The sequence below is a fragment of the Chelonia mydas genome, chromosome 26 (assembly GCF_015237465.2).
Source record: "Chelonia mydas isolate rCheMyd1 chromosome 26, rCheMyd1.pri.v2, whole genome shotgun sequence".
NCBI classification, from domain to species: Eukaryota; Metazoa; Chordata; order Testudines; family Cheloniidae; genus Chelonia; species Chelonia mydas.
This window is the reverse complement of record NC_057859.1, coordinates 16,018,092-16,158,473: the sequence shown is the minus strand read 5'-3', so window position 1 is coordinate 16,158,473 and position 140,382 is coordinate 16,018,092. Positions and strand designations below refer to the sequence as shown.

The following is a 140,382-nucleotide window of genomic DNA, read 5'->3' as shown; positions in this document are numbered from 1 at the left end:
TGCATTGATTTGTGAGCAGCTTGGAGAATTGGTAAAAGGCCTGGGAGGCAGGCAGGTTTACACCATGCCCCTGGCCTCCTCGCAGGGCTCTGGCTCTAATAGCCTGAGGTGCTGGATACCCAGTGAGCCAGCTCTGTACCGAGTTTCACACCTCTGGCCTTGAGCAAAGTGGAGCTCAGGCCCTGGCTGCCAGGCTGTTAGCAGCTGAGACTGTGGGACTGTGCCCCCTGTGGGGGAACAGAGACAGGAGCTGGGTGGGTAGGGGAGTAGGTACCAGGTAGCGTGCAGCCCAGAGCAGCTGAAGAGAAGGGCTGGACTGGGCGTGTGAGAAAAGTCCACACACTGTGTGTATGTGTGTGAGAGAGGGGTGTGATTGTGTGCAAGGGGTGGTGAGGCTGGGCGTGTGTCATGCATGATTGTGTGTGTATGTACTAGCTGTCTGAGGGGGCGGGTGTGTTTCAACAGGTCTTGCTGCAGGGCCAGGCTCACTGTCATGCAGAGGTGCTGCCAGCCCATCGGGGGCTCTAAGCAGGAATATTTTTGTCCCCCTTGCCAGGGTTCCCTCCCCACTCTGAACTCTGGGGTACAGATGTGGGGACCCACATGAAAGACCCCCTAAGTTTATATTCTACCAGTTTAGGTTAAAAACTTCCCCAAGGCACAAATTCCTTTCCTTGTCCTTGTCCAAAGAATAGTAAATATGGCAGGCGACCAGCTTGGCTTAACGGTGAAATCCTAGCGGATCTTAAACATAAAAAAGAAGCTTACAAGAAGTGGAAGGTTGGACATATGACCAGGGAAGAGTATAAAAATATTGCTCGGGCATGTAGGAATGAAATCAGGAGGGCCAAATCGCACCTGGAGCTGCAGCTAGCAAGAGATGTCAAGAGTAACAAGAAGGGTTTCTTCAGGTATGTTGGCAACAAGAAGAAAGCCAAGGAAAGTGTGGGCCCCTTACTGAATGAGGGAGGCAACCTAGTGACAGAGGATGTGGAAAAAGCTAATGTGCTCAATGCTTTTTTTGCCTCTGTCTTCACTAACAAGGTCAGCTCCCAGACTGCTGCGCTGGGCATCACAACATGGGGAGTAGATGGCCAGCCCTCTGTGGAGAAAGAGGTGGTTAGGGACTATTTAGAAAAGCTGGACGTGCACAAGTCCATGGGGCCGGACGAGTTGCATCCGAGAGTGCTGAAGGAATTGGCGGATGTGATTGCAGAGCCATTGGCCATTATCTTTGAAAACTCGTGGCGAACGGGAGAAGTCCCAGATGACTGGAAAAAGGCTAATGTAGTGCCAATCTTTAAAAAAGGGAAGAAGGAGGATCCTGGGAACTACAGGCCAGTCAGCCTCACCTCAGTCCCCGGAAAAATCATGGAGCAGGTCCTCAAGGAATCAATCCTGAAGAACTTACACGAGAGGAAAGTGATCAGGAACAGTCAGCATGGATTCACCAAGGGTAGGTCATGCCTGACTAATCTAATCGCCTTCTATGATGAGATTACTGGTTCTGTGGATGAAGGGAAAGCAGTGGATGTATTGTTTCTTGACTTTAGCAAAGCTTTTGACACGGTCTCCCACAGTATTCTTGTCAGCAAGTTAAGGAAGTATGGGCTGGATGAATGCACTATAAGGTGGGTAGAAAGTTGGCTAGATTGTCGGGCTCAACGGGTAGTGATCAATGGCTCCATGTCTAGTTGGCAGCCGGTGTCAAGTGGAGTGCCCCAGGGGTCGGTCCTGGGGCCGGTTTTGTTCAATATCTTCATAAATGATCTGGAGGATGGTGTGGATTGCACTCTCAGCAAATTTGCGGATGATACTAAACTGGGAGGAGTGGTAGATATGCTGGAGGGCAGGGATAGGATACAGAGGGACCTAGACAAATTGGAGGATTGGGCCAAAAGAAATCTGATGAGGTTCAATAAGGATAAGTGCAGGGTCCTGCACTTAGGACGGAAGAACCCAATGCACAGCTACAGACTAGGGACCGAATGGCTAGGCAGCAGTTCTGCGGAAAAGGACCTAGGGGTTACAGTGGACGAGAAGCTGGATATGAGTCAGCAGTGTGCCCTTGTTGCCAAGAAGGCCAATGGCATTTTGGGATGTATAAGTAGGGGCATAGCGAGCAGATCGAGGGACGTGATCGTTCCCCTCTATTCGACATTGGTGAGGCCTCATCTGGAGTACTGTGTCCAGTTTTGGGCCCCACACTACAAGAAGGATGTGGATAAATTGGAGAGAGTCCAGCGAAGGGCAACAAAAATGATTAGGCTTACCCCCAGCGCACCCTGCTGTCTGTTGCTAAGGGAATGTTGTCTGCATGCAGGATGGAGGTGCCTGGTGAATCTCCCCCCACCCTGCGACCAGGAGCAATGGGGCAGGGTGTGGGGGCAGCACTCTGTCCTCCAGCCCGGTTTTGCACTGCTCCCCCGGAGACCTGAGATCATTAGCTCCCTGTGACAGATGCTAACAGGACATGGCCCAGGTCACAGTGAGTCAGTGCCAGAGCCAGGAGTGGAAACAGGGAAAGAATTAGTAGGGGAAGCAAAAGTGGATGGGAACCTGGGAGGCAGTGACCATGAGATGGTTGAGTTCAGGATCCTGACACAGGGAAGAAAGGAGAGCAGCAGAATACGGACCCTGGACTTCAGAAAAGCAGACTTTGACTCCCTCGGGGAACTGATGGGCAGGATCCCCTGGGAGAATCACATGAGGGGGAAAGGAGTCCAGGAGAGCTGGCTGTATTTTAAAGAATCCTTATTGAGGTTGCAGGAACAAACCATCCTGATGTGTAGAAAGAATAGTAAATATGGCAGGTGAACAGCTTGGCTTAACAGTGAAATCCTTGCTGATCTTAAACACAAAAAAGAAGCTTACAAGAAGTGGAAGCTTGGACAAATGACCAGGGAGGAGTATAAAACTATTGCTCAGGCATGCAGGAGTGAAATCAGGAAGGCCAAATCACACTAGTTGCAGCTAGCAAGGGATGTTAAGAGTAACAAGAAGGGTTTCTTCAGGTATGTTAGCAACAAGAAGAAAGTCAAGGAAAGTGTGGGCCCCTTACTGAATGGGGGAGGCAACCTAGTGATAGAGGATGTGGAAAAAGCTAATGTATTCAATGTTTTTTTGCCTGTGTCTTCACAAACAAGGTCAGCTTACAGACTGCTGCACTGGGCAGCACAGCATGGGGAGAAGGTGACCAGCCCCCTGTGGAGAAAGAAGTGGTTCGGGTCTATTTAGAAAAGCTGGACGTGCACAAGTCCAGGGGGCCGGATGCGTTGCATCCGAGAGTGCTAAAGGAGTTGGCAGATGTGATTGCAGAGCCATTGGCCATTATCTTTGAAAACTCATGGTGATCGGGGGAAGTCCCGGATGACTGGAAAAAGGCTAATGTAGTGCCCATCTTTAAAAAAGGGAAGAAGGAGGATCTGGGGAACTACGGGCCAGTCAGCCTCACCTCAGTCCCTGGAAAAATCATGGAGCAGGTCTTCAGGGAATCAATTCTGAAGCACTTAGAGGAGAGGAAAGTGATCAGGAACAGTCAGCATGGATTCACCAAGGAGAAGTCATGCCTGACTAACCTAATTGCCTTCTATGACGAGATAACTGGCTCTGTGGATGAGGGGAAAGCGGTGGACGTGTTATTCCTTGACTTTAGCAAAGCTTTTGATATGGACTCCCACAGTATTCTTGCCAACAAATTAAAGAAGTATGGGCTGGATGAATGGATTATAAGGTGGATAGAAAGCTGGCTAGATCGTCGGGCTCAACGGGTAGTGATCAATGGCTCCGGGTCTAGTTGGCAGCCGGTATCAAGCAGAGTGCCCCAAGGATCGGTCCTGGGGCCGGTTTTGTTCAATATCTTCATTAATGATCTGGAGGATGGCGTAGATTGCACCCTCAGCAAGTTTGCAGAGGACACTAAACTGGGAGGAGAGGTAGATACGCTGGAGGGTAGGGATAGGATACAGAGGGCCCTAGACAAATTGGAGGATTAGGCCAAAAGAAATCTGGTGAGGTTCAACAAGGATAAATGCAGAGTCCTGCACTTAGGATGGAAGAATCCCATGCACCACTACAGACTAGGGACCGAATGGCTAGGCAGCAGTTGTGCAGAAAAGGACCTAGGGGTTACAGTGGACGAGAAGCTGGATATGAGTCAACAGCGTGCCCTTGTTGCCAAGAAGGCCAATGGCATTTTGGGATGTATAAATAGGGGCATTGCCAGCAGATCGAGGGACGTGATCGTTCCCCTCTATTTGACATTGGTGAGGCCTCATCTGGAGTACTGTGTCCAGTTTTGGGCCCCACACTACAAGAAGGATGTGGAAAAATTGGAAAGAGTCTAGGGGAGGGCAACAAAAATGATGAGGGGTCTGGAACACATGACTTATGAGGAGAGGCTGAGGGAACTGGGATTGTTTAGTCTGCAGAAGAGAAGAATGAGGGGGGATTTGATAGCTGCTTTCAACTATCTGAAAGGGGATTCCAAAGAGGATGGCTCTAGACTGTTCTCAGTGGTAGCAGATGACAGAACAAGGAGTAATGGTCTCAAGTTGCAGTGGGGGAGGTTTAGGTTGGATATTAGGAAAAACTTTTTCACTGGGAGGGTGGTGAAGCACTGGAATGGGTTACCTAGGGAGGTGATGGAATCTCCTTCTTTAGCGGTTTTTAAGGTCAGGCTTGACAAAGCCCTGGCTGGGATGATTTAGTTGGGGATTGGTCCTGCTTTGAGAAGGGGTTGGACTAGATGACCTCCTGAGATCCCTTCCAACCCTGATATTCTATGATTCTATGAAACCAGGGTCCTGGCTTCTAGGCCCGTACATCATCTACTAACCCCAGATTAGCCCTGCCCCTTCTGCCCACAGCTCTCCCCCACAGCATCACCAGGGGCCCCATTTTCACAGCTGGGTGACCCAGCTTTGGGATGGAAGAAGGAGATGGTGTTGGAGGGTAGGGAAGCCCCGGGTTCATGTCTTATTTCTGCTTGTTTCACAGCCCCGTCAGATCTGCTTGCCTTGATCCTCCAGAAGGATGCTGGAATAGGGCTGGCTACCTCCCAAGTACCCCCTCGTGGCATGCCTTGGCGCTGCCGTGGCTCTGTCTCAGTTTCCCCTCTCCATAGGGCACCTGAACCACTCCCCACCACAGTTGAAAACAAAGTTCCCTTTCCAGGGGTCAGTTTCAGTTCTGCCAATGAAGTGGTAAAAACAGTGGCTGGCTGGCTTTCTGCTCTCTCTCTCTCTTTCCAGCCACACCCTCCAGGATTTCTTGTCACTCCGCACGCTCTGGCTCAGAGATTCCAGATAGCCAAAAAAACCCTGTGCTGTTCTGGTGTTACTCAGCCATCTTCTCCAGGCCTTTGCTAAAATGTCCCTTTCCCTTTACTCAGGCCTCTCCTGTAGGGGAAAAACTACAAGTTCCATTTTGTTTAGACACTTCGCCATTTTGTTTGTAAGGAGTTGTTGTTTGTCCACCATGTTGGTGACCTTCTTCTTGAGAAAATTGGCACCTTTTTCTCTCTACAGCAGGAAAGAGCAAGGGTCACATGGCCTGTTTTCTGCCTAGTATCAGGAGAGCATAAAAGACTGCTGCACCCAAGAGGAGAGGCTGTCCCTCCCAGTGGCAATGCAGTACATGTCCTAGCCAAGACTTCGAGGGGTCTACAGAAGACCACAGAAGAAGATCCAAACTCCATAGTTCCAGCTATCAGTTCCTGATTGATTCCAATCTTACCTGTATCCTGAACTCCTGTGTCCTCACCTTGCTGTCCTGATGTATTCCATCCGTGATGTCCTCTGTCGTGGGTCCATTCCTCTGAACCTGATGTAGTATGCTGTGTACCTCTGTACCTTACTCCGTAAATTCCCCTTTGTCCTTATGGGTTTGGGACCTTGACTTTAAGTCAGTTTGTCATGCCAACCTGTACCTGTATGCCCTTTGTATATTGTTTTGCTGGGGGTCCTATGAGTTACTGTTTCCTGTTTGAGTCGCTGTTTATTAAACCAGTTTTCGTTATAGTTAATCCTGTCCTTAGTTTTCTCGCCGTTGATAGATGCGGTTTGGGGGAACGGGTCTGCTGGGCAGGGACTCTGAGGTGTGGAACCTAGAGCACATCCAGTTAACCACAGGCAAGATCTGAGTTCCTGGTTAACACTCCCTTATTTATCCCCAAAGCCTAACTGAGTCACATGAGCCGTTAACCTTTTTCCCACCTGGGTGGGTGAGTTAACAATGTTGCAGGTGGGGCAGAGAGACCCATTTCCTGTGCTGGGTGCTCTGGCACAATCCCCCCAATGACAGAGAGCCCCAGGGCTGGGCAGCTGCGGGGCAGAAGCTTGGTCCTGCCGGCTCCAGGGGCTCCTGCTGCAGGACAGGCTCCACCTGCCCCCACCAGCAGCCAAGCTTCCCCCTCCCCCAAGTGTGCCACGTTCCCGCCCCTCCCCCTCCCAGCGTTTCCCCTGCCACTGAACAGCTGTTTGCCAGTGCTCTGGGAGGGAGGGAGGGAGGGAGGGGGCGGGGCCGCAGTGTGCTCGGGGGAGGAGACAAAGAAGAGGCGGGGCTGGGCCTTGGGGAAGGGGGAGGGGAATTGGGGCAGGGCGGAGCAAAGTCAGGGCCCCCACACGCCCCCTACACATACCCCCGCAGCCCCCTGCCATGAGCCACTCAGGGCAGGGGCCTGGGAGCAACCCCCATGAACCCAGCCCACACACCCAGCCCCCTGCCCTGGCTCCTGGACCCCCCACCCGCCACATCCCCATCCCCACCCTGAGCACCGAGCAAGAGCTCCTGCACCCCTCTCACCAAACAGGAGCTGCCCCAGGTAAGCACTTCACACACTCCAACCTTCTGCCCCAACCCCGAGCCCCCTCCCGCACCCTGACTTCCTCCCAGACCCTGCCCCCCTGGCCCCGAGCCCCCTCCCGCACCCTGACTTCCTCCCTGACCCTGGCCCCGAGCCCCCTCCCGCACTCTTAGTCCTGGCCAGACCCCGCACCCCATTGCTTTTTTACATATTTGTTTTTCATAAAGGGCTCTTCTCCAAAGCGCTTCACACGAGTCAGCTAAGGGCACAAACACTATTTGGAAAGATCTGGAAGTGGTCTGTCAAGACCCTCAGCGATTTTCAAGTGGCCTGTGGAAAAATAAGTTAGACTACAAAACCAGTCAAGGTCCCTCACTTTATTTTCATTTACTTGCTATTACTTATAGGAGGAGGAGGAAGGAAAAAAGGATGAAAAACGGGGCCGGGGAGGAGATAAGAGCGAATGTTCTTTTTCTTGGCTGGGTCCCAAGGAGGGGCCCCAACAATGAAGCTGAGCACAGGGCCCCACTAACTCTAAATCCGCCACTGGGGCTAATCCCTCCCCCACAGCTCCCCACGCCGCAGCCAGAGGCTGACCCCCCCACTCCCTGAGCCCCGCATGCCGCTGCCAAGACTGGGGCTGACCCCTCCCTCGCCCCAGTTCCCCGCACCACTGCCAGGAGCTGGGGCTGACACCCTCCCCACACTGCTGGCAGGGGCTGGGGCTGGACCCTAACCCCCACAAGCTCCATTCTACCTGGGGCTGACTCCCACAAGCCCTGCTGCCTGACACCTCGCGTCGCCACCCCCCACACACACATGTTCCTCCATGCCCCGCTTGGGGGGCGCACCAGACTGTTTTGGTAAACTGGGCATTTGTTCATTTGCTCTTGCCAGTTGACCAGTTGGCAAGAGCAAACCGGATAAATGCCTGTTTTTGTCAAAAAAGTCAGGACAGCTGGGACAGAGCTTAAAAAGGGAACTGTCCTGGCCAAATGGGGATGCAAGTGAGTCCTGGGGGAGTCCGGCCAGGGCGGGGGGCAGACCCTGACCTGGCTAATCGCGCCACTCCCAAGAGGCCGGACCAGCCCCAGCTGCGCTGCCAGCAGAGTGTGGCCGGGGGGCAGGATGTGAGGGAGTGGGTCTCTGGAGGTGTGCGGGGGGGGGGGGTCCTTTGGGCAGTGGTGGGGGAGGTCTGTGTGTTGGGATGCTGGGCAGTGGAGGGGTCTGAGTGGGGGGCTGTGTAGTTGTGGTGGTGGGCTGGGGGAAGCGCATTGGGCAGTAGTGGTGCGGCTGTGTGTGGGGGGTGCTGGGCAGGGGTGGGGGTGCGCAGGTCACTGTGCATTTGTGGTGGAGGGTCTGTGGGGGGGGCTGCTGGGCATAGCAGTTCCGGGGGATTCTGGGCATAGGGAGTCGGGGGCTGTGTGGCACGGCATGGGCCCACCCCCGAGAGGAAGGGGCACGCTGGCAACACAGGGCTGGGAGGGCCAGTGTGCATCTGACAACTGCCCGCTTGTATACAGTGCCCTTGCACTGGGCTGTGTGGAGCAGGGCAGGCCCCACTACCAGGGGTGGCTTTACCAATTTTGCCACCCCAAGCAGTTGCCACCGAATTGCCGCCGCCCCCAGAAGAGTGGCGGAGCTGCCGCACAAAAGCCACTGCAGCGGGAAGAGAGGCAAAGCTGCCGCCGAATTGCCGCCGCAGGACACGGACTGCTGCCCCATGCTCATTGACGCCCCAAGCACCTGCTTGGAAAGCTATGCCCCATTGGCTCTGGCTGTCACCTTGCTCTGGGGATCGACCTCCACAGGCCATGCTCCTTTGCCCCCATGGGGGCCCACAAATAAGTTTGGCGCTGGGCCCAAAAAGGTTAATCCAGCCCTGGGCAGCGGCACAGATGGGGCGAGAAACAAGGGACCATGGCAGTGGTATAATGCCAACAGACCCTGGTTGTCAGCGGATGGGATTGAACCAGGGACCTCTGGAGTTTAGTGCATGAGCCTCTACTGCATGAGCTAAAAGCCAACTGACTATTTATGTAAGTGTGTAGAGCAGGCTCATTTAACTCTCTCTAAGTGGTCTTGGTGCCACTAGATGGGACAGAACACCACACCCAGAAGGTGTGAAAGAACAGATTAAGGACTATTTAGAAAAGCTGGACCTGCAGAAGTCCCTGGGTCCAGATCTAATGCATCCAAGGGTGCTGAGGGAGTTGGCTAATGTGATTGCAGAGCCACTGGCCATTATCTTTGAAAATTCGTGGTGATTGGGGGAGGGCCTGGACGATTGGAAAAAGGCAAATATAGTTCCCATATTTTAAAAAGGGAAAAAAGAGAAGCCAGGGAATTACAGACCAGTCAGCCTCACTTCAGTCCCTGGCAAAATCATGGAGCAGGTGCTCAAGGAATCCATTTTGAACCATTTGGAGGAGAGGAAGGTGATCAGGAACAGTCAGCACGGATTCACCAAGGGCAAGTCATGCCTGACCAACCTGATTGCCTTCTATGATGAGATAACGGGCTCTTGTGGATATGGGGAAAGCAGTGGATGTGATAGATGTAAGCAGTGTCAGGATGACATCTGGTGGTGAGGTGTGGCAAGTTGTGGAAAAGAACTTCAGGGGCCGATCTCATTTGCATAGGCACACCCACCCCGCCTAGAATGAGGCCATAGCTGCCCAAATGGTCACTTTGGCTGCTGTGGGATCCCCAGTGTCTCTGTTATTGGGGCAGGAAGAATAAATTGTTATTACCCTGATTATGGGAACTGTGCTTGGAACTGTACTTGGCCTTTTGTTATGATGGAGGGACTCACCATCAACTAAGTAGCACTCGCTAGACAAGGGTCATGGGTTCCAAAACTCTGTGAATTGAGAGAGGCTGTGGACAAGTATTAATACTTGGGGGGGCATTGGCCCCTGGGTAAGGGCCTTATGTGCTAATTGCACTTTCTCCTCTCTCCACTGTGGTATATCAGAGCTAATTTTGATTCTATTAGGAGTCTAGTTACATGCTGCTGAGCTCACTTTGGGCTAATGGTGCACCAGCACTGAGGCTCCTCTACTACAAGGTGAATTCACCAAAGAGCTGAACTGACTAAGAGCTGAAATCACTGAGTGTTGTGTTAAATAGTTGGGGAGCCTGAAGATATATTGTGGAGCAGTTTGTGGGACGGCTGGAGTGCCTTGTGGACAGGCTGGTGGAGCAGTTCATTGGATGGCGGGAGCTGCTTGTGGGACGTGGAGCGGGGCAGTTTGTGGACCGGCTGGTGGAGCAGTGGAGCAGAGCCGAGCGAAGCAGTTCGTGGGGCGGCTGGCGGAGCGAAGGCCTATGGAGCTGTGGGGCAGTCAGCTTCAGATCATGTAAGGTGCACCTTACCTCTCTCCCCCACCCCATCTCCACCCAGGTTGGGAGGTAAAGCTCTGCAGATAAACTTTCGAACTCTGGGGCTGCCCTGACCAGGGACAGACTTTTGGGTCATTGGACTTTTGGGACTTTGGGTGAATTGGGGTTGCTGGACTCAAGAACCAAAGGGAAAGGACATGCCCCAATTTGCTTGGGGTGGTTTTTTTTTTGCTCATGGGTTGTGTTACGAATCCTGTTGGTGGTGTTTCCGCAACATAATGCCACATTGTTTCTCTCTGTTATTAAAAGGCTTTTTGCTACACTCAGACTATGTGCTTGCGAGAGGGGAAGTATCGCCTCTTAGAGGCGCCCAGCGGGGGTGGTATATATTTGTCCCAGGTCACTGGGTGGGGGCTTGAGCCGGTTTGCATTGTGTTATTGGAATGGATCCCCTAGATATTGAACCCGGCCCTTGTTGCTGCCAATTCTGACGGGCAGAAAGGTTACATATACCTTGATTTTAGCAAAGCTTTTGATATGGTTTCCCACAGTATTCTTGCCAGCAAGTTAAAAAAGTATGGATTGGATGAATGGACTAGAAGGTGGATAGAAAGCTGGCTAGGTTGTCGGGCTCAATGGGTAGTGATCAACGGCTCAATGTCTAGTTGGCAGCCAGTATCAAGTGCAGTCCCCCCAGGGTCGGTTCTGGGGCTGGTTTTATTCAGGATGATGGGATTAATTGCACCCTCAGCAAGTTCGCAGATGACACTAAACTCGGGGGAGAGGTAGATATGCTGGAGAGTAGGAATAGGATACAGAGGGACCTAGACAAATTGGAGGATCGGGCCAAAAGAAATCTGATGAGGTTCAACAAGGACAAGTGCAGAGTCCTGCACTTAGGAAGGAAGAATCCCATGCACCGCTACAGGCTGGCGACCGACTGGCTAAGCAGCAGTTCTGCAGAAAAGGACCTGGGGATTACAGTGGATGAGAAGCTGGATATGAGTCAGCAGTGTGCCCTTGTTGCCAAGAAGGTCAATAGCATATTGGGCTGTATTAGTAGGAGCATTGCCAGCAGATTGAAGAAAGTGATTATTCCCCTCTATTTGGCACTGGTGAGGTCACACCTGGAGTATTGGGTCCAGTTTTGGTCCCCCCACTACAGAAGAGATGTGGACAAATTGGAGAGAGTCCAGCGGAAGGCAACGAAAATTATTAGGGGGCTGGAGCACATGATTTACGAGGAGAGGCTGAGGGATCTGTTGCATCCGATGAAGTGAGCTGTAGCTCACGAAAGCTTATGCTCAAATAAATTGGTTAGTCTCTAAGGTGCCACAAGTACTCCTTTTCTTTTTGCGAATACAGACTAACACGGCTGTTACTTTGAAACCTGAGGGATCTGGGATTATTCAGTCTGCAGAAAAGAAGAATGAAGGGGGATTTGATAGCTGCTTTCAACTACCTGAAGGGGGGTTCCAAAGAGGTTGGAACTTGGCTGTTCTCAGTGGTGGCAGATGACAGAACAAGAAGCAATGGTCTCAAGTTGCAGTGGGGGAGGTCTAGATTGGATATGAGGAAATACTATTTCACTAGGAGCGTGGTGAAGCACTGGAATGGGTTACGTAGGGAGGTGGTAGAATCACCATCCTTAGAGGTTAGAATCATAGAATATCAGGGTTGGAAGGGACCTTAGGAGGTCATCTAGTCCAACCCCCTGCTCAAAGCAGGACCAATCCCCCAATTTTTGCCCCAGATCCCTAAATGGCCTCTTTAAGGATTGATCTCACAACCCTGGATTCAGCAGGCCAATATTCAAACCCCTGAGCTATCCCTCCCCCCCCCGGGTTTTTAAGGCCTGGCTTGACAAAGTCTTGGCTGGGATGGTTTAGTTGGTGTTGGTCCTGCTTTGAGCAGGGGATTGGACTAGATGACCTCCTGAGGCCTCTTCCAACCCTAATATTCTATGCTTCTATGATTATACAGGGGCACAGGTTTTAAGGAGGGGTTCAGAGGCACCCGGGGCACAAACAGTGGGAGGCTGGTCTGGGTGGGGGGCTGGGTGTGGAAGGAGGGGATGGAGCAGGAGGATGGGAGTACGGTGACATCCAGCCATGCCTGGGGCTACGTGGTCCCTGGGATCAGAGTCAGCGTGGCCATGTGTGATAAATGAAGGTGGCGGAGGGACACCCAGCCAGCCAGTTAGCTGTAAAATTCCTCTTGGTCACTGTTCTCTGCTTGCTTTACCTGTAAAGGGTAAAAAGGCCCCCAGGTAAAGAAAAGGAAGTGAGAACCTGACCAAAAGAGCCAATGGGAAGGTAAAAAGAACAGGAGTACTTGTGGCACCTTAGAGACTAATGGGAAGGTAGAACTTTTTAAAATTGGGAAAGAAACTTTCCCTTTTTCTGTTGTTCTCTCTGGGCTGCAGGGACACGGAGCAGCAATGCAATGCTGTGTAAGGTATGAAAAATTATCTTCCATACCTAGAAGGAATCATTGGGACAGGGAATGTTTAGTTGACTATCAGGTTTATTTCTTTATTTTGGCTTGTAGATCTCCTCTGTGCTAACCGCAGGTGCTTTTGTTTGCTTGTAACCTTTAAGCTGAACCCCCAAGAATCATAGAATATCAGGGTTGGATGGGACCTCAGGAGGTCATCTAGTCCAACCCCCTGCTCACAGCATGAAAGCTATTTCAAAAAAGCAATTTTTGAATTGTTCCTTTAAAATCTAGCAAAAGCCCAAGTTCCAGATGTATTTTCTTCCTTTTTGTTTTTAATAAAATTTACTTTTTTTAAGAACAGGATTGGATTTTTGGTGTCCTAAGAGGTTTGTGCCTATGAGGGTACCACACAGGGAGAAATTCCCACGTGCTCCTTCCTGGCTTCAAGGGGGTTTTTGCATTTGGGTGGTGGCAGTGTTTACCAAGCCAAGGTCAGAGAAAAGCTGTAACCTTGGGAGTTAATACAAGCCTGGAGTGGCAAGTATTAATTTTTAAAATCCCTGCGGTCTCTTTGACTGTGTGAAGCCACTTCAGTGCAGCATGGTCAGTCTGCAGGTAGATGTATGGGTGTAGCTTCTCCAGAGCATACACAATGGGGTAACATTCTTTTTCTGAGACTGATCAGTGGCTTTCCCTCTCAGAAAGTTTTTTTGCTGAGAAACACGACAGGATGGAATTTCTGATCTGGTCCTTCCTGTATTAAAACTGCTCCCATACCATGCTCGGACACAACTGTGTTTTCGACGAACGGTAGGTTGAAGTCCGGGGCCCTCAGTACAGGGTCAGACGTAAGGGCTGCCTTAAGCTGGTTAAAGGCTTTTTGACACTTCTCAGTCCACTGAAAGGCATTTGGCTGTTGTTTCCTGGTCATGTCTGTCAATGGGGTGGCAATTTGGCTGTAGTGTGGTACAAATCGTCGGTAATACCTGGCCAAGCCCAAGAAGGATTGGACCTGCTTCTTTGATTTAGGGACAGACCAATTTTGGATAGCATTTACCTTAGCCTGTAGGGGGTTGATAGTCCCTTGACCCACCTGGTGTCCAAGGTACGTTACCCCGTTTAGGCCTATTTGACACTTTTTGGCCTTAACTGTTAATCCTGCTTCCCTTACGTGCTGGAATACAGCTTGGAGGTATTCCAGGTGTTCAGCCCATGAATCTGAGAATATAGCCACATCGTCGAAGTAGGCGACTGGAAATTCCCCAAATCCTTCTAGAAGGTTATCTACCAGTCTCTGGAAGGTGGGGGGTGCATTTTGCAGTGTGAAAGGGAGCACATTAAATTCGTACAGCCCTACATGGGTGATGAAGGCTGACCTTTCTTTGGTGGGGTCATCTAGCAGCACTTGCCAGTACCCCTTAGTTAAGTTTAGACTTAACTGGCACGAAGTTAAATGGTGGAGATTAATTGGGCACGTCCCAGTTTCTCCAATAGCTCACCTGTGCGTGGCATTGGATAGTTTTCTGGGAAAGTTATGGCATTTAGCTTATGGTAGTGCACACAAAAGCGGATTTCCCCATCTGGGTGTGGGCTCTGGCTGGGGCAGGGGGTTGGGGTGTAGGAGGGGGTGAGGCACTTACCTTGGGCGGCTCCCGAAAGCGACCTGCACACCCCTCTGGCAGTGGTTCCTAGGCTGGGGTTGCAGGGGGGGGTCTTTGCACCCCGCTTCCTGTGGGCACAGCCCCAGTTGCTCCCATTGGCTGTAGTGCCAATGGCAGATTTGGCACTTGGGGTGGGGGCCACGTGCGGAGACACCCTCCTACAAGGGAGCCACAGGGACATGCCAGCTGCGCTGTGTGGAGTGAAGGCGGCAGGAAGCTGCTTTAGCCACAGTGTGCTGCTGGTGGGGGGGCCCCTGGGCCCTTTTAAATCTCGCAGGGGCAGCAGGCGGGGCTGGGGAGCACTCTGGGGGAAGTGTGCAGGGGCAGCAGGCAGGGCCAGGGGAGAGACCCGGCCCCAAACATTTGTGGAGCCAGGTCCCGGGCCCTGAATATTCCTGGAGCCCAGGGACCACAGGTCCATACAACTCCCTGACCCCCGGTAAAGAGGAGGCATGAAGGAAACAGACAGAAACAGACAGCCATGGGGGGAGGCGGCAGTCTGTGTTTGTTTCTCCTGGTGCCACTGGGTGGTGGATGCCCTGTGAGGGGCACTCAGAGAAGGTTGCTATGAGATCTAGCATGACCCTCTACCCCGTTGCCAGAGGATACAACCAGGAGACATGCAAACCTCCAGCTGGAGCAACAGGGTGGCAGCAAGCCCAGAGCTGGGGTATTTGCCTACCAGCGGGGAGGAGATAAGGATGTATGGATGGCTAGATGGGTGGACAGCGGCGATAGATCCCAACTCCACAAGCCCAGGTCCTTGTACCTGAGCTTAAGGAGGAGGTCCAGGAGTTGTTAGCAGTACAGGGTCAGTGACACACAACTTGGTGGGTCTGCATCCATCTTCTAGAGGGTAGTGGGGTCGCAGACACTAGCCAGATCATTGCAATAGACACTGAAGCAAGGTTTGTTCTGACAGTGACTTTCCTGCAGCATTGCTGCAGCAGGTAGGGTGACCAGATGTCCCAATTTTATAGGGACAGTCCTAATATTAGGGGCTTTTTCTTTTATAGGCGTCTATTACCCCCCACCCCTTGTCCCAATTTTTTTACACTTGCTATCTGGTCACCCTAGCAACAGGACTGGGGTGTTCTAGCCTGGGGCAAATGGGACATTGTGTGTGTGGCAGCCGGGGTGGGGAGGGGCTCTGGTGAGCAGCTCACCGAGCATGGTCTCACTTGCTGACCATGCCTGAGACAGCAGCCCCATGGGCAGGGACCTGCCCTCCACCCAGGAGGTAAAGGCTAGGGGGTCCATCCTTCCCCAACCCCCCTGACCCAGGTGGGGAAGCAGCACAGGGGGCTGCAGCTGGATGCCAGTGTTTCCATGGAGAGCAGGGGTGCTGCAGAACCACCAGGCTGCAAGGTACCAACCCCTGCACTCTCCTGGCAGCAGGGCCCCGGCCTCGGCATATCCCAGTGCATCCATTCCAGGCTGCAGCCCTACAAGCCTGTCTGTGGCTGGCTCTGCCCTCTGTGTCCTATGCACCAAGCTGTGCCGTGCCCACGTGGCACCATGCGCCCTACCATCTTCTCTGCCCTGGGCCTGGCGCCTCTCCCTGGGCCCCTCCTTGGGCAAATACTGGGTGCACCCTGAGGGATGCTTTTCAAGTGTGCGGCAGCCCCCTGTAGTGGCTGGTCCATGGAAAAGAGCCTATGAATGTGCCGGCTAATGGGGTTGTTCCTTCAGCTCAGAGGCAGCAGCCTGTGCTTTGGTGCTGAAGGGCCAGGATTCAAACCCGCCCAGCGGCCTATGGAGAAGGTTTCTAGATCCCTCCAGCATGGTAGCTGCTCCAGGCCCAGGCAGTAGGGTTCAGCCTCCCTCTCCAGGAACAATGACTCACTTCACGGTCAGGCGGTACCAGGCCCCCTGTTCATACCACACCCGGGGGCTCCCTGCTTGTCCCAGAGCCGCTCTCACACCCTGCTTGGAGCCCAGAGGGGACCTGCCAGGGAAGGGCACTTAGTCCCCTGTTACAGGTTGGGGCTGCCTTGGGGCTTTGTAACCCCTCCCTGGCCACACAGGGCCCCCACACCAATGGGCCTCAGGGCCAGCCCTATGTCTCCCTCCCATTGGGAGGGAGACCCCCAAGCTGCCCTCCCCCAGCACACCGGATCCTCCTCCACAGCCACCAAGCTTTGCCAGGCCCCAGGGGTGCCAAGCACTAAACTTTCCCTCTCCACTGGGCGAGGGCCCCAGCCTGTGTCATGTGAGGACCCGCCCAGGCTGGATCACCCGGGCAGGTGGTATTGAGCCCCCTCTCCTCCCTGAGCTACATATCCCCCAGGCTGTGCCAGGCCCCAGCCCCCCGCCACTGGGCTATATACTCGCCCAGGCTGTGCCAGGCCCCAGCCCCCTGCCACTGGGCTACAGAACTCCCCAGGCTGTGCCAGCCCCAGCCCCCCGCCATTGGGCTATATACCTGCCCAGGCTGTGCCAGGCCCCAGCCCCCTGCCACTGGGCTACAGAACTCCCCAGGCTGTGCCAGGCCCTGTGGCCCCCATTCCACAGGCTGTGCCAGGCCCCGAGGGCCCCGTTCCCCAGGCTGTGCCAGGCTTTGAGGCCCAGGCTGGATCATCTAGGCTGTATGTGGCACTGAGCCCCTCTCTCACTGGGCTAGGTCCCCCCAGGCTGTGCCCGGCCCCGAGGACCCCCCGCCCACATTGCACTCACTCAGGCGGGGTTTCATGGGTTTATTGCCCTGGCTGCTCTCCCTCCCCCTCACTTCTGGACCTTGCCCTGAGCCGCCACAGCCTCCATGGCCTTGCGCACGGTTTCCTCGTCGCCCAGGAACTGCATGGGCTTGGTGGGCTTCAGGCTCTCGTCCAGTTCATACACAATGGGGATCCCAGTTGGCAGGTTCAGCTCCATGATGGCGGCGTCGGACATCCCTGTGGGGAGAGCAGGCGGGGGTCAGACAGCCCGTGGCTCCTGCTGCCTCCCTTGGTGCCCACTGCGACTGCCCCAGCGCAGAGACACCAGGCACTTTCCCACTGCAGAGCGACAAGTTTACAGCGCCTCCTGCTGGCAGAGGCAGAAACATAGCCAGTGGGGTGGCAGTGCCAGCTGTGGGGGCAGCCCCCTCGCCACTCCAGCCCCAGCCTGTCCCAGCAGGGGGCGCTGTGGGGGCGGGGCAGGGCGCTGGTTGTGGGGGAAGTTTCCAGCTACTCCAGCCCTGGCCTCTCCCAGCAGGGGGCGTAGTGGGGCGCCCCCTGAGGAGCTGCCCCACATCTCTCAGACTGGGTCATGTGACTCCGTCTGCCTGCATCTGAAAAAGCTCCTTGGAATCCCTCAGTGACCTTTTGGGCCGGGGCTCAGAGACCAGGGAAACCGAATCCCAGCGGGGGTTGGGGAAGTGGCTGGTCAGTGTGGAAACCAGAGCCTTGAAATGTGATGACCGCCTCAAAATAGCAAGCACCTTCTGCGGCAGCCGGTCACGGAGCTGCCAGCTCCTACTCCCCACCACCCTGCACCTGACTCACTTGGGCCTTGGATGCACGGCGCACCAATCCTGGGCTGCACCTGTGCTGAGGCTGGGAGTCGCTCACTGTGGGTGCTGCACCAGGGTCCTCACCTGCCCGCTGATTAGACCTCCCAGCCCTGGGCCGTCAGCCCCATGTTACAGTGGGGGAAACTGAGGCACAGAGAGGGGTGGAGGAGTTGCCCCCCAGACTCCTGATGCCCATATTAGACTCCCTCCTGCCCATATCTAGCTACAGGTCCCAGGGTGGATAAGACCTGCTGCCCCTACGGCCCACCCCAGCTGGCTGCTGAGTGGCTTAGAGCCTTTAACCAAATCAGGTTTGGGGGAGGGAGCTTGGGGACACCTCCCTGCTAGGTCCCTTCTAAGCACACTGCAGCTCCTTCCCTGGCACTCCCTGCCCCCCTTCCTCAGCAGCCCCCCTGGCAGAGCAGTCTCCTGCCCGCTGGCTGGGAAACCAGCCCCCACAGCTCACTGGCAGCCCTGCTAATCACCCTGAGGACCCTCTCTTCTGGCTGCGCAGCCCCAGCCCAGAGCAAGGCGACAGGCAGCGAATTTCCAGGAGGCAGATGGGGACCCGTTTCGCCCCCGTGTCCCCAGTAGCAGACGCCAAGGCTAGAGGGAACGAGCCCCAGAGACCTTACAAAGGGCGCATAGCTGAGAGAGCACAGGGCCTGGCACCCGGCCCAGCTAAAGGTCACCCGTCAGCAATAGCTCTGCACCGGGGCCCAGCCTGTCTGCTCCAGGGCCCTGAGCTCACAACCGCCCCATGGGCCTGCTGGGCCTCTCTCCGGGGTGGAGCCTCTAAGGCCGGGAGGGCATAGCCCTGGGCATTGGGCAGTCACTAGGGATCTCTGCAGCAGGGGCTCTAGGGGCAGCCACTGGGCAGAGCACAGGGTGTGCCGTCATGGGCTGTGCCCCAGCTCGAAAAGCCCAATGTGGAGCCCCCCAAGCTGGGGAGCTAGCTGGGGGGCAGGGGGCTGTACCCTCCAGGTGCTTGACGATGCCACGCAGGCTGTTCCCGTGGGCGGCGATCAACACCCTCTTGCCGGCTTTGATTTGGGGGACGATCTCCTCATTCCAGAAGGGCAGGGCGCGGGCGATGGTGTCTTTGAGGCTCTCGCACGTGGGCAGTTCCCCGGGCTTCAGGCCTGCGTAGCGCCTCTCCTGGGGGGCAGGGAAACAACCTGGTAGCGCTAGGGACACAAGCCCCACTTGCCCCCAACACTCCCTCTCCAGCCCAGGGGCAGATGCCGGGGGACAATTGGGCTGGACCCTGGGTAACAACGAACATTTTAACGTGGGAGGGGAGTGGGGCAGAGGTTCTGGGGCTCAGGGATCAGGGAACAGGGGGGGTTGGATAGGGCATGGGAGTCCCGGGGGGCCTGTCGGGGGCGGGGGTGTGGATAGGTTGGGGTAGTCAGGGTACAGGGAGCAAGGGGGGTTGGATAGGGGGTGGGATCCCGGGGGGGCGGTTTGGGGTGGAGGGTCCCAGGAGGGGGCAGTCAGGGGACGGGAAGTGGGAGAGTGCAAATAGGTGGTGGAGGCCAGGCTGTTTGGGGGCCACAGCCTTCACTACTCCTCCAAACAGTTTCGCACCCTGATGTGGCCCTCGGGCCAAAAAGTTTGCCCACCCCTGCTCTACCATGTCCTGGGAGGGAGAGGCCTGGGGTCCAATGCTGGGCGAGCATGTGCCCTCCTGTCCCTACCCCTCCATCGCTCCCCAGATCCTTGTTTGCTTAGCAAAAAGCCCTGTTCCCCCCCCCCCCCCCCGGCCGAGCACCAGCTCAGCAACCCCCAGCACCTGCTGCCCCTGCCTGTGATGTCAGCCTGCCGGGAAGTGGATGCTTCCGTCTGCCTCTCCTGGTGCCACCCTGCCCCAGTGCAGCTGGCTGGGCACGTCCTAGCCCTCCCTGGGGTACCAAGCTGGGCATCCTCCCCATCTTTCCCCCAGGATGCTGAGCAAGACATCAGGCTGGCACTCGCTGTCCCCTTATCTGGCACTCGCCCACCTCACACACCCCCAGCTGGCACTCCCTCTGCCTCCCCTGTCCCACCCAGCCCCCAGGGAACCCGGCTAGCACCCCCACCCCTCCTTCGCTGAGTGCCCAGCTAGCACCCCCCCTAGTGCCCCTCCCCTCCAACCCAGGCGCCTGGTTGCCCCTCCCCGGGGTGCCTGGCTGGCACTCACCTTGCTGATGACCTGGTAGTAGAGGTGCTGCTCGTCCATGGGAGGCGGGGGAATGTCGTAGGAGCGCCGCCAGATCTTCACCTGCTCCTCGCCGTGCTGAGCGGCGGTCTCGGCCTTGTTGAGGCCCGTCAGGCCCCCGTAGTGGCGCTCGTTGAGGTGCCAGGTGCGCACCACAGGCAGCCACATCTGGTCGATGCCGTCCAGGATGGCCCAGAGGGTGCGGATGGCCCTCTTGAGCACCGAGGTGTAGCAGACATCGAACTCGTAGCCCGCCTCCCGGAGGGCCTGGGCCCCGCGCCGCGCCTCCTCCGCCCCCTTCTCGCTCAGGTCAGCGTCGAACCAGCCACAGAAGCGGTTCTCCTGGTTCCAGGTGCTTTCGCCGTGGCGCACGATCACTAGCCGGTGGGTCGGCATCTTCGGGGCAGGGAGGGCAGTGTGCCTGGAGAGCCCAGCTCTGTGGCAGCTGCAACAGCACCTCCTTATGGCCCTGTGTGCCCCTTTTATACCCCCCCAGCCCAATCGGCACCCACTCCGGGGCAAACGGACAGCTGCAGGCAGCCAGTTATGGCACTGCTGGGAGGGCAGTCCCCCCCGGGCTCCAGTAACAGCCAGGCCAAGGGCTCCCTCCCCCTCCCAGGACAGAAATAGCCCGGAATTGGGCAGTCTTATGACCTTGGATGTTGGAGCTGCCCAGAAGAGGGGGCTGGGCCCAGGGCCTGGCTCCAGAGTAACACTCCGGGCTGGGGGCAGAGAATGGTTCAAGCCAGAGCTGCTGCTTCAGCTCGGGAGTGTCACTGGCCCCTGGGCCTCTTTGGAGAGGTGGCAGTGGGGGCTGCAACGGGCGGGGGAGCCAGTCTGCCTCGCCCACGGAGGTGCCCTCCCGCACCTTGGCGCCCAGGCGGAGGAGCCACTCCCCAAGGCTGGCATGGCTTGCACAGCACCGCAAGGGTCACAGCACCAGGGTGGGATCCCTTGAGTAAGGGGGGGCATATGGAGGAAGGGGCTGGGCCCACCCCTGACATGCACCTGGGGGCTTGGGATCTCCCGACACTCAGCTAGTTTCTCCTGCCGGTAAGAGCACTGCCGGGGTTTGTCTGTGCCAGGAGGTCTTGGGTGTCACTCCCCAGTGGGCAGATGACATGGGCTGGCTTCTGCCTTCCCCAGCCCATCTCTGTATTTGTCTATACCCTGTGCCCATGACGCCCACTCCCTGCCCACTGCAGTGTCACTCCTGTGGGCGACTGGAGGGTGAGTGCAGTGTCGGGGGGGGAGGCATGGAGGACAGGAAAGTATGGCCCAATGGTTAGCGCACTAGCCTTGCATGTAGGAGACCTGGTTTGAGTCCCCATCTGCCACAGACTCTGTGTGACCCTGAGCAAGTCACTTAGCCTCTCCGGGCCTCAATTCCCACCTGCTCAGTGGGGACCTCAGCCTGGCTTGCCCCATGTGGGTGTGAGAGGACAAATCTGACTATGAGCTGCTCCTGCTTATTGGCCCGGATGAGCCCCCAGCTGAGCGCAGAGCCAACTCTTGGCTGATCTGAAGTGTAAGGAATTCAGAGCTCACCTGTGCCCTACTATGTAGCATCCAGGCAGGGGCACCTGTCACCCTGATGCCAGAGCAAAAGGGGCTGGCCTGAACCTAGGCAAGGGCTTGTTTCTCCAACGCCCTGCAAGGGCAAAACAGAGGGGCCAAGCAATATGTCCCTTCCAGCTAGCTGCTGGCCTGGAATCCAGCTCGCGGGCAGAATTCTAGCTTTCCTGCAGTGTGAGGCCAGACATGACAACTCCATGGGTGACACCCCTGATGAGTCACTGAGGCCCTCAGCCCGTTGGGGGTCCTGGGCTGGCTGAAGGACACTAAGCGAGATGGAGTTAGCCAGATGATGCCTGCGGTGGTAGCTGAGTGGGTGTATGCTGGACGGTACGTGGAGGGCATGGGGTGGATGGAGGTTCCTGGTGCTGGGGCTGCATGGTGGGTTTCTGGGGGAGCTCAGCAGGTGGGCACTGAACAGTTAAGTATGGCTATAAGTGTCACCAGCAGCACTGTGTCCACACGAGGAGTCGTACTGGTATAACTCGTACAAAAATCACACACACACCCCCGCCCCAGTCATGCAAACACTGTGTCGCACAGGCCTGAGTCCTGGGAGCATGAGGACTGATGGACGGGGTAGCGCCACGGGTCCATCCGCTCAGGATCGAGCCTCTGACAGTGGCCAATGCCAGGGGCTCGGCAGAAGATGCAAGAGCCCCCTCTAGTGGTCCAGTGTGATATCTCCAGACCAGGTTTATTCCTGGCCCCAGGCAGGTTTGTGTCCAGTAGCCAGAAGGTTTATATTCTTCATATAACCAAACAAATGATCCTGGTGTAGCTAATGTAGCTGGCTGTTGCCACATGACATGAGCTCACGTCTATCCCCTTATCGGGGACTTGCCTTTTCATACGCGACTGTCATTCTCACGAGGAGATCATTTCATTTCAGCACACAGCAAATTTTGCTTCTACTTTGACTAGAACCTCGGTCACTGCCTGGAATTCACTGTCCAGGTACATTCCCATGAACCAAGTAACACACAGGGACTTTAGGTTTCACTGCAGCCTATAGGTAGCCTAGAACCAGCTGCTGTAAGTTAGAGCTGGCAGGGGTCTTTTCACCCCCCAACCTGAAGAATCTTGATGGCAAAGCTGGCATTAAAGACCCTTTTCTTCTGGATCTGGCCCAGTGACTCTGAACCTTGGCATAAAGCGCCAAGTGGGGGAGACGCCCTAAGGCAGGGGTGGCCAACCGGAGCCTGAGAAGGAGCCAGAATTTACCAATGTACATTGCTAAAGAGCCACAGTAATATGTCAGCAGCCCCCCATCAGCTCCCCCGCCACCTGTTCCCAGTGCCTCCCACTCACCAGCAGCTCCACTAATCAGCACCTCCTCCTGCCTCCCCGCACCGCCTGATCAGCTGTTTCGTGGCATGCAGGAGGCTCTGGGGGGGAGATGAGGGAGGAGCAAGGACACGGCCAACTCAGGGAGGGGGCAGGAAGGGGTGGAGTAGGGGCAGGGCCTGTGGCAGAGCCAGAGGTTGAGCAGTGAGCACTCCCCAGCACATTGGAAAGTTGGTGCCTGTAGCTCCAGCCCTGGAGTCGGTGCCTGTACAAGGAGCTGCATTTTAACTTCTGAAGAGCCGCATGTGGCTCTGGAGCCCCAGGTTGGCCACCCCTGCCCTAAGGTTTCTGTATTGCTATTCGAGAAAGACACAAAGAACTTTCTAATGAACATCCCAAGTGAGTTGTTATGAGCACTGTACTAGGTGCCCAACAAGCAGTTTAGTCATGAAAAAGGTTACTTTGGTCCAACCCCCCCCCCCAACCTTATTAAATGGACGTCATGAAAGTAGGAACTGACAAAATTAAAAATCAATCAATAACAAATGTAAAATGCGGTGGTTGACAGCAATGAATATAAATGAGACATTTTGAAATGCAGAAAGAAAAGGAGTACTTGTGGCACCTTAGAGACTAACCAATTTATTTGAGCATAAGCTTTCGTGAGCTACAGCTCACTTCATCGGATGCATACTGTGGAAAGTGTAGAAGATCTTTTTATATACACACAAAGCATGAAAAAATACCTCCTCCCACCCCACTCTCCTGCTGGTAATAGCTTATCTAAAGTGATCACTCTCCTTACAATGTGTATGATAATCAAGTTGGGCCATTTCCAGCACAAATCCAGGTTTTCTCACCACCACCCCCCCACACACAAACCCACTCTCCTGCTGGTAATAGCTTATCTAAAGTGATCACTCTCCTTACAATGTGTATGATAATCAAGTTGGGCCATTTCCAGCACAAATCCAGGTTTTCTCACCCCCCCCACACAAACCCACTCTCCTGCTGGTAATAGCTTATCTAAAGTGATCACTCTCCTTACAATGTGTATGATAATCAAGGTGGGCCATTTCCAGCACAAATCCAGGGTTTAACAAGAACGTCGGGGGGGGGGGGGGGGGTGTAGGAAAATCAATCTCTCTGGTCACGCAATTACAGACATGAAAGTTGTGATATTACAACAAAAAAACTCCAAATCCAGACTCCAGCGAGAAACTGTTGAATTGGAATTCATTTGCAAATTTGATACAATTAACTTAGGCTTGAATAGAGACTGGGAGTGGCTAAGTCATTATGCAAGGTAACCTATTTCCCCTTGTTTTTTTCCTCCCCCCCTCCCCCGACATTCTTGTTAAACCCTGGATTTGTGCTGGAAATGGCCCACCATGATTATCATACACATTGTAAGGAGAGTGGTCACTTTAGATAAGCTATTACCAGCAGGAGAGTGGGTTTGTGTGTGTGTGGGGGGGGGGAGGTGAGAAAACCTGGATTTGTGCTGGAAATGGCCCAACTTGATTATCATACACATTGTAAGGAGAGTGATCACTTTAGATAAGCTATTACCAGCAGGAGAGTGGGGTGGGAGGAGGTATTTTTTCATGCTTTGTGTGTATATAAAAAGATCTTCTACACTTTCCACAGTATGCATCCGATGAAGTGAGCTGTAGCTCACGAAAGCTTATGCTCAAATAAATTGGTTAGTCTCTAAGGTGCCACAAGTACTCCTTTTCTTTTTGCGAATACAGACTAACACGGCTGTTACTCTGAAACCTATGAAATGCAGGTAATTGATAAGGGAAGCTAAAGGTATCAGTGGAAAAAGCCCTGCAGTCAGCTGGGTTAAGAACAAGAAGGAATTTGTAAAGCTATAACAGGCATGATACAAATCCCAGCAGTGGTATAAATCTGTTACTAGGTGGAGATGATAAACAATTATCTCTCGGCTCTTTCCCCAAGCCCCTCCCTGGGCTCACTTATCTGCAAACTCTTCCCCCCTTTCCCACAGCTCTGCAGAGTGCTTTTCTGCTCTTGTACCAAGTGACCCCTCCCAGGACTTTCTCCCTGGAGGTGGGCCTCCATCTTCAGCTCCCCATCAGCCTTTCCCACAGGCTCTCCATGTCTCTGTCCTCCAGAATCCCCATCGCCAGGCTGCCTCCCAGGGGTCTTGCCTTTGTGTCAAGGTTCATCACAGGAGTTCACTCCACCCACGCTTCACTTGCCTAGCCCTTTGCCAGAACTCCCATCTCAGGGGAGTATCCCAAGGCCACTTACGTTCTGCCAGGCTGTGACGTACCCTTAATTCAGCCATCCAGCTCCTCCCCACCTGGAATCAGGTGCACTAATTGCTCTCTGGCTCCAATTAATTCTTTTGCTGCCAGTGTGGGACACACACCTCCTCACACCCACCTGGAGATTCTCAACCCTGGCTAGAGCTGACCTTGCCTGGCAGTGGTGGAGCTGACTTTGTGGGGCCAGACTAGGCGGTAGCTGACCTAGTGGAATTGAGTCTGCAAAACTGAACAGGATAGTAGCAGATCAGCGCAGGCCCTGGGGGACTGGTTGGAGGAGAGCCATAGACTCTGGGAGGATGAGAAAGCAATGTGGATTGGTGAGAGAGGGGTGGGTGACTGGGGACTGTTGTGATTGAAAGCTCTGGACCTCAACAAAGCTGGGTGATTAATAGCTGGGACTGTTGAGTTGACCATGCCCCCAGTACACGATGTCAGGGTATGTCTACACTAGAAACACTGCAGCTGCGCCCTGTAGTGTAGACACTCCCTATGGCGATGGGAGGGGGGTCTCCCGGCAACATATTTAATGCACCTTCCTGAGAGGAGGAAGCTAGGCTGACAGAATCATTCTTCCATCCACCTAGTGGTGTCTGCACCAGAGCTTAGGTTGGTCTAATTACATCACAGAGGGTGTGACATTTTTCCCAGCCCTGAGGGATGTACTTAGGCCAACCTAACTTTCTAGTGCAAATGTATGACTGTGTTTTCCCAGAGAAAAGATATTTGTGGGTCCGTGTTCTCAAGGACTCCTGAAGGCTTGCGAGTGGAGATGGACCAGTGAGTTTAATTCCTAAAGCCTGGCAGAGAATAAGGTTGGGGTTTGTTTTTTGGGGGGGAAGGGGAGTTGTTGGTGCTATTGAAACCAGCCCAGACTGCTGCCACAGACATTTGGTGGTGGGCAGGATTGGGCTGATATTTCCACCAATGATCTGGAGGAAAGTAAGTCACATTTGCAGAGGACACACAGACCGGTAAGGAGGTAAGCAGCAACAAGGCCAGGTCTGTTCTACAGAGCGAGCGATTATGTGGATACATTGGGCTCATTCAAGCAACAGATATTCGAATACAGCTCAGCGCAAGGTCAGACATCTAGGAACAGAGAATGTAGGTCACATTTGCCCAATAGGAACTCTACCCTGAGAAGCAGCAACTCTGAAAAGGACTGAGGGGTCCAGGTGGATAATCAGCTGAACATGAGCTGCCAGGGCAAAGCTGTCGCTAAGAGGGCGAATGCGATTCTTGGCTGCATAAGCAGGGGAACACTGAGTAGGGAGATTACATTACTTCTGTGTACAGCACTTGCGGGACCAGCCCCAGATCCTGTCTCCAGACAGCGTCCACATTTCAAAACGGATTTTGGAAAATGGGAGAGAGGCTCCGTAGGTCTGGAGAAGAGGTTTGCAATGCCAAACTGAAGGAGCTCCGATTAGTCAGCTAACTTGAACAGAAGGTTAAGAGGCAAGTGTCTAAGTATCTACATGAGGAGAAGATTTCTGATACTAGAGGGCCCTTCTAGCTGACAAAGGCAGAGTACGACCCAATGGCTGGGAGAAGCTACACAATGGCCCAGCAACTTGTGTGTTGTGATGGCAGCTTGTTACAGTTATCAGAATCATCTCATTGGTCCCTGAGGCAGGGCCATACCGGTGACGTAGGGCCCAATGGGCTCCCCCGCATTGCTGCATCACAGACAGAGCCGCTACAGTCCTGTGCTACCCCTGGCATAGCTGTGGCCCAGGGGCACCGGAACAGGGCTGGACCAAAGGGCCATGGCCCGTCCACTTTTTAGCACAGGCCTGTCTCCCTGTCCCTCATCTTTCCATTGTGGCCCTGCCCCCTGGCCAGGCTGGAAACAGTGTCTGGCCTAAGGATCCTGGGCAGCTGTGAGGAGATCACAGAATCATAGAATATCAGGGTTGGAAGGGACCTCAGGAGGTCATCTAGTCTAACCCCCTGCTCAAAGCAGGACCAAGCCCCAATTTTTGCCCCAGATCCCTAAATGGCCCCCTCAAGGATTGAAATCACAACCCTGGGTTTAGCAACGCTGGGATGACCAATGATCAAACCACTGAGCTATCCCTCCCCCCTCCACCTGCCCTGGGTTTGCAGCCCGAGGGCCAGGGCCAGGGGCTGCTCTTGGGGGGCCCCCCCGGGCAGGTGGAGGGGCCTGGGCTCCCTGGCCCGGCTCCAGGTTCTGACTTGGCCTTCGGGGCCTCTGGGGAAAGAGGAGAGGCAGGGGCAGGGCCACAAAGGGGATGGGGCCTCATGGTCCCCCCACTTTTAGGCAGAATCTGTCACACCATGCACTGTCCAGCATGCTATCCCATGCTGTGCCCAGTGTTGCAGTGGGACAGGGCAGGGGCTGTCTCTGCTCTATGTTTGTCCAGCATCTAGCACAATGGGTTCCTGGGGCTGCTAGGCACTACCACAATGCAAATTATAATAATAGTGTCCTCGGTACAGAGTTCAAGTTAAATCCAGCCCAAGCTAAGGTCCTGGCCCAGGTCCAAGACAAGCGTCGTGCCTTAGGAGTGTTGGCCACAGGCCTGTCAGAGATAGCCCAGCGGGAGTCATTTTGCCCCAGGCAGCATGTACCCTCTTCGCTCTCCTTCATGCCACAGTGGCTGACAGGACTTGGCTCAAACTTACCATGGGAACTGACCTGAGAAGCAGAAGCCAAGTCTGGAAAATTTCAGCCCAAAGGGTGAGCATTTTGAAAAGTTACCTGCATGTGGGAGCAGGGGATTGGAATGGAAACTCCAGCCAGGCACACCCACTGACAACACAGAGATAAGCAGATGCCTCCTGAACAAAGGGAGACAAAGGCCACAGGCCAAACAATCTAGTCCTGGCTTGGGCCCTCTGCCCCAGGGCACAGGAGCTTTAATGTCAGGGCGCAGCTACACTTGCAGATGTAGAGCGCTGGGAATTAAACCAGGCTTCGGAGCCTGCAGCAGGGAAAACACTGCTCTGTGTTTACACTGTCAGCTGCAAGCACAGTTGCGTGGCCACATTAGCAGCTCTTGCAATGCCACAGAGAGCAATGAATTGTGGTAGTTATCCCAGTGTGCAAGTGGCTGCAGTGTGCTTTTCAAATGGGGAGGTGGAGTGTGACAGGGAGTGTGTTGTGTGTATGTGGGGGGAGAGACAGTGTGTTTTGTGGGGCAGAGAGTGTGTCAGCATGCTGTCTTGTAAGTTCAGACAGCAGCAGATCCCCCCCACCTCTCTCTCTGTCTCTCTCTCTCTCACACACACACCTCCCTCAGCAGCAGGAGCATTCGACAGTGATGGTTGCTTTGTCCCGGAGCAGAGAAGCAGCCGGCTGCGGGGATATCTGCATGCCTGCAGCCAGTTCAAAACAATGACCAGAGCGGCCACTTGACTTCAGGGGATTATGGGATGTTTCTGGAGGCCAATCACAGTGCAGTGTGGTCTTTAGATGTTTCTTGTAATTATTAGAATTGGGAGCACTGGCTGTTGGGAGTCTGAAAGGACAGGAAACAGGAAGGATGGAGGAAGAGTTGAAGAGGCTGAGGGAGAGCTACTGAGGGTGCAGCAACAGCTTGGAAAAGAGGTTTCCACTTTAAAAAATAAAGTCCTGTTGAAGTTTATTAGTACCTTGCCTAGCTACTACAACATTTTAGCAATGAGGATGGGATCTTCTGCCTCTGAACCCACCTGCACCCTTTCTACAAAGCCCAGGTGAGCCTCCAATTGCTTTTATTGCCTGGATCCATATGTTTGAGACTTATCTGCTTGTAATCAGTGCTACAGAGATTTCTGAAGTAAGAAAGTGTGCTCTGCTAATCCACTGCCTTGGAGCAGAAGGGCAGCGCATATTTTACACTTCTCCCCTTGCAGACGATAAATATGAGACTGCACTCACTGCATTAAAGAACTTTTTTGTACCAAAAGTGAATGTAGTAGCTAATCACTACAGATTTCGCCAGCGTGAGCAGAAACCAGGGGAGACTATAAGGCAGTATATTGCTTCCCTGAGGAGTCTGATTGTAACTTGTGATTTTGGGAATATGGCAGATGAGATTATTAGAGACCAGCTCATTGAGAAAACAACCATGCTTTGTGTAAAAGAACTCTTACTTCTAGAACCACAACTTACACTAGAAAAAGCAATGACCATTGCTACTCAGATTGAGTCAGCTACAGCTGAAGCCAAAATAATGAGCATGGATACAGGAGGCACTGTCCAGGCTCCTTTGCAGAAAAGTTCAATATCGCTGGAGACAAACAATTACAAGAGGAAAACTAATGAAAAACCACCAAATCAGCAAATTCAAAATACAGTAAAAGCATGTTTTCGCTGTGGATCCCCACGAGACCTTGCAAGCTACACAGGATGTCCAGCAAAAGTAGCTCAGTGCAATCATTGCAAAAAGATTGGACATTTTGCTAAAGTATATCGCAGTAGCCAGTTCAATCAACAGGTGCATGCAGTTACAATACCAGATGTTACTGTGCTGAGCGTGGACAAAATCACTACTCCACATATTCCAGAACAAATAAAGTGCACGGTAAACATTTCCGCCATACCCTCAGGCAAATCACACTCTATTCAGCTAATGTTGGACACTGGCTCAGCAGTATCTATACTACCTGATTCCATCTATTTGCATTACTTTAAAGATGTGCCTCTTACTGATCCCAAACTTCACTTGGTGTGCTATTTGAAAAACCATGTTCCAGTACATGGTTGCCTGCCAGCAATAGTTACTTTTGGTGATTGCTGTGTAACTGCAGAGTTCTACATTGTCCACAAAGGCACTCCTATCCCTGGCAGAGATTTATTAGCTGCTTTAAATCTCAGGGTAGTTAATGGATGAATTGATCTTCCTCAGCAAAGCACTCTTGCGGTACACACACCAGTTTCAGCTGGGACCCAACACCAGGTTGAGGAGAAACTCTGCTGTGCTTATGGGTTTCTGCATAAAGTTAAAATGCGGAATAATGTGATGCTTGTATGACAGAAGTTACGGCGCTTACAATTTTCAGTCAGGGAATCTGTTTCAGAGGAATTTAGAAAACTTGTTCAAAAGGACATTATTGAAGAGATTGACTCCTTGGAATGGGTTTCACCTATAGTAGTGATGCAGAAGAAGGGTGGAGGCATTCGCCTTTGTGTGGACTTAAGGGAGCCAAATAAAGCTATTGTGATTGACAGCCATCCTCTTCTTCACATAGAAGAAGTATTTGCAGAACTCCGTGGAGCACAGATGTTTTCTACTCTTGATTTGCAGACTGCATACCACCAGGTTATGTTGCATGAAGATAGCAGAGACCTCACAGCATTTATTACACAAGGGACTATTCTGTTTTAAACATGTTCCATACGGTCTTGCATCAGCCCCAAGTGCCTTCCAAAAAATGATGTCATTGATTTTGAAGAATCAACATGGAGTTCAGTGCTATTTGGATGATATTATCGTGTTTGGAAATACTTCGGAGGAGCATGACAATAACCTGCAGTCCGTACTAAACTGCCTCAGCAAAGCAGGCCTCAAGCTCAATAGGTCCAAATGCAAATTTAGACAAACTGAACTCTCCTTTCTGGGGCATTCAATTTCACAGGCTGGACTAAAACCTGATCCAGATCATATCCTGGCAATTTCAAATGCTCCTCCTCCAACAGATTTGCAAACCTTACGTTCCTTCTTGGGTCTTACCTCCTGGTATGCAAAATTCATTCCCAATTATGCTTCTGTCATTGAACTGTTATGAGAATTACTCTGGGGAAGTTCAACCTTAGTGTGGACAAGAAGATGCACAAGCGAGTTTCGAAACGGTGAAAGACTTGATTGTACATAGGCCAGTACTTGCACTATTCAGTCCTGCATTGCCCACAATTGTAACTACTGATGCTTCTGATTACGGACTTGGGGCTGTCCTCACACAACTTCATGAGGACAACACAGAGAGGACTGTTGCATTTGCTTCAAGGACACTAAGTAGTGCTGAGAGAAAATATTCTACAGTTGAAAAAGAAGCACTTGCTTGTGTCTGGGCTACTGAAAAATGGAGAACTTACCTGTGGGGCCGCACGTTTAAGTTGCGCACAGAGCACAGCCCTTTGACAATGTTGCTCACCACGAAAGGACTGGGAAGAGCAGGATATCGTATTGCTAGATGGTCTGCAAGATTACTCTCTTTCAATTATGAACTGGAATATAAGCCTGGAAACCAAAATGTGGTTGCTGATTGCCTTTCTCGCCTGCCTTTGCCTTCACCAGATGGTCCACCAAAGGATGAGGATGTAGTAGTTGCACTTATTACAAGCACTCTCACTGCAGTTACAAGAGAACAATTTCAAGCTGGTTGTTCAGCATGTCCAATTCAACAAAAACTATGGGAATTTCTGACAAAGAGATGGCCCAGTAACCCTAAAAACCTTGACCCAGTTTTGCTGCCTTATTTTAGAGTTCGGGATGAACTTTCTTTGTTTGATGGCTGTGTGCTATGAGGTACACACCGGCTACTTGTGCCAGAAGAATTACAGTCAAAACTCGTACACCTGGCACACGATACTCATCAAGGAATTGTCAGAACCAAACAACGATTATGGGATCTGTATTGGTGGCCAGGGATGGACTCTCAAACTGAAGCACTCATAAAATCCTGTGTCACTTATCAAATGCATGATAAGACAGCAGTGACATGTACCCCTCCATTACAGCCTGTTCCTCTTCCTGAATCTGCATGGGAAAAGTGGCGATTGACATTGTAGGACCCTTTGATACTGCTCCAATTGACTGTCGTTACGCCATCACCTTAATAGACTATTTCAGTAAATGGCCTGAGGTAGCGTTTACATCGCAAATCTCTTCTGCTACAGTAATTAAGTTCCTCTCTTCAGTTTTTAGCAGGGAAGGTAACCCCAAAGAATTGGTTTCAGATAATGGTAGTTGTCAAGGTTCCTTCCCCACTCTGAACTCTAGGGTACAGATGTGGGGACCTGCATGATAAACCCCCTAAGCTTATTTTTACCAGCTTAGGTTAAAACTTCCCCAAGGTAGAAACTATTTTACCTTTTGCCCTTGGACTTTATTGCTGCCACTACCAAGCGTCTAACAAATATATAACAGGGAAAGAGCCCGCTTGGAAAGATCTTTCCCCCAAAAATCCTCCCCAAACCTTACACGCCCTTTCCTGGGGAAGGCTTGATAAAAATCCTCACCGATTTGCATAGGTGAACACAGACCCAAACCCTTGGATCTTAAGAGCAATGAAGAAGCAATCCGGTTCTTAAAAGAAGAATTTTAATTGAAGAAAAATTAAAAAGAATCACCTCTGTAAAATCAGGATGGTAAATACCTTACAGGGTAATCAGATTCAAAACATAGAGAATCCTCTAGGCAAAATCTTAAGTTACAAAAAGACACAAAAACAGGAATATCCATTCCATTCAGCACAGCTTATTTTATCAGCCATTTAAAAAAAACAGAATCTAACGCATATCTAGCTAGATTACTTACTAAGTTCTAAGACTCCATTCCTTTTCTCTTCCTGGCAAAAACAACACACAGACAGAGAGAACCTTTGTTTCTCCCCCCCTCCAGCTTTGAAAGTATCTTGTCTCCTCATTGGTCATTTTGGTCAGGTGCCAGCGAGGTTATCCTAGCTTCTTCACCCTTTACAGGTGAAAGGGTTTTTCCTCTGGCCAGGAGGGATTTTAAAGGTGTTTACCCTTCCCTTTATATTTATGACAGTAGTCAATTTACTTCTCTGGAGTTTGAAACTTTTCTAGCACAGAGGAACATTTTACACAGAAGCTCATCCCTATACTACCCTCAAGCCAATGGGGAAATCGAATGGTTTGAAAGAGAGTTTGCAAACGGCTAAACTGGAAGGGTGATTGTGGATAACCTTCACTACTGATTTCTTGCAAGCATACTGGGCTACATGACATGCCACAACGCAAAGATCACCTGCAGAGTTACTGCCTGGGAAACAGATGAATACTAAACTGAACATTGATGGATTGTTAAAGGCATGATCTGAGGCCCCAACCAAGGACGATGTGAGTAAAACAGTTGAACAGAACCAAGCAAAGTATAAGGCTTTCACAGACAAGCAGCGGGGTGCTAAGGAACCAAAGTTTGAGTGTGGTTCCTTTGTTAGAATACGAGAACCTGGAATTTTACGCAAAGGGGACCATAAATTCGCAGCTCCTCTTAAAATCATAGAGAAAAAGGGACCTTACACCTATCGACTTTCTGATGGGCAGGTATGGAATGCTTCTTATCTTGCACCTGCACCAAGAATAGATTATGCCAACACCCAGTCTGCATTGGATGACTTCACTGTAGTATCAACACAACAAGACATTGCACTGGAACCGGGGCTTGAGAGATGGCCTGTCAGACCCAGACAACCACCTGTCTGGACTAGAGACTATGTTATGTAGTATCTATAGTGTGTGACAGGGTCAGGCCAGATGGCTACAGGAGAGTGATTTTTTTTTCATAGAAGGCAGATATATTAGTCCCAGGTTAAGTAGGCCCCTTTCCCCTGGGTAAGGTAACAGGGAAGGTTCCAGAATAATCAGGAACTTTCTGGAAACAATTAAGGCAGACAGGCTGATTAGAACACCTACAGCCAATCAAGAAGCTGCCAGAATCAATTAAGACAGGCAGGCTAATCAGGGCACCTGGGTTTAAAAAGGAGCTCACTTCAGTTTGTGGTGTGCGTGTGAGGAGCTGGGAGCAAGAGGCGCAAGAAGCTGAGAGTAAGAAGGCGTACAACAGGAGGACTGAGAAGTACAAGCATTATCAGACATCAGGAGGAAGGTCCTGTGGTGAGAATAAAGAAGGTGTTGGGAGGAGGCCATGGGGAAGTAGCCCAGGGAGTTGTAGCTGTCACGCAGCTGTTACAGGAGCCACTGTAGACAGCTGCAATCCACAGGGTCCTGGGCTGGAACCCGGAGTAGAGGGCGGGCCCAGGTTCCCGCCTTCCCTCCATCCCCCCAACTCCCTACTTGATACCAGAGGAGTTGACCTGGACTGTGGGTTTCACCAGAGGGGAAGGTCTCTGGCCTGTTCCCTGATCTACTAGGTGGATCAGCTGAGACTGCGGGGATTGTTCTTCTTCCTTTTCCCCATGCTGGCCAGTGATGAGGCTAACTGAGTGAACAGCAGATTTGAGCCATGAAAGTGGTCAAACTGAGGGCGGCCATGAACCTCTGAGGTGAGCAAATCCGCCAATAAGCGCAGGACCCACCAAGGCAGAGGAGGAACTTTGTCACAAGTGTTTTTAGTGTAATATTTCTGTCAACAGTATAGTGCCTTGTTTCCTATTTGTTCCTGTGGTAGGAACAACATTGTTTATTGTAATTGGGAGAGTTTCTTAAGAGAGGAGGGAATGTGGTGTTTAGATGTTGCTTGTAATTATTAGAATTGGGAGCTCTGGCTGTTGGGAGTCTGAAAGGACAGAAAACAGGAAGGAGGGGGGAGGAGTTGAAGAGGCTGAGGGAGAGCTACTGAGGGTGCAGCAGCAGGTTGGAAAAGAGGTTTGCACTTTAAAAAATAAAGTCCTGTTGATGTTTGTTAGTTAGCCTGGCTACTACAACACGCTGTAATGCAACACGTCATCCACACTGACACCCAGACATTTCAGCCAGGGCGCAGCAAGCTTTATGCTTCTCATGGAGGTGGATTACCAGGAGTGCTCCAGCTGCATAGTCCAGGAGCTCTACTTCAGGAGTTAGGGCACCCGGGGCTGATTTAATGCACTCTAACTTGCAAGTATAGCCAAGCCCTTAGTTGCATGGCCCCTTCCCAGTACTGTCTCTCATCTCTCCTAAAGTCAGTGATCCTGGTGCATAGATTCAAAGACTGGAAGGGACCATTGTGATCATCTTGTCTGATCTGTTGTATAGCACAGGCCAGGGGACTTCCTTGGATTCAGTCCTGTTTAGAAAAACATCCGGTCTTCATTTTCGAATTGCCACTGATGGAGAATCTACCATGACCATTGGTAAGGCTGATGCTTAATTACGCTCCCTGTTAAAAATGTGCACCCAATTCCAGTTTGAATTTGTCTCGCTTCACCTTCCAGCCACTGGATCTTGTTAGACCGCTGTCTGCGAGGCTGAAGAGCCCACTGTCAAATTGCTCTTCCCCCTGTAGGTACTTACAGACAGGGATTGAGTCACCCCCACAAGCTTATCTTTGTTAAGCTAAATAAATGGAGCTCTGCGAGTCTCTCACTGTCAGGCAGGTTTTTCAGTCCTTTAATCATTCACGAAAGCTTATGTTCAAATAAATTTATTAGTCTCTAAGGTGCCACAAGTACTCCTTTTCTCTTAATCATTCTCATGGCTCTTCTCTGATCCCTCTCCCATTTACCGGTTAACCCAACCAACGAGGTAGGCACGCTTCCTGCGATTCTCTGGAGAGGCATTAGCCCATCCATCTGCTGCCTGATGGGACACATAGGGTTCAATAGAAACAGTCATTTGTGTGCTGTTCCTCTGGCTGGTAATGGAAATGGGCAACTCTCAGCTAATGGTGTTTCCGGTGTTGGCTAAAGCAGCACAAAATTGCCACATGGCATCTTGACTGCCCTAGTCCTGGATTCTGCCATCCCAGTGGCGCCAGTTCTCATGAGCTTCAGGGTATTCGGTGACTTTCTTGTAAAGCCCCAAGCTCCTGGAGTCCTGTGATTGCACAGTCATTTAAATAAAGTATGTTTCCTTCTGGTGGCAGGGAAAGGACTGAGAATGCAACTGCAGACTCAAACCAGCATAGAAAATAAACCCAGAATTTAATGTTCTTTTTTAAAATCTCCTTATTTTTAACCTGATCCCCTGATTTTGGGGACTTGACTCAGGATTTTGCAAGGCTTGGGGCTGACCACGCAGCAGCCGGCTTCTCCTGCCTCTGGGGAACACCCCGCCCTCCATTCATTGCAATAGTTCAAAGAAGAATCAGTCATTTCAGGGCTGAAAGCCCAGGGGTAGCCCATTGGTTAGGGCGCCAGCTAGGACTTGGCACTCCTGGGTTCGAATCTCTGCCACATCCTGTGTGTGTGACCTTGGCTACATTACTTAGACCTTGAGCCTCAGGAGCACCGATTGTCACTGCAAATGGCCTTTAAGAACTGCAATGCCTGAGCCTCTCTGTGCCTCAGATAATAGCACCGCCCTGCCTCCCGGGGTCTCTGAAGACTCGCCCATTTAATATCACGGCAGTGATCGGGGCCAGATGTTGAACCAAATGCTGTGGCTCTGTCCCAGCTGGAATAACTCCGATGGATTGTGAGTCTCAGATAACCGGAGCAGCCTCCATGCAGGCAGAAGGAGAGATTGGAAACAAGCAGGCTGGATGTCTCTGTCAAAGGTCTCCCCTAGCTCAGCCGGGGTTCTGGGCTGGATGCAGGAACCCCCGGGGCTAGGTACTCTGGTCAAATCAGACTAGATCGGCCCTTCTGGCTCTCCCATTTAGGACCCTAACCCCATTCGGCCACTTGAGGGAGCCACTGCAGCAAAAAGAAACATCCCCGCTGCCTGTGTGGCAGAATGCCAACCCCGGGGTGGGGGGGGAGCCGTACTTTTCCACTGCTGCGGCTGCATCTCCTGCCCCACCCTGGCCCTGTACCACCACTTCCCACAAGGAGCTTTTCACTGCTGTGACCTGGGAGCAGGGGTGCTGAAAGCTATTAAACCAAACTGTAAACCCTGGATAAGACGGAAACCACTTCAAGCCAGGAGGTGCGGCAGCCCCCCTAGTTCCAGCACCTATGGCTGGGAGCGGCATGGGAGCAGGTCCGGGCGTGGTGCCCCACTGCAGAGATGGAGAAACAGAGAGATGCATCTGTGCACTGGCTGAAAGAGCCGAAAGTCCCCACCAGGCAGGAGGCAACGCAGACTCTTAGCTCCCTGCCAGCCTCCTCCGCAGCCAGAGAAACCCCAAGTGAGTGAGTGAGCGGGCAGCGATTTTTCAGCAAGGTTGCGCCATCCCGCTGGGAGGGCTGTTCTCAGGCTCAGCGGTGATGTCATTCCTTCGAGTGCAGCTGGGTGTCTGCATTGCACCTCTGCTTGGAAAACATGTCTGTGGGCTATTCCTTGTGCTAGAGCACTGCAGCACCGGGCAGTGCATGGGGCGGCATGCCAGGCACCTGGGCACTGCAGCACTGGGCAGTGCATGCGGCATCACGAGACACTGCGGTACTGCAGCACTGGGCATCAAGACAGCGCACCACCGGGTATGGGAAAGCATGCCAATCACTGGGGGAATGCAGCTCCATGCAGTGCATGGGGCAGCATGCAAGATACCAGGGCACTGGAACACTGGGGCAGCATGCTGGGCTGAAAATGGTATATTTGCACTGCAGCATGGTGGCGTAGAGCCCGTAGGGTTGCCAGGCATCTGGTTTTTGACCGGATGTTAAGGGACCCTGGCGGCTCCGGGCACTGCTGACTGGACCGTTAAAAGTCCGTGGCACGGTGGTGGCCTAGGGTTAAGGCAGGCTCCCTGCCTGCCCTAGCTCCGCACGGCTCCTGGAAGCAGCTGCAGGTCCCTGCAGCCCCTAGGTGCATGGGCGGCCAGGGAGGCTCTGCGCGCTGCCCCCGCCCCGAGGGCTGGCTCCGCAGCTCCCATTGGCTGCGAACCATGACCAATGGGAGCTGCAAGGGCAGCGCGAAGCCTCCCTGGCCACCCATGTGCCTAGGGGCCACAGGGACCCGGCAGCCGCTTCGGGGAGAAGGGGCAGCGCAGAGCAGTGCATGCAAATCTCTTTGTGTCCCCCGTTGCTTTGGAGCCCTCTCAGGGCTCCTGGTCTTTTCTTCCCAGTCCTACACCTTCCCCCTTCCCCTTGAGGACGCTAACGCTGGGAACTATGGGGAAGGCCAGACCGAGAGGTTCCTGTGCGCAGCAATCACAGGGTCCAGCGGCGGATTTAGAGTTAGTGGGGCCCCTCCTTGGGACCCAGCCAAGAAAAAGAACATTCCCTCTTATCTCCCCCTGGCCCCTGTTTTTCATCCTTTTTTCCTTCCTCCTCCTATAAGTAATAGCAAGTAAATGAAAATAAAGTGAGGGACCTTGACTGGTTTTGTAGTATAATTTAGTTTTTCACAGACACAAAATCGCTGGGGGTCTCAGCGAACCACTTAATGATCTTTCCAAATAGTGTTTGTGCTGTTAGCTAACTAGTGTGAAGCGCTTTGGATAAGAGCGCCTTATTAAAAAAAAATGTAAAATAGCGTTGGGGTGCGGGGTCTGGCCAGGACTTATAATGCGGGAGGGGGCTCAGGGCCGGGGGTGCAGGGTCTGAGAGGAAGTTAGGATGCAGAAGCAGGCTGGGGGTTGGGGTGCAGGGTCTGGCCAGGAGTTAGGATGCAGGAGGGGCCTCAGGGTTGAGGCAGGAGGTTGGGGTGTGGAGTGCTTACCTGGGGCAGCTCCCATTTGGTGCAAGGTGGGAATGTGGGGGGGAGGGCAGGAGCTCCCGTTTGGTGCTCAGTGTGGGTGGGGTGGGATGTGGGGGGCGCAGGAGTCAGGGAGAGCAGGGGGTTAGGGGTGTGAGCTGGGGTAGTGGGGGTGCTCCCAGGCCCCTGCCCTGAGCGGTTCACGGCAGGGGGCTGGGGGGGGCATATGTGTAGGGGGAGTGCAGGGGCCCCGCCTTTGCTCCACCCTGCCCCGATTCCACCCCCTTACCCAAGGCTCCACCCCTGCCTCTTCTCTGCCTCCGCCTCTTCCCCCTCCTTCCTGGAGCGACCTGAGCAATGGCAAACAGCTGTTCAGCAGCGGGGGAAGCGCTGGGAGGGAAGAAAGGGCGGGAATGCAGGACGCTCGGGGGAGAAGGTGCGGGAGAGGAGAGCTTTGCTGCAGGTGGGTGTGGAGCCTGCAGCAGGAGCCCCAGGAGCCAGCAGGACCAAGCTTTTGCCCCCACAGTGGGGGGGCCCTAGGGTCCCCTGCTCTTGCGGGGCCCTGTGCTAGGGCACCCTGTGTTTCACTGCAAATCCACCTTGTCCTAGTTTGCAGAGCCCAGAGGAAACATCGTAGCCCCATTAATTCCCCCACTCTCCTCCTGCATTATCCCCCAGCAGCATCAGCGCCCGCCTAGCCCTGCAGCACCTGAGCAGCGGCCAAGGAGGAGGGGAGCACAAGGCTGGATTGGAGGTACCAGCAATCCCCGGATAATCTGGTGCATGGGAAAAACCTTCAATTCAGCACTTGGGCGAAAGTGCAGAGCCGGAGTCTGCAGTGGGAGGGGAGGGGGAATAGCCCCCAGGGGGCAGACGAGAGGCTTCTGCTCCTGAGACCCCACCAAAGTTGTTAGGCTTTCACATTAGCCTCACAGCCGCAGGGTGCCAGGATCCTTGCCAAGGAGCTAAACCCAGCCCCAGCTGACCCCACTAAACACACCACTGCCCACAAGATGGAGAGCAATACGGTGTGATTGTGCCAGCAGAAGAGAAGGGACAGCAAGCCAGTGGTCAGATGCAAGGAGCAGAGATTAAAACTCCAAGAGGCAGGGCCCACTGCTGTGGATTTGCTGCAGAATCCTTAGTTTATGAGCTTTTGGGGGCAGGGACTGTGTCTTTGGTCTGTGTTTGTACAGCACCTGGCAAAATGGGGCCCTGATCCAGGCACTATCACAATATGAACAGTAATAATCTACCTCCCTGTTAAAGAACTATGCAATAGACTCTAAGCTTTCATTAACTAGATCTACCTGGAGTCACCTGCCTAAGTCTGCCCCCAGCCTGCACCAACAGCTCTGAGAGGTGTGAACTTTCCTCATTGAGCCCAGTTGGGTGTAAACTCTGAAACCTACTGAGGCCCATTTTTCAAGACTGCTTTCACTGCCAATGGTTTTGGCAGAGCCATCCAATGAACGGGTATCTCCATACCATGGGGTACCATGGTCGATAACGGGTCAGGGAGAATGAGCTAGATGGGTATTGGGGAACTAGGAGTTCAAGCCCTACTCCCAGCGTTCAGTGAGGACAATTAATGGGTGGAACAACTCACCCAAGGATATGGTGGTGTCAAGGCTGAATCGCCACTCTGTCACTCCAAGTGCAGGAAGTGGGGGCGCACAAGGATTTTAAAAAATTAATATTTGCCACTCCAGGCTTGTATTAAACTCTCAAGGTTACAGCTTCTCTCTGACCTTGGCTGGGTAAACGCTGCCACCACCCAAATGCAAAAAAACGCCTTTGAACCCAGGAAGGAGCACTTGGGAATTCCTCCCTGTGGGGTACCCTCAAGCCTTTTCACCCCCCTCTGGGAAAGAGCTGAGAAAGAAAACAAAGGAGATTAGCTGTGGCTATCAGCTAATCAAGCAACATGCACAAACTTCTTAGGACACCAAAACTCCAATCCTGTCCTTAAAAAAAAGTAAATTTTATTAAAACAAAAAGAAAGAAAATACGTCTGGAATTAAGGCATTTTCTAGATTTGAAAAGAGCAATTCCAAAAATTAAGCACCCAAACTAGCTTTCTTGGGGGTTCAGCTTAAAGGTTACAAGCAAACAAAAGCATCAGGGGTTAGCACAGAGGAGATCTACAAGCCAAAATAAGAAATAAACCTGATAGTGTCTAACTAAACATTCCCTAACCAAGTTATTCCTTCTAGGTACGGAAAATACTTTTTCATACCTGGTTCAAACCTCACACAGCATTTCTGCTTACAGCATTGCTGCTCCGTCCCTGCAGCCCAGGGGGAGCAACCACAAACAAAAGGAAAGTTTCTTTTCCCATTTAAAAAAGTTCTAGCCTTCCCATTGGCTCTTTTGGTCAGGTGCCCACTGCCTTTTCTTTATCTGGGGGACTTTTTAACCCTTTACAGGTAAAGCAAGTAAGGAACAGCCACCAAGAGGGATTTTACAGCTAACTGGCTGGCTGGGTGTCCATCAAAGGGAGGTACCTCCCACCTTTTATTTATCACAGGTGGGTTCCTCATCACTTGAAGGCACTAAGTCAAGGTTGGGTACCTGCCTATGAGATCTGCTGTTCCCAGCCTAGTGTCTGGGTTTGATGCAGGAATCCCTAGGTGAGGTTCTTGAGATTAGGTTAACATCATAGGCCCTTCTGGCCTTGAAATCGATGACTCAGGCATAGTCTCCCTGTGCTCCACCCACGATGGGGGGAAGGAGACAGCGTGTCCTGTCCCCAGCACCTGAACCCTCCAGCATGTGCTGGTGCCACAACCACAGAAGGTCGCCCACGGTCTTGTGGTTCTAGATGGCTCAGAGTTCCCCTGTGTAGCTGCCAAATGTGGGAGAGGAAGGAGCGTTGTCTGGTGGTGAGGGCATTGGGTGGGGGCCAGGACACCTGGGTTTGATGCTGCAGACACCCTGTGAGCAAGTTTCACATCTGGGTGGCTAAAGTGAAGCCCATTATCCATGTCGGTAGAAAGCATTACATTATGTTTTCTGAGCTGCGGGTCTCATGGCTGGAAACCTCTCAACGTCAGACGCTTATAAAGGGAGTTAGCTGCCTATGTTTATGTTTGGAACTCTGAGCCTGCCCCTTTCTGAGCCTTATTTTCCCCTTCTGTAACACAGGGATAATGGGCAACATTTCCAAGAGCACCCAAGGGGGAACACAAGTCCCACTGCGCGCTTTGGCAAATGCCACCCCATGATCTTTGTAAAGTGCTTGGGGATAGGATTCCTATAGGAGAGTGAGGTGTTACTACAAAGCCTCCAGCTTCTGCCCCCAATGCGCTAGGTGGGGAAAGCGCAAAAATCTCTGGCACAAAGGAAAATAGAGGAGCCATGGAATCGATGGTGAAGGTCTGAGACCAATGTAAAGGGCCCCAGGCTCTTTGTATTATTCCCTTTCCTATCAACCCCTGCACTGAAACTTCTGTGGATTCTTCCAGCTGCTGCACTGGAGCAGGGTGAGAGAGTGAAGCCCAGCTGCACAGAGCACATGGGGCCTTGCGGAGAATATAGGACCATAAGAATGGCCACACTGGGTCAGACCAAAGGTCCATCCAGCCCAGTATCCTGTCTACCGACAGTGGCCAATGCCAGGTGCCCCAGAGGGAGTGAACCTAACAGGTAATGATGAAGTGATCTCTCTCCTGCCATCCATCTCCACCCTCTGACAAACAGAGGCTAGGGACACCATTCCTTACCCATCCTGGCTAATAGCCATTAATGAACAACCTCCATGAATTTATCCAGTTCTCTTTTAAACCCTGTTATAGTCCTAGCCTTCACAACCTCCTCAGGCAAGGGGTTCCACAGGTTGACTGCGCTGAGTGAAGAAGAACTTCCTTTTATTTGTTTTAAACCTGCTGCCCATTAATTTCATTTGGTGGCTCCTAGTTCTTATATTATGGGAACAAGTAAATAACTTTTCCTTATTCACTTTCTCCACACCACTCATGATTTTATATACCTCTATCATATACCCCCTTAGTCTCCTCTTTTCCAAGCTGAAAAGTCCTAGCCTCTTTAATCTCTCCTCATATGGGACCCGTTCCAAACCCCTAATCATTTTAGTTGCCCTTTTCTGAACCTTTTCTAATGCCAGTGTATCTTTTTTGAGATAAGGGGACCACATCTAAGGGACTGACCCTTGGGGAACACCACTAGGTACTCCTCTCCATTCTGAAAATTTACCATTTATTCCTACCCTTTGTTCCCTGTCTTTTAACCAGTTCTCAATCCATGAAAGGATCTTCCCTCTTATCCCATGACAACTTAATTTACATAAGACCCTTTGGTGAGGGACCTTGTCAAAGGCTTTCTGGAAATCTAAGTATACTGTGTCCACTGGATCCCCCTTGTCCACGTTTGTTGATCCCTTCAAAGAACTCTAATAGATTAGTAAGACATGATTTCCCTTTACAGAAACCATGTTGACTTGGAGATCGCCCTGTTAATGAAGGCGGTAGGCCAGTTCTTTAGAAGTGTGGGCTGAGAGGAGAGGCACTTGGAGGCCATAGACAGAGAGGGGCACCAGGACAAGGGGCAGCAAGTGACGGGTGCTCTGGGGAAAGTCATGGGGGCAGAGAGGAAACCAAGAGCTGGTGCGGTGAGTGATATCTCCATTGCTGTTCAAACAGGCTGGACACGTGGGCTAGTAGGGAGCTGGCCATATCCGTTGATTCTGCAACTAGCTTTGCTTCATTTCCCAGAGCTGCTCTAAACGTTGGCAGCTGGTGATGGCCTCCAGCTGGTGATGGCTGGTGATGACCCCTGTGCGAGCTGGGGATTCCTGGAGCAGTGTACTCTGGCCACACCCCTGTCATGACCTAACACCCCTATGCCAAGGACTGCTGGGGAGTAGATGTGTAGGAGCCAACTAGTGCCTCCTGGGAACTTTGCTGTGCTAGGGTCTCCTCAGTAGGGGAGATGCAGCTAAACTGCTGCTGTCTGAACCCCGCAAATGGAGCACCACAGCCCAGTTGGTCCGGCCTTTCCTGCAGAAATCTTTGTGCTCCTGCCGAGTTTATCATTCCCCAAGCACCCAAGCTTACAACTTCTGCAGAGCAAACTGCAGCAATGCTCGCATGCTGCATGTCGGCCGCAGCCCCACATGGCCAAGAGCTGGGTGCTGTGCAGATGCTGCATGATGCCCACATCTCTGCAGGCAAAAGACAGAAACATCAACTAGTTCCAAACTGAACGCTCTGAAAGTGCACAAAACGGAAGGCAAGGCCCCCAAAAATGTGAGATCCGAAATGCACTCAGACTCATGATTTCCACTCTGCTTGATATTAACTCTGTATAGATCCAGCATTGATCGCCATGCACATCAGTCTGACTCCAGCTCACCCCTATCTGCTGCCCTGTCTGTGGCAAGGGAGCCTTAACTTTGGAGCTTCCTGGCCTTTCTGTGTTCAAGCTTTGCAGTATCATTGTTTCTTACATTTTATATGCCACACGAGGGCTGAAGTGGTACTGTGACTGCGCTGACCTCTGCACAGGGCTAAAATTGCAGCCTCCAGCATCTGCCCTTTGATGAAATCCACTTGTCTCATTGGAACCCTGGTTCACTTGTCTCTTCTTTGGAGATCCTTTGAGCCTTGTCATTGTGGCTGTGGAGGGAGAAGGGCTTTCAGCTCCCTCAGCAGTCTGTTTCAGGGATAGCCCTGCCAGCTTTCGCAGTGCTTTGAATCATAGAATAACAGAGTTGGAAGGGACCTCTGGAGGCCATCTAGTCCAACCCCCTGCCCAGAGCAGGACCAATCTCAACTAAATCATCCCAGCCAGGGCTTTGTCAAGCCTGACCTTAAAAACTTCTAAGGAAGGGGATTCCACCACCTCCCTAGGTAACACATTCCAGTGTTTCACCACCCTCCTAGTGAAAAAGTTTTTCCTAATATCCAATCTAAACCTCCCCCACTGCAACTTGAGACCATTACTCCTTGTCCTGTCATCTGCTATCACTGAGAATAGTCTAGATCCATCCTCTTTGGATCCACCTTTCAGGTTGTTAAAAGCAGCTATCAAATCCCCCCTCATTCTTCTCTTCCGTAGACTAAACAATCCCAGTTCCCTCAGCCTCTCCTCATAAGTCATGTGTTCCAGTCCCCTAATCATTTTTGTTGCCCTTCGCTGGACTCTCTCCAATTTATCCACATCCTTCTTGTAGTGTGGGGCCCAAAACTGGACACAGTACTCCAGATGAGGCCTCACCAATGTCAAATAGAGGGGAACGATCACGTCCCTCGATCTGCTGGCAATGCCCCTACATATACATCCCTAAATGCCATTGGCCTTCTTGGCAACAAGGGCACACTGTTGACTCATATCCAGCTTCTCGTCCACTGTCTCCCCTAGGTCCTTCTCTGCAGAACTGCTGCAGAGCCATTCGGTCCCTAGTCTGTAGCAGTGCATTGGATTCTTCCGTCCTAAGTGCAGGACCCTGCACTTGTCCTTGTTGAACCTCATCAGATTTCTTTTGGCCCAATCCTCCAATTTGTCTAGGTCCCTCTGTATCCTATCCCTACCCTCCAGCATATCTACCACTCCTCCCAGTTTAGTATCATCCGCAAACTTGCTGAGCGTGCAATCCACACCATCCTCCAGATCATTAATGAAGATATTGAACAAAACCTGCCCCAGGACCGACCCTTCGGGCACTCCGCTAGATACCGGCTGCCAACTAGACATGGAGCCATTGATCACTACCCGTTCATAGAATAATAGAATATCAAGGTTGGAAGGGACCTCAAGAGGTCATCTAGTCCAACCCCCTGCTCAAAGCAGGACCAATCCCCAATTTTTGCCCCAGATCCCTAAATGGCCCCCCAAGGATTGAACTCACAACCCTGGGTTTAGCAGGCCAGTGCTCAAACCACTGAGCTATCCCTCCCCCCCATTGAGCCCGACAATCTAGCCAACTTTCTACCCACCTTGTAGTGCATCCATCCAGCCCATACTTCTTTAACTTGCTGACAATACTGTGGGAGACCGTGTCAAAAGCTTTGCTAAAGTCGAGGAATAACACGTCCACTGCTTTCCCTTCATCCACAGAACCAGTTATCTCATCATAGAAGGCAATTAGATTAGTCAGGCATGACTTGCCCTTGGTGAATCCATGCTGACTGTTCCTGATCACTTTCCTCTCCTCTAAGTGCTTCAGAATTGATTCCTTGAGGACATGCTCCATGATTTTTCTGGGAACTGAGGTGAGGCTGACCGGCCTGTAGTTCCCAGGATCCTCCTTCTTCCCTTTTTTAAAGATGGGCACTACATTAGCCTTTTTCCAATCTTCTAGGACTTCCCCCGATCGCCATGAGTTTTCAAAGATAATGGCCAATGGCTCTGCAATCACATCCGCCAATTCCTTTAGCACTCTCGGATGCAGCGCATCCGGCCCCATGGACTTGTGCACGTCCAGTTTTTCTAAATAGTCCCGAACCACTTCTTCCTTCACCGAGGGCTGGCCACCTCCTCCCCATGCCAGCCACTCTGTGACTCATAGAATATCCGGGTTGGAAGGGACCTCAGGAGGTCATCTAGTCCAACCCCCTGCTCAAAGCCCCTCCCTAAAAATGGCCCACTCAAGGACTGAACTCATAACCCTGGGTTTAGCAGGCCAATGCTCAAACCACTGAGCTATCCCTCTCACAAGGCTGGAAAAGTGTCATTTCCACTCTTCCACCCGTCCCCTGCAACCGGTACAGGCCAGGTAAAGGAAGCTGAGCTTTGGATTCCTGCACCCCAAGGCTAAACTGGAAACGTTCGGAGGGGAGGGACGGAAACAAAGAGCGAGCAGACGTCTCTGCTTATGCAGAAGGAAGCCCCAAGCACTAACTGGAGCTCTTTACCTAGAAATGTATGCTGGTTCTCTGACCTGTTGTGAGACACCCCCACACACACCCCAGCCGTGCTGAGTAGCACCAAGATTCTGACAGCTGGCCTGAGAGACCCATGGCCAAGGGCCAGCCCAGACCGTGCCCAGCTGGAATGGAAGCCTTGCCTCTGCTGCAGATACAGGAAAGAATCCGGCTGAGCTGCCTCTGAATCTGCAGACTTGGGGGCGGCAGATTAGCAAAGGGATGATGTAAACCAAATCAGTGACTCTCCATGACACCCCCTATCTTGGATTCCAACACAGATTGCAGGAAAGGGTAGGAATCTTCAAGTCCTGTCATGCCTGAACAACTTCCCTCGGTCTCCTTAGATAATGAGGATGCTGGCTTGTTGGTTCAGGTTTATATTTAATCAGCCAGCTTTTCACTTCAGGAAGCCACTCTCTCCCCAGAGTGTGTGAAATCAGTCCCCCTCTGCTCTTCATACGCAGACCGTCTGGCTCTCCAACGACCCCCAAAGTGGTCTTTTGCAGGACCAGGACCAAGAGAAATGAATGTCCATATCTTTAACACAGCAGCCTCCAGCTGTGTTTGCAATATTAAGCACCTGAGAGTGAAATTGACTAAAAGTTAACTCCAAGCACATGTGAAACGGACTAACCTATTTCCATGGTCCCAGCTGGGCAGGAGACCAAAGGTAGCCAGTGGTTAGGGCAGTAATCCAGGTCTTCAGAGACCAGGGTCCAACTAGTCCCGGTCTGCCAGAGACTGCCTGGGTGACCTTGTCTCCAGGTCCTCCAAGGGTCCTGATTGAGAGTCAGGCACCCCAATAACAGTGGTGCCAATTCTCTTGGGGGTAGTGGGGGAATTCCAGTTTCTGCCCCTCCAGGCAGGGGCCTTGTTCCATTCCCTGTTCACCCACCCCGCTCTGTCCAGAGGGAGGGAAGGCCGGGCCAACTTTGAGTGGCGTTGTGACCCCACACCAGGTGGCAAAGCCACTGAAATGTGGCCTGGCAGCCCCTCATTCTGTATAGCAGGGCAACTGGGTCGAATACCGGTGGTGTTGCAACCATGCAGCCAGAGCAACACTCCAGATCACTCTGGCAGCAGCTGTACTGATTTAGCACAGGACCACTGCTTAAAAGTGGTTGGAGGCCGTGCGTCACCCCCTCTGGCTTCACAGCCTATAGAACTTAGGGCAAGTGCAAAAACCGGGGGGGCATATTTGTTCCCCCCCGAGCCCCTCAATTGGGGCCCCTGCCAAGTAACTTTGAGACCCTAGCTCACAGGTGGATGGGAGGCTAAATACGTTACAGATGGTGAAGTGCTCAGACACTACAGTGATGGGGGCCGTAAGGGTACCAGAGAGATAGAAGGTAAAACAGCATCAGTGGAGACAATCTGTGTGCACAGGTCCCGCTCTCTGAGCTGTTTTTAGTAACCCAAAGGAAATCTGGTTGTTTCTTTTAAACAGATGATAATTGGTCACGGTCCCTTCAAGACTTACCTTACAGTAACCGTGCTTCCTCAAAAGTTTAGTGCCCATGGCTTCCACTTGTGGCATGCAAGGTCAGGCTCTTTCGACCAGCAGTGTCTATTGGAGTTGTGCGAGTGCCCTCCATGTCTTCATCCCCTCCCCACACAGGGGGCAGGGCAGCCTCAGCTCCCTCGCTAACCCAGAATCCCAGCAGCGATGGACTCTAAGGAGTGGGGATGGTGGGCAGAGCAGGGCAGGGATCCACACAGATGAAACATTGCAAAGAACCTGTTACAGCAAGGTTCTTAAGTCATTGTTTGTGTGGATCCCTCTTATGGTGACTAGCTGGCAGTTGCCAGATTAATCGGAGGAAGGTCTGAGCTGTCCTACCTACATCAGATCTAGTCACCCAATCCAGGGCGTAACACTTGGTAAAGGTCTGGGCTGATCTCTGGGTGGCTACCCTGTAGCTCTCTGATATAGCGATGTTTCTTAGACATGCTGAGGAGTCTTTCCTAGTACCAGAGAGGGCTTAGTTCCACGTGGCCCCACTAGGTCTTTCCAAGATCAGGCCTCTGGGCTTGTAGTTTGGCAATCAGAGGGGTCTACGGCTCTTCTCATCTCCTCCATCCTAAGAGAGGACTGGTACTGGGAGTCACTCTTAAAACAACTCTCACACCTACCCTGACTGCACATGGTGACGGTGGCACCTGGCTTCAGCGCTGACCCCCCAGCCAGTGCCAAGTTCAGTTTGGACGGCGGCTGATGGACAGGACAACAGACCTTTCTCTACCAGCATCAGAAGCCTTCAGGGGAAATCCCTACTTATAGGGGCACTTAAAGATCTTGGGGAGGCGAGTCCCTTGTCTTTCCAAAAACCAGCACTTCCCCTCCTGCACTGCTTCAGCAGGCAGAGCTTTAGCAGTCTCTGGAGTGGTCAGTCCTGGTGGAGAACAATCAGCCTGCAGAGTAACAGTCTGGAATGTGACTCGGGCCCAGGCAGAAGAAACATCAACAACACCATCAGTTAATGGGATGAGTTAACACTCCTAGAGTTTGTGCTCTTTTCTCAGGTGGTTTTTGGGGGCGGGGAGAAAGGAGACGATCCAGATGTATTTCATCTACATACGTTTCTATGGGGGGTTCGGGGAAAAGTGGCTTTTCATATTTTTTCCATGACAAGTCTGGGTCCTGTCGAGCCTGAAGACTGTGCAGCGTGCCCCTATCATCATTTCTCTCTCCAGTCCAGAGCATGAAAGCTCCCTCTATTCAGAGGCAACAGGCTTCTTAGTTTTGTTTCCCCGATTTAACTCCAATGTCTAATATACATTTGGGAGAAAGGAAGCCTTTGTTAAAGATTCACCAGGCCTGCCAAGCAGAAGTGGTGGTAGTTGGAGCACATGCCACACCCCTCTAACTCACAGCCCTCCGATGAAACCAGTCTCAACCGTCACTGAGGGTATGTCTACACTACGAAATTAGGTCAAATTTATAGAAGTCGGTTTTGTAGAAAGCGGTTTTATACAGTTGATTGTGTGTGTCCCCTCACAAGTGCTCTAAGTGCATGTAGTCAGCGGAGTGTGTCCACAGTACCGAGGCAACCGTCGACTTCTGGAGCATTGCACTGTGGGTGGCTATCCCACAGTTCCCGCAGTCTCTGCCGCCCATTTGAATTCTGGGTAGAAATCCCAGTGCCTGATGGGGCTAAAACATTGTCGCGGGTGGTTCTGGGTACATAACGTCAGACCCCCGTTCCTTCCCTCCCTCCGTGAAAGCAAGGGCAGACAATCGTTTCGCGCCTTTTATCTTGAGTTACCTGTGCAGACGCCATACCACGGCAAGCATGGAGCCCGCTCAGCTAACCGTCACCGTATGTCTCTGGGTGCTGGCAGACGTGGTACTGCATTGCTACGCAGCAGCAGTTCATTGCCTTTTGGCAGCAGACAGCGCAGTATGACTGGTAGCCATCACTGATGTAGTCCTAGGTGCTCTTTTAACCAGGCGCCTGGGCAAACACGGGAGTGACTCAGCCAGGTCATTTCCCTTGTTTTGTCTTGTGGCGATTCAGTCCTACCAGCAGCGTGCTGTCTTTTAACCTCCAGCCAGCAGAAGATGATGGCTAGTCATCATACTGCACCATCTTCTGCCGAGCACCCAGGAGATGATGATGGTTAGCAGTCGTACTGCACAGTCTGCTGCCAGCGAGATGTATAAAGATAGATGAAGTGGCTCAAAACAAGAAATACACCAGATTTGTTTTGTATTCATTTTCTCCTCCTTCCCTCTGTGAAATCAATGGCCTGCTAAACCCAGTTTTGATTTCTATCCTTGAAGTTTTGAGTTCTATCCTTGAGGGGGCCATTCAGTTTCTCGCAAAGCCACCCCCCTTTGTTGATTTTAATTCCCTGTAAACCAATCCTGTAAGCCATGTCGTCAGTCGCCCCTCCCTCTGTCAGGGCAACGGCAGACAATCGTTCCGTGCCTTTTTTCTGTGCAGATGCCATACCACGGCAAGCATGGAGCCCGCTCAGATCACTTTGGCAATTAGGAGCACATTAAACACCATGCACATTATCCAGCAGTATATGCAGCACCAGAACCTGGCAAAGCTACCGGGCGAGTAGGCGACGTCAACGCGGTGACATGAGTGATGAGGACATGGACACAGACTTCTCTCAAAGCATGGGCTCTGGCAGTGTGGGCATCATGGTGCTAATGGGGCAGGTTCATGCAGTGGAACGCTGATTCTGGGCTCGGGAAACAAGCACAGACTGGTGGGACCATACAGTGTTGCAGGTCTGGGACGATTCCCTGTGGTTGCGAAACTTTCGCATGCGTAAGGGCACTTTCATGGAACTTTGTGACTTGCTTTCCCCTGCCCTGAGGCGCAAGAATACCAAGATGAGAGCAGCCCTCACAGTTGAAAAGTGAGTGGCAATAGCCCTGTGGAAGCTTGCAACGCCAGACAGCTACCGGTCAGTCGGGAATCAATTTGGAGTGGGCAAATCTACTGTGGGGGCTGCTGTGATGCAAGTAGCCAACGCAATCAAAGATCTGCTGATATCAAGGGTAGTGACCCTGGGAAATGTGCAGGTCATAGTGGATGGCTTTGCTGCAATGGGATTCCCTAACTGTGGTGGGGCCATAGACAGAACCCATATCCCTATCTTGGCACCGGAGCACCAAGCCGGCGAGTACATAAACCGCAAGGGGTACTTTTCAAGAGTGCTGCAAGCACTGGTGGATCACAACGGACGTTTCACCAACATCAACGTGGGATGGCCGGGAAAGGTACACTACGCTTGCGTCTTCAGGAACTCTGGTCTGTTTCAAAAGCTGCAGGAAGGGACTTTATTCCCAGACCAGAAAATAACCGTTGGGGATGTTGAAATGCCTATAGTTATCCTTGGGGACCCAGCCTACCCCTTAACGCCATGGCTCATGAAGCCGTACACAGGCAGCCTAGACAGTAGGCAGGAGCTGTTCAATTACAGGCTGAGCAAGTGCGGAATGGTGGTAGAATGTGCATCTGGACATTTAAAAGCCTGCTGGTACAGTTTACTGACTCGGTTAGACCTCAGCGAAACCAAGATTCCCACTGTTATTACTGCTTGCTGTGCGCTCCACAATCTCTGTGAGAGTAAGGGGGAGACGTTTGTGGCGGGGTGGGAGGTTGAGGCAAATCGCCTGGCTGCTGGTTACACACAGCCAGACACCAGGGCGCTTAGAAGAGCACAGGAGGGCACGGTGCGCATCAGAGAAGCTTTGAAAACCAGTTTCATAACTGGACAGGCTACGGTGTGAAAGTTCTGTTTGTTTCTCCCTGATGAAACCCCCCACCCCTTGGTTCACTCTACTTCCCTGTAAGCTAACCACCCTCCCCTCCTCCCTTCGATCACCACTTGCAGAGGCAATAAAGTCATTGTTGCTTCACATTCATGTATTCTTTATTCATTCATCACACAAATAGGGGGATAACTACCAAGGTAGCCCAGGAGGGTTGGTGGAGGAGAGAAGCACCAGGAGAGGTGGTGGAGGAGGGAAGGACAAGGCTACACAGCATTTTAAAAATTTAAAACTTATTGAATGCCAGCCTTCTGTTGCTTGGGTAATCCTCTGGGGTGGAGTGGCTGGGTGGCCGGAGACCCCCCCACTGCGTTCTTGGGCGTCTGGGTGAGGAGGCTATGGAACTTGGGGAGGAGGGCGGTTGGTTACACAGGGGCTGAAGCGGCGGTCTGTGCTCCTGCTGCCTTTCCTACAGCTCAACCATATGCTGGAGCATATTGGTTTGATCCTCCAGCAGCCTCAGTATTGAATCCTGCCTCCTCTCATCATGCTGCCACCACCTTTCAGCTTCAGCCCTCTTCAGCCCGCCACTTACTCTCTTCAGCCCGCCATCTCTCCTCCCGGTCATATTGTGCTTTCCTGCACTCTGACATTGTCTGCCTCCACGCATTCGTCTGTGCTATGTCAGTGTGGGAGGACAGCATGAGCTCAGAGAACATTTCATCACGAGTGCATTTTTTTCGCCTTCTAATCTTCACTAGCCTCTGGGAAGGAGAAGATCCTGTGATCATTGAAACACATGCAGCTGATGGAGAAAAAAAAAAAAAAAAAAAAAAAAAAAGAGGCAGTGGTATTAAAAAAGACACATTTTCTAGAACAATAGCTACACTCTTTCACAGTAAACCTTGCTGTTAACATTACATACACAGCACATGTGCTTTTGTTCCAAGGTCGCATTTTGCCTCCCCCCACCACGTGGCTAGCCCCTCACCCACCCCCATGGCTAACAGCGGGGAACATTTCTGTTCAGCCACAGACAAACAGCCCAGCAGGAATGGGCTCCTCTGAATGTCCCCTTAAGAAAAGCACCCTATTTCAACCAGGTGACCATGAATGATATCACTCTCCTGACGATAACACAGAGAGATAAAGAACGGATGCTGTTTGAATGCCAGCAAACATACACTGTAATGCTTTGTTCTACAATGATTCCCGAGTACGTGCTACTGGCCTGGTGTGGTAAAGTGTGGTAAAGTGTCCTACCATGGGTGGAATAAGACTGCCCTCCCCAGAAACCTTTTGCAAAGGCTTTGGGAGTACATCCAGGAGAGCTGCAAATGCCAGGGCAAATTAATCATTAAACATGCTTGCTTTTAAACCATATATAGTATTTTAAAAGGTACACTCACCAGAGGTCCCTTCTCCGCCTGGCGAGTCCGGGAGGCAGCCTTGGGTGGGTTCGGCGGGGGGGGGGACTGCCTCCAGGTCCAGGGTGAGAAACAGTTCCTGGCTGTCGGGAAAACCGGTTTCTCCACTTGCTTGCTGTGAGTTATCTACAACTTCATCATAGTCATCTTCCTCGTCCCCAAAACCTGCTTCTGTGTTGCCTCCATCTCCATTGAAGGAGTCAAACAACACAGCTGGGGAAGTGGTGGTTGAACCCCCTAAAATGGCATGCAGCTCATCATAGAAGCGGCATGTTTGGGGCTCTGACCCGGAGCGGCCGTTTGCCTCTCTGGTAGGCTTGCCTCAGCTGTTTAAGTTTCATGCGGCATTGCTTTGGGTCCCTGTTATGGCCTCTGTCCTTCATGCCCTGGGAGATTTTGACAAACGTTTTGGCATTTCGAAAACTGGAACAGAGTTCTGATTGCTGTATGGGGAGAGGAATCCATGCTATCAGATCCCGTACCTCCTGTTCAGTCCATACTGGAGCTCTTTTGCGATTCTGGGACTCCATCATGGTCACCTCTGCTGATGAGCTCTGGCCAGCATGGCAAGCTGCAGGTGACCATGCAAACAGGAAACTGAAATTCAAAAGTTTGCAGGCCTTTTCCTGTCTACCTGGCCAGTGTATCTGAGTTGAGAGTGCTGTCCAGAGCAGTCATAATAGAGCACTCTGGGATAGCTCCTGGAGGCCAATACCGTCTAATTGCGTCCACAGTACCCCAACTTCGACCCGGCAAGGCTGATTTAAGCGCTACTCCACTTGTCAGAGGTGGATTAAGGAAATCGATTTTAAGAGCCCTTTAAGTCGAAAAAAAGGGCTTCATCGTGTGGACAGGTGCAGGTTTACATCGATTTAACGCTGCTAAATTCGACCTAAAGTCCTAGTGTAGTCCAGGGCTGAGACTTCTAAAAAAGACAACTCCACCATCTTTTTGTGAGTGGGAGGCAGGGCCTTTACACAAATTAAAAAAGGGGCACCCATGCAATCCTGTGGCTCTCTCTATTAAACACACACCAGAGCCTGCGTTGCAGGGAACAGTCTTATGCTAGCTGGGGCAGGAGTCACTGCTGCACTGTTCAGATCAATGATGAAACTTACAGCATGGAAATCACTGAAGGAGGATTTTCACTTCCCCCAAGTCATGTGCTTCCCACTCCACAGTATGGAGTCATGAATAGGTAAAGATGTTCGGCTCTTGGTTTTCCTGTGGGGAGGGGAAGTGGCTAGCTGCAGTCTCCGCCTAATGGAAACTCCCACAGCAAGTGGTAAAACAGCTGTGTAAAAGCTCAGCTGAGACAGGGTCACATAATTAAGTTGCCTGATTTCATACCTCCCCCCTTTCTTCATACACCCCCTTCCCCCAGCCACCCCAGGCCTGTTGCAGGGCAGGAATCTGGGCGTTGAGCTTTGAAACCTTTTGACAGAAGGCCAAGAAGGAAATTGCAACAGAAGGCGGAGCAGCCTCTACCACTGCAGCCTGGGACTGACCCTGCCCTTGGTGACTCACCCTTACAGCTGCTGGGTCTATGGCATGTGCTCAGTTCCCATCACACCTCTGGAATTCCAACCTACAGTCTCCTAGGCTACCAAAGCAGCGCAGCCTGTTAGTGTGAAGAATCTTTTGGAGATGGCTAGAAACAATCAGACCTAGACCCAGGGACAGTATTTCCAACCAGTAGTAGTTTGGGCAAAGGGGCCTGTGCTCTGATGCATGATTTTGGACTCTCTGCCTCAGTATCCCCATCTGTGAAAGGGGGCCAATCCTGCCATGGTGTGGGCATTGTGAATAAGGGATGGAAATGAAGGACATGAGGATGAGCACTGAAGGAAAATGCGTGCACATGGCTCAGGTGTGCTCAACGTTACGCTGACGCCCTGTGCATTAGCACACTCAGCACAAAAAGCAGCTGGCCAAGCACTTACTGCTGTCTGGAATCAGGGATCCCACGCATGCAGAGTCCTCAAAGAGCTGCCTGGAGCATGTTAGGAAGTAGCCAACTTTGTCTTTCGCTGGTGAGGTGCTGGCTGCTACAGTGGAGAAGCAGCTATGCTAGTTCTGCCACAGGGGGCCAAGTCCAGGAGCAACGCCTGGAGCTGACTCACTTTTCGCTGATTCGGGCTTCACCCACCCAGTGAAGAAGCTCAGTATCCGGTACAATTCTTTTGCCAACTATGGTCAAAGGGGCAGTGCTGACCATTATGGGATTGGTACACAAGAGCCAGCTAAGGGCATGGTTTGCACCAGCCTCTAGCACTACGGCACTCCAAGACAAGAAAGATGTAAGAACTCACAGAGTTGCACTAGGCTGAGTGAAGACCTAGGAGTAAGAATCTTGCCCAGATGGTATCAGAGAATCAGGAAATCCTCTAGAATTGCAACAGGAAAGGCTGCGTCCGTCTCACAGTATTGCCTGCGCCGCTGAGTGGCACTGTTCGCAGCGAGAATTCCTTGGAATAAACAGTCCCTAGCAAGCAGCTCTTGGTTAAGCACAGGTTTGTACCACAGTGGGCAGGCTGGCTGAAACAGGGCACAAAGGCCATCACAATGGCTGTAGTATCTTTGGGTGTCTGGGAGAATGGCTGAGCACAGGGGCTCAGGTTTGATGGGAAGCTGCAGCATGGATGTTCTTGCCATGGTTTGGATTTAAGGATCCACACTTGGGTCTCTGCTCATTTGCACTCCAAACAGCTTCCCTCTCTCCACCCCAGGGCATGGCTGAAATGCACTGGCAGAATAGTATGTGGAGGAAGCTTGCAGTGCCTCTGCCCATGATGTACCTGTGCACCAAGCAGAGGACTAGCCTCCAGCGCTGTAAACAAGCAGTGCAGCAAGGCAACACCAAGATCCTCAGCTGGAGGGCAAGTTGCTTCAAACCCATAAGCAGAGGCATGTGAATAAAATCAGAGTCATTTGACTAACAAGTTCTAGAGTTCTCAGAAACACCTGGGTGTTCAGAGCCTCCTCTACCTGGCCAGGGCCTCGTTTTAGCAGCTTATTATATAAGCTAAGAGCTGATAAATTCACAGAACTTTTACAATCCCCAGTTACGATGGACAAGGGCAGGGGGACACTGGTGGACAACATCCCTGCTGATGGGACCCAGAACTATTGAAGTTTCATTATCCAAAAGGTCTTGGAGACTCCTGAACCTGGAGAATGGATGAGGTGCGGAACCAGCTGCACTCAGCACCCCCAGGAGATGGCAGAAAGAATGCTAAGGGATGTCACTACTGCTCTCCGAGAGAAAAACTATGAGACAATTGAAAAACGTCTGGCAATGGTGTGGGCCTTCAGAAAAGAATAGTAAATATGGCAGGCGACCAGCTTGGCTTAACGATGAAATCCTAGCGGATCTTAAACATAAAAAAGAAGCTTACAAGAAGTGGAAGGTTGGACATATGACCAGGGAAGAGTATAAAAATATTGCTCGGGCATGTAGGAATGATATCAGGAGGGCCAAATCGCACCTGGAGCTGCAGCTAGCAAGAGATGTCAAGAGTAACAAGAAGGGTTTCTTCAGGTATGTTGGCAACAAGAAGAAAGCCAAGGAAAGTGTGGGCCTCTTAATGAATGAGGGAGGCAACCTAGTGACAGAGGATGTGGAAAAAGCTAATGTACTCAATGCTTTTTTTGCCTCTGTCTTCACTAACAAGGTCAGCTCCCAGACTGCTGCGCTGGGCATCACAAAATGGGGAAGAGATGGCCAGCCCTCTGTGGAGAAAGAGGTGGTTAGGGACTATTTAGAAAAGCTGGACGTGCACAAGTCCATGGGGCCGGACGAGTTGCATCCGAGAGTGCTGAAGGAATTGGCGGCTGTGATTGCAGAGCCATTGGCCATTATCTTTGAAAACTCGTGGCGAACGGGGAAGTCCCAGATGACTGGAAAAAGGCTAATGTAGTGCCAATCTTTAAAAAAGGGAAGAAGGAGGATCCTGGGAACTACAGGCCAGTCAGCCTCACCTCAGTCCCTGGAAAAATCATGGAGCAGGTCCTCAAAGAATCAATCCTGAAGCACTTACATGAGAGGAAAGTGATCAGGAACAGTCAGCATGGATTCACCAAGGGAAGGTCATGCCTGACTAATCTAATCGCCTTTTATGATGAGATTACTGGTTCTGTGGATGAAGGGAAAGCAGTGGATGTATTGTTTCTTGACTTTAGCAAAGCTTTTGACACGGTCTCCCACAGTATTCTTGTCAGCAAGTTAAGGAAGTATGGGCTGGATGAATGCACTATAAAGTGGGTAGAAAGTTGGCTAGATTGTCGGGCTCAACGGGTAGTGATCAATGGCTCCATGTCTAGTTGGCGGCCGGTGTCAAGTGGAGCGCCCCAGGGGTCGGTCCTGGGGCCGGTTTTGTTCAATATCTTCATAAATGATCTGGAGGATGGTGTGGATTGCACTCTCAGCAAGTTTGCGGATGATACTAAACTGGGAGGAGTGGTAGATATGCTGGAGGGCAGGGATAGGATACAGAAGGACCTAGACAAATTGGAGGATTGTGCCAAAAGAAATCTGATGAGGTTCAATAAGGATAAGTGCAGGGTCCTGCACTTAGGATGGAAGAATCCAATGCACCGCTACAGACTAGGGATCGAATGGCTAGGCAGCAGTTCTGCGGAAAAGGACCTAGGGGTGACAGTGGACGACAAGCTGGATATGAGTCAGCAGTGTGCCCTTGTTGCCAAAAAGGCCAATGGCATTTTGGGATGTATAAGTAGGGGCATAGCGAGCAGATCGAGGGACGTGATCGTTCCCCTCTATTCGACATTGGTGAGGCCTCATCTGGAGTACTGTGTCCAGTTTTGGGCCCCACACTACAAGAAGGATGTGGATAAATTGGAGAGAGTCCAGCGAAGGGCAACAAAAATGATTAGGGGTCTAGAACACATGACTTATGAGGAGAGGCTGAGGGAGCTGGGATTGTTTAGTCTGCGGAAGAGAAGAATGAGGGGGGATTTGATAGCTGCTTTCAACTACCTGAAAGGGGGTTCCAAAGAGGATGGCTCTAGACTGTTCTCAATGGTAGCAGATGACAGAACGAGGAGTAATGGTCTCAAGTTGCAGTGGGGGAGGTTTAGATTGGATATTAGGAAAAACTTTTTCACTAAGAGGGTGGTGAAACACTGGAATGCGTTACCTAGGGAGGTGGTAGAATCTCCTTCCTTAGAGGTTTTTAAGGTCAGGCTTGACAAAGCCCTGGCTGGGATGATTTAACTGGGACTTGGTCCTGCTTCGAGCAGGGGGTTGGACTAGATGACCTTCTGAGGTCCCTTCCAACCCTGATATTCTATATTCTATGAAAACTACAGACCTGTCATTTTGGACATTACACTGTATATACTGTTCACCTCCTATCACAGTTTCAGGGTAACTGCACCCATATTCCTCCTTCATGGGCCTCTACCGGAGTGCGTGGTCAGATCTCAGGTCTGCAGCAGTCACCTGTCTCTGGGCAGGGACTCTTGTCCCAACCCCCTTCTGTTCAGGGGCTTAAGGCTTCATAGCCCGCTGCCATGCACTGCAATATCCCCATTCCATACAGGTGGAGGGACTTTGGATCACCTGAACAAATACTCATTTGCCAAAGTTGGTATTGTCATAAGAACGGCCATACAGGGTCAGACCAAAGGTCCATCTAGCCCAGTATCCGGTCTTCCGACAGTGGCCAATGCCAGGTGCTTCAGAGGGAATGAACAGAACAGGTAATCATCTCCTGTAGCCCATTCCCAGCTTTTGGCAAACAGAGATTTGAGTGATGGCATGAGTCGAAAAGGTACATATGGACATCGCTGCCTTGCAGATATCAGCTATTAGAACATTGCTGAGAAAAGCTGATGCAGCAGACTGAGCCATTATTCACAGCGGAGAGACTTTTGAAAGGTTGTAGCTGACTTAATGCAGTCAGAAATTCAGTGCGACAGGCTGAGATGACACTGGTTGACCCTTAATTCTCTCAGCACAGGCTACAAAAAGCCTGGAGCGGGGAAGGGAGAAGAGTCCTGAAGGACGAGGGATCTATGAATATCCAAAGCGTGAAGTGTTCCCTCAATTTTAAATGAATGCAGTTTTTAGAAAAAACACCGGAAGATTGTTGGCTTAGATGGAACGCTGACACTTCCTAGGCATAAATGTAGGGTGAGCCCTAAGGGAAACCTTGTCCTTAGGGATGCCTGTGAAAGCAGGGTCAGCTAGGAGAGCCTGAAGTTCTCCTTCTAGAGACACAGGAGGGTAAACGTTAATCAGGCCTTTCAAAAAAATGAGAAAGAAAAGATGGAAAATCCATCCACCTGGGGAATGTAGTGCAGAAATAGAAGCCAGATGAACTGTGAATGAAAGGCCTGATGATTTCAGGTGTAAAATATAGTTCAGAGCATGTGTAATCGCCATGTGATAAAATGCTGAGATTGCACCCAAATTAAAATCTTTTCCACTTCATGGTGTACATGGCTCTAGTGGACACAGTTCTGCTGCTGACCAAGATGTTCTGAACCTCTCAGGAGTACAAGTATTCACCCAGAAATCATCCATGCCTTAAAGTGAAGAGATTTGAGGCTGGGATTCAGAGACTTGCCCTGGCTCTGGGACAGATAATCCTCGACTAGTGGTAAAGTTATTGACGACCAGATAGAGCATTGATGCAGGTCCGTGAACCAATACTGTCTTGGTGAGGCTGGTGTAATAAGGACTAATGATGCTTTGTCTCGTTTCAGCTTCCTGACTACCCTTGGAATGAGAGAAACTGAAGGAAATGTATATAAGTGATGACTGGACCACGAAAGAAGACAAACATCTGTGATAGAACCCAGCCTGTAGCCTGGCCTGGAGCAAAATCTCTTGCCATGTTGTTCAGATTGATCGCAAACAAATCTATTATTGGATATCCCCAGTGGTAGAAAATCTGGGGGAGAATGTTTTCCAATTGACCACTCGTGTTGGCCCAAGAAATCGTGTTTGAGGGAATTCACTATTGTGTTTCTCTCGTTTTTAGTCCTGGTGTGGAGAAGAGGTGCAACTGGGTCATTTGTCCCTTACCTATACTGCTCAAACAACTGTTGTACCTACTTATGATATGGAATTTATTCATACTAGTCTCCTAGGGAAACTACTAAACTATAACTACACACACTAAAGGTATGGAAGGCTGGCTAACAGAAACAATAGCTAAAAGGAGTTCCAAATGTCTCCATGGGCAGCGAGAAGGAACAGAGAGAGGCAGCGACCACAACCCTTTCATGTCCTCATCTGAGAGCACAAGGAGAGAAGGGGCACGAACGCTGCCTACTGATACTGCTGATGAAAGACTCCAACTCAAGTGCAGTGGGCATACATATACCTGCAGTAAAATGTATATATGCACAATAACTCGAAGAACATATAAAAAACATGTTCCTGCACTTACTAAAAGCTTACCTGAGGTCACCCCAACTCTAATATAGGGCTGTGGTAACTGTCAGTCTTTCCAACCCTCTGCAGCAAGGCTTGGGGTCCCCCTAGAACCTGAAGACCTGTCAGTTTGTTGACTCAACAGGAAAACCCCAATGTCCATTTCAACTTAGCCTTTTATAACAAAAGGCTGTTCTTGGTTTCTAGAAAACCCAGTCTGAATCAGCATATGCAAACCACCCAGGAGGTGGGAACATCTCTGGAGTTGTTTGCAATCTCAGGAACAACCGCCCCTACAGTTTTCATTCCTGTAAGTAGCTCTTGTAACCATCCAGTAGAACACAATCATACATATTGTGCAACCTGGAGTTGCAGCTAGCAAGAGATGTTAAGAGTAACAAGAAGGGTTTCTTCAGGTATGCGAGCAACAAGAAGAAAGTCAAGGAAAGTGTGGGCCCCTTAATGAATGAGGGAGGCAACCTAGTGACAGAGGATGTGCAAAAAGCTAACGTACTCAATACTTTTTTTGCCTCTGTCTTCACGAACAAGGTCAGCTCCCAGACTACTGCACTGGGCAGCACAGCACGGGGAGGAGGCGACCAGCCCTCGGTGGAGAAAGAAGTGGTTCGGGACTATTTATAAAAGCTGGACGTGCACAAGTCCATGGGGCCGGATGCGTTGCATCCGAGAGTGCTAAAGGAGTTGGCGGATGTGATTGCAGAGCCATTGGCCATTATCTTTGAAAACTCGTGGCGAATGGGGGAAGTCCCGGATGACTGGAAAAAGGCTAATGTAGTGCCCATCTTTAAAAAAGGGAAGGAGGAGGATCCTGGGAACTACAGGCCAGTCAGCCTCACCTCAGTCCCTGGAAAAATCATGGAGCAGGTCCTTAAGGAATCAATTCTGAAGCACTTAGAGGAGAGGAAAGTGATCAGGAACAGTCAGCATGGATTCACCAAGGGAAAGTCATGCCTGACTAATCTAATTGCCTTCTATGATGAGATAACTGGTTCTGTGGATGAAGGGAAAGCAGTGGACGTGTTGTTCCTTGACTTTAGCAGAGCTTTTGACACGGTCTCCCACAGTATTCTTGCCAGCAAGTTAAAGAAGTATGGGCTGGATGAATGCACTATAAGGTGAATAGAAAGCTTGCTAGTTTGTCAGGCTCAACGGGTAGCGATCAATGGCTCCATGTCTAGTTGGCAGCTGGTATCAAGTGGAGTGCCTCAAGGGTCGGTCCTGGGGCCAGTTTTGTTCAATATCTTCATTTATGATCTGGAGGATGGTGTGGATTGCACCCTCAGCAAGTTTGCAGATGACACTAAACTGGGAGGAGAGGTAGATACGCTGGAGGGTAGGGACAGGATACAGAAGGACCTAGACAAATTGGAGGATTGTGCCAAAAGAAATCTGATGAGGTTCAATAAGGACAAGCGCAGAGTCCTGCACTTAGGACAGAAGAATCCAATGCACCCCTACAGACTAGGGACCGAATGGCTAGGCAGCAGTTCTGCAGAAAAGGACCTAGGGGTTACAGTGGAAGAGAAGCTGGATAGTAGTTAAGTGTGCCCTTGTTGCCAAGAAGGCCAATGGCATTTTGGGATGTATAAGTAGGGGCATTGCCAGCAGATCGAGGGATGTGATCGTTCCCCTCTATTCGACACTGGTGAGGCCTCATCTGGAGTACTGTGTCCAGTTTTGGGCCCCACACTACAAGAAGGATGTGGAAAAATTGGAAAGAGTCCAGCGGAGGGCAACAAAAATTATTAGGGGACTGGAACACATGACTTATGAGGAGAGGCTGAGGGAACTGGGGATGTTTAGTCTACGGAAGAGAAGAATGAGGGGGGATTTGATAGCTGCTTTCAACTACCTGAAAGGGGGTTCCAAAGAGGAGGCTCTAGACTGTTCTCAGTGGTAGCAGATGACAGAACAAGGAGTAATGGTCTCAAGTTGCAGTGGGGGAGATTTAGGTTCGATATTAGGAGAAACTTTTTCACTAGGAGGGTGGTGAAACACTGGAATGCGTTACCTAGGGAGGTGGTGGACTCTCCTTCCTTAGAAGTTTTTAAGGTCAGGCTTGACAAAGTCCTGGCTGGGTTGATTTAATTGGGGATTGGCCCTGCTTTGAGCAGAGGGTTGGACTAGATGACCTCCTGAGGTTCCTTCCAACCCTGATATTCTATGATATGCCATTCATAAACGTAATACAATGGTCCCAAAAAATACTATACAGGGTTGCAATATCTGTTACACTCACCACTTATGGGGTTGCATCAAATGTAAAGGACTATGCTAAATTGCTAAGATGGAACCTAGTGCTCCACGATAGAAGTGATGCATGTGTAAGGGAATGCAAATTTGGTCACTGATGCTTTATTCAGGAAATAAGTCAGGGGGTTCCTAGGGTGCCACTTTTGCTAATCCTAGGAAAGAGCTGTAGCTGGTACAAAAACACAAAACACACAATTACCCAAAACCCTTTGCTCTGCTCACTCAATGTTAACAATAAAGGCTATTAAAAAATAAAAAAAAACAACAGAGCACTACCCTGTGCAGCAAAAGCAGCCATGCAGGATATTGCACCACAGCATGGCATGACTGGCCACCCACAGAAAAATCCTAACACAAACAGAGCACCAGGGGCACAGCAGCTCTGCAGAAGGGGTGTGGATGGGCGAGTGTTTAGCAAAATGCATTCATACTGTGAAGGAATCATCACACGGTGAGGGGGGGAGAGAAGGAGAAGAGGAGGGATCAACTGCATGAACCATTTCTTGACTTCACTGATGTCCAAACACTGGTGCAGAGAGAAGGGAACTGGACAAATTGAAAACTTGGGCAGAGTGAGGGTAGAAAAACCTAGAGAGTAAGTTACCTGGGAAAAAATGAATGAACTTAGAGCATAAAGATCAAGGGAATCTGGGGGTTAGACTAGATGACCTCCTGAGGTCCCTTCCAAAGCGGATATTCTATGAAGGAAACACTGCTGTACTGAACTAAGTGACTACACATAGCTCCCATCACCCAACTATCTTAATCCCTCACAAGAATTTTAAAACAGAAACACTTTTTCCAGCCTGCAAGAGAAACAGTTGAATTAGGCTTAAGGGTATGTGTTTGCTTGTGTGATGTGTCTATATGCTAAAGAAATTATCTAGGGAGATTTTTTTTCCCCTCCAGCTGGGTGAGTTCCATTCTCAAGAGCCGGACCAAGGGTAAGATCTGTCTCCTACACTCATGGACCTCAACTGTCTCATCATTCTACTGGAACGTACCCATTATGGAAGGTAATAGCAACAGAAAGGCATTCCTTTAGGTAAGCATGCCCAATCCCACAGAGGTCTCTACATGTCCCAACAGACGTCAAACAGAACTCTAAAGTCAGAGTGGAGCTCCAGATTGACATAGTCACATATGTTGAGAGCATGAGTAGGGCCTCTTCCATAACAGGCCAGAGACTTTCACTGCAATTCTTGCATCAGGTACAATTCCTAGGGGGGAGAAATAGCTCAGTGGTTTGAGCATTGGCCTGCTAAACCCAGGGTTGTGAGTTCAGACCCTGAGGGGGCCATTTAGGGATCTGGGGCAAAAACTGGGGGATTGGTCCTGCTTTGAGCAGGGGGGTGGACTAGATGACCTCCTGAGGTCCCTTCCAAACCTGATATTCTAGTTGATCTCTAGAGCATATATTTTAGAAAGACATTAAGTGATAGAGAATTCACACCCCAGGTTAGTTACCCTTCATTTCTAGTTTGAAACTATTTTACCTTCAGTCTTTAGGCAACGGATCTTGTTCGGTCTTTGTCGGTTAATGAAAGAGCACTCGGGTAGCAGCACTCTCTTCCCCACCTAAGTACCTACAGACTGATCAAGTTGCCTCAACCTTTTCTTGGATCAAATAGTTTGAGCTCCTCTAGTCTCTCACTGGCAGGTTTTCCAGCATTTGAATCATTCTTTAAGCTCTTTCCAATCTATCATCAATCCTTTTAAACCTGACCAGAACTGGTCACAGTATCCCATTAGGACACTGCAGTGTCCTATTCAATATTCTCTGGATTATGCATCCACAGACATTTGTTCTTACCCACTGCATGGTGCTGAGCACTTACATGCAAGTGGTTATCCATCACAACCTAAATCTTTTCTGAATCTCAGCTTTCCAACCCAGGTCTCCATCCTGTAAGTGTGACCTAAACACCTGGTATTGAGATGTACAGCTTTACATTTAGCTGTATTAAAACATGCTGCTCAAGTGTGTATACTTTACCAGGCAATCTCTAACGCTGACCTGTCATTATTTAGCACTCCAAGTTTTAGGTCACCACAATTTTTACCAGGATTTTCTCCCTCCCCCGCAATCACTGATAAAGACATGGAACAGTATAGGAACCCCATTAGATGAAGCCCCCCACTCAAATTTATAGTTTGAGGCCTGAATAAGTGTTCTGTGCAGCTCAAAAGCTTGTCTCTCTCAGCAACAGAAGTCAGCCCAATAAAAAACATTGCCACTTCATCCCAAATGTCCTTGGACCGACACGGCTACACCACCACTGAAATTTTGACATGAGTTAATGTACTACATTAGAAATGAATACTATAGAAAATCAAAGTGGCAAACTGACAATAGGGTGCAACATTCAGGCCAACCAAATGGCAATAGGAGTTTGGCTATCTGGCTGTTTGGGCCTCCAAAAGGAGGCCAGTACTACAGACTGATTTAAGAATCAAAGGGAAAATGCCTTTGATGGCAGGGGCTGTTATAAAAGCTGGAAAGTTCTTCAAACTGCTTCCTTCTTGGCTACCAGCCTAGTTTGAGTTTAGGCAGCTGATCTTCATCAGTTATTTATACTAGGCATGTAGAGCTGGTGCATTTGGTGTAAAGGTGGTGTGGTACTAAGTGTCAGATGACTAGTGCTGGTGGTCCATTTATTACCATTTATTATTTATTTGTTACCATTTCACCCTTCTCCAAATAGCTATTTAGATGTTGACTAATGGGGGGGGGGGGGGGAAGAGGAGGTAAGCCAATGCCAATTCTGGCTGTTCTGGGGAAGGACATAAGCCAGTGCAAGGTGTTTGCATTCATCCCTGCAGCCTCTCAGAGGCAAGACAGAAGGGAATGATGCATCTACATGTACTGTCTCCCCTACACTTTCCTTCATAAAGAGAAAGTATACACAGACATAAGTATCTTGTGGACTCCACCCAGCTTTTCTGCCATACATCCACAACAGCCCACTGTTGCCCAGGGCTGCTACTCTGCTGTTCCCTTTCACTAGCTCATTCCTTCTCCTACTAGCAGTGCAGCCTCCTTCACAGGCAGCTAGGAGAGCACTCATTTCCAACTGATTACGCTCTTACACACCGAAGAGCCTGAATGCCAACAGAAACAGCTGCTAACAAGAAGCTGCCTCTAGTGCCTTCCCAGGCTCTCCAGACATAGATGTGTCTTACAGCAACAAGAACCACTGTCAGCAAGTGTTAGCTGCAAAAGCCTGGCACAAGTTCTGTGCCAAAAGAAAGTGGAAGCTGGGATGACCAGCTTTCTGTTGCAGACATATTACTTGTACCTTTTCAAATCAGCTACAGTACCAAGAGATTACTCTCTACTTCTCTTTGCAATAGAAGTGACATGCACTGAAAAGGGAAGAGAATTTCTCCTCCTTCCTCTACACCTATTTTTTACTATGAAAAATCTTTACCACTTGACTCCCAATCCTCAATTTCCATTTTATAATATGGAGATACCACAAGGCTGACACAAGTAGAACCACTGACTACTTGCATCATTTGTTAACTTAAAGTAATGTGATCCTACTGTGTACCTATGAATGTATCCATAAAGATCTTTATTGGCCTAAATAAGGCCAAGTAGTTTAGGAAGACTACCCAAGAGCTAAACAGCAATGTTGTTAATGCAAGAACTTTATGCAAAGTTGCCATAGTTGGCAACAGCTATTCATTTCAAATTAGTTACTTAGGCATGGTAAAGTGTTACTCTAGAAAGCAAGGTTACTTTTAGTATTAATGCCAGACACCTTCAATACTGATATACAGCTACTGATGCATGACTAGCAGCATGGCATTACAACATACCAAGAACACCATGCCATGTATCGCAACATTGGATATGTAACATTGCAGTTCCACTGCTGGCATTAGATTTCAGCATTTACTTGGGTAATTTGTTTTATGGAACATTATGCCATTGTCTCTTGGCATTATTGAGGAGTTTGATGATCACAAGACTAACTGAACACATTGATGCTGGAGACTATGCAACAGATCATTTTCATTAGATTTCTTTAGCCATTCCAGGGAAGCCCCTCTCCAATTTTGTTTCATTTAGTGTTTTATACTCTGCTTTGAATGTAAATGCATTGGTAGATTAGTACTGACAGGAGGCTTCCAGGGAGCCTCAATCAGGGGTGGCCAAACCACAGCTGGCTAACCCCGTGCAGCTCTTTCACAGTTAAAATGCAGCTCACTGAGCCCACCCCACCTGCACAGTCTCTACCAGACTGCAGGGGGGAGCTTGGAGCTTCTGTAGAGTGGTGGGACTAGAGGTTAGTCTAGAACACAACTGGTACCTGCTGAGAGTGGGGAGTACAATTTAAAGGTTCAGACTCCCCCAACTCCCTGCTCAACAGCTTGAGTCACAACCCCAGGCATGCCCCTCCTCCTACCCTCAGCAACCCCTCCCTCCCTGCAGCTCCCAGGTGTTTGCTACTGCCTCTCCCCATAGCTGCAGCTCCAGAGATGTGGCCTGACCACACCACGTGACTGAAAAGAGCCAGCAAACCCTAGCAAAAAATAAGGGAGGCACATGCTGTCCCCAACACCCTGGCAGGCATGCCCCAGCTCTTCAATTTCTGAAGATTGTCATATGTGGGTCAAAAAGTTTGGCCACCCCTGGCCTGGATGCTGCAAGGAGCAGTAGTGGTAAATTCAGCATGTTGCAATGGTTGCAGATTAACTACTCAGTGGTTATGTCTACATTACCACAGTAAATCAACCTACACTACGCAACTCCGTCTAGCTGGAGTTGATGTACCTTAGGTCAAGTTACTGTGGGGTCTACACAGGAGAAAAATCTCCTTGGGTAGAGTACAGTGGTTGATTGGTGAGCAATCTACAGCTGATTTGGCAGGTCTTTAGTAGACCTGCTAAGTCAACTGCTGGTGGATCGAGTTCAGAGCACTGATCCTGGCTGTGGTGTAGACCTGCCCAGTGTCTCATTGTGCTGTGTTTCCAAAACACAGAATAGCGCTTTTGCTAATAGGCATCTAAGCACACAGGACCTTACCCTGCACCAAATGAACTCAACGGGAGCTTTACTATCATCAGTGGTTGTTTCTAGCCACATTTTACCCTTAAAAACCCTGCTTAAGGCCACTACAGAATGAATGGCTAAGAGTATTACAGTGGATGCTTGCCAAGAGAACTCCCATGCTGCTGGGACAGGTCATCTACACTAAGCTACAGAGGCTTCCAAAACAGTTTTAATCTAGGGGTTTCCCTAAAGGAATCCCTGTAGGACAGTTTTAGAAACCTAGCTACTGATACCATGTAACAGTTGTAGTAGCCAATCTACTCTTCAGAGAAGAGGATTCCTTGCCGCTCTTAGGAAAATACATGATTGCTACACAAGTGCCCTAAGAAGATTTCCTTATAAAAAAGAAAACTCATGTGGTTCAGCTTGTTTTATTTCATAAACTTAACTCTGCAGTCCAGCTAGACTTGAAGGTAGGGGAAATGAAACCCAATAGAAATGCAGCAGTAAGTCAGGAACACAAGGATTACAGGAGGGCTAAATCACACCATGGTATGTTAGCCCCAGCTACAGAAGGAATGGTTGGTTAAGACAGAAAGGAATTTTATGACAGCTGCCCACAGTTAGAAATGGTGACCTTCTTCTTTGTTTTGCCCTCTCTTGATCCAAGGCCAGACATTGCCTCCACCACCTTCATCCCATCTTTGACATGGCCAAAGACAACATGCTTCCCATCCAACCTAAGATAAAAAACACACGTTTTATGGGATCATGTTGCTGAGAAGCACCAGTCTTACTTGTTTGTGGCCTACTGTATTAAACCACTAATTTCAGGAAGCTTGTATAATCAACCTTGTTAGTACTCAGTTTTTACTACAGAAGTTACCAACCTCCCATCATGTTCAATGGAAAAGTGAGCCACCAGACAGGAAATATTCCCCTTGTAGCTGACAAATTGAGGGTATCTGGGGGATTACACACTTGTTTCTGGGCACTGTTAGAGCAACTGTAGTTTAGTGCTCAATGACTCCTCACTACATAGAGGCCTTGAGACCAGAATTGTTTGAGGTTTCATTAGGTTCACTGATAAGGATCACAGGAACAGTTTGGGGACAGTATGTTCTATAGACAGGCCACACTACACTAGAATTATTAGCCAATGCATTAGAGGGCTATGGGAAAGGTAACACCTTTTAGGGTTATATTGAGTAAATTCAGAGATGAGTGAAGAGTACAGATTCCAACAGTACTTACCATTCAGTCTTAGCAGTGCAGATGAAGAACTGCGATCCATTTGTATTGGGGCCAGCATTTGCCATAGACAAGACACCAGGACCTGTGTGGGTCAGGATGAAGTTCTCATCAGCAAACTTCTCACCATAAATGGATTTGCCACCTGTTCCATTATGGCATGTAAAGTCACCACCCTGCAAAAAAAAGCACTGCAAGTGAAACACAGCGATGCCCACCCTTCTAATCAGTCAGGCAGACTTCTAATCTATACAAGACTGCTGCTAAAGCTACCAGATAAAAATCAAAGCCACCCCTTTATTCAATCAGGCACAAAACCTTCTGGCCTGTTTACTGTAAGTCTTGGGCCCCTAAGCAAGACAGTTCTATAAAATTGCAGAATCACTTCTACTGTTTCAAAGAAAAAAGTCTGAGGAGCTACAAAAAACTACTGAATGAGGCCATAACCAAGTAGTAAGAAAGTCAGTGATGCATACCTGGCACATGAATCCAGGAATGATTCTGTGAAAGCAGGACCCCTTGTAACCAAATCCTTTCTCCCCAGTGGTCAGGGCACGGAAGTTCTCTGCCAATTTAAGACAGTCATTACCAGATGGTATTTATAGGAACACCCACTGTCAAACATCTGGGTAAAAATTTCAAACTTATTGTCAATAAAAAGTAAACTGAAGACTGCACTGCAGTCGTCATGAACCTGAGTGGTTTTTACAAACCTGCAGTCTTTGGAACCTTGTCTGCAAACAGCTGTAGAAGAAAAGAGAATCAGTTAAGTAATTTTGCTTAAAGACTGTTGGTTTGCCAACTACTGAAACAGGAGAAATAAATCAGCATACTGTATCAGGAGTTCAGTTACTACATCATAACTATTTATGGGAGAATCTTGCAGTGTCTGTAGTTTGTTGAATACAAGTTGTGCTATGGCTAGATTCCATCACTTGAATCTCATGACAGAAGTCTACATGGCATTGAAATTTTCTTTAAATGCAATCCAGGATTCTGTAAGCTATGCTTTACTTCTCTCAGTTCTATTTAGCAGCATGCTAACTGCTTACACAATGAAATCCAACAGAGATCATGTTCCATGGCTTTTGCCACCAGCTCCTCCTTATATGAGCAGAATCTTGCAGCTGGAACAAGGATTAGACTCCATTATTAAATTCATTCACAAGATTCAGCATCATCTTTTATGAAGCTGAGTTTTATATGAGACAGCATATACTTGGTCCAACTGCAAGATTAGAAGGGTTATTATTAAGCCAGGCTCATTTCCTGGTACAGTACTGTGCTGGAGAAGCAGCAGTGGGTTTCCACTATTTTTTCTGTCAGACTGGAATGTGTCAGCGGGACTCAGACAAAATGGAGTCCCTGGGCAAAGACTGCACTGTCCTGTTGACTACAGTTTATTCACTTATACACCTGTTCATAGGGAGGCCTTTATGTTCCAAAAGGAAAGTTATTTGGGTGGTTAATGAGACCAGTTAGAAAGTCTTGCTCAAATTCTCAGCCACACTCAACCACTGAGACAAGCATACTAAGGAGTCAAGAATCTGATTTATGTAACCATGTCTTTTGGTTACTATTAATTTCAAGTTTGGCAATCACACTCCAATGATTAATGGAGTACAATTGTCAGAGCACTTACAAGTCTGAACTCTGGTTTGCTTAAAATCTGCAGCATGCTTTGTTGCCCTGGTGAAAGGTACTGCTACAGAAAATTGGTGGTCTTCACAGTAGTCCACAAAAACCATTACCTCCCTCCCCCCCCCCCCACAGACAGACATTCGCTCTCTGCTCAATACCACATAAGCCCTTCCTTACATGTTAAAAAAATGTCTGAACCAATAAAGCTTATTATCCTTTTCACACCTCACCTCTAGAAAAGTCACAGTATGTGAGGTTTCTTACCCAAAATGAGGAGCAGTTATACAAGCAAGTAGTTTAGCTAGTATGGAGACCTTGGGTGCAAAGTACTGTAACCGCCATTCCATGATTTCTGATTTAACTATTAACAATAAAGTGAATGGATATTGGATTGCTTGGGGACTAGAGTATGTCTTCACCTTCAAAAGTACCGAAGGCAAAATAATGGACTGGAGAATCCCACTGCAGCATTAAGGACATCCCTTTCGCCGCTAAAAGGGGCTTTAGAGCTAGGATATGCAGGACCTGGAGAGGGACTTTTTGTCTGGAGAGCAGCATGCTGCTATGGCGATGGGGCTTCAATTACAGCGTGGGATAATTAGCGACCATGAGCCCTTTATCAAGGGCACGGTCAGCGAGCGTATGAGCAGCTTCGAGTCCCAGCAACTACGGCATATTCCAAAACCGCCTGGAAAACCGCAGTCCTTTCTTTTTACGGCACAAGAAAGCATTTAAGTCTGAAGCTTAACGGTTTAGATAGCAAACCAAAAAACGGGCAGGCTGACCAGCGCGGCGATGCGGATTCCGGAGAAAGGCGAGCGCCGCCCCCACCGCAACGGCCTCACTGCAGAGGGGATAGCAGCGGAGGAGGGGCCGCCGCCACGATCCCGCCCGATACGGCGCGGGGTGGGGCCGGCACAGCATGCAGCCTGCAGGGCGGCCTCCCTGCGGAGGAGGGGAGCGCTCCCGGCTTCCCCCCGCTTCCCGGGGACAGCTGGTTGCGCACCGGGCGGCCTCAGCCACGTGGAGCCCACCGCGGCCAAGAGGCGCGCGCTCCCTCCCGCTCGAGCGCCCGCGCGCGCCGCCGACCGGCTCCCTTCACCGCGCGCGAGCCCCTCCCGCCCAAAATGGCCTCGTGCTCTTGCCAGGAAATGGCGCCGCCGGGCCACTCGCGGGACCTCCCCACCCCCAGATACCTCGAAGGTGACGCGCCCCAGTGGCTCATCGTTGGCGGCGATATCGAAGAACACGATGGGGTTGGCGGCCATAGCGCGTCGAGTGAGAGGGGGAGCTCAGGCGGCGGTGGCAGCTCCTCCTCAACAGCGAGTGCGGCGCAGCGGAAAGAGAACCCTCGCCACCCCGAGTTTATATAGTCGCCACTCCGCCCGCCCGCCCGCCGGCTGCTGCCAATCGCCGCCCGTGGCGCCAGCGAGTGAGGGCTCTCTCAGCCAATCGCTGTCATGGGGAGGGGCCGCGACAGCGCGCGCGCTCGGGTAAGGCGGTGCCCGCTGAGAAGCAGGAGGGAGATGATGGGCATGCGCACTGCGGCGCTGCACAGGGTGGGGCTGCGAGGAGATGGGGGTTGGGGGATGGGAGGGAGGATGGAATTGGGGTGGAATGCGATTTTTTTGGGAGGTAGAATGCGAATGTGGGGGGGCTGGGATTTGGGGGAAGGGGTTGGGGTGAGTGTGGGGGACTGGGATTTGGGGGAAAGGGCTGGGGTGAAAATAGGAGGGCGGATCTGGAAAAGGGGCTGGGGTGGGAATGGGGGGCTGGATTTGGGTGGTGAGATTAGGGATACGGGACTAGGGGTTAGGCTGTGGGGTTGGAAATGAGGGATTGGACTGGGATTGGGAGGACAAGGGGTGGGCTGGGATTGGGGGCAGGAATGGTGGCGGGGGGGAAGCTGGGACTGTGCGGATACAAATTGTGTGTAACCTCCTGAGTGGCATGGCCTCTACATCTAATAAGGTATTCATGAGACTTCCTGACATTCACGTAGCACCTCCCCACCCAGGAACTGTAACCCCCCTCAAGGTCATTACCACCCTTGTACATATGGGACCTTGTACAGATACCACCAGTGATGAGATGCCAAAACCTTAACAACTGGTTCACCTCCTCACCCCACGAGGGGGTCGTAGCCCACCCCCCGGGGACTCCTGCCCATCCAACCCCCAGTGTTCCTTGACGCCCCCCCCCCGACCCCTGCCCCATCCACCCCCCTTCCCTATCCCCTGACTGCCCCCAGTATTGGGCAGGAGGGTCTTGTGGGCCACCATAGTGGGTGCCCACCCCACTCCTAAGAGCCAGAGGGACGTGCCGGGGGGGGCGAGGTGGGGAGTCCTGGCAGTGCTTACCTGGGGCAGCTCCCAGGAAGCATCTGGCAGGTCCCTCTGGCTCCTAGGGGCGGGGGAGCGTAGCTAGGGGGGAGCAGGGGGAGCGACTGCTCCCCCCACTGATCACATCAAAAGTGGCACCTTAGGCACCGACTCTGTGGGTGCTCCAGACCCAGAGCACCCACGGGGAAAATTTGGTGGGTGCAGAGCTCCCCGCCCCGAACCCGGCCCTAGCTCACCTCCACTCTGCCTCCTCCCCTGAACGCGCGGCCCCGCTCTGCTTCTCCACCCCCTCCCCCGGCTTCCCGCGAATCAGCTGCTCGTGCGGGAAGCCTGGGAGGGCTGAGAAGCAGGCGGCGGCTTCCCACTCAGGCCCAGGGAGGCAGAGGTGAGCTGGGGCGGAGAGTGGTTCCCCTGCCCCCCCCCCCCCAGGTTACCTGCTGCAGCACGGGTGGCCCTCCTTGTGCCCCCCCCCCCCATCCCAGTTAGAAATGCTAACTCCTCTGGGACCTCTTGATGACCCTGCAGGCTGAGAACCCATGGGATAAGGCATGAAGCATGCGGATGGGGGCTTGGAGATAGAAATAAAGGAGATTCCTGAATGGAGTGGGCCATGGCACAGTAGGACTGTGGAATGAGTGATGGGACTAGACAGACATTTGGAAGGAAGGGGCACAGAGGTGGGAAGAAGACCAGGGGAATGGCCCTGTTGATTTATTTATTCATATTTTGGGTGTGATGAAAGATTTTGCTCTGTTTCTGTGAGGCATTTTTGGCCTCAGCTGCCTGTGCAAATCATGCTGGAGCAGCTGTTTGAAATTTGCATAGCTCACACATGCAAGTGTTTGTGCAAAATGGTTAGTTGCGTGAACAAATCCTGAGCTGTTCCCCTAATTCAGCAGATGGGCCTTTAATTATCTTTACGAGTACCTGGTAGGATCATGATACCAGACCCATCATGCAAGTGTGCCCTGACCAACTGAGAATGGATGAGATTTTTATTTGATATGTTTGTTTTTCATTAACACTCACTTAACTCCAACACCTGTGCGACAGTTTGGAGAAAGGTTCTTTGCTAAAACAAAATATTACCCCCATTTTACAGATGGGGAAACTGAGGCACAGGGAGAGAAGGGACTTGCCCAAGGTCACTGAGCAGTCCAGTGACACAACTGGGAATTGGACCCAGATTGAATCCCAGTCCAGAGTCCTATCCACTGGGCTATACTGCCTAGCATTACTACATTGTGGATCCTTCCATGAGTCAATAACTTCCTTTGGACCCTGACCTAAAGGACCCATTATGGGTAGCCTGCCTTTAGCAATCTGGAAAATTCTGTTTGTTGCTTTCCTCCGAAATACCATTATCTCAGGGCATTCCTGCCAGGGGTCTATTCCTCCTCTGCGTGACAGGCCTGACATACCTAAGGCAAAAAACCAAGCAATAAAATAAATAATAATAATAAAGCCTTTCAGGCCTTCTTTATAGAACCTGAGGAAGTGAAAAGGGCTTTTTTTTCTGTGAGGATGGTAATGCCAACCATAAAACAACTAGGAGATAGTGTCTGACATTCAGAGCACCCCTCAGCTAGTTTTGTGAACATTGAGCACCTCTACACATCTGGCCCACGATCCATGCTCTGTCTCACTCAGTAGCACAGGCTTCCTATGAACCATGCAAGTGTCCATGGGACTGCCCTTCCTTCCTTCATCACATTCAGGTACTTTACCCCCCAGGTCATTTTTAACCCACAGAGTCGTCCAGGCCAAGTATCTCTACATGTCCCTCACCAAGCAGGCAGCTCTTCGTGGAGGCCTTGCATGGAAATGTCTGCTGGCACTGGTGCTACCAGCGGGCAGGGAGCAGCGATCAAGGGAGAAAACCCCCAGTGAGAGTGAAATAGGAATTAACTGAGGAAAAGAAAATCTAAAGGGGAGAGAGAGTGTGGAGCAAAGGCCATGGGAGCCAAGTCAAGAGACTGTGGGTGCTGTTGTTCAGCTGTGACCCCTTCGCCTCCCCTAAGTTTGGTGAAAAAGAAACATGTAGAACCTGCTCGCCCAGTCCTGTCTGTGCCCTAAGCTGCTCTCCCAGCTGAGGTCCCATCGCAGCCACCCTGAGATGTGCTGGGCTCCCGTTGCTTGGAGTAAAGCACTAGCCTGGCAGCTGTCAGTAGGCCACCGTGGACTGGAGCACAGGGAGCCCTTGGCTGAATGCCGAAAGTGACACTTTCTGTCTCCAGTCCCTCCCACTTCCATAAGGGCGTTGCAAGTTCCAGTGGTGGGGCCTGTGCCAATAGGGTGGTGCCCTGCCTCCTGGGGTCGCTGGCTGCAGCAAGTGCATTTGTTGCAGTTTGGTGGCTGGCTGCTGGGTTGGCTCTCCGTGAACCTGGGCTCCTGAGGTCCAGCTTTGCCTGCTAGGAGTTAGTGCTGATTCGCTACTGGGCCCACAGGGAGCAGAAGGGACCCGCGACTAGAACCTTTCTCCTAGAGTTCAGATGGTGGAGACCTGGGGTTTTTTGGAGCAGAGTGACAATGGTTCTAGCCCAAGTCCCTCTGCCTGGGGGTGGCTCTATAATAAATGTGCATGGCCAGCAGTTTAGCCCTAATGAGCAACACTGCAATAATATACCATTGGCGGCCGGCTTGCCCAAGGGTCCAGCGCCCACCAAGAACCACAGAGAATCCTACCCCCACTTAGAGACCAACTGGGTGCTGGACCTCTTGGGAATTCTGGCCCGGAATGCGCTGAGCCCTTGTGGGTGCCCCACAGTAACACACCAAGGAAGGAAGTCGGTGGTGGTGTAGGGGTGACTGAAGACAGACATGGGTCCAGTCTGTCTCCACAGTGGGGAGAAGAATGATCTGGCCTGGAAACTGATTTCGACTTCCAACTTGCAAGGGACAACCCATGAATAACAACAGCAGGTGAAAATGAGGCAAAGATTTCAAACACAGGTGTCTAATGACAGCACCCTAGACCCATGGGCTGAGGACCTTCAGCACCACTCTAACCCCATGTACAGCACTTCTATGGACTCCATTTCCAGAGCATCTGAGAGCCTCCATTGCACAGAGGGGAAACTGAGGCATGAGGCGTGACATAATTTACCCGAGAAGTCTACACCTGGAATTGAATCCTGTCTGCCAAGGCCCAGGCTAGTGTGTTATGCAGCTGGAGGTGCGTAAAGCATAGGCCTGGTCTGAGGCCACGAGCCAGTCCAACAGCACTACAACTGGGTTTGCAAAGGAAGGGGACAGTAGCAGCCCGACCTCCTCATGTTTCTGTTGCCAAGTGAGCCCAGAGAAGAAATCAGCAGCTCCTTAAATGCTGGTGGCCAGATTCTGCCCATATGAGCCCGTGGCAACCCCACGTAAATTGCATGACTATAACTGAGGGCAGCTGGGAGTCTGGTGGCCAAAGTCATTGTTGAGCAGACCCTCCTGATACATCTAAGCAGCTGGGACTAGCTGGGCCAAATACAGAGGTGATGAGCCCAGTAATCTACACCTTCTTCCCACAAGGTGCTAGAGTCATGCTCCCTTAGTTTTACACTCTTTTCCCCTTACCCACGTCATGTGAATTTGGTCCCCTGGGGGCCTCATTCTGGTCTCGTACCTGTAGAATTCAGCAGTAACTCCACTGAAGTCGGCTAAAATCCATGTAAGGTTGGAATCAGGCCCTTTGTGTCTAAGGCAGTCTTAAACTGATATAACTAACACACTGAGGGGCTGAAAGTGAACCCAGCTTGAAGTATCACGCTGACAACCCATGGGATAAGGCATGAAGCATGCGGATGGGGGCTTGGAGGTAGGAATAAAGGAGATTCTTGAATGGAGTGGGCCATGGAGTGGGCCATGGCCTCTTGAATACGTCCCCGTGACCCAGGATGTTGGAACACCACTGGCGTGTTTAGATGCATTGAAATTTCTGTCTCTCCAGCTCTGGGGAGGGGTGAACCAATAGGCACAGTTGTATCTTCCAGAACAAACCTGCGATTTTTCCTTAAGCTCTTGAGGGTTGGGGTTTTTTTTTCACCTCTGGAATCTGAGTCAGACCTTGCATTTGGGGAAGGAGCAGGGGGAAGAGAAACCTGCCCACACACTGTTGTGTCTAATTTAAGCAGCAAGCTGGTTGGGGAAAGGGACCTGCGGTTGCTGATTTATCTTTGAAGCTCCATGCTTGACAGTTTAATCACAGTGTATTATTAGCAATAATTAATCATCCCCATCCAGAGAGGAGCTCAGGGGATGATTTTCCTGCAAACACCTGTATTAATAAGGACACAGGGAGTGGGCACTCAGCAGACATGCTGTGGAAAGGGAACCCTCCTGCCCCAATACAACACAGAGATGCCCAGAGGTTTCTGGACGCTCCCCTAAGGATTTCTGCATCTTGATGAAAAATGAACACTGAGATGTCACATTCCCTCCCAGAATGCTTTACTCCTCTGAGCAGCATCACAGAGTGACTCAGTGATGGCCTGATTTTGGGAGCTGCCGGCCCCCTCCGCTCTCACTGGTTGCAATAAATGTGTGCTCAGACCTGGAGCTCTGGGCTCTGAAGTCTAGGCAGGGGGTGGGCTTCAGAGCCAGAGCTCCAGTCAGAGCTGCAACGTCCAAGCGCTGTCTACGCTGCTATTTTTAGAGCACTGCTCTGAGCCCCATTAGCCCAAGTCTGTCAACCCCAGCTGGGAGGCTCGCTCATACCCCCAGGGCATTGGACAGCTGCAGTACACCCCACTGAAGTGGAAAGACGGTGCAAACTGCTAGGCAACTTCACTCAGGAGGAATCATACGAGGGTGTCTTTTGGGAAAAACACACCTTCTTTCCAAGAAATGGGCTGCTTTGTGCTAGACCTGACCATGGGTTACAGACCTGCGGGATATAAAGCTACTGCATATGATTCAGAACTGTTAGGAGATGAATTTGGAGACAATTTGGTGTCTAGATCCACCCGATTACAGCTCAGATTCACACTTTAGCTCTCTTGCGGAGGTCAGCAGTGTCATGGCTGGTGGGCTCGGAAGGCAGTTCATTTGCGGGTGAGCTGACAGCACAGAGCAAACCTATTGCTAGAGCTGGCAGAGAGCAGTGCATTTTGTTTGGCAAAGGGTGAGGGAAACTGAGCTCCCCCAAGCACGCCTGTTAGCAAGCCGCGAAAGGACAGGAATGCTTCTCGTTCCAAAGGCTTGCCAAGATCTGGAGATGGGAGGGGGAAGCAGTGGGAGTCACATCCTCAATAAAACAACCTCCAAAGATCCTCCCAACCCCCTTGGTATTAATTGACCTAAATCATTTAATGCCTTCTCCAAGCTTTGCCCACACAAGAGCCTGTGGCCTCCGTCTCCTTTACACATATTAATTTAATTACATGCTAACTGCCACCTAATTGGCATCCTTGGTGGCTATAAGACCCAGCCTGCAATGTGCCATTGCTGGGCCAGGTGGCATGTCTGCATGTCTTGGGGTGTGTGGTGGCTGTGCTGGCCGTGAGCTGTGCGGCAGGGGTCCGTGCATGCCCTTTGGCTGCTGCCCTACGATCCTGCTGCTACTGCTTCCCTTCTACCGAAACTGGAGCGATATGAAGACAGAACGAACGTGGGTGGGAGCAGGTGCCATGCTGGGGCCTAAGGTTACATTACCTGCAGTCAGATTGGATGCCATAGCATTGACTCATTGGGAGAATCTGGGGGGTGAGCACTCAGAGAGCTGCACATGGGCAGGGAGCATCTCTGGATCACTGTAGCTAATGAGTAGCAGCAGTGGGCGTGGAATGCGCTAAAGGCCTTTCCCGTCCTCGCTGGGGTTGAGGCTGCTGGACAGCAGCGTCCTGGATGCGGCATCACCAGAAAACTGGAGGCAGGATCACAGTGGGAACCACCTCCTCATGGCTCATGGGGTCCATCCTGCCCCAAGAGAAAGGCACGGCTCCGTGGGTGCCATTTAATCTGTGCCCCCTCTCCTCATCCAGCATCCGAGAGTGCTGAAGGAATTGGCGGCTGTGATTGCAGAGCCCTTGGCCATTATCTTTGAAAACTCGTGGCGAACGGGGGAAGTCCCGGATGACTGGAAAAAGGCTAATGTAGTGCCCATCTTTAAAAAAGGGAAGAAGGAGGATCCTGGGAACTACAGGCCAGTCAGCCTCACCTCAGTCCCTGGAAAAATCATGGAGCAGGTCCTCAAAGAATCAATCCTGAAGCACTTAGAGGAGAGGAAAGTGATCAGGAACAGTCAGCATGGATTCACCAAGGGAAGGTCATGCCTGACTAATCTAATCGCCTTTTATGATGAGATTACTGGTTCTGTGGATGAAGGGAAAGCAGTGGATGTATTGTTTCTTGACTTTAGCAAAGCTTTTGACACGGTCTCCCACAGCATTCTTGTCAGCAAGTTAAGGAAGTATGGGCTGGATGAATGCACTATAAGGTGGGTAGAAAGCTGGCTAGATTGTCGGGCTCAACGGGTAGTGATCAATGGCTCCATGTCTAGTTGGCAGCCGGTGTCAAGTGGAGTGCCCCAGGGGTCGGTCCTGGGGCCGGTTTTGTTCAATATCTTCATAAATGATCTGGAGGATGGTGTGGATTGTACTCTCAGCAAATTTGCGGATGATACTAAACTGGGAGGAGTGGTAGATACGCTGGAGGGGAGGGATAGGATACAGAAGGACCTAGACAAATTGGAGGATTGGGCCAAAAGAAATCTGATGAGGTTCAATAAGGATAAGTGCAGGGTCCTGCACTTAGGATGGAAGAATCCAATGCACCGCTACAGACTAGGGACCGAATGGCTAGGCAGCAGTTCTGCGGAAAAGGACCTAGGGGTGACAGTAGACGAGAAGCTGGATATGAGTCAGCAGTGTGCCCTTGTTGCCAAGAAGGCCAATGGCATTTTGGGATGTATAAGTAGGGGCATAGCGAGCAGATCGAGGGACGTGATCGTTCCCCTCTATTCGACACTGGTGAGGCCTCATCTGGAGTACTGTGTCCAGTTTTGGGCCCCACACTACAAGAAGGATGTGGATAAATTGGAAAGAGTCCAGCGAAGGGCAACAAAAATGATTAGGGGTCTAGAGCACATGACTTATGAGGAGAGGCTGAGGGAGCTGGGATTGTTTAGTCTGCAGAAGAGAAGAATGAGGGGGGATTTGATAGCTGCTTTCAACTACCTGAAAGGGGGTTCCAAAGAGGATGGCTCTAGACTGTTCTCAATGGTAGCAGATGACAGAACGAGGAGTAATGGTCTCAAGTTGCAATGGGGGAGGTTTAGATTGGATATTAGGAAAAACTTTTTCACTAAGAGGGTGGTGAAACACTGGAATGCGTTACCTAGGGAGGTGGTAGAATCTCCTTCCTTAGAGGTTTTTAAGGTCAGGCTTGACAAAGCCCTGGCTGGGATGATTTAACTGGGACTTGGTCCTGCTTTGAGCAGGGGGTTGGACTAGATGACCTTCTGGGGTCCCTTCCAACCCTGATATTCTATGATTCTATGATTCTATGATCCCATCCCAGTTGGACACCTAGTGACATCCCGCCCACTTGGGAGACAGCAGAAGGAGTGGGTCAGAGATCCCAGGGAGGTCAGCCTGTAGCAGCTGGTACCTACACTGGCTCTCCTCTGGTGCAGGGCAGCCCACAACACATGGGCTCAATATCAGAGGGGGAGCCTAGGGAGGGCCCATAGACTCCAGCAGTTTGCATAGGGGGCACTAGGAGCAGAGTCTGGCCCCATCTCTAGGTGGGACGTACACAGTGCTGGGGAAGGTGGGTTATGGGAGGGGGAGCTTAAGGAAGGAGCTCGGCTGTGTGTTTCCAGGTGAGTGCGTGTCTGGTGTTTGCATTTAATCTGATCTAGAAGCCAGGCTTTGGCCCGAGCTGCCCTTTACACCACTGCATGAGGCTGTTGCACCAGCCCCTCTCAGGAGGCAGATTGAATCATAGAATCATAGAAAATTAGGGTTGGAAGAGACCTCAGGAGGTCATCTAGTCCAACCCCCTGCTCAAAGCAGGACCAACTCCAACTAAATCATCTCAGCCAGGGCTTTGTACAACCGGGCCTTAAAAACCTCTAATGATGGAGATTCCACCACCTCCCTAAGGTATTCCAGTGCTTCATCACCCTTCTAGTGAAACAGTTTTTTCTAATATCCAACCTAGACCTCCCCCACTGCAACTTGAGACCATTGCTCCTTGTTCTGTCGTCTCCACCACTGAGAACAGCCTTGCTCCATCCTCTTTGGAACCCTCCTTCAGGTAGTTGAAGGCTGCTATCAAATCTCACTCTTCTCTTCTGCAGACTAAATAAGCCCTGTTTACCTCAGGCAGGCGCCACGGTGAGAAGCCAGCTGATCTGATCCCACAGACTGGGGAGACCATCCATGCCTCATTACAATCAGACCGTGGGGACAGCCCAGTCAGAGGCTGGTGTTAGAGCCTGTGGCTGGAAGCTGGGGCTCTTGGCTTCTCTTCCATAACTCTGGAAAATCTGTTCCAGTTCAGCCCTGGGATAACTAGGGACAACCTAGGAGCATTAGCACCATCCCACCTCACCTGGTCAGAGAAGGGGTACGAATGGCATAAGTGCGTGAGGGAAAGCTGGATCTGAGCTGTTCAGCTGTGTCAGACGCCCTGTACTGCTAACACCTAATGGGAGATTCTCCTTGTGCTTTTGGAGCAGAAGGGAGCAGGCTGGCTTCTGCTGCTGCCACGACCTTCTCAGTGGCTGGTGCAAGGCTCAATGAGAAACACACAGGCCTAGGTGGTCATACTGGATTTGTCACCACCTTATAATATTAATCCTTCACCCTCCCCTAGTCCCTTCCGCATCAGGATCTCAAAGCTCTTTACAAACACCACTGCATTTGTTATCCCTGCCTCAAAGAGCTCACATTTTAAGCAGCCTGGCAACACCTCCGGGACAAAAGGAAGCAGTGTAGCCCCATTTTACAGGCTGGGAAACTGAGTCACAGGGACGGTCTTTTCAGGAAGCCTGTAGCAGAGCTGGGATCAGGGCCGTGGTGTCTTTGCTGAGCATATTCCAGTGCCCTCGAGGGATATTCCCTTAGCCCCAGGGCCAATGACCACTGGGAAGGCAGAAAGCCACCTTGGAGAACAAGGCGCTGGGACAAGGGGGCCTGCACACTAGGCATGAGTGGGGTGGAGCTTTGGGAAATGGTACAGTCCACAGCTAGCAGGGGAATCACCAGTAAATTCCCATTGCTGTGGTCTCCGGCAGGCTCGGTGCCATGGGACAGAGTTCATGGAGAGCTAGCCCTGCTCTCACATACTGGCCAGGAGCAGAGTTATGCCCCCTCTGTTTATTTAGATTTAAAATGCTACAGGCTCTGGTCGCCCTGACAAAGGTAGGTTTCAGAGTAGCAGCCATGTTAGTCTGTATTCGCAAAAAGAAAAGGAGTACTAGTGACACCTTAGAGACTAACCAATCTATTTGAGCATAAGCTTTCGTGAGCTACAAAGGTAGTTATACAATCAGTACAGTTCAACTAACTCCGATCTCAGCAGATTTCAAACCATCAATGTCACAGGACCCTGACCCCCTTCACCACCTCAGCAGCGTGCCCCCGCCCTCCCGAAAGATCCTTGCCAGCAGGCATCTTTTGGAGTGAAAGTTGCCAAATTTGAGCTATTTTGGAGTGGGGGGGGGGAGCAAGTTCCAGGCTCCAAGAAAGTCTTTCTAATGAGGGGCGGTCCAACTCTCTGACCACCACTGCAGCAAGATACTCCCTGGAAAGAGCACTTCCTCCCACCCTGGTGACACAAAGAAGCCGTGGAAAGGGAGGGAGGGAGAAGCAGATTTTTAAAGATATTGTTTTAAGTGTTGTCATTCACCCTGAGCTCTGCCAGTGCCCCTCAATCCTGACCCACAGCTACTCCTGCTATTACAAGCACAGGCTTCCTCTCACAGATGCTCCCTGTTCCCGACCCACAGCCCCTCCCCTGAGTATTTCCATTCTATGTTCCACCCCGCTCCTGACAACCACCCCACAGTTCCACGCCTGGGCGCCCTCTGAATTCATAGTTCTGGCAACAGGCCTCCCCCTGGCTTATGAACTGCAGGCCCACTGTACGTGGTAGGTGGAGCATAATGGGTGTGTGGAGGGTCTGTGGCTGTTTTGGGGATATGCCCGAGGTGGCCCCTGTCAGGCCAGTGGTGGGCTGGGACTGGTCACTGGTGGAAGTGGGTTACCTCAGGTTGGGTGTCCTTCCGAGGGCTATTCCTGTCTCTGCCATAGAGACAGGATCACAGCAAGGCCCTGAAAGCAAATAGTCTGATTATTCATTAGCCTGAAGGAAGGACTCAGCTTTCTGCCCTACCAGGAGCTACAAGCTAAGCAGGGCTGGCGAAGGCTGTTAGTGAGTGACAAGGGGCAGGAGCACTACTCTTGGCGTTCAGGAGAGAGCGTGGATGGCAGGGGGCACTGAGATATTGGTGGGGCATTCAGCTGAGAGGATTCTGATGTAATGAATCCAAAAGGGATTTTCTAATGAGGATGCTGGGGTTCCTCTGGCTTTCCAACTCTCAGCGGGACTACAGCCTTTGCTACATCACACTGTCCACTGCCACCCTGTCTCCTGTAACATGAAGTGTCTCCATACTAGTAAAACTAACCCAGATCTTTGCTCAGAGTGTGATTTAAAGAAGTGCTGCAACTGCATCTAACATTCCAGACATTTGCACACAGACTGACTCCCTGGTGGTGCCTCCCCCAAACTCTTCTCTCCTGCAATCTTCACTCCTCGCTCTAGGTTCCACGCAGGTTGCTCCAATCCACACAGAGGATTTACACTGGTTTAATTTTAAATCAGTTTAAAAAACAATGCAATTAAATCAGTGCAAACCCCTGCGTGGGCACTCTTTCTCTGCTTCAACTTGGTTTGTATTAGCTTCATTTGCCCCTGTAAGAGATCTGCTGATCCACGCTAGGTTTAAACAGATATTAGAGCCTCCACCCTCAAAGCTCTGCTAGTTGAACTAAACTGGCTTCAAATCACCCCTTTCATTAAATTGGCATAGGTTTGTGAGTGGATCCAGCCTGAGCCACAGGACATCACCCACGTGACTTCCACTCCTCCCTGTGGCACCTTAGAGACTAACAAATTTATTTGAGCATAAGCTTTTGTGGGCTACAGCCCACTTCATCGGATGCATAGAATGGAACATATAGTAAGAAGATAAATATATATACATACAGAGAACGAGGAAGTTGCCATACAAACTGTAAGAGGCTAATTAAGATGAGCTTTTATCAGCAGGAGAAAAAAAAACTTTTGTAGTGATGGCCCAATCAAGATGGCCCATTTAGACAATTGACAAGAAGGTGTGAGGATACTTAACATGGGGAAATAGATTCAATATGTGTAATGACCCAGCCACTCCCAGTCTCTATTCAAACCCAAGTTAATGGTATCTAGTTTGCCTATTAATTCAAGCTTGGCAGTTTCTCGTTGGAGTCTGTTTTTGAAGCTTTTCTGTTGCAAAATTGCCACCTGTAAGACTGTTACTGAGTGACCAGAGAGGTTGAAATGTTCTCCTACCGGTTTTTGAATGTTATGATTCCTGATGTCAGATTTGTGTCCATTTATTCTTTTGCGTAAAGACTGTCCGGTTTGGCCAATGTACATGGCAGAGGGGCATGGCTGGCACATGATGGCATATATCACATTGGTAGATGTGCAGGTGAATGAGCCCCTGATGGCGTGGCTAATGTGATTAGGTCCTATGATGGTGTCACTTGAATAAATATGTGGACAGAGTTGGCATCAGGCTTTGTTGCAAGGATAGGTTCCTGGTTTAGTGTTTTTGTTGTGTGGTGTGTGGTTGCTGGAGAGGATTTGCTTCGGGTTCGGGGGCTGTCTGTAAGCGAGGACTGGTTTGTCTCCCAAGGTCTGTGAGAATGAGGGATCATTTTTCAGGATAGGTTGTAGATCTTTGATGATGCGCTGGCGAGGTTTTAGTTGGGGGCTGAAGGTGAGAGCTAATGGCGTTCTCTTATTTTCTTTGTTGGGCCTGTCCTGTAGTAGGTGTCTTCTGGGTACTCTTCTGGCTCTGTCAATCTGTTTTTTCACTTCAGCAGGTGGGTATTGTAGTTTTAAGAATGCTTGATAGAGATCTTGTAGGTGATTGTCTCTGTCTGAGGGGTTGGAGCAAATGCAATTGTATCTTAGAGCTTGGCTGTAGGCAATGGATCGTGTGGTGTGTCCTGGTTGGAAGCTGGAGGCATGTAGGTAAGTATAATGGTCAGTAGGTTTCCGGTATAGGGTGGTGTTTATGTGACCATCGCTTATGAGCATAGTAGTGTCCAGGAAATGGACCGCTTGTGTGGATTGGTCTAGGCTGTGGTTGATGGTGGGATGGAAATTGTTGAAATCACGGTGGAATTCCTCAAGGGCTTCTTTTCCATGGGTCCAGATGATGAAGATGTCATCAATGTAGTGAGAGTAGGGGCATTAGGGGACGAGAGCTAAGGAAGCGTTGTTCTAAGTCAGCCATAAAAATGTTGGCATACTGTGGGGCCATGTGGGTGCCACTGACTTGAAGGTATACATTGTCCCCAAATGTGAAATAGTTGTGTATGTTCCATTCTATGCATCTGATGAAATGAGCTGTAGCCCACGAAAGCTTATGCTCAAATAAATTTTGTTAGTCTCTAAGGTGCCACAAGTACTCCTGTTCTTTTTGCAGATACAGACTAACATGGCTGCTACTCTGAAACTCCTCCCTAGGTAAATGCTACACGGGTGGAAACCTAGATCTGAGTGAGATAACTCAGGCTGGAGGGAGAGTCGGGTTTCAGGGCAGCCCTGTCCAGTGTCATGACCCTCATGTGACACTCACACACTTGGTAGGTGTGTCACACAGGGCTACATAACAGAGCATTTCCCTTCCCCAGTACCCGGAAGCCCTGGGGAAAGTGCACTGAGCTCCAAAGCTTCTAACCAGTCCAACTTCAGCCCCGCTCAGTTCCCCTCTCCTAGCAGTTTTCTGGAGGGGGGACTATGTGAGATGAGTTTGGTGGGTCTCTCCTCCACATTTTGCACTAATGGAGCAGGCTCAGTGGAGAGGCTGAGAACCACAAGGAACATGGGTAGAAATGCCCCTGTGGCCCCTGTCCAAATCAGGGCTGGGGCCAGCTGGCAAGGCCATGCCTGGGGAAGCTGGCCCTGAGCGGGCCCTGTACATATGCCGAAGGCTTCGCACACTAGGGCTGCACCAGTGCTAAATCCACAGTTGACTGTTACCTGCAAATTTTCCTATGAAACACTTGACATCAGTGTAACACAGAGAACAGCTCAGAGTCTGGCGTTGGCCCGGAGGGCAGCATGCGCTGCCCCTGTGACTTATGCTTTTGGTTTGCTCAGTGTAGCTGGTACATTTCTTCCCCCACTCCACAGCCTAGACCGGACCAGGAAGGGGTTGAAAAAATCTCTGCTCCATCTGCTCCCCCACTGCAGGTGTGTGTGGGAACAACCGGGTGAGTGAGGTGGACTGTTCTATTCTCCCTGCGGCAGAGGGAAGGGGCGGGGAAGCATAATGGGATTTTCCAAACCACCTGGACCCATTTCAAGGGTTGCAGCCCAGTAACTGTAAGGATCAATGCGGAGGGGGAAGCTGCCAGCAATGAGCCACGCCCTGGCAATCACTAAGCAGGGCACGGGGGTGGGGGGGAGAATAGACTAGAATGGGTTAAATCCCAGAGTCCCTGTGTGATGGTGGGCAAATCACTTAGCAGCCTTGTGCCTCAGTTTCCTCATCAATACAATGGGGTACAGGTCCTGCCATGGAGGAGTGTGTGAGGATAGATACATTGAAGACCGAGAGGCCGAGCTACTGCAGCACTGAACACCCAATAGACACCCCCAGGTGCTGGCAGTGAGGATTTTGCCTTGGCCGCCTGTACCGAGTATGTCGCAGACTGCAGGGGTTTTGCCTCAGTTTCCCACAAAGATAGTCATCAAAGCAGGAGAGTGTGCTTGGATTTGTCATGCCAAAGCACAAGCAGTAACTTGAAAAACAAATTGGGAATGTATGTCTAGAGCCAGGCTTCCTCTCCCCAGCGGGTTGGGTAAGCGGCTCATCACCCTGCCCTGGGGAGAAAGGGCTCTGCAAAGTGCACAGATCTCTGCAAGCTTGAGCAGAAAGGAAGAAATAGGGCAAGGCTTGAAGATGCTGCTTTGGGGGAGATGGCGGAGCACCCTGCAAAAGGCAGCTGCTGAGGGTTTGTGAAGGGATGGGCTGGTTCCCTGGCTCCTGCAGGAGAAAGTGCAGAGGATCTGTGGTGGGTTGTTAGAGGCATGGCTAGTGGGTAGGAGGACTCTGCTGCATGGCAGGGAAGATGCAGAGAGCCATGGATTCCAACTGTGAAGTGGTCAGAGTGCACTCAACTAGCCCTTCTAGCGCACTGCACCTCAATGAAGCTTCACATGCCCCCTCTGCATAGACACAGAGGCTTGTCCAGGGCCAGGGGTGGGAGTGCTGGAGGCCAGGCCTGTGCTCGGACCACTACACTCTACTGCCAGATATATTGTCCCTTTACAATGTTATTTATATGGCTCGGGGGGGGTGAGTCCTGGGGGGCCTGGCAGAGAAGGGGGTGGGGAATACCTGGCACAAAGGGGGACCTTTGGAGGTGGGTCCCCAACAGGGGGGTCAGGCAGGGAGGGGGAGCCCTGGGAAGGGGAGTCTCCTATGGGTGTCTGGTCGTGGGGGAGACCTGGGAGGGAGGTCCCTGGTGCTGGGGCCTCCCCCTTGAGGCAGCCTCTCCCCGGACTAGGGGCGGGGTGGGGGCTGGGTTTCTGGAGAGAAGGGGCAGGGAAAGCCCGCCGGGGGGGGGGAGGTCTGGGTGGAGAGGGGCAGGGAAAGCCCGGCGGAGAAAGGGGTGGGGTGGGGTGGGGTGGGGGCTGGGTTACTGGAGAGAAGGGGCAGGGAAAGCCCGCCGGGGGGGTCTGGGTGGAGAGGGGCGGGGAAAGCCCGCCGGGGGGGGGGGGTCTGGGTGGAGAGAAGGGGCGGGGAAAGCCCGCCGGGGGGGGGGGGGGTCTGGGTAGAGAGGGGCGGGGAAAGTCCGGCGGAGGAAGGGGCGGGGCGGGGGCTGGGTTACTGGAGAGAAGGGGCAGGGAAAGCCCGCCGGGGGGGGCTGGGTGGAGAGGGGCGGGGAAAGCCCGCCGGGGGGGGGGGTCTGGGTGGAGAGAAGGGGCGGGGAAAGCCCGCCGGGGGGGGGGGGGGGTCTGGGTAGAGAGGGGCGGGGAAAGTCCGGCGGGGCGGGGCGGGGCGGGGCGGGGGCTGGGTTACTGGAGAGAAGGGGCAGGGAAAGCCCGCCGGGGGGGTCTGGGTGGAGAGGGGCGAGGAAAGCCCGCCGGGGGGGGGGTCTGGGTGGAGAGAAGGGGCGGGGAAAGCCCGCCGGGGGGGGGGGGTCTGGGTAGAGAGGGGCGGGGAAAGTCCGGCGGAGGAAGGGGCGGGGCGGGGCGGGGGCTGGGTTACTGGAGAGAAGGGGCAGGGAAAGCCCGCCGGGGGGGGGCTGGGTGGAGAGGGGCGGGGAAAGCCCGCCGGGGGGGGGGTCTGGGTGGAGAGAAGGGGCGGGGAAAGCCCGCCGGGGGGGGGGGTCTGGGTGGAGAGAAGGGGCGGGGAAAGCCCGCCGGGGGGGGTCTGGGTAGAGAGGGGCGGGGAAAGTCCGGCGGGGCGGGGCGGGGGCTGGGTTACTGGAGAGAAGGGGCAGGGAAAGCCCGCCGGGGGGGTCTGGGTGGAGAGGGGCGAGGAAAGCCCGCCGGGGGGTGGGGGCTGGGTTACTGGAGAGAAGGGGCGGGGAAAGCCCGCCGGGGGGGGGGGTCTGGGTAGAGAGGGGCGGGGAAAGTCCGGCGGAGGAAGGGGCGGGGCGGGGCGGGGGCTGGGTTACTGGAGAGAAGGGGCAGGGAAAGCCCGCCGGGGGGGGCTGGGTAGAAGCGGGCACGAGGGACGCTCAGGGAGGGGGAGAGTCTAGCTGGGGGAGTGGGGCTCCCTGCCAGTGGGGTGTGTGCCCGCCCACACGGAGCTGCTCCTCCTGCCGTGCAGGACCCGGAGGCTGTGGGTGTAACAGCCTGAGCCCTGCCCCGCCCCAGCTAGCTCTGTAGCACCCCCATCGCGCTGGGGAGGGGGGTTATACCTGCAAAGAGGGTCAGTACGGTAGCTACCGAGGGCCCTCGCGGCTGCTCTCTGCAGGATGCACCCCAAGCGTCTTCGCCAGCCGCTCCCTGGCGATGGCTGGATCTGCACGTGCATTTTACGCTGGGTGGCAGCAGTCCTGCCCGCAGGGGGGCCGGACCCCTGAAATCCTCCAGGGCGAGGGACTGGCTGGAGGCCTCACCTAGGAGAGGGGAACACTTGCTGCTCCTACTAGCTGGCAGAACTGGCAGGATCTGGCACACTGTGGCCCATGTGACAGTGCCCCTCATGCCTGACCCACAGCCCCCCACTATACCAGTCCTGCCCCCCACGAGCTCTGTGCCCCTCAACGCTGACCCACAACCCCCCGCGCTATACCAGTCCTTCCCCCCACCAGCTCTGTGTCCCTCGTGCCTGACCCACAACCCCCCACCAGCTCTGTGCCCTTCATGCTTAGTGCACGGTCCCCTGCTATCCCGGTCCTGCCCCTCACAAGCTCTGTGCCCCTCACTCCTGACCCACAGCCCCCTGGTAAACCTGTCCTGCCCCCCACCAGCTCTGTGCCCCTCACTCCTGACCCATAGTCCCCTCCTATACCAGTTCTACCCACCAGCTCTGTGCCCCTCATGCCTGACTCAGCCCCCCACTATACCAGTTCTACCCCCCACCATCTCTGTGCCCCTCATCCCTGACCCACAGCCCCCTGGTAAACCTGTCCTGCCCCCCACCAGCTCTGTGTCCCTCACTTCTGATCCACAGCCCCCTGCTCCTAAGTCTAAGTGGAAGTCAAATCCTAGTGAGGTAAATGGAAAGGAGCATAAACACTGCCAAATTAAATGTAAAAATGTAAGAAGAAAAGCAAAAAAGGAGTTTGAAGAACAGCTAGCCCAAAACTCAAAAGGTAATAACAAAATGTTTTTAAGTACATCAGAAGCAGGAAGCCTGCTAACCAACCAATGGTGGCCCTGGACGATCGAGATACAAAAGGAGCACTTAAAGATGATAAAGTCATTGCGGAGAAACTAAATGAATTCTTTGCTTCAGTCTTCAAGGCTGAGGATGTTAGGGAGATTCCCAAACCTGAGCCATCTTTTGTAGGTGACAAATCTGAGGAATTGTCACAGACTGAAATGTCACTAGAGGAGGTTTTGGAACTAACTAACGGTAACAAGTCACCGGGACCAGATGGCATTCACCCAAGAGTTCTGAAAGAACTCAGATGTGAAATTGCAGAATTATTAACTGTGGTTTGTAACCTGTCCTTTAAATCAGCTTCTGTACCCAGTGACTGGAAGATAGCTAATGTAACACCAATATTTAAGAAGGGCTCTAGAGGTGATCCCGGCAATTACAGACCTGTAAGTCTAATGTCAGTACTGGGCAAATTAGTTGAAACAATAGTAAAGAATAAAATTGTCAGACACATAGAAGAACATAAATTGTTGTGCAAAAATCAGCATGGTTTCTGTAAAGGGAAATCACGTCTTACTAATCTATTAGAGTTCTTTGAAGGGATCAACAAACGTGGACAAGGGGGATCCAGTGGACATAGTGTACTTAGATTTCCAGAAAGCCTTTGACAAGTTCCCTCACCAAAGGCTCTTATGTAAATTAAGTTGTCATGGGATAAGAGGGAAGATCCTTTCATGGATTGAGAACTGGTTAAAAGACAGGGAACAAAGGGTAGGAATAAATGGTAAATTTTCAGAATGGAGAGGGGTAACTAGTGGTGTTCCCCAAGGGTCAGTCCTAGGACCAATCCTATTCAACTTCTTTATAAATGATCTGGAGAAAGAGGTAAACAATGAAGCAGCAAAGTTTGCAGATGATACTAAACTGCTCAAGATAGTTAAGACCAAAGCAGACTGTGAAGAACTTCAAAAAGATCTCACAAAACTAAGTGATTGGGCAACAAAATGGCAAATGCAATTTAATGTGGATAAATGTAAAGGAATGAACATTGAAAAAATAACCCCAATTATACATACAATATGATGGGGGCTAATTTAGCTACAACTAATCAGGAGAAAGATCTTGGAGTCATTGTGGATAGTTCTCTGAAGATGTCCACGCAGTGTGCAGCGGCAGTCAAAAAAGCAAACGGGATGTTAGGAATAATTTAAAAAGGGATAGAGAATAAGACTGAGAATATCTTATTGCCCTTATATAAATCCGTGGTATGCCCACATCTTGAATACTGCTCACAGATGTGGCCTCCTCATCTCAAAAAAGATATACTGGCATTAGAAAAGGTTCAGAGAAGGGCAACTAAAATGATTAGAGGTTTGGAACAGGTCCCATATGAGGAGAGATTAAAGAGGCTAGGACTTTTCAGCTTGGAAAAGAGGAGACTAAGGGGGGATATGATAGAGGTCTATAAAATCATGAGTGGTGTGGAGAAAGTGAATAAGGAAAAGTTATTTACTTGTTCCCATAATATAAGAACTAAATGAAATTAATGGGCAGCAGGTTTAAAACAAATAGGAGGAAGTTCTTCTTCACTCAGCGCACAGTCAACCTGTGGAACTCCTTGCCTGAGGAGGTTGTGAAGGTTAGGACTATAACAGGGTTTAAAAGAGAACTGGATAAATTCATGGAGGTTAAGTCCATTAACAGCTATTAGCCAGGATGGATAAGGAATGGTGTCCCTAGCCTCTGTCAGAGGGTGGAGGTGGATGGCAGGAGAGAGATCACTTGATCATTATCTGTTAGGTTCACTCACTCTGGGGCACCTGGCATTGACCACTGTCGGCAGACAGGATACTGGGCTGGATGGACCTTTGGTCTGACCCAGTATGGCCATTCTTATGTTCTCTTCCATGAATTTAGCGAGCCGCAGAGCAGGATTGGATGTTTATCTGAAGAACAAGCATCTCCAGTTACAACAGTAAATCCTTACCCTTCTTCTCGAGGGTTTAAACCAGTCTCTAGCTGGGGTTAAGAGAACACTCCAGTGTGGGGTGTATTATCCATCATCTGCTAGTGCATAGGTTCTCCCACCTTCCTCTCAAGCAGTTGCTGGGAGTGGGAGCTGGGATACTGGGCTAGCTGGCCCAGCCTGGCAATCCCTCTACTTGTATGTCTCCCCAGCTGCCCCAGCATGTCAGACTGGGAGTGTGCTCCTTCCCTGCTCCCTCTTCTCTTTGTAAAGGCTGGAACCATGTTTGCTTTGCTTCAGCTCTTGGACCCCTCCCAGCACTGTTCGTCAGCAGGACAATTTGCTAATCCCTTTAATCCCCCCAGCGTTGTGTTGCACTGGCCCAGGGTAAACTGTGGGTACATCGACCACGCTGGAGCAGAGGCTCCTCCGTAGTGCCTGAGCTCAAAGGGATTGCTTTTCTCGCTGAGGATGGCTTCTCTCAAGAGCTCTATTTGCAGCCATTTCAGTCCCGGTTCATCCCCCCTTATTCAGAGACCCATGTCCCCCCCTCCCCCCGCCTTTCTTGCTGGTAGATTTAGGATTCTGAGCTCCTTATTCCCATTAAACCCTTTGGCAGCATTAACTCTTGCGGCCCCACGGGTGCCCTCACCTCTGACCTGCAGGTTTTCTTCTGGTGACCTCCCCTTTATCTTCTTTTGCCCACCTTGGATCTCGAGCAGCTCCTGGGGCAGCTGCATTGGCTGCCTCTTGCTCCACACGTCCTGCTTTCTTCGATGAGGCTGGTTGTGTTGCTCCCAAACTGCTGCCTTTCAGCTTTCCCCAGCCTTCTACCCCACTGTCGGATTTTCATACGCCCTCTGGCACTTACTGGGTTCCTTCATTCCAACCCACTGTCTTACCGTCCTGGTACGGCTGCTGGCAGAGACCATCCCTTGCTCTGCTGAAATCAGGGGCTTCGTGCTTTCTTTTCCTTCTGTCAGATCCTCTTCTGGAAAGACGCAGAGTGGGATAGCTCCCCCATCAACTGGTCTCTTTGCTCTTTGGATTCTAAGTAACTTTTGGTGTAGCTTAGATGAGACTTATTTGGTATCCAGCAAATACCAGGGCAGTTAAAATCCCCCACAAACAGTTTTGGGTTGGTTTGAGGGTGGAAGATTCAGAGGTCTTATGAGCAGAAGGGACCATTATGATAATTTAAACTAGTTCCTGCAAGATACAGACCCAAGAACCTCACCCAAGGATTCCTGCATCCAGTCCATGCCTCTGAGTTTGAGCATATCTTTTAGAAAGACACACCTTGTTAAGACTACAAGCGACGGGGAATCCACCACATCCCTAGGAAACTGGTTAATTACTCCCCACTGTTAAAAACTGGCATCTTAATTATAGTCTAAAAGCTTCAGCTTCCAGCCCCTGGCTCTCTTTCTGCCTTGGAGAGCTCTCTGCGCTCCAAAATCTCCCCAGGTAGGTCCCAGCCTGTCAGTACCAAGTCACCTTCCCCAGATTTTCCATTCCCACTCCCCTCCCAGGTGGGGAGCTGACCTGTCACTTCATTGCCTTTCATTTCTTCTAGCCCAGGGGGAGTCACTAGGCGGCCCACAGGCCAAAGCTAGACTGCCAGATGCTTCTGAACAGACCCCAAAATCTTTTTATTTACTTATCGTTATTATTTTTGTATTATTTTCTCTGGAGTCTGGACCTTGGCATGCCTGACTAACCTAATTGCCTTCTATGATGAGATAACTGGCTCTGTGGATGAGGGGAAAGCAGTGGGCATGTTATTCCTTGACTTTAGCAAAGCTTTTGATATGGACTCCCACAGTATTCTTGCCAGCAAGTTAAAGAAGTATGGGCTGGATGAATGGACTATAAGGTGGATAGAAAGCTGGCTAGATCATTGGGCTCAATAGGTAGTGATCAATGGCTCCATGTCTAGTTGGCAGCCAGTATCAAGCAGAGTGTCCCAAGGGTCAATCCTGGGGCCGGTTTTGTTCAGTATCTTCATTAATGATCTGGAGGATGGCGTGGATTGCACCCTCAGCAAATTTGCAGATGACACTAAACTGGGAGGAGAGGTAGATATGCTGGAGAGTAGGGATATGATACAGAGGGACCTAGACAAATTGGAGGATTGGGCCAAAAGAAATCTGATGAGGTTCAACAAGGACGAGTGCAGAGGCCTGCACTTAGGACGGAAGAATCCCATGCATCGCTACAGACTAGGGACTGATTGGCTAGGCAGCAGTTCTGCAGAAAAGGACCTAGGGGTTACGGTGGACAAGAAGCTGGATATGAATCAACAGTGGGCCCTTGTTGCCAAGAAGGCTAATGGCATTTTGGGCTGTATAAGTAGGAGTATTGCCAGCAGATCAAGGGATGTGATCGTTCCCCTCTATTCGACACTGGTGAGGCCTCATCTGCAGTACTGTGTCCAGTTTTGGGCCCCACACTACAAGAAGGATGTGGAAAAATTGGAAAGAGTCCAGCAGAAGGCAACAAAAATGATTAGGGAGCTGGAGCACATGATTTATGAGGAGAGGCTGAGGGAATTGGGATTATTTAGTCTGCAGAAGAAAAGAATGAGAGGGGATTTGATAGCTGCTTTCAACTACCTGAAAGGGGGTTCCAAAGAGGATGGCTCTAGGCTGTTCTCAGTAGTAGCAGATGACAGAACAAGGAGTACTGGTCTCAAGTTGCCGTGGGGGAGGTTTAGGTTGGATATTAAGAAAAACTTTTTCACTGGAATAGGTTACCTAGGGAGGTGGTGGAATCTCCTTTCTTAGAGGTTTTTAAGGTCAGGCTTGACAAAGCCCTGGCTGGGATGATTTAGTTGGGGATTGGTCCTGCTTTGAGCAGGAGGTTGGACTAGATGACCTCCTGAGGTCCCTTCCAACCCTGATATTCTATGATTCTAATACCTGGACCAAGAAATTAGGATATTGGCAAAAAATATTCAAGGAATTTCCCCGGTAAACCCTTCAGGGTCAGGTTGTCCTTCATTGGCATTGCAGATACCACTGCTGTGTAACACCCCAGCCACCATCTCCTCCTCATCCAGTTCTCCTGGCTGGACTGGCCCCACTGCACTGACTTCCCATCCTACCAGATTTTGGTTTGACCAGTCAATCAGGGTCACTGCAACTTGGGATGCCGTTCCACTTAGCATCTCCCGTGGCTGCTTCAGCAGTAAATTAGCCCACATTTCTGGCATCTGCTAGCAGGGCTATGTGTAAACTGGACTCTGCATCTTCTTAGCAGGGGGCCAGGATGAGAGGAGAGATTTGGAACCTGCCCCCCTCTACACCTATTTTTTTCTCTCTCTGGTGTTCCATGTTGAAGCCACTTCCTGATCAGAGATGTCTGGAGCCCTCTCATCCGTTGACCTGCTCCCACCCTGATCTCGTAACACACGCTCACGATTTCAGACCAACAGCACCTAGGTGATTCAGTGAGCCCCACCAAAAAGAAATGCTTTAATATATAGCGATAATGAAACAGGATACACAAAACTAAACAGTCATCAGCACTCAGACACAGGACTCCATCCTAAGAAATCCGGCCGGGGATAATGGTTTGGTTTTCCCCAGTCAGGCCGCCTCTGGGACCCCCTCTCCGCTACACTGAATTCAGCCTTGGTTGGAGAGAGGTGCTAACTGGGGGTGGAGAGGTGGAGTGGCAGGTTCCAAAACCACAGTGTTTTGGACTGACTCTTCGCTTTGATTTCCAGGGCTGGCTGGGCGTGTTCCCATCCTCAGCAGCCAGACCCTGCTTGGGTGGGACAGACATTTCGAACATGAGGGAAGGGGTCCCGCTCTGGCTGAAGCAGCGGGTCTCTGGTGGCAGGGGTGGTCCCACATGGAATGGTCTATATTACAAACTAGGGAGCATATGCACATTTATACAGAGGACTCTTGCCCCGGGGCTGGGGGACCCCAGAACTAGACACCAGAGCGACACACGTGCCTTTAAATATATTGGGTTTCTTTCCTGTAGTGTTTTTGAACTATGTACATCGTTGTGCTTGTAGATGACCCATCACCAGATGGAGTCAGTCTGTCAGGGTGTGTTTGGGGAACTGGCTGGTCTTTCCAATGGAGCCAGGTTCCTTTGCTGCTTCTGCTGCAGTCCCGGGGGAAGGAATGGAAGAGGCTTTTCAGACTCCCCCTTTCTTCCACTGCAATTCATCATTGGCCCAACCCCGCAGAGCAGGGAGCGGAGGCGGATCTCCAGGCATGCTCCTGTGAAGTACTGACACATCCAGGATGCTGGCTCCCAGAGATGGTAGGGAGCCAGAGCACATGAGCACTGGGGGGGGCCTGAAGCCAACTGGGTGCTGTGCCCATCTAGGAGCTGGGATGGGTAGAGACAGCTTCTGGAGGTCTTCAAGGGCAATGCTGTGTCTGCTTCGCCAGGCCCTGGGAGTGAGCCTCATACTGGGCTCCATGGCTCGCTGCCTTTCTTCAGCACGTGTCCCCAATGGCCTTAGGTTGTGCGGCAATGTACACACAGGTGCCAGTCTTCATCCTCCACGTGCCCAGGCAGAGCTGAGCATCCTAGAGCCAGCAGAGGAAGCCGGGGGAGGCTGGGTGCTACCAGCCCCATTCCAAGAAGTTGCTCCGCCTTGTTCTTCTCCAGCTGTGGTTTGTAGGACACCTCCAGGGCTGATCAGTGGGGCCAGCACACCCGGCATGTTGGTGACCTGGCACATTAGCATAGCCCGAGTGCGTCTATGTCACGGAGGCTCCAGGAACCGTCTGAGAAGGCCCATCTCCACTGCGTGGGAAGGGTTTCCAGAGCCAGCTGCTCCAGGGTCCCTTTTGTGGGGCAGGTTCTGAGAGTTCAGACAAAGGAGTCCTTGCCCGGTGCAGAGGAGAGGCGCGTGTCTAGAAAGCTGTGGGATGGGTGAGTGTGGAGGTGCCTCAGGGTGGAGGCAAGGATGGGGGTGTGGAGGGCCTCTGGGCCTGGTGGCTGCATTCCACCGGGTACGGCTTCAGTTGTTCTCAAACAGGGAGAGCAGGTCGTCATTGCTGTTGTTGGGGAGATCTGGTGGGCCCAGGTAGGAGAGCAGCTCGTCAGGGTTCGTCAGCTCGGGAAGAAGCTGAGGGCAACAAACAGAATGAAATTACTAGGGCACCCTGTGCCCAGAGAGTGCCATGTAGGTGGCCCACGGCCAGCAACAACCCGCCCAGCCCCCTGGAGAAAAGCCGGAGCTGAGGGCGCTGCTCTGGACAAGGGGAGAAAGTAAATGGCACAGCCACAAAAGAACCTACGAACCCTGACTTCAGCCCCTGCCCCAACCCCCCAGTGCACGGCCTTCTCCCTTCTGCGAGCAGCACCCAGGAGCCCTGACTCCAGCTCCGGCTCTAGAACAGATCACTAATTGCAGGTGACCTATCCTCTCCATAAAGCCAAGCTCCGGCCTATCCCCTCTCCACCCTTGCATTCCCACATGGAGAGACCAGCTTCTGATCAGGCACAGCCGGTGCACAATTTGGGAGCTGCCCCCCAGCCCTCTGTTGGGGCCATGCCATGACCTCCTCCCCAGGCTATGAAACACTACCCATCTCGGTCCCATCTCACCCAGCCAGGCCTGTCAGGCCACAGCCGGTGTGAGGGCCTGAGGATGCCCAGAGAGCTGAGGTGAGCCAGTGTTGCCCAGTTTGCTCCGGGCGTGGCCGTTCAGTGTGTTTTTTTGGCCTGGTTTTGAAAACCCAGCAGGAGTAACTGCTAGCTGAGCACCCATGGAGCAGAGGGGGATGGGCTGGGAAGAGGGGCTGCAGCCTCCAAGTCCCTGCCCCACACAGGCCATGTGGAAGGGTTACTTTTTTATCTGTCAGCCCCCAAAATAGCCAGCAGCTGCAAACTCTCCTGCAGGGAGATCTGTAGCCAGAGGGTGGGGGCAGCATATTCCCCCAGTGCTGGGACCTTCCCCACTAACACCACGATCCCCATGTCCAGTCACAGCCCCCTGGGAAGACAATGTCAGCTCCCAGCAAAGAGGGAGAAGGGGCAACTCGATCCTCAGCTAGATCCAGCAGCTGATGTGCTTGGCAGTTCCTCCCCGGCAAGGGGCAAGGGAGACTCCCAAGCCCCGGGGGCTCCTAGTTCAGAGTGAGGATGTTTCACACCCACCGTGCACCAGTGTGAACAGCGGCACGTGGTGCTGCAGGGCTGGGGAGAACCAAGTCCCTGCTGGGGCACAGATCTCTGGAGTGATGACATGTCTGGGGCAGGCAGAAGCCAAGAGCCGAGCCCCACAGTGCTGCTGAGAGTGTGCAAATGAGACACCTTCTGTGGCGGGGGAAGGCAACAGGAAATTCCAGCCGAGGCAGATGGTTCTGGGTTCAGCTGGCTGGGCAAAGTGGGATTAGCCCTGGCTGGAGGCCTGAGACAGCACAACGCCCATGGGGTGGCAGCCTCACCAATGCCCAGGGGGTCTCTGAGCAGACATAGGAAGGGGATGCACAAAGGAAACAGCATGAGGACAGCACTGGCTAAAGGCACGCCTCCTCTTCCCCCACGCCTCTAATGCAGGGCAACAGCTGAGCGGAGCTCAAACCCTTGACCTACTGCCCAGAAGAGTCCGATGGCGAATGTCCCAGAAGAACGGGATGGGAGAATGGAATGAGGATCAAGCCCCATTCCCGACCCAAGACCATCTGCACCCCAGGCAAGAGGGTGGTGGGGATTACGCCTGCTCAGCCTGAGGCCATAAGCCCTGCAGCCAGGAAGCCTTCGGGGAAGCTGGTGGGAGTCAGACCACATGGGGAATGAACCATACCCTCCGCAGGGGCTGTGTGGTGAAGGCACGTGACTGCACTCCCAGAGGGCGTGGCTCGGAGTCTCACACCTCCAGCTCGCCCTGCGGCAAGGTGGGGGCTGATCCATCGAGCTAGGGCACTCCAAGGGAGTCGGCCATGAGGCTGGCTGCATCGTCGCCTCACGTACTGCTGGCGCTGAAACTGACTTGCCTTAGGTGGCGCGAGGGAACTTTGAAGAGCACCTGTCCCTGCAGCCCTCCTGCCCTGGGGCAAAGGCCCTGAGCATGTGGGGATTTCCCCTCTGACAGCAGGGGGTACTGAGCTGGGCTCCTTGGCATACAAGTTTCTCAGACCCCATCCGCAGAGTGCGTGGGAGCTGGGAGCCAGTGGGCTCAGCCAGCAATGGGCCCAGGCACTGTTGGCTAATCACAGACCTGAGCCTCAGTTTGGAAGGTCCCTGCAACTAGTGCAGACCGATCCCTCAGGGCTTCCCCTGCCCTGCTTAGAGACAAAAGACTCAGTGTGTGTGTATGTGTGTTTGTGGGGGGGAATGCAGCCCCCCAACCCCACAAACAACCTCCTGGAGCTGGACAGGGCACGGTCAGGAAGGGTCAGGTTACTTACATCGAGGGAAGGCTCCGGCCCTTCCCCAGCTCCCGGCATGACTGGTTGCCCCACCATCCCAGGCCCAGGGTTAAAGGCAAGATCCCCTGCATGCGCCGGACCCCCAGATCCCGCCTGCCCAATGGGCTGCCGGGACTGCGGGGGGGGAGGGTTCCGATGATGGAGCTGCTGTCCTGACTGGCTGCTGAGGTTGGGGTTATGAAGCCCCTGCTGTACAGGGTTGTGGGATGGGTCTATCCTGCCAGATGGAGGCATCTGAGAGAGAGGAAGAAAATCCGGTGATGAGAAACCATTCTCTGAGCTGTGGAGTGGCCAGGCCTGAAGCAGGACCCCAGCGTCACACCCAGGGCCATACAGACACCCAGCATACACACATGCCCCCTTAACACCCCCACAAACATGCCACTGACATGCACCCTGCCCCACACTCCCCTCACAACCACCCGTGGCCCTTTTGGAGCCTGGTATTTTACAGCTGATGTGAGCAGACAGAATGGTGGCCCTGCATTCCCACCTTCCTGAAGAGCCTGCCACACTGCCCCCTGTGGGGTACGGGCCTCGGTGAAGCGAGGTGCACTGCTGCACGCTCCCCACCGGGAGGTGCTCTCTCACTCACGAACTTCTGGGGATTGGGCCTTGGCTCTGGCTCTCCTGCACCAGATGGCAAATAACTATGCCTGGTTCAGAAACCCACTGATCAAAGGACAGAATGCTATTGGCCAAGGCAACATGCCACCAAGCAGCCCCGGGCATACCCAGCGAACCAGCCGTGAGTTGTCACAAACACTAGTGAGGAAGCACAGCGTCCTGCCAGCTGCACTGCTCAAGGGCCTGGAAGGACCAGCTGCCACAGACAGAAGTGGGGTCACCTAAGCCACAGGGAGAGCACCCCTCTCCCACACACACAACCCTTACCCCCTCCAGGAAGCCCATCTGACCTGTCCGGTGATGGAGGGAGCTGGTGGCTTTTCGGGGGTCAGGAGGCTGCTGGGAATGTCCGACTGGTAGGAGATGGGGGGAGGCCCCGGCGTGAATTCGTTTAACGTCGGGGTGCTGGGGTTTGTGGGAGGGAACGAGTCCGAGAAACTGCCAGGGCCAGAGAAGCCGGAACCTGCAAAAGGAAACCCGGTCAGAGCAGAGCCAGGTGTGCCAGAGCGGGGCAGGGTACGCTGGGAGGACACCCATGGGCAGTTCCTTGGGAATCCCGTCACATGTGTGAGTGGGCACACTCAGCTCCAGGCACCTCCCTGCACTTCATCAGCAGCAGGGTCCTCTGGGCCACCCTGCCCTGCCCACTCCCCCAAGGAAGCCAGTGGAGACCCTTCTTTGTCCCCTCCCTCTGGTCAGAGGCCCCCGTTCCTGATGCCTAGTCCACTCCTTCATCAAAGGCCCCATTCCCTGCCCCCCCACCTGAAGGCCCTATTCCCTGTCCCTTTGCCCGCCTCCACCTGAGACCCCCTTCCCTACCCCGCAGTTCAGAGGCCCAGCCCCCCTCCCGCCCCTGGTCACGCACTCTGGCTGCTGTAGTCACTGGCACTGCCGCTGGTGGGCGGGGGCTGCAGGGGCGTGAACGGTGAGGAGCCGGGGCCCAGGGCGGCGATCATCTCCATGACATTGGGCATCACCATGTGAGTGGGGCTCATGGTCCGGCAGCGCTTCAGCACAGGGCCATCCTGCTCCTCCTTGATGTGGATGTCGGGCTTGATGGGCACTGGCTTCCAGCTGCACGTGGGGTCGATGGTGATCTCCTCATAGTCGGAGCTGGGTGGGCACAGAGGGGCAGGTCAGGGTGAGCAGAGCTCTCACACCTGCTGGCACTGCCAGGGCCCCTGACATCAGTCAGCCTGGGGCAACCGGGCTACTGCCGCAGCAGCCCTGGGCTTGGCAGCTTTTCAAGAGGGGTGCGTGAGGGAGGAGCATGGGGGGGTGCATCCTGGCAAAGCCCTCCAGGGACCCGTCGCCTGTGCTGGGAGCTGCACTAGCCCTTGATCTGGAGCCGCCCTCTCTTTTCCTGGGGGTGGGGTGGACCTGTTCCCTGAAGTCCCTGGGTTTAGCTGGGCAGAGGAGTCAACAGAGCAGGGCTGGCATGGCAAGGGCTGTGGGGAGATGGGGTGTTGGAGCAGGGCTGTACAAGGGGTGGCTGCAGGCAGGGCCCAGCCCTACCAGCCTCTAGTGCAGGGCTGTCCTGTTAGTCGTGGGGAGGGGCTGGCTCAAGAGCTGCAGAGACTGCAGCCCTCTGTCAAGGTGCAACCTTCCCCCCAGTCCTGCCTCAGGCTGTGCTGGAGTGACCCCTCTGGGGGTGGAAGGGGAGGGGTGTCCAGCCCTCTCTGCTGAGGCTGCTAAGATGGGACTTTTAGCTGGACACACCCAGCCGCGGCCTGGACCCTGCACTGGGCCCTGGGGACAGGCACAGCCCGGCACTCAGCTCAGTCTTGTTCTGGGATCCCCTGGGGAAAACATATTGTTGCCCCCTCCCACTAAGCAGGGGTCTCTAGAGAGCACTGCAAGGTGCTCTGTCCCCCAGGGCACAGCTCTCCCATCCCCTGTGCTCCCACCCACAGCTGTCCATTCCCCAGGAGCCCCCACTGACCCCACCCAAGTCATGTGCTGCCCTGACGTCCCCCCAACTGCACACGGCGATTCTGCCTTCAGCACCTCCGCCATCTGCCCTCTCTTGGGGGTGGGGTGGGAAGGGAGGAGAGGGCAGGTCAGGGCTCTACAGGGCAAATCCCCTAATCAGCCTGGCTTTTTGGGGGCAGGTTATGCCCCCAGAGAGACACTAACTTCACCAACTCTCTCTCTCTGGCACACATCTGCCCTCTGATGGCGAAAAGGAAACACAACAGTGCAGCACAGTGCGGGAACTCAAGCAGGGCACTTACTTCTGAATGTAGATCAGGATCCCCAGCATGTACTGATCCACCTCTAGTCCTTCCAGCAGGGCCGTTTTACTGAGGACAACACAAGGGAGGGGTCTGAGAAGGGGACCCAGTCACACCGTTCAGCTCCTCGTAGGAGCTGGGGACTCAAATCCAAAACAGCATCCGCGGCCAGAAGAACCCAGTGCTGCTCCCCTCCCCACACAAACCCCCTGAACCCTGAGAGTGGGTCATAAAGCACTGCACAAAGGTGGGTCGGTATCTTTATCCCCGTTATACAGAGGGGGAAACTGAAGCACAGAGAGGGCAAGTCCCAGGTCACCCAGCAGCAGAGCTGCGGGTAGAACCCAGTTCTCCAGCTCCTCAGCCCCCTGCTGAGCACTAGACTCTGCTACACTGGTGCTGCTCTCCCTAGCCCGTGACAGCAGTTCAGCTGGTGTGTGAGGGGGTGGAGAGTGGGTGGGGGGGTCAGTCTGGGCTGCCCACTCCACAGAGCACGACCACTCACTTGCAAACAGGACACCGCCACGTTCCCCTCTCGCAGTTCAGTTGCAGGTAGGACTCCAAGTCAAAGCACTGAGCAGGGAGAGAAAGTGAGACAAGCAGTCACCCTGGGGGTGGAGGGGAGAAGGCAGCAAAGTGATGCCTCCAGGTGGCAGGGAGAGAGACAGCCCAGGCACTGGGCCAGCAGCCTAGCCTTACAATGTCCCCAGTGAGGGGTCTCCCACCCCTTCCCTGGAAAGACCCTTCTGCCGCCTGAGAGGTCTCACTGCCATTCTGTCCCTTTGCCACTGGTCAGAGCCCTTTATTTCTGGTCCTCCCAGCATGTGCCTGAGCCCAGACACCTGGCAGGGAGCTCAGCCAGTGTGGGGGGAGTCTCACCTGTATGTGCCTGCAGTCATGGCCCCGGGCAGGGAGCTGGATTCTCCGGAAGGTGATGGGACACTTCAACGACACCTTGATAGCTGTCTGCTCCACACCGTCCTCCCCATTGGGACCTGGAGTCCCTGGGATCGTCCCGCTGCTGAAGTTTCGCTTTACTAGGTATTGAGAGTGAAAGGCCATTGAGAATAGCACCATCACTTCCTGGGGAGCTGGGCTCAGGCAGAGGGAGGCTCCAGGCCTGGGGAGCCAGCCTGCCAGGAAGCTGCACAGCCCCTTACTCCAACCGCTTAGGGAGACCTGCTTCACATGGCAGGGCTGGGAGGGGAGACCAGCAGGGGGCTTGTTAGAGTGGGGAGGCTTGTGCAGTTAACGGGCAGCGCTGGGACCAGGCCTCGCCGCCCTTATGGGTCAGCTGGTGGCAACTCGCGCGGGGGGGAGGGGGGTGTGTGCTGGTCACCACTAGGGTGCCCCCTGGTGCTCAAAGGCATGCACGTCACCCCTGGCACAGTGAATTGGGATGTCAAGGGTTAGATGCCCAGATGTGTATGAACTGCACTAGCCCATTGCGATGAGCCCCTGAGCCAGCAGGAGGGGAGAGCCCTTAGGAACAGACCAGCTGGGCTTGGATGGGGGAGCATTGACTGGTGCCCTAATTACTAACCCCTTGCCCTCCTCTTTGCCTTTCACCTGAGGCTCTCCAAGCTCCTTAGTCACTAATTGACTGTGTGGAAGCTCAGTATCATTATCTCCATTTAACAGGTGGGGAAACTGAGGCACAGAGGAGGGCAGGGGCGTGCCCAAGGTGAGAACCCAGGAGTCTTGACTCCCAGTCCCTTTCTCTAAATGTAAGCCCACAAGGCATGGCCAGAAAGACAGAGCCCAGGGCTGCTTGGAGTTCCTCCTTCCAGCTCCCACCCACAGCAGCTCCACCAGGAGCACTGCCCACAGGGCTGAGGCCTCCAAGCTCATGGCACATCAAAGGAGCCACCTTGCAGCCCAACGGGGGCACTCACTTTTGGTGATGCAGTGCTCGGCTGGCAGCAGGCGCTTCTTTATTAACCCTTGCAGCACTGACCGAACGGAGGGCCGGTGCACCAGCTGCAGGACAAAGAGGTGAGACTGCAAAGAGGGGAGAGAGATTAGCTGGGCCGCGTGTGCACAAATCAGACCAGCGTTGCCATGCCTCTCCCGCAGCCCCCCCAGGCTTCCATATCCACATCCATCTATTGCACCAGTAGATCCCCAGGGCTCTGCACAAGAATCCCAGCCAACGGGCTCTGCTGAACTGTCTCGTTGAGCCTTCTAGTTTGTCTGGAGTCCCTGGCCCTTTTAAATGGCCACCCGCACTCCTAATGCCATGGCTACACACTGTATCCAGTATACATGGTCAGGGCCACCCTGCATCTCATCCCCAAAGGCTGAGCAGAGCTTTCCCAGCTACCCGGAGGCTGAACGCAAAGCTCCTTCCAGGGGGACATTATGGGTGGCGGTGGTAGTGCCATCTAGAATTAAGGTTGCTCGACACTTCCCATTCTAAGACCCTGTTTTTAGCTGTTTATAACTCTGCCAAATGTTAACTGCTGAGGCTGAACTTTTCCACACTGAGAGTCTGCTTCAGGCTGCATTTTTTGGACAAGTTTCCGTGAAAAGGGCTCAACTGTTTCCAAGACCAAGACTAGAGAATAACACCTTGTTTTGCCCATGGTCAAAAAACTTTTCCAAGCATTTTGCTGAGAAGCTCTAGCAACCCCACACTTTGGGGCAGGGGTTAAAACGTGACAAGGGGTTGCCCTCTGGTGTAAGCAAAGTGCACAGGCAACCTACATTGAGGAATTTCCTAGCTTTTGAGTACTTGACTTTGCAACCTTAACATTCTTTTCACACGGGGTGTGGGGTTTTTTGGCATTGGGGTTTTTTTGTTTTGTGTTTTTTACTGTAATATGCCATTGGAACATCTGACCAAGGGCTGGGATGAATTCTCTGTCACTGGCAAGGTTTCAATCACGATTGGATGTTCTGCTAAAAAATCTGCTCTAGTTCAAACAGGAATTAATTCAGGGCAGTCCTCTGGCTTGTGTTATGTGAGAGGTCAGCCTAAATGATCCGAGTAGTCCCTTTTGGTTCAACAAGCTGTGAACTTAGGTTCTCTCTCATAGTCTGCTTCAGGGAGCACAGAAACCCAATTCTGGTTTTTCCTCTCCCTCCCAAAGTCCAGGCTGTGACTTCAGGAACATCTGCCCCAGAGGTCAATCCACCTACCCCATGATGCGCTGTATCGTGCTTCCACCTCTCCAACGGATGGGGCTGCCATGCTGCTGGTCTAGTTAACTTGGTTAGTAAGGGTTTGATTTTCTGTTGGGGGATGTGCATGCTGGGAGTCAGGAACCATCCCAACAATTAATAATCTTTTGTCTTTCTCTGGTGCCTTTAAATGGTGGATCTCAACATGCTTTAACTAAGCAAGCCTGGAAGGTAAGTTTAGTGTGCACATTGCTTAGGCCACACTCCTTCCCAAAGCTAGGAACAGAACTAAGGAGTGAGTTCCCACCCCCTCTCTACCCATTACTCCACCCTCCCTGCTAACACCCGGGCCCCAGCTCAGGGCTCCGGGATCTCACTGCTCTGCTCTAACCAGTAGACCACACTGTCTCCAATAGGCGAGGGGCAGGTGCCTCTCTGGGATGCTGCTGGATGGAGCATGCAGATGCTGTGAGATACAGTGCCTTTGGGAGGCCATGCCCACATCTCTTGGCCTGGCAGAGATGGTGTGTGGTGTCTGGTCTCTGACTGGCCGGGGACAGGAAATGGGTTTTTATTCCCACGAAAAATCTTGGATTTTCATCAAAAAACGGAAAACTAAAATATTTCCATTTGGTAATGCTGCTGTGGTGCCTCATAGGGGTTGTAGTGCAGGTGCCTCATGCTCTCATTCTCTATGGGCTGGACTACATCTCCCATGATGCACCAGTTTCTCCTCCTGATGAAGGCAGGTGATGGTATCATGGGAGTCCCTGGATGTGGTACATCATGGGAAAGTGAGTGTGGCTGGGGAGCCTGGCCCTTAAAGTAGAATGTGGATAAGAGGAAAATGAACTACAACTTCCATGAGGTGTGGCAGCAGCATTGCTGAATGGAAATATTCAGCATTTGTTTCTTTGATAAAAAATCAAAAATAGAACCAGGCAATAGACCAGAGCAGATCTTTTAGCAAAACATCCAACCTTAATTTAAAAAATGTCAGTGATGGAGAATCTACCACGAGCCTTGGGAAATTGTTCCATTGATTAATTACTCTCACTGGTAAAAAGTTACACCTTATTTCCAGTCTGAATTTGTCTAGCTTCAACTTCCAGCCATTGGATCACATTAGACCTTCCTCTGCTGGACTGAGGAGCCCAGTATTAAATATTTGTTCCCCACGTAGGTACTGACAGACTGGGATGAAGTCACCCGTTAGCCTTTTTTTGTTGTTGAGCTAAAAAGACTGAGCTCTGTGAGTCTTTCACTCTCAGGCAGGTTTTCTAATCCTTGAATCATTCTCGTGGTTCTTCTCTGCCCCCTCTAATTTATCAACACCCCTCCTGCATTGTGGGCACCAGAACTGGACACAGGATTCCAGCAGTGGTCGCACCAGTGCCAAATGAGCAGGACTGGGCCCACGGTGTGATGTAACTTTACAGCGAGCATGTGTGCACACATATACATACACACACACTTGTGTGTGTCTGGCAGTGTCTGTGAGCTTGTCAGTTCGTGCATGTACTGGGATCTGGGCAGGCAGGGAAGTTCAGGTCACTTACACAGCAGCAGGCAGTGACGGTTATCTGGATGGTGTTCCTCCCAGGCTGGCACACCTGCTTCAGGTAGAGGGGCTTGTGGGAAGTCTTGTTGTCTCCCCGCTCGATGGTCAGGGGCGTAGCATTGACGCTGACCTGGACTGAGGCCGGCCAGTTAGTGTTCATCTGTCGGTCCTCATGGTGGTAGCATTTGAACTGGAGCTCCAGGTCAGGCCTTGGGCAGGAGGAAAGCTGGCTGAGTGACCCTGGAGAGTTCTTTGGACAGCCGAGGGGGGTGTAGAGGGAGATAGGCTAGGAGCCCGTGGAACAGGGATTCAGGGTAGCTCCAGGGCCAGGGACAGGGCATCGGCCAGGTTCTCTCCATTGGTAGAGAGAAGGCAGATGGGATGGGGCTGTGACTCAGCGGCGGGGATCCCAGCTACGAAGGGGCCAGAGGGCAGTGCCTTGGGGTGGAGGGACCAGAGGGTGACGGCTGGACTGGGGGGTGGGCAAAGGAGCACACCCAGCTGTGGGGAGGCTTGGAATCTCTGCCCCTATGGGGAGGCCAAAGCTGCTCCACAGCCAGGAGGGCCGGGTGTGAGAGCGGCCAGGCCAGTGCAACGAGGACCCCAGCAGGATTGGGGGGGACTGCCAGCGCTAGCGGTGAGGGGAGCTGCGAGTGGAGCCCAGGGGGGAGGCCTCACCTCAGCATCAGCGTCTTGTAGACAGAATCGCGGAGCTGGAAAACGTGGTTGCTGACAGCCAGGTTGTGCTGGAGGCGGAAGGGCTCCAGGACCACCCCGTCCCGCACGGGGAAGGTCAGGCGCAGCTCCTCGCACGGGTTGCCTGTGGTGGGGGAAGGAGGGCTCAGGCTGGGGATGGGCCAGCGGTGCAGGGCCATAGGCACCGGCAGGCACCGCACCTGCAGCACCACGGGCACCAGCCGCAGAGGGTGCCAGGCCATGGGGCTGGCCTGGACCCCCCTGCCCCTTCTTCCTCTCCCAAACATGGTCGGGGGCAGTGCCCTGTCCTCCCCTCTTTGGGTGGCGTCCCAGACACCCCTCCCCCGACCCGATTCCACCTCCCCAACTGCCATGGAACCCCCAGCCCCCCAATGTTCCATCCCCCCCTACAGGGGCCATGCCCCCCAAATTCCATCCCGGCTCAGAGAGACAGACCTTGCCCCTTGCCCTGTGGACCGGGGGCCGCTGTGCCCACATTTAATGAGGCTGCATGGAGCTGCTGGGTTTCCTCCTGCCCTGAATTCATCCCCCCACGCTCCCTGTAGCCCGGGTGGACCAGCCCATGGATGATGGGCCCGGGTGGACCAGCTGCTGGGGAAGGCACTCCTCTGCTTCAGACGCCCGGGCTGGATCCCAAAGACCTGCAGGTGAGACTCACCTGAAGGGGACGGGTGAAGGGAGCTGACGCTGGGCTTGATGTCCGTCAGGAAAGGCGACTTGACATCCTGCCCCGGGGACATGTATGGTGGGATGGTGCTTCCAGGCGTCATGGGAGGCGTGGGGTTCCCGGGCAGCGGGGAGCTGGGGTAGCCAGGCACAGACCGGCCAGGCTGCAGGGAGACAAACACATCGTGGCTGTCCCCAGCCTTTGGGGGAACCCGACCTTTAGCACAGGGGGTGCATCCCCTTAGGGACTAGGAGAGAAACAGGAGATATGGGGCAAGCGGGAGGGGAGTAGGGGCCTGCTCCTCTGGGCAAAGATGCCAAGGAAAGGGGGAGGCTGAGAGACCCCTGGAGCGCAGGGAGAGCTACCAGTGCCTCTGGAAGTTACTTGGCATGCCCATGAGCAGCCCACTAGATGTGCCAGGGGGCTCGGGGTTGGAAAAAACATGCCCCCTGGGGCACCAAATCCTCCTCACTTGGGGCAGTATTGGGTGGTAGCACCTGGGGGGCAGAGCGCGCGTAGGTCCAGGGGGACAGGACTGGTGTGCTACTGGCGGGCAGAGCGGGTGTACCAGGAGAAGCAGAGTGGACACAGTATTGGGAGGGCAATGCTGGAGGACAGAGGGGATGCAGGACTGGGAGGTACCAAATTAGGGTGGTAGTACCCAGGGGGCAAAGCGGGCATAGTACTGGGAAGCAGTACTGGGGTTGGGGGTGCAGAGCAGGGGCAGTAACAGGGGACAGTGCAGGGAGGCAGAGCAAACAGAGTATTGGGCGCAGAGCAGGCCTGGCTGCCCCTCAGTTCCCAGAGCAGGGAGATGCCAGGGCTGGCCCTCGGTGCAGTGACTCACCCCGTTCATGGAGGCCTGGCTGTAGCTGTTGAAGCTGGCATTCTGCCCATTGAACTGGTCAGTCGGCTGGAAAGAAGATGACCCCAAGGCACAGCGTTAAAGGAGCATCCCAGTCCTCAGACTTCAGCCCACTCCAGACCCGCTAGACTGCCCATCATGGACTGGCCCCCTCACCCCATACCGGGGGGGCCCTTGTCTCAGGGTGTAGGCAGCAAGATGGGTCAGGGGTACAGGCAGGAGCCATGGGATGCAGGGGAGGATGGTCTTCGGGCTAAAGCTTGAGCCTGGGAACCAGGACTCCTGGGTTCTTTTCCCAGTTCTGCCTTGCTGGGTGACCCCAGAAAAGCCCATTGGGCCCTCTCTACAATGGGGTTCAGCTGCGGGAGACAGAGGGTTAACTCCTCAGGAGCTAACTCCTGGAGGAGGGGGCACTGGAGCAATTTGGGGGGGGGGCAGTGTTAATAAAGGTGTGGGGGGGAGGGTCCAAAGTAACTCCCCCCAAGCAATCTACAAAGACAATGTGCTTCCCCCAGTGGAGGCTGCCTGGACCCCACCTCGTACAATGCTCCCCAACACCATCCCCCTATACAGTCTCTGCAGCGTTACCCTGACAGTTAGGTACCTTGTAGTATGGTCCGGCGGAGGCAGAGGCGGAGAGGTACTGGCCCATTCCTTGCTGCATGGGCATCCTGTGGCCAGGGTATGAGGGGGATGGTGCAGATGGCTGGGGTGCGCTAGGAGCATACTGGGCAGCTTGGGTGGGGTACTGGGCCCCCTGAATGTACTGCTGCCCGGGGTAACCCTGAGAGGGAGAGACAAGATGGCATCACAGCCCTGAAACCAGGAAGAGCGGAACCCCCCATGCAGCCACCTCTGGGGTGGAGGCCAGCACAGAGTTGAGGCATCACTTGCTGCCCAGCAGTGCTGAGCAAGACTCCAGAAAAGCCACGCCCAGTTATCTCCGTTTGCCTGGCTGAGTCCCCCAGGTCAGGCTTGAAGCTGAGAGCTAGGAGCCTTGCTGAAAACACTGCTTCCCTCAGCAGCATTGTGTGCCTCCACCCTGGGTGCCAGAGTTTGTGGGGCCCACAGTAGCTCCCCCTCCTTTAGCCCTGGGCAACTCTCGGCTTATCACTTTTGGCAGGCTCAGGGTTAAAGCTGGGCATCAGGTCTCTCCTGAGGGGACAGATGAGGTTCCAGAGCTGCAGGGCTCCCAGCCTCCCCAGGCAGGAGCCAGGCCCAGGACCCCATCCTTGGGCAGCGGCAAGCTGGGTCCCAACATGTGGGTCGCTCTGGGCTGTTTAATTGCAATGGGACCCAAATCCCCTGCCCGCTGGTCATGCCGGCCTCATCCCTGCTTCTTACTCACGTCACTGGAATACGCCCTCTTGACCCCCTGCCGGGGGATCTGCTGGCTCTGTGGGGGCCCAGGGTACCCATGCTGGGGCAGCCTCTGTCCTCCATACAAGGGGGTCATGCCAGGGGCCCTGGCGGGGTTCATGCTCATGGGAGACATTCCTGAAGGGCCCATCACGCCCCCCATGCTGGCAGGGTTCATCCCAGCTGGCACAGCGGGTCCGCGGGGGCCCGAGTGAGGCAGGAACTGGCTGTTAAATGGCTGCCCGGCCCCCATCTGGAGAAATAAGTAGAGAGATCAGAGCCACTTGGAAAGGAAACAAAGCACACGGGGTACTGCAACAATTCCTGGTTCACACCCCAGCACTCAGCACTGCTGAGGTGTCCAGCACCAAACCCCATCACTGATGCCCCCACACCCAGCACCCATCACTGAAACACCCCACGCACCCATCACGGACCGCACCACACCCAACCCCATCACTGACCCCCCCTATGCACCCATCAATGAACCCCCCACCCCAACCCCATCACTGACACCCCACATACACACATCACTTACCCCCTACGTATACCCATCACTGACTCCCTCCACACTCAGCACCTATCATTGAACCCCCATACCCCCAACCCATAACTATCATTGAACCCCCACATGGCCAATGCCATCACTGGCCCCACCACGCACCCACCACTGACCCCCACACACACCCACCCCATCACTGACCCCCCATGCATCCCATCACAGAACCCCCCACACCAACCCCATCACTGATGCCCCCCACATATAACCCCACCACTTACCCCCCCATGCACCCACCACTGACCCCCTACATCCACCTAGAACCCATTACTGATCCCCCCACCCAACAACCATCACCGACCCCCCCATGCACACCCATCACTGACCCCCCACATCACTTGTCACTGACTCCCCCACGCACTCATCACTGACCCCCCCCACACTCCAACCCCATCTCTAACCCCCCATGCACCCATCACTGACCCCTCCACACCCAACCCCATCACTGAATCACTGACCCCTCCATCACCCCCACCCAACACCCATCACTGACCCCCGCATGCACCCATCACTGAACCCTCCCACACAACCCCATCACTGACCCACCACGTACATGCGTCATTGACCCCCCCACACACCCAACCCCACACTGACCTCCCACATACACCCATCACTGACCCTCTCCACAGCCAGCACCCATCATTGAACCCCCCCATGCACTAGTCATTGACCCTCCAACCAACCCGATCACTGAACCCCCACATAGACTCAGCACCCATCACTGACCCCCTCCCCACATCCACCCAGCACCCAACTTCCATCACTGACCCCCCACCCCACAAACATCACCTACCCCGCCCCACACATACCTACCACTGCCATACCTAACTATCTCCCCTCCCGCACATCTGTTAGTGCTGGGGCTCCTGCCAACCCCAACACCCTGCTTCTCCCCTGGAGCACCCAGCACAAACTAGCGCCGCCGGGCCTCCAGAACGCCAGCACTACTCTCGGCGATGCTGAGGACCTGTGCACCATCCCCAACCCGTACCCACCACCAGGGCTGCTGGGCCCCAGAGTTACGTCGACACCCCATCTAATACTGCAGCCCAGTGCCTCCGGCCTGCCAGCAGCTGCCTGGCCGAGGGAGCACACTCTTACCGCTCCATACTGGCTCAGCTCCTGACTCTGCTTCTCCTGCAGGGCGGCGACCGTGGCTGTGGCCGTGGCTGTGGCCGTGGCAGCTGCTGCGGCCACAGCGGCTGCAGCAGCCGCCTGGGTGAAGTCGGCCGGGGGCCGGCCCGTGTGTGAAGGGAGGCCCATGCCGCCGGGGCCATTGGGGCTGCCTGCGTAACTAGAGAAAGGGGAGGAAGTCACAGAGCCATTCCTGCAAAGGGCTGTAGGACTCCCCCCCTGAAGGCCATAATGGCGCCCCACCATCTCCCGGAAGGAGCCTCCACCCCATCCCAAGGCTGGGCTCCCCAGTGCCATCAACAATGATGGGAGCATGGGGATGGCTCCTTATCTGGCCAGCACAGCAGTGTGTGTGGGCATGGGGTGTTTGAGGGCTTATTAGAGAGAACAGCTCCATTCTCCCATCACATCCAGGGCTGCCCATGACCCTGAGAAGCCATCACGCCCAGGAGAGCACTCCCACCACACAGAGACTGGGCATGAGGCCAGCCGAGCCACGCCAAGGTCCCCTCCTTACCTGGTGGTGAAGCCCGGCCCCCCAGGGTATGTGCTACGGCCGTACATCCCCTGCTGCACGTAGCCCTTGCTGGCGGCCCCCTCCGGGAAAGGCTGCTGTCCCATAAACTGAGGCGAGTTCATTCCAGAGCCACTGCCAGCCATGCCGGGCATCATGGGGTTTCCAGAGGTGTTTCCCCCAGGGCCCATGGGGTTTCCAAAAACCTGCACAGGACAGATCCCGAGAGAGGTGGTGTAAGGGGGTGAGAGAGGCAGCATGAGATGCCAGACCACCCACCCCCGGGAACCCCTCATCACACCCCCTTCGCCAAGGGGCTGCAGCCCAAGCACCAGCAGCATGCCTGGAAGTGGGGGAAGGAAAGAGGGGGATGGAGGGGTGAGGGGGGCTGGTGGAGGAACACGTGTAGGCACAGAGTTGGCAAAGGGCAGTGTTTGTGGGGAGCTGATGGAGTGGGAGTGGTATGTGGAGGGAGATGAGTTGACAGAGGCAGAACATGGGGGGCTGGGGTTGAAGGGAGGAAGGGGGCTGGGATGGGACATATGTGGGAGGCTGGCATAGCAGGGACAAACGGTGGGGAGAAGGGATTGGCAGAGGGGCAGGAGGGGGGTACAGGTCCCAGGACAGGTCTCAGGGACGCTTTCCCCTTTGCAATGTTTTAGGGGCTCCCAAAAGCACCCCAGCTCTGGGTAGCGCCCTAGACCTTGCCCTTGCCACTTCCGCACCTAGGGGCCTCCAGCTGTGTCCCCGTGACTCGGGGAGGTTGCCCCAGGTACCTGGCTCTGGGACGTGTTGTTGCTGACGCCCCACACAGTGGTTACCACGGAGAGAGATCCTGCAGGCTGATTGGTGCTCTGTTGCCAAGGAACTGACTCGTATGCAAATGAACCATCACTAGAAAGGAAAACAAGGCCATTAAAAAGCCCTTTGGGGGGTTAGTGGGGGTGGTGGCGCAACTGGACAGACACATATGGCCAGGGCTGGAGGCATCCACAGCTGGGGAGGGGCTCTGGCAGATCTGAGGGAGGGTGAGAGAGGAGTTATTTAAGGTACGCACCAATGTGGACACAAGAAGCAATGGATATAAACTGGCCAGAAACAAGTTTAGGCTTGAAATTAGGTGAAGGTTTCTGTGAAGTTCTGGAACAGCCTTCAAAGGGGAGCAGTAAGGGCAAAAAAAAAGAACTAGCTTCAAGACTGAGCTTGACAAATTTATGCAGGGGGTGGTGTGATGGGACTGCCTACAATAGCATGGAGCTGATCTGTGACTGCTAGTAGCAAATATCCCCAACGGCCGGTGATGGGACACTAGATGGGGAGGGCTCTGAGTTACTACAGACAATTCTTTCCCAAGTGTCTGGCTGGTGGGTCTTTCCCACATGTTCAGGGTCAAACCGATCGCCAGAGTTGGGATCAGGAAGGAATTTTCCGCTGGGTCAGATTGGCAGAGACTCTGGGGGGGTTTTGCCTTCCTCTGCAGCGTGGGGCCCGGGTCACTTGCAGGTTTAAACTAGTGTAAATGGTGGAGTCTCTGTAACTTGGGGCCTTTAAATCACGATTTGGGGACTTCAGTCACTCAGCCAGAGGTGAAGGGTCTGTTACAGGAGGGGATGGGCGAGGTTCTGTGGCCTACAATGTGCAGGAGGGCAGACTAGATGATAATGATGGTCTATGAGTCTACCTATGAGTGTTGGAAAGAGCTGGGGTGGTATCTGTGGCCAAGCAGGAGGTGCTAAGTTGGGGGGATCCATGATGGGGGAGGAGGCGCTGAGTCTATGTTGGGGAACAGGGACAGGGCAGGAGGCAACGCAAGGTGGTTATCAGCAAGGTTTGTGTAGAGATGATACAAGACACATCACCCCGTCCTCTGGTGCCACTTTGTGGGTAACACTGGAGCTGTGCGTGGAGAGCTCTATTGCTCCCCCCCATTTAAGGTCAGGCTTGACAAAGCCCTGGCTGGGATGATTTAACTGGGACTTGGTCCTGCTTCGAGCAGGGGGTTGGACTAGATGACCTTCTGAGGTCCCTTCCAACCCTGATATTCTATGATTCTATGATCCTGGCCAGCAGGAGAGGTGAGGGAGGACCCTAGTTCCCCATACATCTCCCTGGAAAGCCCACCCCAAAATCCTAAGGTGTGCCAGGGACAGACAGACGGGCAGATGAAAAGAAACACTCACCCATGCGGCGTGGGTGGGAGGGATGGTTTCATTGGGTTCATGGAGTTCATTGGCTGCAGGCAGGCGAGCAGGGCACGTGCTGGGTCTTCAGGAACAGCGAAGGCAGCTGGGTGGCTGTGGCTGGGCTGGGGAGGGATGGACAGAGTGCCAAGGCATTAACACTACAAGGAGGCAGCAACCACACGGAGTGTTAGCTCTCCAGGCAGGCTCTCCTGGCATGGGGCACTGCAGGGGGAGCTCCAGCTACTCCAGCCCCGGCATCTCCCAGCAGGGGGCGCTATGGGAAGCGGGGCAGCAGCACCAGCTGTGGGGAGCGTGGCAGAAGTGCTGTGGGGTGAGACCTCTTCCAGCAGGGGGCACTGTAGGGAATGGGGCGGCAGTTCCGGCTGCGGGGGAGCTCCCCGCTAGACCTGCACTGGGAATGGTTTTCCCTGTGAAAATTATTCCCGTTCCACATCAGAACACAAGGGAGACCTTTCAACATTTTCAGGAGAAAAGAGAGAGAAAGTGAGAGACCATCCCCTTCTCTTCCCCAGCAGGCCAGGATTAGAGCATGGTGGTGGTGATGGGGGTGGGGGGGACTCACATTCAAATCCCACCTCCAAACTCAGCAGGGGAAGGAAGGGAACAGCAATGCCTGAACCACCCAGCAACAGATGTCATCGCTCTAACCACTAACCACTTGGGTGCTTGGCTCTCCTGGGGGCTCTCTCTGTCTCCTTCCTCCCCCCCACGCTCCAAGAAAGGCCATCCTAAACCTGAGGATCCTCCCATGCCAGCCCCCCAATCCCCGGGGCAAGTGTCAGTGACACTGATCCATTCCCACCAACACAAAAACATTTAATCGAAAAACGGCAGCCCAGCTGGTATCCCTGCACAGGCTGAGGGGTGCCTAGAGCAGGCAGTGGGTTCAGAAAGCAGCAGCTGCTTGGAACCAAGGGCAAGACTTAGCAAACCCCCATGCTCCCAGAGGGAACAAGGCCCTGCCAGAGCACCCAGGCCTGGCTCCGGGAGGGCACTCATGCCAGTGCTCGGGGTGGGCATGGCGGCAAGCGAAGGGGTCAAGGGGTCATTTCCAATTCAGTGACATGCATGCTCTTAATCTACCATTCCTCCATATCTCCCTCCCACCCCTCTGCACAGACAACCCCCCACATAAAAGCACTCCCCATCCCACACTCCCACGCATGTACCCTGCCCACAAATAAATGCCCTCTGCGCATGTGGCCTACTCAGATGCAATCCCGCAGACACCCCCGCAGACACAACCCCCATGGACACAGCAAATACACCCACTGCCACACAATCTGCCCGCTGCCACAACCACTGTCCCTCCACGACTGCTCACACAGCCCCCCACCTCTCCACGCCCCCACACTCCCTGACACACAGTGATGCCCTCTGCCCAGCAGCTGAGGTGCCAGGGCTTTGCCTGTCTTGGCCTGAGTAACCCTTGTCCCAAGGTACTAATGCTCTGCCACCTCCTTGGGGGTCCATGGGGTGGCCCCACGCTGCCCCTAGGAGACCCACAGGTCAGTGCTGGACACTGGGCCATGGTAGCAGGGGCTGTGATTCAGACAAGGCTGCAGAGAGAGCTGGGCACGTCTAGGCACAGAGCCGATGCACTTGCCCACCTTCTCTGCCCCCTGAGCCCCCCTCCCACTGGCCATGTCTCTCCACCCTACTGCACCCCCTCTCCACATCAGTGAAGGCTCCCACGCAGCCCATTGGCATCCCATGAGCATGATCAGGCAAGGACGGTGTCTTTATCCCTGGGTGGCAGAGGGGCGTGGGGAGGGAGCCGTCACCCAGGGAGGCCGGAGCTCAGTTGAGAATGGCACCCTGGAGTCCTGAGTCCCAGGCTGCACCCGCCCTCCTCCCAGCCCATCCCTGGCACCCCACGGCCTCCCCCACTTCCCAAGGCCAGGCAGGGGCGGATCCTGGAGCCTCACACAGTGTTTGTGTCCAGCCCTTTGATCAGGTCAGATAAGGTGAATCCTTCAACTCACTTCAACCCCCTTAGGCCAACCCCCTGGTCTCACCCACCCCCTCGCACTGGGCCCCCGGGACTCCTCTCTTGCCCCCCCAGTGAAGCGCCCCCCGCTCTCTTGAGGGGAAGTGGTCACATTGGCTCAGCAGCGCCAACTACGTCAGCTTCACAGCACGGCCAGCAGGAACTTGGCGTCCTGCCCAGATCTGGCAAAACAAGGTCCTGGCATGCGCGGGCTGAAGGGCTGGCCTAGTTCCGCTGGGTTAACTCTCCCCAGCCCACGGTTTGTGGCTGATGGCACGAGGCAACCAGAGCAAACCACGGCACCTGCCACCTGGCTCGGGGGCCACTATGCCCCGGGCACGGCAGGGAGGGGGAGAGGGTCTCTTCAGGAAATGCCCTCTCCCAGCGGGGGGGCGCTGTGGGGAGCAGGGCAGTAGCACTGACTGTGGGAGGAGCTCCCGGCTACCTCAGCCCCGGCCTCTCCCACCAGGGGGCGCTGTGGGGAGGGGGTCAGGGCACTGGCTGTGGGGGGAGCTCCCAGCTACTCAAGCCCCAGCCTCTCCCAGCAGGGGGCGCTGTGGGTAGTGGGGCAGGAGGACTGGCAGGGGGCGCCCTGACCCATCCCATGCCCAGCATCCCTGAAGGCAGCAATGTGCCATCCCATGCACAGTGAGGAAGGAAAGCATCTCTGGCTTGAACAGCCCCGACCAGCTCCTGGATCCTGTTTACAAACATGCGGCGGAGCCAAGGCATCCTAGTGGGAAGCCGGCAGTGCAGGAATCTGGCCCGGCCCTCTGGAGCAGAGGGGTACGAAGGCGGGGCAAAGGCTGCCCTCCCCCTTTGTGCCTGATGCTGGGGGGGGGGAAGGGAAGCAGGCCTGGGACTGGGACAATAACTGAACCCCCCCTTCCTCCTGGCAGCCTCCACCTCTCAGCCATGAAGCACCAGAGCAGGGGAAACAGTAAACCCTGGCTCCCTGCCACCGCCCGCTCCCCTTGTGTGCTGGAGACAGGACTGTGGCTGGAGCACCCCACGCCCCAGTCAGGGGGCTCCCAATCCTGCTGTCTGCCTGCTGCCCCCCCACCCGCTAGGGGCAGGGACATCCATTCCCCGTTTGGGTGGTGCCTGGCTGGGCCCGTCTGGAGCGAGGGGGAAGGGGGCTGATGGCTGGGCCCTGAATGGAGGGCTGCTTGGCTGATGCTCCCCATGGGGGAGGGGAGCGCATGAGCTCAGCAGCAGGAACAGGGGCAGGATGCAAAGGGGCTGCGGGGAAGGGAGCCTGGTGCATGGCGGGGAGGAGCTGCACATCCCCCCCATGAGCTGCAGGGCTTGGGGGAGGCCTGAGAGGGGAGGTGGGGGAGGGGTGTTCACCGGAGCTCTGCTTGCGACAGGAGAACATACAGCAAGGATTGTTACATCTCCAGCACTGAGCCCCCATCCCTCTGCCTTCCCGGCCCACCCGCTTCCGCTGACCGGCTAGTCCTTAACTAATGACCCAGCTCCTGTGAACGGTGCTGAACCCCATCCCTAGCTGACAGGATGTCCCCAATCTCCAACTCCGAGCACCCACCAGGCTCCCAGACACCCTCCTGAGCTCTGCCTACACCCACCAGGCACCTTAACAAAGACTTCACTTTTATTAAGTTCAACCCACCGTCCCTCTGCTGCAACATGCTGGCCGCCCAGCTAAAACCCCAGCTCTTTGGCGCAGGGACTTGTTGTTCTAGCTTTGTCCAGCACCTGGCACTCTGGGGTCCTCGTCTGTGACTGGCACTCCTAGGCACTACTGCAATGCAATTAACAGACTAAGACAGAAAATACTCACGTTTAAGGTCCCACTAGCAGCATCAGCTCAGCAACTATGTTATGCTGCACATTTGATCCCAAAGAGAAGAACAGAGAATTCAGGTGTGTGCCCTGGTGCTGAGGTGGCAGTACCATGGGAGTCTTAGGTTCTGAACTTAAGAACGGCCAGACTGGGTCAGACCAAAGGTCCATCTAGCCCAGTATCCTGTCTTCCAACAGTGGTCAGTGCCAGGTGCTTCAGAGGGAATGAACAGAACAGGCAATCATCAATTCTGCATGTATTTTTGTGCTCTGATCTCTGCGAATTTAGTGCTGCACTTACAAAATTCTGTGGATTGAATTTCCCAGGTTTTTAAAGAGGAAAAAAATCCATTGCTTTCAGACGTCCCTTCAACCAACAATAATGTTAATACCCCTACCCTGCACTCCTCATCGCTTTGCAAAGGATGGGAGAAACTGAGGCACACTTTCCCTTCACACAGTTACTTCCCTCCCTGGGTGCAGTCCCAGGAGAGGAATCCAAACGTAGGGAAGTGGCTTCACCAAGCATCTTGCAGGCTACTGGGAGAACTGGCCATAGAACCCAGTCTCCTGAGTCCCTATCCAGTGCTCTATCCACTAGGCCACACAGCCTCTCCACAGCAATCTTCGCTAGCTGTGCATGGATCCTGCAAACAGACCCAGACAAGCAGGGTCAGAGCCTCACCGGGGCTTCATTCGCACAGATCTGCTTGCAGGATCTCAGCCCTTGAGATTTAACTGCACAAGCTCAGCATGTGATTTTCAACCAGTCGTACCTCAGTCACTAAATCAAAAAGATTTGGTCTCCAACCCAAGCCAAGGCCACAGTCCCCAGGAAGGTGTTCATCCAGGTAAGCCTGGAGTCAAACCTCAGCTGGCTTTGTCCTGAATACTGCTGGATATTTTCTCCACTCTCCAATGACTCAAAGGGTTTTTGCTCAAATTTTCCAAAATAAAAAAAACAAACAAATAATTTCCTTCAGGCAGACCCCCCCAAGCCTGGAAAATTCCTGCCCCAGACAGCACATGTTCTGGAAAACTGTGAACATCTGAAAAGCGGCAGCGGGAAGAAGCGTCGCCGCTGAAATGCCACCGAGAAACAGCAACACTTCTCGGCAGCATTGCGGCGGCAGGGTGTCCTGCAGGCACACAAAAATGCCCTGGCGGGCGCCATGGCACCTGCAGGCACCACGTTGGGGACCCCTGGGTTAAGGGATCTCTGCAGAATGGCAAGCCCACCCAGGCCAGACCCCTGCCTCCGGCGTGACCCCCTACAGCTGGGCTCTGCACCCTCTTCCCCCAGGCTGGCAGGCCAGGGCCGGCTGTCTAGCATGAGGGCGCAGCAAGACCCAACCCTAGGTCTGGCTGCAGCGGCTGGCCTCAGCCAGGGGGCTCTCCCTGCAACTCCCTCCCTGGGGTCTGTCCTGTGATGGAGACAAGCTGGAGCAGCAGCGACACCGGCCCGCCCCCTCTCAGCCACAGCCCCTCCGGAACAGCACGTCCTTCTCCACACAGGAGCCAGCACGGAGAGAGGTTGCAGAGGGGAGGATACAAACAAGGGATTTCACTGCAGGAAAACTCCTGCCACCTCCATCCCATGGTAGTCTTGAGGAGGATGGGCGGCCGGAGCCCCAGGCAGCCACCTGGGTGGGGCAAACCCCACAACATCTCTACCCAACTCTAGTGCTTCCTAAGGAGCTCCAAGCAAACATTAACCAATAGAGCCCCTGAGCCCCGGGTCAGGCTCATTATCCCTGTTAGAGGTGGGGGAAACTGAGGCATGGAGAGGTGAAGGGACTTGGATGAGGTTACTGGCACAGAACCCAGGAATCCTGGCCCGCAGCCCCCCTGCTCTAACTGCTAGCTCTCCCTCCCTCCCGCCAGTCCCTTGTTAACACACTAACACCACACAACAGGATTTTGCCCTTGAGGGAGAAGGGCTAGGCAGCATTGCAGCTGGTATCCAGTCTCACCTGATCACTCAGGCTGAGAAGCAGTTTTCAGACACTCCGCCCACTCCCCATTTTCACTGGCTCCTCACACAAGATCACCTGAAGTTGGATTTTTTTTTTTTTAAAGTGATCAAAATTCTCAACAGGTTTTCAGCGAAACTGAAAAACCAAAACAAATTCACTTCCCTGCACCAGGGCATGTTCTATCTAGACTGCTATTGAGGGGGGTGTCTACAGACCCCCAAACTCTGCTCTCTCCCCCCTCTCTATCTGCTGGGCTTCACGAGACCAGTCCCTTGGCAAAAAGCCCGAGTTACGATTCCCTAAGGTACTAATATTTAGGCGCCTGTCTTTGGGGATCTGGGCCTTGCAGACTCGGTGAATACAGACGCTTTTCACGCAGGTTGTAAGTACACTTGCTGTGTTTGACACCCACTTTGCTGACTTCAAGCCTTTCAAACTAATTCAAGACGAGCATGGGAAAGGGGCTACAGACCTTTGATTTGCGTAGCTCACAAAGAATGCTTTTAGAAACGACTGTGCAGGTGGCATTTTAATCCAGTTAAGATCCAGGGGCATTTTTTGCCACCGTGTATTTTTGCCATGAGGAAAGTGCTCTGTTGGAAGGGCTGCAGGGAAAAAGGAACATACTTGCACAGGAATTAAAAGGTTTTTGGCAGGAAATTATTACAGAGATTCATCTTATAACAAAATGCTAGCTTCCCAGAGACCCCTTGACCTGCTTACTTAATGTTCCCACAAAGGATCTACCTTTTAAACAGAACGACAAATTAATTTCTTTTATATTGTTAGCAGCAAGACTTTGTATGACTTTGTATTGGAAAAATGTGACTTCTCTTCCTATGGAATTGCGGTATAGTAAAATATGGACTGGCCTTGTCACGGAAAAGCTTTCACACACAAGAGAAGCACTGAAAAGAGGATAGTTATTTAGAACATTGGTCATCTTTTTGGGGCGAATCAAAGGAGGAGGGCTCCCCAGCCAGTGAGCCAGGTTCTTTAGCCAGGGCCTTTGACTATTAATCTCATCCTGAATAAGTAAAAAGTAATGTATGGTGTAGTATAGCAATGTTTTATTGTAACTTTTCTTTAATAAAAAGTTTAGAAGACAAACAAAAGAACTAATTCCAATAGTTTCCTTCAGATTTGGCTTGTTTGGCAGATCTCAGCAAGATCTAAAAATGAAGCCAAGTTTGAAAAAAACAGAGGCGTGGTTTTAAAAGTTAAGAATATTTAGGGATCACTGCTGACATGAGATTCTCCTTTTCCCCCACTTATTTATCTTTAAACAACTAGGAAATTAAATGCAAAACTATATTCCACTGTTACACGCATTCAAGTCAAGAACAACAAAAGTTCATGCTGACCACATATCCTTAACTCTGCCTCCTTGGGTCGTTTGCATTATGATACTGTCATGCCCACATTCTCTTGGATACAAGTGTAGCTGCAGAAATTAAAGACAGTGTTATCCTGGGTTATGAGACCCTGCAGCTGAAGGTTGTGTCAAAATGCAAGCACCTAAGGGTGCAGAGTTGACAGAGAACACAGACGGGGAACTTGGTTAAACTGTTCATTCTGATTTGGGCATGTCCTGACCATTGATCGATTTGTTGTGGAATGTGTAAGCTACATGATTAGCCTCGTTAATGGATGAATGAGGGTGGCAGCATTAGCACGGATCCAGCAGCCCCTCTCCAAACCGGACACAGACTTCCCAGTCTTCCTGGGAACACCAGAGATTCGCTAACCCACAAAGCATTTCTATGCCCCTGTGCTGCCCCCTGCCCTGGCACGGCCTCTGCAGCAGGGCAGAGATAAGGACCATGCAACTGTGTGTTAGAGACCCTCTCTCTGAGCCGTCGGAGAGGCACCTGATGACCTCCCAGGGGTGCAAAGACCCCTGCCGGGCACCTCACCCCATGCTGCATAAAGACCATCCTACCCCTCGGAGTGAAGGCCAGCTTGCCACTCCCACCCTTCTCCCATTGCCTCCCCTGAGCACTATAAACTCATGGCACTCATGAAAATGGCTGGTGGATGAAGAAGTCCCAACAGAAGATCGGGGGATCCTTTGGGCAGGACAGTGGGGTAGAGGTAGGCGGTGTGTCCAGAGGGATCCCCCACATCTGCAGCCTGGCAGAGTGAGCGGGTCGGGCACCAGCAGAGCAGATGCCAGCCCCAGCTGCCCCATGCTGAGTGGCATTCAGCCATATTGCAGAGGTGTGTGTGTGTGTGAGAGAGAGAGAGAGAGAGAGATCACCAGTGCCCCTGTGATGGCTCAGATACAAAAGCCCCCTCCAATGCCCCTCTCTGACCCCCATAACACAGTCCCTTCTCTCTGCCCTACTCGCCCTCCAGGGACCAGCCAGCCAGCTGAGTGCTCCAGCCCTGCGCCCCATGGCAAAACTCAGGGCGGGGGTGGGAAGCGCTCTAATTAGATTTCTCCATAACCTCACTGTGCGGGGAGCAGCGCAAAGAGGTGACACGGCCCCACCATGGGGAAATGCAGAGATGGGGCTGCCTCGCCACAGCCAGCCCAGGGTTCATCACCCGCCACCCGTCCCAGAGCAGGGCGGGTGGCTCTGCAAGAGCAGCGGGGCACAGAGCCGGGGCGGGGCTATGCAGAGAGAGGGACAGCGGGAGAGCTGGCTGAGTGGCTGAGCTGCGGGGCCACGAAGACAAAGCCTGGGGGGGGGGGGGGGGGGGCTGCTCCCAGCACAGGGTGTTGCGGAGGAGAAGGCTCTCGTGGTGCCAGTGCCAAAGACAAGGCAGGAGCTGAGTGGAGAAGCAAATGACTCAGGGCCCAATCCTGCCCCTTTTGGAGTCATGACAGGCAGGCAAGGACTCCATTCCCACTTGTAAATGACCTTGCAAGGCAATGGAAGGTCTGCCCTGGACTCCCCAACAAGCTGACAGGTATGGAGACCTAGGAGGGCAGGCGTGAGATGGATCCTACCACAAATGGGGAGACAGGGGCTGCTGGGGCCCCCTGCTGCAGACAGCAGTAGCAGCCTCCGGGAGTGGACCCTGCCAAGGGCGGGTGGAGGAGGCTGCATTTAAAGGGGAGGGGGAGGAGAAACAATACACAGGGTCAAGGAACATGACAGGAACGACCACGCTCTGCCCCACCCAGCAGCTCCCCAGGTCACCCTGCCGCTCCAGCACACACCCAGCTGCCAGGCTCCAGGGCAAGGCCACGAGGTTCTGCACCAAGTGGCCACCCTGTTGATCCAGCCTGTGCTGCTGTCAGTGCCCTGGAAGGAGCCGCCAGCTGCGTGTTTATTCTGTGGGAGGTAAAACGGGGAGGGGAGTTGCTCTTGGAGTTGACAAAGGGGTTCTCTGCCTTCTGCTTCAGAGCTGCTGATGCCCCTCAATACTGACTCGCAGCCCCCTGCAACCCTAGCCCTGGGTTTCCCCGTCACAGCTCTGCCAGTGCCCCTCAATCTCAGCCTGCAGTCCCTGCTAGCCCAGCTGTGGGCCTCTCTTCTGCAGAAACTCCAAACAGAACCAGTCTGTGTGATATAAACACCGGAATCACACTCCTCGGCCGGTGCCCAGAGCAGAATTGGGCACACCAGAGCACGGGGCAGGAGGGAGCAGGACAGAACAAAGGACCTTGGTACAAACGGGCAGCCAAGGGGCAACATGACACAAATAAGCATCCAGCCTGGAGCTGCTCCATCTCCAGCTGGGATCGCGGAGGCAAGAAATCCCCTGGTGGGCCATTCTGGAATAAGCTGTCCACAGGGGACATCCCTTCCTGACCCTGATCAGCAGCTGGCTCATACCCCTAGCAGGAGGATGTGTACCAGTGCCAGGGGAGTGTATGGTGCCCCTCTGGGTCACAAGGAGCAGACAGAAAAGGGTTACGGGGCTGGGAGGTCATCCATCCCCTGCCCGGTCACATTATCCAGATACATGGTCAAGGCTCCTGTCAATCATTACTCTTGCCCGCCTGTCAATCATTACAGAGCTATCCGGTGGCAGTGAGTCCCACAGGCTAATTATGTCCTGGGTTGATCTAAGGTCAAGCAAAGCTCTTTGGAGCAGGTGGAACAAGTTAAACAGCACTAGAGCTGGCAAGCGCTTAGAGTGCCTCCCAAGCGGTAGCACAGGTGACTCCATGCGGGGCACTCTCCTCTCTGAGTCGGGGTGGCTCTGCAGCCAGGAGTGGTAACACTGAGGGTCCTGCCCCCTGTGCGTATGGGTAGGGCTCACTGGCGCTTTTTGCAAGAGGGTGGGCACTAAACCTGCTGTCTGGCCCAAACCTCCTTGCTGGGGGGGTTTCCTGCCCGGCGTCATGTTGCTGTGCATGGCACCACCCCAGAGGTGGCCGCAATGTGCCAGAGTGGAAGCTGCAGAGAGCTGGGGGAAACTTACTCACAAGGGGTCCATTTGCTGGGGAGCAGGTCAGGTAATGGGGGTCAGCACCAAGCTTGCCCAGAGAGCCCTGCAAGGTGGCTTGAGCACTAGAGGGGTGATCAGAGCCACTCTGGCTAGCACGGCTAAGCCTGGGAGGGGCTTGGACACAATAGCAGGGGTGAGGGAGGGTGCAGGGTGTGCCTCGTGGTGGTGGTGGTGGGTAGTCTGCTTGGCTCCCCCAGCTCCTCTCTCTGCCTGGGCATCAGAGAGCGTTTGCCAGGCAGGGCTCCCCTGCCCAGCTGGGCCTTTGGACTGGGACAGTGGGGGGCTAAGTGCAGGGTGGGGACAGGCTGCTCCCCTGGTGCTGCAGGGGCATGGCAGCCCCAGCCCCACGCATATCAGGCTACAATGTAGAGGGGGTGCTGCGACCATCTGTCTCTAGGTCCTGGGGCTCCCAGCCTGCTTGCAGCCAAGCCCATGCCTCCCTGCTCAGCTTGGGGGGAGGTGGGAAGGAGCAGCTGGCAGCTCCAGCAGGGGCAGTGACTAACCCTTCCATGGGGCCCTGAGTCACTGGCGCGGCCCCATGACCTGTGACCGGCTCCACGGGGGGAGGCCGCAGTGCCCAAAGCCTGGGGCCTTGGCATGGAGCCCTGGGGTGCTCTCTGCCTCCCTGTCCACATGCCAAGGTGGCATTCTGCCCTCCTCACCCTGCTATTGCTGTTCCTGCCCCATCTGGGCCTGCAACTGTGCAAAGCGGTGGCAAGGGGTGGAAGCCCCGCCATGGCTCCCTGACACACAGGGGCACCAGAGCTTGCTGGTAGAGCTGTGGACACTGTAGCTACCAGACTCTGGCTGCCCTGATGGGAACAGGAGGGAGCCCAGGCATTGGGCATACAGAGACCCATCCAGGTGCTGATGCGCCTTGCCACCACCCATGGGGCCTCAGTACCCTGTTTCAGACCCAGGGCCACCCATCAGCAGCTGGCCTCTCCTGCACTCTGGGGCATGGCCCAGTGTCTCCCCCTCCCATTGTTCCCACAGCCTGGCCCAGTGTCTCCCCCTCCCATTGTTCCCACAGCCTGGCCCGCGCCAGGGCAGAGCTCTCCGGGTACGGCCACGCCGATTGCCTTGGCCCTACTCCTGCTGGGCTGCTGGCACCTGGAGCAGGGCCATGGCACATCCTGCCGCTCTGACCCTGGCCCGGGCACCGCGTTCCCATGGGGTTGGGAGGAGGGAAGGGCAGGGGAAAATGTGCTGTCCTCCAGGAGCTGCTCCCAGTTCAAACCAATGTCCAGCAGTGGACAAGTTTAAACCAGCTTCTCCCCAGCGTGGGTAGCAGCTGGTGCTCTCTTAAACTCCAACTCCATGCCAACGCTTGGCAAGAAAGGGATGTCCTCAGTGCTGGCCCAGGGAGGAGTCTGGAGAGCAAAGAGTCAAGGGGAGAATGCCCCCCTGCCCAGCAACATCTGGGGAGGGGCCTGGGTAGAGGGGACAGTTCTGTACGTACATGCTCACCCCAGGTGCTCATTAGGGAAAATGAGGCACAGGGCGAGGTCCTTGCACCTGAGTCCCCTGCTAGTTGCTGGGCAGGGATGCCAGTTTGTCATGAGCCCCGTGCATTAGCCTTTCACAAAATAGCAGAGAGAATCCAATCCCCCCGCATCCCCATCCCAGGGATGAAGGCCTAAGTGGGATGGCTGTGGGCCCCTGTGCCAGGGGGTACCCTGGGGGCTGGGGGAGATGAGGCTTCTTCCCCAGCCCTCACCTGGAGGAAGGGACCACTCTCCCCTCTTCTCCATGGCACAATTCTCTGGTTTCTTCATGCTGCTCCTCCTGGGGAGCTGGGCTTGGGGGGCGGGCTGCCCTAAGCCTGCCAGGGCCCCTGCGGGAAGGTGGTTTCTTAACTGTCCTGGAGGGCTGGGCAGCTCGGACCCTGCGGGTGCCGTGTAGAATGCCGGGAGGGGAAACGACACGACCGCAGTGCTGGGCCCCTGTAGCTGGCTGGAGGGGAGGAAGGGTGAGCTGTGCTGCAGGCCCCTCCAGGCGGGCCTGCCCCTCGCTCCCTCGTGCTGACCGGCTGCCTGTGCACGGCTCCCCTGCAGTGCACATCTGAACTCTCTGTGCTTCTTGCAGAACGTATTCCTGGAACAAGGAAACAGCCTGTTCCTTCCCAGGGATTATAGCCCAGGAGGCACCGCAGGAGAGGGAAGGGGGGGGCTGACCTGTGAATCAGCGGCAGGGCACCGAGGCCTCCTCCCTGCGCCCAGGGGCACAGGTGAGCTTTGCTACCTTAACCCCTTCCTTCTGCAACAGGCCTGAGGCCCTCTCTGCTCCTGGGGGAGGCCAGCCTTGAGAACTGGCAAAGCTGCTGGAGGCCAAAGCACACGGAACCATCCCAGTGCAGTCCTCTGTGGATCTGTCAGCAACTCCACCCGGGGGTGGGATGCATGGGGAAAAGTGGGGTAGGTGTCCTGGCACCCCCAGAGGCACTGGAACCTTGCCCACAGACGAGGCCACTGAAGCAGCAGGACAGAGACTGCTGGTCCTGATGTGCACCGAGCCACTAGGCTCGAGGGAAGCAGCACTGGCCTGGAGCTAGGGGCCTCACGCTGCGGGCGTCCGGCTCAGCCGCTCCACGCTAGCAGCTGTGGAGGAAACTCCCTCTGTCATGTCGCCCCTGCGTGGGCTCTAATCCTGCAGCCACCCTCCCCACCCTGCTGAAGCAGGGATCCCCAGGATCTGCACACACAGGCCTCTGTGCATGTGAGGCTGTGGCCAAGCTCATGGGGTTTAATGATTTCTGACTGGGACTACTAACTTATTTCCAGCTCCTGGGAGAGTCCAGGAGCTCCTCCCACAGCCAGTGCTTCTGCCCCAGTCCCCACAGCGCCCCCTGCTGGGAGAGGCTGGGGTTGGAGTAGCTGAGAGCTCCCCCCCACAGCCAGTGCTCTGCCCCTGCTGAAAGAGGCCAGGGCTGGAGTAGCCAGGAGCTCCTTGCACTCCCACGCTCTTTCCAGCAGATCCCCTCTGTAGCTGGTATGGGGCGGGGGGGGGGGGGGGGGTAACCTCTCTGGGGAGGTTCCAGGGCCTGGGATGCTGCATGCTCCGTGGCATGGGGGGCGAGGGGGAAAAGAGGTGCCTTCCCCTCCCACACCAGGGGCAGATTCTAGGGCTCGGCGCATGAGCCCAATGGGCACAGCTCTCCCAGCCCCTCAGGGCCAGGCTGTCCCGGGTGGGAGAGATCAGCACCGGGGGCCCAGGCACCTGGAAATGCAGTTGCCAGTTGCTGAGGCAGTGGGGGAGGGGAAGGAGGGGGTCACAACCGGATGTGCCTTGGCGGCTGCAGTTCCTGTGCAGGCCCCGGAGGTCTCCACACCCCCGCGCAGGGCAGAGCGCTGCAGTCTCCACACACAGCTGCTCAGGGTAGGGTGGGGGGAGGGATGGGGTGTTGCCCAGCAAACTGTGCCGGGCACAATCCCATGGCCCCTTCTGCTACGGAATCCCCCCAGGCACGCCAGGAGAGAGCTCACTCTGGAGCATGGCGTCCCACTGGCAAGGGAGAGGTGCCTGCAGCCCACAGGAGGGTCAGACCACCCGCACAGCTAGTCAATGGCTGATCTCCACTGGGCCAGCGCCTGGCCAAAGGAGGGGGGGATGAGGATGGTAAGTGGAGGCACAAGGGGGGGATTAGTAAGAATGGGGGTGACATTAAGGCTGAATAGTGGAACTGCTGGCTCCAGCAGGCTGCAGGGTTGTCTCCTGGGATGCTGGAGCATGGGGATTTTGAACTGCGAGCACTGGGGCAAGATCTGAGCCTTGCGTGTTGGGGAGCCCCCCCATGTTAGGGATGCAGCATCCCCATCTGGTGCCTGGGGGATGGGATTTGCCACCTCTCCGCTCCCCGCCCTTGGTCCTCTCCAGCAACTCTCTCTGCTGGGCAGCCTGGTGCCAAGGGATGGATCCATGCAAGTCACTCTGTGCACTGAGCTCTCAGCCAAGAAGCAGCCATGACACCTTTGTGTGCAGCCAGCCAGGGCAGGTAACCTGATCCTGGGAAGCGGAGAGGCGCCCCAGCCCTGCCCAGCAGAGGCCAGCTGGCAGCTTGCCAGGAACCCAAGGGCTGCGGCTCTTTGGCATGAAGCACAGATGGCAGCTGCCCTTGTGTTTAACATGGAGGTGCAGGCCCTGGCAACAACAGCGCCCAATGGCACTGCCCTCCCTGAGCCCCACTGGTTGGGAGGAGAAGGGCAGCATGCTGGGGCAGGGGGCAGACACTTGTGCAAGCAGGACCCATGCTGTGGGGGGGATAGCACCAACAGCAAAGCAGGTGGTCTGGGTTCCTGCCCCATAACAGCAGTGATGGGCACAGGTCCAGCATCGAGAGACATGGCAGCGGTGCCTGGGCTCCCTTGGTTTAATCACAGGTAGAGTGTGGCTCTGCTGAGCATAGCGACCCCACAAGTGCCATGTGCCCAGCCATTCCAGCACCATGCCATCACCTTACCACCTGCCAACTCCCCCAGGGCCTGGCACCAAAGCCCCTTGGCTAGGGTCCCATGCACAGGGCACTTCATGAGGGGCAGAGTGCGTGCAATGCACTGCGGCTATTGTCTGCCTCCCTGCAGAACAGAGTTCGGGTGGCCCTGAGAGGCCGGGCATTAATCCAACTCCTGGGCCAAATGCTGGGCCTGACTAGCAGAGAACGCCCCCAGTGCTCTGCCAAAGATCCTGCAGGCTAAGTCCTAACTTTGGCGATACCTGCAAAGCCCCCCCACACCTTGCAATGCCAGCCCTGATCCTGGACCTCATTAACCACATCTACTGATGGGGCGGGAGCCCAGCTAGGCTCCAGCTGGCTCTCCCAGAGCACAGGCTGTGCAAGGGCTCACAGGAGCCGGAGGTGACTAAAGGTAGCAGATCCAACTCCGATATGCTGCGGGGGCACCGAGCAGGGATCTGCTATGGGGAAGCAGCTCCAGGGCTGAGGACTCGGCAGAACCTGGGTTGGCACTGGATGGGCCCAGAGTGCAGGATGGGTGGGTGGGCCGGCCTCTCCCCTCCAGGGATGGCCAAGGTAGCACATCCCCTCCAACACTCCGCGGGAGCAGGGGGCACACGCAGGCCAAATGGGGATGGCTAGAGAGTCGCATGGCTGGATTGAGTGCTGGTCGCAGGAGCTGGCTGGAGAGCCCTGGATGCTGGGCAGATACAGGCAGAGCAGCCTGCTTCCACCGCCATGTCCCCCCTTCCCTGGAGGAACCAGCCAGTCTCTGGGGCTGGGGGGTCCTGGAACCCTGCGGAAGCTGCCAGTAAATGGCAGCTGACAGGGCAGTACCATGTGCACTGAGAACGCGAGGGGTTAAGTGACCCCCACTGCTGTCCCCAGCTCTCTAGGTCCTTCTCTGGCCCAGGATGTCGGAGCTTTGGAACACACTGATCCGGTTGGCACCTGCAACCTGTTGTCACGCTGCAGCGGGATTCTCACAAAATGGGGGGCTCCTATCACCTCAGTGGGGCCCGATCCCATAGGCGAACTCTGAGCAGGCTGGAGACCTGCTAGTCCCGCAGCAGGAGGGCTGGACACAGGTGGGGCAGAGCATCCTGGTGCTGCACAGAGAACGAGCGAGGGGGTAGGCATAAGAGAGGCACTGAGCTGGAGGAGGGACAGACACAGGCTGGGCTGCCAGGGCACGGCCCAGCTAGGACGGCTGGCCTGGCTGATGTGTGTGACCCCAACAGACGATTCAGGGATCCCAAGTGGAGGGAGGCATCAACCTCCAGCCTCTCAGCTGCTTAGGTCCCACGCCTGGGGCAGGTCTTTGCTCATTATCCACCTGGGTGGGACCTGGACTGAAATGGGTTGGGAAAGGCCCCCACACCAATTCCCTGGGTTCTGACAGGGCTCGAGTTCAGAATAAAACTGGCCATTTTCATCCTAGAAACGATCACACATGGCTTGCACACGCTGTCTCTGACACACACATGCTGTCTCATGCTCTCCCAGTGACACACAAACACCCCAGTGTTTCTCCCCTTTATCCTGTAAATAACAAAGCTGATCTATTTGAACTAGAGTTGGAGGGGGGGTGGCAGCAGCAGAAGCCTGAGCATCTCTGGGAGCTCCTGGTGCTGGTGGGCTGGGACATGGCGGAGTCACACACACACACACTCTCCCCAGGAGCCTGTGCTGCCCCCGCAGCGGGTGATGACACACACCAAGGGGATCATGCTAATCAGTACCGAGAATGCCAGGAATGAGCGTACCAGCCACCCACCCACCACTCCCTGCCTGGCCAGATCCCCAACCCATCCCCCTGCAGGGTACTCACACACCCCTAGGCAGTGGAGGGGGAAATCACAGGGACTTTCCACACTGACCCCCCCTCCCGGGGTCTGACAGGGACTTTCCACACTGACCCCCCCACTCTCCAGGACCATGGGACTCTCCCCACCCCCCACACAGATGTGTACACCCAACGCTGGACAGGCTCCATCCTCATGGGACAAGACACCCTGCTGGGGGTCCCTGCGAGGGCTGGAGGAGAGTGGGAAACACAGAACACAAGCCTAGGGGCTCAGGCTGGGTTGGGGCCCTGGTGCCAGCTGGCCAAGGGGCTGAGAACAAGGCTGGGGAAGGTGGGGTCTGCTCTCTCTGTGCTCCCTGCTCCTCTGGCACTGGCCCCGGTTGTGCCTCCTTGGCAGCACCCGGAAGCTCTCTACGGCTCTGCTAACAGTTGGATGCAGGAGCAGGATGGGGCAGGGGAGGGGCAACAGGCTGAGCCGGGAAAGGAGCAAGGCCAGAGGGCAGCCTCCTACCGCAGGGTAGCGAGAGGAGCTGCACCTAGATGCCTCCGTTTCTTGCCCCTCAGGTACTAGCCTTACCGGGGATCCTACTCCCATAACTCGCTGCGGGGTTCCTGGTCATCCTCACACACAGGGGCAGGGCACGGAGCACTGGTGATGTCGGGGCCCCACACAGAGCTGCTGAGAAGAGTCTCTCCCTCCCCCAGGCCCGCCCCAGGAGCCTGGGGTAATTCCAGGCTGATGCCTGGGTTTCTGCTGTGGGCCAGATGCAGACACTTTCAGTTCCCTCTGGTCTCTGCTCCTGGTGGGAGGTGCGAGCCCCAGGGCAACTGTGACACCCAGAGTGGCTGAGCCAGAGCTCGGCTGCCCTTCCCACAGAGTGGGGCATCAGATCTGCTCTGACCCAGATTCCCAGGGGCCTGAGGCACTGCAATCAATCAGGGAACGAAACGCGGGGCCGGCTCCGCGTGTGGCCCCTGGCCGTTCTCCCCGCCAGAGCCTCCTCCTCTGCAGGGCCCACCTGCCATTTCCGATCAGCCCCCAGCAGCGACGACACCCCTTCGCCCCCCCGCCCTTCAGGGTCTTCAGTGACAGGGCAAGATCTGAGGTGCCGGTCACATCGCAGCCAGTTCCCCTTGAGCTGTGTTGTGGTGGGGGGGGGTGGGCGGAAAGAGATATGTGCACTTGCTGCCCCAACCCCCTCGACACGAAGGTCCCTTCCAGAGGGACCCTCCCCATCCCTCCCCAGATGGTGGCCTGGAAAGCGATGGGGTCAAAGTTCAGGGTCAGAGATTCCCCGCTGGGTGTTTAAGGCACTATCTTAGGTGACACAGCCCCACCCTCCTCCCTGGGGATGCCTTCCACCCCAAGGGATGGAGGCCAGGGTCGCCCTGGATGCAGCTCAGAATTTACTCAAAATTCCCTTCCCAGGTCCACCCCCCTTGTAGGAACAAACTGGGAAGGGGCAGACTCCAATTCCCCCACCCCACCCACAGGAGCAGCAAGGAGAGATAGGCCCAATCCCCCCAGGGCCTACCAGGCAGAGCCCCTCATGCAATGGGAGCGGTTAGCCTGACCCCACCCCCATAGGGAGGGGGCATCTCCCACTCAAAGAGACTGTCTGTGCCATCAGAGGCTCCTTTGTCATGGAAAAGAATCTGTGTGCTGGCCCCAGCACCTTTCACTTCCATCACCCCCTGGTAGTGCCCCAGTGGGCCCGGGTCTTGTAACACACATGGGCAGGCGCGCGCGCACACACCCCCCCCTCCTCCTCGGCACATGCACGTGACCCCCCCCCAGACACACACCAGGACACATGCAAACACATGCTCTACTCCTATTGCTCCCAGTCCTGGAAGGGACCTTTCAGGGCCAGGCAAGGCCATAGCCATGAGAGGTTCCGGCCAAGCAGTCCCTGGGAGGTTTCTCTCCTCAGCTGCCCAAGGCCCTGTGACTCTGCTGGCGCTCGTTAAGCCACCCTCCTGCAGGCTGGCTTGGCCATGCTGGAAACTTTTCTGGGATCACAGCCTCTCCGACTGGGGGACTCCAGCCACCCACTCCCTAAGGGATCTCTCCCCACCGGGGCATGAGGCACTGAGCAGCCTGGCACCAAGCTCCAGGCTCGGGAGCTGATCTCCAGTCGTTCTGACACTGGCTGGGGCAGCAGCTATATATCCAGAGCCACGACAGCACATAAATCCCCATTTATCCTCCTGGCCTGGAGCGGGCGTGTAGAAACGGCAGTTTGGTTATGAGTTCTAGAGAGGCTGCTGGTTTCGGGAGCCTGATGTGAGACTCCGGGGAGCAAATTTTCTGCAGTGCTGGGACCTCGCAGCTCCCAGTCAGGGAAAACGTCCCCTGGATGGATATCTGAGGGCCAACCGGCCCAGCAAAATGGACTGTGCTGGGACGCTGACTTAGGATGCTGAGAGACTGGGATCCAGTCCCCCCTTAACCTTCTGCATTGAGCTAAATAGATGGAGCTCCTGGAGTCTCTCACTAGAAGGCAGGTTTTCTAATCTTTGAATCATTCTTGTGGCTCTTCTCCACCCCCTTCTCCAGTTTATCAACATCCTCCTTGAATTGTAGGCACCAGACCCAGACAAAGGATTCCAGCAGTGGTTGCACCAGTGCCAGCTACAGAGGGAAAAGAACTGCTTGGCTCTGACTCCATATTCTGCTGCATCTGTGTCCCAGGATCGCATTAGCCCTTTTGGCCACAGCGACGCACTGGGAGCTCGGGTTCAGCCGACTATGGAGGTACAGCACCTGGCACAAAGGGCAAAGACTAGCTAAGCCATTACACCATTACAGGAAGATTGGAGCAAGGGCTTCCCCATGCCATAGTACCTAATGCCAGGCACCCACAGCACCCTGAGCCCAGGAGGGCAGAAAGCAGTGCTACAGCCCTGAACACACAGACTGTTCTGGAGCCAGTGGTCTAACTCAGGAGCCTTCCCCATGACACAGCTTTCACCCAAGGATCTCCAAGCCCTTTACAGACAATAAAGTATAACCACCCCTGTGTTAGCGATGCAGATGCTGAAAAACAGAGAGGTGATGTGGCTAGTCCAAGAAGACAGTGGACTGCACAATCCAAGCCTTCAAATCCCCCCCAGTGTAACCACTGCAAAACACTCTCCTAGAGCTGGGAATGGAATCCAGGCATCTGGGCTCCCATGCTCACACTCACAGAGACACCAGAGGATTCAGGGAGGCTTCCATTCCAAACCTGCCTTCTCAGTTGCTTGTAACTTTTCAGTTCAAACTCAGCTGTTGGCCTTTTTTGGGGACCCGGGGGGGGAGAGGGGGGAAGAGGGTCATTCAGATATTTTTCACTCCCTTTGCTAATGGAAGGGATATGCTCCCCAGAGCCCACACATTCCCTCTGCTTTATGATTCCCAAGAGCTTGACACTTTCCCCAACACAGCTCAGTAGCCTGGCTCTGTAGCTCGCTCTTTCTTTGGCTTTGCAGCCAGCCACTTGCGCACTGCCTGATGGCACAGGAATGCTCTGGCAAAGGTCTACAAAACAAGCCACGGTAGAGCAGGTACACCACCACCCTGAGCTGACAGATCATAGGAGTCTCTGCAACAGTGACTGGAAGCATGAAGGCGGTGGTTTGATTGCCTTGGAGTCTAACTGCTAAGCAGCTCTGTGCCTGGCTAGCATTCAGAGGGGAGACCACTGGGGCATGAGACTGCTCTAAGATATGGTTCAGCAAAGGTTGGGGACCCCATGTGTTCCTGGCCTCCCCCAAGAGGAAGCAGATTGCCCTTTGGTCCATGGATGCCCTGTCCTGTGCTTGCTTTCTCGGGGTCCCCATGGGTCAAGATCAGACTCATCACGTGGCTGCAGGCATCTCTGCCTGAGCAGCACATCCATACAGTCCCGGCCGTTGAGCGGGGCCAGGTGCTGGTCCCACTGATCGCAGGTGAGGGGCCGTCACACAGATGCTGACTGCTTGTTTTCTTGGAGCTACTGGCAGCCGGTTCCATTGCTTGACACAGCCTGGCCAATTCACTAGGGAGCAAGATTAATGACAGATGGGCTCCACCGCCCACTTACCTATGGCTGGCCTGTGTGCATCACATCACTTCACATTCCTTTACTCCCCTCACCACCCCTCACGCTCAATCCAGCCTCTGCTGTCCCCCGACCTCCTGCCAACCAGGCAGCCGGGGATGCAGCACACCCTGACCTTCCAAGACACTCACCCGGGGCCCGCCCACCATTATATAAGTGGGTGGGTGGATGAGCTTCGGCTTAACCTAGTTACCTAGTGAACTACTGCCAACACGCAAGCTGTGAACCTGCCAGGACAGCGGGCACCGCACCCAGTGGGGGAGGCGGATAGGGAGTCTGCTGCTGTTCTAGCAACAATGAAGGGCAGAGCAGGGGACCGGGGAGAGTTTCATCCGGTTATTACAGCTGAGGGCTCTGTCCCCTGGGATGGCTGCTGGTGGTCCAGGCTAGGGGGCCTGGAGTTAGACCTTCTCCCCACAGCTAACTCAGCCTTCTGGCCCTCCTCTCACAGCTCTGCCCCCCTGCAGCCCCACATGATATGACCGGCATATCTGGCCTCCTGCTGGGCAGGAGCCCAGGGCTCCAGCAGCAGTCACATTGTGAAGGGGGCAGTCATGAAGGAGCCATGCATCCAGGGAGTTTCTGGCAGTGCCGAAGCAGACAGCAGAGCAGCCTGCACTGCCAAGCTCAGGATGGAGTTCAAGATCCCCAGATGTGGAGCTGAAAGTCTAGGTGGAGATGTCACTGGGAAGAGGTCTCCCTCTTTCCCAAATCCCTCCTGCTGGTGGAAATCTGCTGCCCAGGACAGGAGGGAAGCCACAGGAGTCTCTCAAAAGTGGGGAAGGGGAGGATATTCTCTGTGAGTCTTGGCCATAACAATCGCCACACGTGGGCACCACTCAAAAAAGAGGCCTGGTGTTGGAAGGTGCCAAGCCCCCAACCCTACAGCCACCTCTGGCTTCGCCATGGATTCCAGTGCCTCATTTTTGACCCCTCCCATGTGTGGGTGGGACGGTGAGGGGCCAACACACTGCGATTACCCTCGAGAGCTAGTCTACTGGGACACTACCTATGCAGAGTCACCAGAACTTGAGCCCATTCATAGCAGTGGGACACGAACTTGCCTTGACCACAGCTCTGGATCATCTCTCATCTGCGGGACCAATGCTAGCAGCTCTTAGGAAACCAGGGAACAAAGTCACACCACAGCAGTAGGCTCCACATCCCAGCGCATCCCACAGTGCAAACCAACCAACCCTTTCCAGGAGGTCAAGCTACAGCGCCCAAGGGGTGGCGCCAAAGTGACAAAAGATGGGCATGCCAGGCCAGGGCTGAAGCTAGCGGACTCTACAGAAGACACTTAAGCAGAGGCCAGGCCTGCAGGAGGGTGGGGGTGGGTGGGATTTAGGAGCCCGGAGGTCAGGAGACATTCCCCGTGTGCACCGTGTTACGCTGCCGGCAAGGCTAGGGCTGGGCCCAACAAGCTGGGCTGGTGGATCTGCAGCACTGCTGGCAGCCAAAGCACCGGGCTAGCCAGGTTGCCTGACTGGGCTGCAGTCCTTGGTGTCCCAATAGTGGGAAGAGCGTGACCCTGCTCAGCCAAGCGTTACCCCGTGGTCAGGTGTCCACAGAGATGCAAAGAGACTGCCCAGGGGGGCCAGATACCATACTTCAGCCCCCCAAACACTCATCACAGTAAATATCCCTAGCCACACCGCCCCACAATGAGCTCCCCCTCCAACCTCCTGCCACTTGTCCCAACCTGGCCTGGATCTCCGCCGAAAAAACCCAATGCATTGGTATAAAGCCGTCCCAACACTGGGGTAAAATGGACCAGCGTAGAGACCAAACCAAAAAAGACACGTGCAGCAGTCGCCCCGTCCTGTCTGCAGCCTCTCAGTCCACCCAGCTGTGATAAACTTGGGGTTCTGCCCGCACCCCTTCTGAATCATGGCTGATTTTATTCAATTGGATCATGAAATCCCTGGTAGGAAAAAAGCCTCTGGGTATGTGGATCGCCCATCAGTGAGCAGGGCTGGGCCCCCACAGTGACCAATCAGCACCCACCGATCCTCTGTCCAAAGTAAAACATCCCCAGAAGCCAAGAGCTGCTGCTGCTGGGTGGGCGGCTTGTCCCCAAGGCCCCAGCAAAGCAAGCAGCCTCTTTGGAGGGTCACATCCATGCCCGTGACTCATGGGTCTGTGTCACACCAGAGGAGGAAAAGGCAACACTACAATGCCAGATGCACCCTGCAAAGGCAGGCAGCCCCCACCCACACCACCTGGAGAGACTGTGTGCTCCCAGCCCAGCATCCTCCAAGCTGGGAAATGCGGTGGGTGGGTCAGGCCTAACCAGGAGATGCCAGCTGGACCTGCGATGGCCAGTCTGCAGGAGGAGAGATTCCTCCCCTTGCCAAGGCATGCCAGACAACAGCAAGAAGGCAGAAAACCTCTGCTGGCACAGGGGATAGGCCATTGATTGGGCGCTGCTAGGCAGAAACCAGAAGCAGTCTGCAGCTCATTCACCTAAACCAATACGCCACAGATACACTGTCCAGGGCCTGAAAACCGGCTGGAACAGCCCGAGTGTCAATCTAGGACAAGCTCAAGGATTCCGCCCCCCCCCCCCCGGCCCACGGCCTCTCCCTTCCCAGCCATCTGCACTCAGATGGGCCGGAGTCCTGCCAGGCCTGGAGCCGACAGGGGGGAAGCCCCCAGACCGCAGGCACTGGCTGGAAACCCCCAAGCCCACTCCCACGCAGAGGAGGAAGCCTCGCGTATGAATTCCCAGCAACTCTGGGCTCTCTGGCAGCTCTCGCCACCCCGGGAGCCCCCCCAAGACCGCGGCCTCGGCCAGCGCCAGGATCAGCTGCAGACCTGTCCCCGCTCTATGCAGGGCTCTGCAGGCAGCCAGCCCCCGACCCACCCTGGGCACAGCAAAGACGGCCCGTTCTTCCGGCTCCCCAGGCATCCCCCGAAGGGGTCCTGCCCAGTGCCCACCTCGCCTTGCCCAGCTATGCCCGGAGGAGCGTCCCCCGCAGCACCTCCAGAGCCTGCCACACACTGCGCCGGCGGCAGCAGCTGGGCGGCCAGCGGGAGCCCCGGACGGCGACCCCGCTCCTACCCCCCAGCTGGCACCCGACCCACCTCGCCCATGGCATCAGCTCTGTTGCTATGGAAACTCACCTTTCCTGGGCATCCATCAGCCCGAACCCGAATTCAACCGCAACCAGTAGCATTTAAAAAAAAAATGGCAGCTCCCCAGGCGGAGGGGGGAGGAGGAGGAGGAGCCGGGGGACCCCCCCGGCCCCGCCCTGGGGCAGCCTGCTCCAGCGCCCCCCCCCGGGTCAGCAAGCCCCCCCCCCCATGCCTCCTTCCCCGCGGGCAAGCGGGCCGCTTGCAAAGGATTTTCCTTCTAGGCAACAAAGGAGAGGGCGCAAAATATCCCCCCCTTCCCGACGCGCTGGCCTCGGGGGGCGCCGCCCCCAGCGGGTACCCCTTTGCCCCAGCCCGGGGACAGCAGCCCGGGGACAGCACTGCTGCCCAGCCCCGATCCCCCCCGGGCCCTGCGCAGCCCCCGCTCCGGCCCAGCCACTTACCTTCCAAGGAGACAAAAATGGCCCTTTGCCTTCCTCGCCCTCTTCCTCCCTGCGCGGCGCGGCGCGGCTGGGGCGGGAGGCGGCTCACTGAGCCTGCTGCTGGCCCGGCTCCATGGCTGGGGGCTCGGCGGCGGGGGGGGCTCGGCGGCTGCAGCTAACAAAGCCCTGGCCCTGCGGCCCCTCGGTGCTCTGCCTCCGCTCCTGCTGCCGCCGCCGCCGCCTGAGCCACCGCGGGGCGAGTGAGCCGCTGCGCGCAGCTCCCCACCTCCATCCTGCCTCCCTCCCCGCTCCGATTGCACAATAGCAGCCCGGCAGCCTCATCAATATTCATAGCCTGCTGGAGGCTGAGCCTCCCTCCCCCACCCAGGCGAGAGCAATGGAGCTCCTATCTGGAGGCACGGGATGGGGGGGGAGTTGGCTGCAGCCCCCCACCCCCACTCTGGGTGGGGAAGGCAAACAAAGGGCTTTGCTCTCTGCTGGAGGCCAGGCTGGCTGCACAGGGGCGCTGGGATTTCAGCCCACACAGAGAAAGGGCAACCGTGTGCCCCCACCGGGGTTGCCACCTCTGTGGGCATCCCTCACTTTTGAGGACAGTGTTCTGGGGGCTCCGCACACCTCGCTGTGGGCTCGGGATCATCCCACGTGACCCGGTTGCATGCCTACCTCCCAGCCGCCCATCCCTGGCATTGTGACCTGCCAGAGAGGAGGGCCTCAGCTACAGCTCCCCATGGGAGTTTGGAGCCTAAATAGCCTGGGGATCCAGGCCTTGGCCCTTTTGCTCATACCTAGGCTTCGTTCCTTATGGCAGCCAAGACAATGCTGCCACCCACCCCTGACGTGTGTGCACCCGACTCTGCTCCCCAACACAGCACCTTATGCAATTCAGGCAAAACACCCCAGCGGCCCCGCATCCAGGCACTCCATCCCTAACAGTCTCCCACGCTCACCAGCCGGGACACAATCCCCAGATGAAAAGCACAGCTATGTATTATTGTTATGAACATAACACCCCCATCCCCACACACACACCCCTGGTACACCCTGCATTGAATGAGCCATTGAATGCTCTGTACAGTAGAGATTCAGGTGCAGTATATTGTAGAAACGTCTCTGAATGTAAACTCCCCCAAGGCCCTGGTAGCCCCATGGACCAGCAATGACATAGAACACCCACAGGCATAAGGCCCCCTCTGAGTAATAGCCTGTGGCAGGAGATGTCAGATGAGGGGGGCAAGAGGAGGTTTGGCCAGGGCAGTCCTTTGACCTGATGTTTTCCTGCAGCTGCAGCCACCATGGTGCTATGATGGTGGAACATGCACAGGGCTTGACTCAGGCCCTGAACAGGAGAGGCAGCACTGCAGGGAAGAACCCATCCCC

The 140,382-nt window shown here is 53.6% G+C and overlaps 3 protein-coding genes and 1 long non-coding RNA gene across 10 annotated transcripts in view; 1 reads left to right on the top strand and 3 right to left on the bottom strand.

Annotated features, from left to right (window-relative positions):
• Positions 1-6,025, top strand: part of LOC122463887 — an 8,124-nt gene extending 2,099 nt beyond the window's left edge. The window contains exons 1-2 of one of the 2 annotated variants that reach the window (XR_006287609.1): positions 5,033-5,177; positions 5,529-6,025. This is a non-coding gene — a long non-coding RNA (uncharacterized LOC122463887). Of the gene's footprint in view, positions 1-5,032; positions 5,178-5,528 lie in introns of those variants that run through there. The other variant, XR_006287608.1, reaches the window with a different exon arrangement.
• Positions 6,026-16,923: 10,898 nt separating this feature from the next.
• On the bottom strand, positions 16,924-20,402 carry LOC102935401 (phosphoglycerate mutase 2). Its single transcript, XM_007066025.4, has 3 exons — positions 19,926-20,402; positions 18,721-18,901; positions 16,924-17,144 (listed from the first exon to the last, which is right to left on the bottom strand). The coding sequence occupies exons 1-3, from the start codon at positions 20,337-20,339 to the stop codon at positions 16,975-16,977; spliced, it is 765 nt and encodes a 254-aa protein (XP_007066087.1). The 5' UTR covers positions 20,340-20,402; the 3' UTR covers positions 16,924-16,974.
• Positions 20,403-68,125: 47,723 nt separating this feature from the next.
• Positions 68,126-71,960, bottom strand: PPIA (peptidylprolyl isomerase A). The gene is made up of 5 exons (XM_007066024.4): positions 71,799-71,960; positions 69,675-69,705; positions 69,438-69,526; positions 68,965-69,137; positions 68,126-68,450 (listed from the first exon to the last, which is right to left on the bottom strand). Exons 1-5 carry the CDS (start codon positions 71,868-71,870, stop codon positions 68,315-68,317), a joined length of 501 nt encoding a protein of 166 aa, XP_007066086.1. The 5' UTR covers positions 71,871-71,960; the 3' UTR covers positions 68,126-68,314.
• Positions 71,961-95,416: 23,456 nt separating this feature from the next.
• Positions 95,417-139,323, bottom strand: ZMIZ2 (zinc finger MIZ-type containing 2). 6 transcript variants are annotated; one of them, XM_037886397.2, is made up of 19 exons: positions 139,006-139,323; positions 114,919-115,043; positions 113,515-113,632; positions 112,742-112,944; positions 112,192-112,384; positions 110,521-110,784; positions 109,777-109,956; positions 109,155-109,220; positions 108,299-108,470; positions 107,602-107,743; positions 106,922-107,132; positions 104,135-104,240; positions 103,119-103,276; positions 102,745-102,812; positions 102,240-102,308; positions 100,871-101,118; positions 100,296-100,468; positions 99,358-99,612; positions 95,417-97,070 (listed from the first exon to the last, which is right to left on the bottom strand). In XM_037886397.2, exons 2-19 carry the CDS (start codon positions 114,966-114,968, stop codon positions 96,963-96,965), a joined length of 2,784 nt encoding a protein of 927 aa, XP_037742325.1. In that variant the 5' UTR covers positions 114,969-115,043; positions 139,006-139,323; the 3' UTR covers positions 95,417-96,962. The 6 variants fall into 6 exon arrangements, with proteins under 6 accessions (XP_037742325.1, XP_037742324.1, XP_043392188.1 ...); XM_037886396.2 differs by having other exon boundaries at positions 108,299-108,506; positions 139,006-139,304; XM_043536253.1 differs by lacking the exon at positions 139,006-139,323 and adding an exon at positions 138,593-138,664.
• Between the last annotated feature and the right edge of the window lie 1,059 nt (positions 139,324-140,382).

Bases quoted from the DNA above. Each gene is read 5' to 3' on its own strand.
- LOC102935401 (XM_007066025.4), bottom strand. From the start codon at position 20,339: ATGCCGACCCACCGGCTAGTGATCGTGCGCCACGGCGAAAGCACCTGG. The intron at 18,902-19,925 runs GTGAGTGCCAGC...CCTGCCCCCCAG, and splicing joins ACTACCAGGTCATCAGCAAG to GAGAGGCGCTACGCAGGCCT. The intron at 17,145-18,720 runs GTACAGCCCCCT...CTCTCCCCACAG, and splicing joins CATCGTCAAGCACCTGGAGG to GGATGTCCGACGCCGCCATC.
- PPIA (XM_007066024.4), bottom strand. From the start codon at position 71,870: ATGGCCGCCAACCCCATCGTGTTCTTCGATATCGCCGCCAACGATGAG. The intron at 69,706-71,798 runs GTATCTGGGGGT...TTTCTTCTACAG, and splicing joins TGGGGCGCGTCACCTTCGAG to CTGTTTGCAGACAAGGTTCC. The intron at 69,138-69,437 runs GTATGCATCACT...TTTTTTTTGCAG, and splicing joins TTCCTGGATTCATGTGCCAG to GGTGGTGACTTTACATGCCA.
- ZMIZ2 (XM_037886396.2), bottom strand. From the start codon at position 114,968: ATGAACTCCATGAACCCAATGAAACCATCCCTCCCACCCACGCCGCAT. The intron at 108,507-109,154 runs GTGAGTCACTGC...GTTCCCCCAAAG, and splicing joins GCCAGGCCTCCATGAACGGG to GCTGGGGACAGCCACGATGT. The intron at 102,309-102,744 runs GTGAGTGGTCGT...TGTTGTCCTCAG, and splicing joins TGGCGGTGTCCTGTTTGCAA to TAAAACGGCCCTGCTGGAAG.